This window comes from Schistocerca cancellata, unplaced genomic scaffold (genome assembly GCF_023864275.1).
Source record: "Schistocerca cancellata isolate TAMUIC-IGC-003103 unplaced genomic scaffold, iqSchCanc2.1 HiC_scaffold_1147, whole genome shotgun sequence".
NCBI classification, from domain to species: Eukaryota; Metazoa; Arthropoda; class Insecta; order Orthoptera; family Acrididae; genus Schistocerca; species Schistocerca cancellata.
Window position 1 is genome coordinate 679,400 of NW_026047146.1, and position 144,179 is coordinate 823,578.

Consider the following 144,179-nt stretch of genomic DNA (forward strand, 5'->3'; position numbering starts at 1 on the left):
GCTATATTTTCACAAGTCTGGATGACATCTGAATATGACGTGAGATTCACATAGAGATGATCAGCATGTGGCCATTATAACAGTGCTATACGGTATGTACAACAAATGCACTCGACCCAACAAACCCCCAAAAAATCAAAATGTACAAAATTTTAGTAGAAATTTTAAGTAGTGATTTATGTAACTTGAGTGAAGGCACCCCATCAGTAGCTGGCAGTGGTGAATTCCATGAGGCTGATGTACAGAGGCAATATTAACAGCCACAGCATGATAAGCATGCCCTGAGTCAAAGTCCAAAACAATCAAAGTGTGCCACAACAGTAGAAAACTGGAGCAGACTAAGGAGTATCTAAATTCCACTGTCATTCTCACTTAATACAACCACATGGCCACGATAGTTGGGCAGATCAATGGACTCGTCAGATGATTCTCATCAAAAACTTCGTCTAAGGCTAAACATGGTCACGCTTAAAGCAGTGTTCAGGATTGCCAAATCATCGAATCCACTGCTGAATGCGGGGAACTGAATAGCAATAACAAGCTTGTCTGGTTGCTGGACACTACCCTAACCCCTTCCAAGGCAACGCCACGAGGCATTAAGTCATGCAACACAACTCAAGTCAGGCAGTTTTTCAGATGAGAAAGGTTTTTGCGTAATGTGACTTCCACAGAGTAGAACCAATAGCAAATACAGATAGCCAAGACCACACCAATCTTCCGTCTTTTGTTAACACCTGTGCCTGCAACTATTGACTTAACAGAACTTTTAAAGGGCTACCAGTCACTCCATTCTGTCAATTGTGGCTAAATGGCAAATACTGTTTACATATCCTGTGTGGCTCTACTGTGCCCCATGGCTCCACGAGTTCCAAGCAAAAGAAGTGACATCACCAAGTGCAGGATGGGAATTCAAAGAGGTAGCCCGCCATGGCTCAGATAGTAATAATAATAAAATCATAATCATATTAAGCAAACTGGTGCTTTTCATTTATTATTATTATTATTATTATTATTAAAATCATAATCGTCATCATTATTTGTACTTGTATATTAGTATTATTGTAGGCAGTTAATTAATACAAAGATCAATTAATAACATGTTGCTGTATTCTTTCCATTTTCTGTCCAGCATCTTTCTTCAGGGCATCTTCTTTGCATACACCATTTTGCTTCATTATTTTGTCGATACGCTCTTTCTTAAAGTTAAGTTGTCTACTTAGTTTCTATCCGTAAGGCGATTTCCAATCAAAAATTATTATTTGGCTGCTAATTATCTAATGTTCTCAACAGATCCCAATATCAGTTTAATGATTTTCTTCCTATGCTATCTCTATTTTATTTGTTCTCATTCCAGCACTTCCTTTGACATGACGGGTTTTTCAGTCTTGGTATGCTGATGCTGCTCCATAAATAATCTTTCCAGAACTTTGTCTTCTTTTGAGATCAGCAAGTAAAACCCATAGTTCGGATCCACAGTGTGTGTGTGTGTGTGTGTGTTTAATAATTTTTTTTATCATAAATAAGCATTCAGTGCAACAAAACGATTTGATGTAATTGTTCTAGACATTTTATGATTCTGATCATAAAAGTAGTTCGAGAGATGTGGCACTTGACAGTCCAGTTTCTGCACCCCCACACTGTTGGTGTAAGCTGTATTGTAATTTGATATGAACAACAACGATTTTTTGAACAACATTGATATCATTGTTTTAGGTAGTAGCCATGTTATTTTATTTGATTACAGTACCATTATATGCATATGTAGATAATGAAACTAGAAAATATGATTGAAAACAACAGCATAGGGAGAAGGCTGAAGCTGAAGATCATAATGAATTTTCAAAGGCATTGTCATTTATCCGCCTTACAATTTTTTGCTTCCTCCCATTGAAGTATAGCATAGTGAACTGATCAGTCAGAATTTTGAACTCAAAAGAGAACACTTAACCATAACTTCTATTTAGTTATAAAGTAGTATGACAGTTGGGGTTTATCTGTGTGATACATTTTATATAATGTGGGAGGACTATGACTGCTTAAATGTACTTATTACAGTTTGTTATTTTTGCCACAGGCCCAAGTTTACCCATGCAGCATGAATGTAAAAGAAGAGTTGGAGGAGGGTGCGAATAAAGAGGTAATTTTAGAATTTATATGACTACATGCAATTAATCATTGCTGAGCTGTGGTAATCAATTGCTTGTGTGTATTCAGTTTATCAATCCGGTTTTTACTTTAGGGTAAAGAGGACAAGAGTTACAGTATTACAGTATGCCCCAGGTTGGAAATGAGGAAACAGGTAAAATAGAATATTTTGTTACACTTTACCCATCTGGATATAAACATTATCTTTCAGCAGGTGAAGTTCAACTTGTGAGTTTTTAGAATTGCTTCTTTACATTATAAGCACAAATAAGAATTAAATGAGATTGCATTGATGAAGTTATGATGATTGGTACCAAGACTTAAGCTATGATTTCCTGTTTTAATGAGCAGTTCCCTTAATGGTTCCGTGTATGTGAACTCCTGCATTGGATGTATTTATTCGCCATGTGATGCTGCTGTGACAGTTACAGAATCATCCAAGAAAAATCTACACAAAGTAGTGCATAAAAAGTAGGTGATCCTAACCTACTGAGTAGAGACTAAGATGTCTGTGCACACATTGCAATTGGTATGGACAGGCAGTCTTGTGAAGTACTTTTGAACAGTTTTCTAAAAGCTGTCGTAAGCTGCTAGTTTAACAGCCCATGCAAAATTGAAATAGTTTAGACACTGTAACTACAAACAGGCTTGCCCTTACAAATGGTATCAGTACAGAGAGGCGATAGTGATCATGATGCCAGCATAGCAACAATCGTAAATTAAACTTCCTGGCAGATTAAAACTGTGTGCTGCGCTGAGACTTGAACTCAGGACCTTGGCCTTTCACGGGCTAGTGCTCTACCATCTGAGCTACCCAAGCACGACTGACGCCCCGTCCTCACAGGTTTACTTCTGCAAGGTTCACTTCTGTAAAGTTTGGAATGTAGGAGACGAAGTACTGGCAGAAGTAAAGCTGTGAGGACAGGGTGTGAGTTGTGCTTGGGTAGCTCAGATGGTAGAGCACCTGCTCGCGAAAGGCAAAGCTCCCGAGTTAGAGTCTCGGTCCAGCACACAGTTTTTATCTGCCAGGAAGTTTCATATCAGCGCACACTCTGCTGCAGAGAGAAAATCTCATTCTGGATGGTAAATGAAGTTAATGAATCCTTTAAGAATGCTAGGAGAATAGATTTGCTAGGAAGAGCTGGTAAGTAGTTGTTAGCATCCCGTTTAAATGTCATTTACTGTAAATCACACACTGAATAAGTATGTGGTGAGTAACTGGACTACAGACAGAAAAGACCCACTGTGGTTTAATGTCAGAATTCAGAAAAGACTGAGGAAGCAGACTGTTGTACACTCAGTTCAAAAAAGTATCCACAGTGGTGACAGGCAAGTGTTAATGGAAATTCTTCTGTCTGTAAAAAGATCTATGTGTGAAGCATACAACTACCACCATCATACATGAACAACAGATTTTACAGAGAACATGAGACATTTCAGGTCAAAGACTTCTATCCAGGCAGTCAGTGACCAGTCTGGTGTGGCTTTGGAGGAAAGCAGATGATGATCACTAACCCCTCTGTGTATTTAGTTATCAAGTTTGTGCAGGAGGATCATACAAACATGTTCTTTCACTCCCACATAGACCCCTGTTTGGGAACGTAGTAATAGGATCCCTGAAGTAGCGAAGCAACTGGAAGAGTTGAAAACAAAATAGTTGCCATGTCCAAACAGAATCACAAATCATTTGTCCAGTGAGTACTCTACAGCATTGGCCTCATACTTAGCTTGCATTTATTGCAAATCTCTCTCCTAGTGCAAAGACCCAGGCAGCTGGGAAAAAGTTCAGGTGGCTTCTGTATATAAGAATGGTAAAAGAACGTACCTGTAAAATTACAGAACAATATCATAACGCTTACTTGCTCCAGAGTTCCTGAACATATCCTCAGTTCAAATATAATTAATTTCTTTGAGACAGAAAAGTTTTTATCCACAAATCAGCATTGATTTTGTGCAATATTCATCTTGGTCTTCCGTCAAATTACATACTGTGAATCATGGATGATGGGCAACAGGCTAGATTCCATACTCCTAGATTTCAGGAGAGCGTTTTAACAGTGCATCACTGCATACTGTAAATAGAGGTATGAGCATATGGAATAGGTTCCCTGAGATGTGAATGGCACATAGACTTCTCAAGTAACAGAGGCCAGTACTTTGACATCAACAGTGACTGTTTCTCAGAGACATGAGCACCATGAATAGTGCCACAGAGAATAGTGCCATATCTATGTATGAAATGATCTGATGTGCAGTATTCTGTGTCTGTTTGCTAACGGCATTGTGTGTGGGGAAGGGTCATGACTGAGTGACTATGAGGATACAAGATGACTTGGACAAACTTTTTATTTGGTGTGATGAATGGCAGATGTAAAAATATTCAAGTGAATGCAGATGAGTAGGAAAAACAATCCCATAATGTTAGAATACAATATTGGTACTCCACAGATTGACAGTCAGGTCAATAAAATGTTGAGGCATAACATTGCAGGGGCCGGCCGGTGTGGCCGTGCTGTTCTAGGCACTACAGTCTGGAACCGCGGGACCGCTACGGTCGCAGGTTCGAATCCTGCATCGGGCATGGATGTGTGTGATGTCCTTAGATTAGTCAGGTTTAAGTAGTTCTAAGTTCTAGGGGACTGATGACCTCAGAAGTTAAGTCCCATAGTGCTCAAAGCCATTTGAACCATAACATTGCAAAGTGATATGAAGTGGAACAAGCACATAAGGATGGTGGTAGGATGGGAAATTATCAACTTTTTTATATTGGGAAAACTGTGGTTCATGTGGTTCATCTGTAAAGGATGCTACATATAGAACACCATAGAAGAGCCTAGTAGTAGTAGTAGTAGTAGTAGTAGTAGTAGAAGATGCCATCAACGATGCACCATTTGGTGGCTTGCAAACTTTCTTGCAGACATACATGCACAGCAGCCGGAAAGAAGCTAATAAAGCTGCATATTCCATGTGAAATGCATTCTCAAGCTTTATAAGTTTGGAAAGCCCCTTTGTAAGGCTAATACGTTGTTCACTGGAGTATATGACAGAGCCAAGGATCGGTCATCTGCTTGGTCATGAAGAGAATACATGACAGAAAGGCAAACATAAAATAAACTAGAGGTAAAGTTGTCATCAGCATGGAGATTTTGAACACTGGAGTTCTCTGTTACACACAGTCCTGCTGACTACCATTTGCTGTTACTGTTTCCACCTCTGAACTGATTTACCCAACTAGTTATGAAGTACCTGCCGTTCAGTGATCAAGGATCTTTGGATTTGTAGTGTCACAATTACCCATTGAGCCACAAGTACTAGAAAAAGGCAGAAGCATTTAGCAGTAAAGTCCAGAGCTATAATCCATATAATTCCATATGGAATGCACTCCAAAAGTAGATGCTGAACACATCAGAGGTCACATGACCATAAAGTGTAGTTAGCAGATTCAGTGACACAAAAAACAGTGCTGAACAGACACCTTTCTGCCATCCGAATTGTTCATTTATGGAACAGTGGTTTGTCACATGTATAGAAAAAGTCAAAGATCATTCCAGTTTGTAAGAAAACTCACAGGAAATACGTGCAAAATTACAGACATACCAAGTTGGTGTAAAAGTCTTCTTGAATGATTTTGTGATCCCTTATGATGGCACTTGAAAAAAATCAATTCATCTGCAAGAATGGAAATGGATCCCATAATTATCAGTCATGTGAAACTGTTTACTCTGCTTTTTCACAGTGTTGCCACAATGTAGTCAGCTTGTAAAATGAGACCATAGTTCTGAAGTAGTATCTGTGGGAAAGCTAGCTAAGTTGATGTGCCTTTCAATGACTCAGCACTTGTGCCATGCAGTTAATCATTACCTTATGCCTTAAATTACATGGAAGCAGTAAAATATATTAGAACTCAATGGTACAAATAGATAGGTGTGAAGTACCTGCCATTACCACATGTAAACTATACAGATACCTTCTCTTGTGATTATGTCAGTCAGTCATAGCTAACACACACACAACCTGTGGAATGAAACTGAATGTTTCTATAACTGCCTACCTATTTGTCGCAAAACGTATTTTAAGTATAGTTATATGTTGGAAATACAAAAATATTATTGAATCTGAGAATCCTACTTTCACTAGTGATTGAGGGGTTATCACCAATAGCATGTGCTTTCATTTATTGCATAAATTTTATCCATATCCATTCTTTTCCTTCCTCTCCCCTCAGCTCTTCTGGCACTCCCATCTCAGTGGTGTCTCACTTGTCTCTTGAGTGTACATTCCTTGCCTTGCTAAGTATTTGAAGGGTTTGTACTTCAGGTTTCAGCCAGCTTTCAGTTCCAAGAGTATTTTGATCATAACAGCTTTCTGGAGGGCATTAAATTCAGGGACTACAAATACATCAAGAATTTACTGTTAACATGTTGATGGTAGTATGGTCATTACTTTGTATGAGGTCTGACTAACGTGCATTCATCAGAGGACCTCAGACTACTGCCTAGCCTAAAAAAAACTTCCTTTGTGTAGTGCACCACTGACCCATGAAGTATTCCTACAATTCTCCACCTCATAACGCATTTCCAGCGGTCTGCAGTTCAGACAGCCAGAGAATCGATGAAGCCTTTGGTTGAGACCCTCCACTCACGCCAAACCAAAGGACTTGAATCAATTCTGGGAATGCTGATACAAACTGTGTGTGTTGCATGCACTCATGTGTGACACAGGGGCTCTTCGTCATTTGTGCTACCTCTCAATACAAAATGAAGATGGCTTCAGAACCCAAACATGAGCTACAGCTTGTAGACAGCCACACTCTGTGTGTTTGGTAGGCACAGGCAGGACATTTTCCACATCTCGGATGAGGCTCCCTGGCAGACACATTCAGTAGACATAGGATTCATTTCCAGTCCTGGATGCCATTTTCCTAAGGAGCTCCATAATGCATTTGATGTTGGAGCTCCTCATTAACTAAAAAACTTCTCTTCACTTGGGGCTGTCTGGACCCTGATGAATGAATACCTGCCAGTCCACTCACAGGGTCAATGGGTGAGGCAGCCTCTACATTCACTCTCTGCCTCAAACAGCGCTAACTGTTATGACCCATCCCTCACTATTTGGTGAGGACAACTCAGCCACATTGGGTGCACCACAAGGTGTCTTGACAGCAGAGCCATTGGGCAAAATAGGTGGCACCTTAGGCATTCTATGTGATGAGCCAGATTCTCGGCCCCCACTACTAAAATAGGCAGCAGCCTGAATGCTGCTGAACGTGGCAAAAAGCATCTTCAGCTGTTGGTGAACGGAGGCCAGCTCCTCCATCTGCACACAGCGTGCACACATTATACCCATTCCAGTACTACTATTCAAGAATTAACAATAAAATGCACAGAGAAACAATATATCTAGCTTGCTATTGTTCTGATGTTTCACCAGTGAAGGCTAATTCACTATTGCGCTGTGTAGCTGTTCATTCAAAAGAATTAAGAGCTGTGCAACAGACCACGAATACACTTTAAAGTTAGTAAAATATGGGATTGCACCTCTTTACTACAAAAGCATGGAAGGAATCTAATCATAAAATGAGATGAGATAAAGATACACACACACACACACACACACACACACACACAGAGAGAGAGAGAGAGAGAGAGAGAGAGAGAGAGAGAGAGAGAGAGCGCTACATATGAAGGGCTCATTTCAATAGTGGTACAAGTCCATTACACCCACTTTTCTGCCTATATTGCTTCTGAATTTAATGATCCAAACAAAGAGAAAGAAAGGTTCATGTCAAGCAAGAAGCCATATGCTTGAATATTTGTGGTTTCTCAACTGCAGATTTTTCAGCACTCATTTAACTTTAGGACTCCGTATCTGAAGATGAACAAAAATGGACTTGTACTTCTATTGAAATAAGCCCTTCATATGTAACTTGATTCTGAAACAACCCTAATTAAATTATGGTATTTTTAGCAGTCAAATTATGTACCGGCTTCATCTTTGTTTCAAGTAACAGTAACCCAATGCATACATGCTAATTGATTTTTAGTGCTATGGGTGTTATTTCAGGCAGAATTTGGCTGCTCAATAATGCTACATTCAAGGAGCAGAGATTGTTGACCAAAAAAGGTCATGAAAGTTAGCCCCGAAGTAAAGTTACATATTTTGGTTAAACATAAATGGACGGAGTCACTATCAGTGCAAAACTAATTTTTATTCATATCTAATCCCAACATGTCAAATATGCATGTGTTGTCTGTTCTTTTGGACATGTCCAAGGGGACAGGCAGTATTTTGATCCTGCAGCCACAATGAGTCAGGGACAAAGGAAGTAAAGACATTAGTTGTCTGTGGGCATTAATTTACATCAATGGGGAGGATTGAAAATTTGTGCTGGACCAGGAATTGAACCTGAGTCTCATGCGGACTAGGCAGTTGCAGTGACAACTGTGCCATCTGGACACAGTGGTCATCATATCAGCGTGGACTGCTCTAGCATGCTTACATACCACTGATGCAGTGCTCATGCTTATGATCCTCATTACACATGGTGTCTCACTGGTTCCTGTAGGAGTTAAAGTGTGGTGTGCATCTACACTGAAAGGATCATTGGCTGACATCACCTTAATTATATATTGTGGTGTCCATTCTTTCAGATATGTCAGTGTATCGTCACATCCTGTTCCAACAATCTGAACATGTTTTCCTTACTGCAATCATTTGGCCAGCATTGTGGACATGTATGTGTAATATCGGCTTTCCATATTTGTTATCATTTCTTGGTCAAAACAATTGTCACAATATGGTATAATTTTGCTTGCTGGGATCAACAAACAAGAATGGGGACAAACATTCAGCCAGTGTGATATTCCTGCTCTCACTGTGCTATTATCGTCAACACTCACTCATTGTGCCGCACATCACTGCATCTGAAAGGAGCAACAATGCATACTAGGAGCATTAAGTGATTGACTACTGATACCTGGTATCTTCTACTGGTTTGAATAAAATATGCTTATCTTTCAGTAGGTAATTATGCATCCCTTACAGTGCTGTGCTGGTGTCACATACTGCAGTTTGAGCCTCTGAGACAAGCAGTTGTTGGCCATTCAAAACAAACAAAAGACAACTGTGTAATAGACTGCATGAATCTATGCATTACACTTTTGTAAATGCCGAGATTACATCTCTGAAATGTACTCATTGCTGCTACACAGGGACCCTACCATTTTCCAGAGAATATGTAATAGAGATCACAAAACTAATAAAAGATCTGATCCGAGTCATAAACTCAGCTCCAAATTAGGTGATAGTAGTTCATCTGCAGCTTGACTCCATAAATTAAAATATGTTCTCTTGCCTCACTAACAAATGTTCATTGCCTCTTCAGCCAACAGCCAAAAAGTGAGCCTAGGATGTCCTCTGAGCCCAACCAACAGATTTTGTTGTTGCACACGAGCCACAGTTCACAGCTGGCCAATGGCACTTGCACCAGATCAGACAGTGGTGGATACAGAAAAACCTCAAGGAGGGTTCACTACAGATATCTTGAGCTACCTTTACTTTTACTGTAATAAAAGGTAATAAAGTCATATGGAAAGTGTAAGAAAGTTTTATTTAAACTGATTATACACATATACAAGACAATGCTGTCTTATGATGTTAAAAAAGTTAGAATTGTGGTTACGTACCTTAAATGATGAATTCTATGCACCTACTCTTCCTGACAAATTGGTTAATTACATTGTCAGCAGGACAAGCAATGCCAGGGTGAGTGTCCAACTGAGGTAAGCCATTAAGTCAACCTTCCTTCACTGTCGACCTCGGCCATGTCTTTGTACACCACACTGTTGAAAAACTTCTTTCTACTGTAGCAATAGACAAATATTATGTACAGTGTGTGCAAAGTAGGATAGTCAGATCTAGGACAGAGAGACAATGCTTGAATAACAAAATCACAATCATTAAGGGTATTTATGCTCATTGCTTGTATTGAAGAGTGTCGCATTGGTCTCTTTTTAATCAGAAAGTGTGAGTCTTCTTCAAAATACAGTAGTTCAGTTAAGCACTGATTTAGTTTGTGCATCAGATCATTACCATCAAATTCCAGTAGTTGTGATGGCAAAAGGATGTTGAATTTTAAATGATAAATATTTTCTTCAGCAAAATGCGCCATCATGCCAGTCATAACATGGTCCAGTGTTGGAATAAAAAGTTACTTTCCAATATGTCATAGCATCATTATGATTGCAGTTTTCCCTGTGTCTTTGTCTGCCTGTATGACAAGGAAAACTCATCTCCATGTTTATCTCTTCAATAACTCCCTTTGCCTCTTCAAAAAATCGAGCAAAGTGGCTGTCAGCATTAGCTCTCATGCTGTTGTACACTTGAGCATTGAATCTAATTTTGATTTTGCCATTTGCAACGTCCAAGATAGGGTCTTTTAAGATTTTGCTGACTGGATATGCTATGCGCATGTCACTTAGTGTAAACACATTCATAAGAAACTTCCCCCCTCCCTCTCTCTTTCCCCCTACCACCTCCCTCCCTCCCTCCCTCCCTCCCTCTCCCCCACCTCACACTTCCCCCACCTCCCTCCCTCCCTTTTCCCCATGTCCCCCCCTCCCTTTACTTTCCAATGATGCCATATTCATTTGATTAATGACCAAAATGTCCTCCTGTTTATGGGTTTACAGCTATAAGATTATTTGCATCTCTATATTATCTGAATTTAATTTTGAAATGTTGCCACACACGTATATCAAATTTGTATATGTGAGTATGACCATCCCTCGGCCCCCTCTTCCCCTGCCTCCCTCCCTCCCTCGGCCCCCTCTTCCCCTGCCTCCCTCCCTCCCTCCCTCCCTCGGCCCCCTCTTCCCCTGCCTCCCTCCCTCCCTCCCTCGGCCCCCTCTTCCCCTGCCTCCCTCCCTCCCTCCCTCGGCCCCCTCTTCCCCTGCCTCCCTCCCTCCCTCCCTCGGCCCCCTCTTCCCCTGCCTCCCTCCCTCCCTCCCTCGGCCCCCTCTTCCCCTGCCTCCCTCCCTCCCTTCCTCGGCCCCCTCTTCCCCCACCTCCCTCCTACCACCTCCCTCCTACCACCTCCCCCCTCCCACCTCCCACCTCCCACCTCCCCCCTCCCACCTCCACCCCTCCCACCTCCACCCCTCCCACCTCCACCCCTCCCACCTCCACCCCTCCCACCTCCACCCCTCCCACCTCCACCCCTCCCACCTCCACCCCTCCCACCTCCACCCCTCCCACCTCCACCCCTCCCACCTCCACCCCTCCCACCTCCACCCCTCCCACCTCCCACCTCCCCCCTCCCACCTCCCCCCTCCCACCTCCCCCCTCCCACCTCCCCCCTCCCACCTCCCTCCCTACCACCTCCCTCCCTCCCACCTCCCTCCCTCCCACCTCCCTCCCTCCTCCCTCCCACCTCCCACCTCCCTCCCTCCCTCCCTCCCACCTCCCTCCCTCCCACCTCCCTCCCTCCCACCTCCCTCCCTCCCTCCCTCCCTCCCACCTCCCTCCCTCCCTCCCTCACTCCAACTCTCCCCCACTCCAACCCTCCCTCACTCCAACCCTCCCCCACTCCAACCCTCCCTCACTCCAACCCTCCCTCCCTCGCTCTCTCCCTATCTTCCCCCCTCGCCCTGTGTATGACAGGGACAAGTCACAGATGTCCTGATACTTCACTTTCTTCGTTTTTCAGTTTCTTGAAGACCCATTAAGGGCTGACGACCATAGTGTTTGCGTAAAGCAAGATCCCGAACTGAATCACCGTGCTGCTGGATCTGAGCATAATGTAAGTTTTCACACAAGCACTGTAATGTGTAGGAAGTGTAGTAAGAAACTCTAGTTAGATGTGTTATTTGTAGGTTATTACCAACAGTATTTTAACAGCACTTGTAACAATCATATCTTTACGGACCATTACCCTTGCAGTTTTGGTTGTGATTCTATGTAATGAATGCCTTAAGTACATATTTTGTGTCAACGGAGCAAGGAAGACTTCCTGTTGGAAGTAATTGTTAATGTTGTTATGTCAGTGTCACAGTGCTGCAACAGATGTGGAACTAAGACATGTGATGGGTGTATATTCTAGAGTTACTAGTCACTATTCACTGTAGTATTTACATCATTACTGAAATCCTGCATTGGGTGTGTGTAATTCCTTATGATTTCCCTCCAGTACACATGACAAATTTGCATTGTTCCCTAAAAAAAAAATGGGAAGAAGCTGTGTAAATAACATTAAATTTGGCTAATTTTGATATGATGCCATATTCATTTGATTAATGACCAAAATGTCCTCCTGTTTATGGGTTTACAGCTATAAGATTATTTGCATCTCTATATTATCTGAATTTAATTTTGAAATGTTGCCACACACATATATCAAATTTGTATATGTGAGTATGACCATCTGATAGAGTAGGCCATATTGCCTCTGAAATCAGAGTGGATTATGTGACAGGAATAGAAAGTGACAATATGCCAAATAAATACTGCACAATGGCTGATAGCAAAATCAGGGCCCATAGAACTGATTTGGATGCATTCTGACACACACTTCCCAATCGATAAGACTCTGCAAAGTTGGATGATACTCATGAGAAAGGAATATTGAGAGCTGTCATATACACAGAGAAGATAGCAAGTAGTTATAATTCAGAGATTGTTTTCTTCTTTCAGTCTGTTGAAGATCCATTGGGAATATTTTGGTCCACTGATTTCATCAAGGAGGATCCTGAATTAAATTTGGAAATGAATATAACTGAGAATACTGTAAGTATTTACATCTCTGATGTATTGTTTGTAGTCAAATAATAAGTCTTTTGGTAAGTGTGTAGAGTAAAAGTTGTATTGCAGTGGAATTGTCACAGATTGTCAGTCTTCTGGAATTTGTTGCTATTCGTAATTGTAGAGTATTCTTATACTCTTGCACTTGAATATCATATCACCTCTTACATTCTCATTGTTTTAAATAGAAGTGGAACGGGATTAGTGTCTGGTATAATCCTGTTCTCTGTAGCCTTTGTTGATATTAACTACATTGTATAATGGTGGTATGTGATGGTCATGAAATTTACATTTAGATGAAGTGTAAGTTCCAATAGTGTAGGTCATTTGAGAAATATTCCTCCTTTCAACAACTTCTGATAAATAGAATTCAAAAGAACATTGGCTGTCTTATCTTTTGTGTGAATCATAGTTATTCCTGAGTTTTCCTAAAAAAATTTTCGGATTTGAAAAACAGAGATGAAATTTGTGTGTTCTAGATCAGCCCCGATACGTTGGCACATATTGTGGCAGCTTCTGTGGTACCTGTTCTATTAATTATAAAATTTTCAGTAATAGAAAAACTCTGCATATGGCTTTTGGTGAATGATTGTACATAGCTGAAGCCATGTATGACCTCACCATTAGAGTCCTGGCAGATCTAAAGAAAAAAGAAATTTTTTTTTAAGTATGCTTTATGACCTTGCTAAGGGAAGGAGATGCTCATATTGATAAACATGTCACAGGAATGAAATTAGACAAAGACTGGGAACATTCAACATACAATTGCTGAAGGTTAGGTACTGGCTCACTCTTGATCTCATTGTTCATAAACAAATGTTCTGAAGTTATAAAGGATTTTTCAGGCACTGAAATGTTGGCTTCGTCAGACACTGGAATGTGTGGTGATTACACAAGCATACAGGTCAAGGATCCAAACTATCATGATATGGACAGCTCAGAGAGTATGTAAAGGAGTGTAGCTGATTCACAGCTAACAGGCCAGACTTAATGTCACAGGGACTCATGTTATGCCATTTTAAACAAATGAAAGGGATGCATTGGCATCACAAGTAGACAGGACAGTAAGTGAAACAGTAGTAGTGTTGTTCCACAAGAAGGGTTTTACAGAAATGAGAAAGCCACACATAGTAGTAAGGGATGTGCATATGGGTAGTTTGGCTAAAACAGCGATCTGTAAGGTGTCCTAGGGCATAGCTGTACTCGTCAAAGTGGCTGGATTGTAGTTGGTGACCACTTACCATGAAAATACAAAAGACCATACTGACCTTTGTATGCAGCCCAAGAGATCACAGATTGATAGAGATGTCTCCATGGCACCAGGGCCAGAGATTCAGTGATAGTGTCCACTGCATGGAGTGCTGCTTCCACAGCAAGTGTTCCCCCCCAGGGGGTCCACAACTCTTTTGTGGATACGTGCGTAGCGAGCACGGGACCCCGAGCTAATGTGGCCTTCCTTCCTTTCCGGGCTGCATACCTTCCCTTTCCGCATCCTTCCCCATCCCTATCTTCGCCCCTCCTCCCCTCACCTCTGGCTCTTTCCTTCCCTTTCTCCCCATCTGGGAGTATGGTTTGTGCCTACGTCCGGAGACGGACGCTCGTAAATGTACTGCATTCTTTGCCTTCCTTGCTTTTATGTCTTCTTCCTTCCTTTGTCCTTCTCTGTCTTCTTCCTTCCTTTGTCCTTCTCTTTTCCTTACCTCTTCTCTTTCCCTTTTCTCCGCTGCGGCGTTTGAGACCTCTCTTCCTTCCTTTCCCTTTCTCTTTCTTCCTTTCCCTTTCTCTTTCTTCCTCCCTGTGCGTGTCTGAAGGCCGACCCACGCCCTTCGTGCGTAGCCGGTGACGGGGTAACGCGTAATTCCCCGCCCCGGGTAGACAGGTAGGACACGTACGTACCCCCTGGTAACGGCCAGGCCCAGGGAGGGGTGATTACCCAAGCTGATACCTTCCGAAAATGCCGATTGGTCCCTCCGTCCGTTTGTCGGGAGGTGTGACCTGAGGTGTGAACAATCACCTAAGGCGGGAGTGCCCTCAGAGAGGGCCCCCACAAGGGAGGAGCGCGCCATCGGAGACGCCGGTAATCATGGGGGATTCTTCCGCAATGGTTTCCTCACCTTCCACTAAGTCTGCTCACAAACGTAAGTATACTGAGTCTCAGCCACAGACGATTCTTCCATCGTTGCCACAGTTCCTTGTTGTTTCTCGGTCTGATGAAGGTCACGACTTCTCCACGGTCAACCCTTTCATTATTCAGAAAGGAGTCGACGCAATAGCAGGTCCTGTAAAGTCTTGTTCCAGATTACGGAATGGCACCCTGTTGTTAGAAACACACAGTGCCCTCCAGGCACAAAAATTGCTGCGTACTTCTCTGCTCCACACCTTCCCTGTCCGGGTGGAACCGCACCGTACCTTGAATTCCTCGCGTGGAGTCGTTTATACACGCTCCCTCGATGGATTGTCTGACGAAGAAATTCAGCACTATCTGTCTGACCAGGGCGTAACGGCAGTTCATAGAGTAATGAAACGGGTTGACACGAACATCATTCCAACCCGCACTGTCTTCTTGACATTTGACACAGTTCAACTCCCATCGAAAATCAAAGCAGGCTATGAGATAATTTCCGTTCGCCCTTACGTCCCAAACCCTACGCGTTGCTATCGATGTCAGCGGTTCAATCACACCAGCCAGTCCTGTTCCAATCCAGCCAAATGTGTTACGTGTGGCAAGGATGCCCATGAGGGTGCTTGTCCACCTCCATCCCCTCGCTGCATCAACTGTATGGGTGACCACGCTGCTTCCTCTCGAGATTGCCCCGTTTTTAAGGACGAGAAGCTCATCCAGGAAATAAGGGTGAAGGAAAAGGTGTCGACCTTTGCTGCTCGAAAATTATTCGCCAGTCGCAAGCCCACCGTGCCTCAGACAGGAAAATACAGCACTGTCCTTGCTTCTCCTCGGCCAACAAAGGAGGCGGCCACGCAGACTTGCGACCTCACCTTTAGTACCACGGTCGTCAGATCGGCCAGCGCAAAGATCGCTCGTTCAACCTCACCACTTTCGCCTGCCCACTCTATGGCTCACCCTTCGTCGGGTTCTGCTACATCTCGAGCCCAAAAGTCGGACGCCAAGTCTTCGAAAAAAGAGCATACTCGTGAAGAGTTTTTACGTACCGCAACTTCACAACCATCGGTTCCTCCTTCATCTAAACATCATTCTTCCAAGAAGGCTACAAAGAAACCCAGTTCCTCTCCTTCTCCGCCAAGGCGTGCCCCCTCTACAGCACCACCTGGCGGAAATCGCCCTCGGCCATCTTCTGTGTCGCCGAGGCGCACTGCTGGTGGCCGGTCAACCGGCCGATCGCTGGTGGCAGGGACTGCTCCTGACCAACATATGGATCAGGATCTTCTGCCTTCGGCTGAATGCCATTCCATGCTGTCGGTTGCTAGCTCCGAGCAGTCTTTGAGTTGACAGCAACTTTGGTCACATTCCTCCATTTTCTTTTCACCCCATGTCCATTATCCACTGGAATATCCGCGGCATTCGAGCCAATCGGGATGAATTGTCGGTCCTCTTACGCTCCTACTCGCCGGTCATCTTCTGTCTTCAGGAAACAAAGCTGCGTCCCCATGACCGCTTTGTTCTCCCTCATTTTCAGTCTGTCCGATATGATCTCCCCTCTGTTGAAGGCTCTCCAGCCCATGGAGGACTCATGATTCTTCTCCGTGATACTCTCCATTATCACCCAATCCCCTTAAACACTTCCTTCCAAGCTGTCGCCGTCCGTCTTTCACTTTCCGGATACACGTTCTCTCTTTGTACTGTATACATTCCATCGTCCACACCAATGGCACGAGCTGATCTCCTTCATCTTCTTGGTCAGCTTCCACCCCCCTATTTGCTGGTTGGGGACTTCAATGCCCACCACCCGCTTTGGGGATCTCCACACCCTTGTCCACGTGGCTCCGTATTGCTAGACGTCTTCCACCAAGCGGATCTAGTTTGCCTCAACACTGGGGTCCCCACATTTATGTCTGCCTCCACGACAACCTTATCTCATTTGGACCTTGCGGTCGGTACTGTTCCGCTAGCTCGGCGCTTCGAATGGTTCGCCCTTGATGATACACACTCGAGTGACCACTTTCCATGTGTCCTCAGACTGCAGCCTCAACTGCCATATATGCGCCCGCGACGCTGGAAGTTTGCCCAAGCCGATTGGACACATTTTTCGTCTCTCGCGACATTCGATGACCGTCGCTTTCCCAGCGTCGACGATGAGGTCACACACATTACCGACGTTATCCTTACAGCTGCGGAACGTTCAATACCACGCACCTCCGAATTGCCCCGGCGCCCCCCAGTTCCTTGGTGGAACGAGGCATGCCGTGACGCAATACGTGAGCGGCGACGTGCTCTTCGCATTTTCCGTCACCATCCTACTTTGGCCAACTGTATCCGCTATAAGCAGCTCCGTGCGCGATGCCGTCGCGTCATCCGCGATAGCAAGAAGGCAAGCTGGAAATTCTTTATTAGCTCCTTTAACACCTTCACTCCCTCCTCGGAAGTTTGGAGTCGGCTTCGACGGTTCTCAGGCGCGCCTAGTTTCTCCCCGGTTTCTGGGCTCACTGTCGCGCATGATACCTTAGTGGACCCCATCGCAATTTCTAACTCGTTGGGTCAGCACTTTGCTGAGATTTCGAGCTCTTCAAATTACCCGCCAGCGTTTCTCCCGAAGAAACGTGCAGCGGAAGTGCAACCTCTTGCTTTCTCCTCCCAAAATCACGAAAGCTACAATACTGTTTTCTCCATGCGGGAACTCCAACATGCCCTCTCATCTTCTCGCTCCTCCGCCCCAGGACCGGATGGTATCCATGTCCAAATGTTGCTGCATTTACCAACCCCTAGTCTGCGTTACCTCCTTCGCCTTTATAATCGAATTTGGACCGACAGTACCTTTCCTAAATGGTGGCGGGAAGCTATTGTCGTTCCCGTTCCGAAACCTGGAAAGGACAAACATCTCCCCTCTAGCTATCGCCCCATTTCTCTCACGAGTAGTGTCAGTAAGGTTTTGGAGCGTATGGTGAATTACCGTTTAGCTTGGTGGCTGGAATCCCGCAGTCTTTTAACACCAGCCCAATGCGGATTTCGGAAGCATCGTTCTGAACAATTTTCTCCGGAAACGCCAAACGATAGCAATATTTTTTGATCTGGAGAGAGCATACGATACCTGTTGGAGGACAGGCATCCTTCGCACACTGTTCTCTTGGGGCTTTCGAGGCCGGCTGCCCCTTTTTCTTCGCGAATTTATGGCAGAGCGCACTTTTAGGGTGCGGGTGAACACTACTCTCTCCCGTACTTTCTCCCAAGAAAACGGGGTACCCCAGGGATCCGTGCTGAGTGTTGTACTGTTTGCCATTGCCATAAATCCAATTATGGATTGTCTCCTTCCTGATGTCTCGGGCTCCCTCTTTGTGGACGATTTTGCGATCTACTACAGCTCTCAACGGACCAGCCTTCTTGAACGACGTCTTCAAGGATGTCTTGATCGCCTCCACTCGTGGAGCATCGAAACTGGCTTCCGTTTCTCACCCAGTAAGACCGTTTGTGTCAATTTTTGGCGACGGAAGGAGTTTCTTCCGCCCTCCTTACATCTAGGTCCTGTCAACCTTCCGTTTTCAGACGTCGCTAAATTCTTGGGTCTTATGTTTGACAGAAAACTGTGCTGGTCCTCCCACGTTTCCTATCTTTCGGCTCGCTGTCTGCGATCGCTTAACACCCTCCGTGTCCTGAATGGTACCTCCTGGGGAGCGGACCGAGTGGTCCTTCTCCGCCTCTATCGCGCCTTAGTGCGCTCAAAATTGGATTACGGAAGCATAGTCTACTCCTCTGCTCGGCCGTCTATTCTTCGGCGTCTCAACTCTATCCACCACCGTGGATTACGTTTAGTGTCTGGAGCTTTTTACACTAGCCCTGTGGAAAGCCTTTATGCTGAGACTGCTGAACCTCCGCTGTCCAATCGGCGAGCAGTCCTCCTGAGTCGTTATGCTAGCCATCTGTCTTCCATGCCTGCTAATCCAGCCCATGACCTTTTTTTCGACGCCTCCTTTGATGTAGGGTATGCAGGCCGCTCCTCCTCCCTACTACCCCCGGGAGTCCGCTTCCGTCAATTGCTCCATTCTCTTTCCTGCCGCTTTCCGAAAACCTTCTTGACAACTTGGGGTACAGCACCGCCTTGGCTCCGTCCCCGGATCTGCCTGCTCCGTGACCTTTGTCAATTTCCCAAGGATGGTACCCCTACACTTGTTTATCGTCGGGCATTTGCTGCTCTATGTGCACAAATGACGGACGCCACATTTATTTACACCGACGGCTCGAAAACATCCTTAGGTGTAGGGAGTGCCTATATTGTTGGCGACACCCCAAATCGCTTTCGACTTCCCGACCAGTGTTCGGTTTATACTGCGGAGCTTTACGCTGTTCTCCAGGCTGTCCACTACATCCGCCGCCATCAGCGGATACAGTACGTTATCTGCTCCGATTCTCTCAGCTCTCTCCTCAGTCTCCAAGCTCTTTACCCTGTGCACCCTCTGGTCCACCGGATTCAGGACTGTCTGCGCTTGCTCCACCTGGGGGGCGTCTCGGTGGCGTTCCTCTGGCTTCCGGGACACGGTGGTATCTGTGGGAATGAGGCGGCCGATATGGCGGCCAAGGCTGCAGTCTCTCTTCCTCGGCCAGCTATTCAGTCGCTTCCCTTCACCGATCTATGGAGCGGTTTATGTCGCCAAGTTGCTCAATTATGGCATGCGCATTGGTCAACACTTCCCCGTAATAAATTGCGGGAAGTGAAAGCCCTTCCTTGCGCTTGGACCTCTTCCTCCCGAACGCGTCGTCGGGAGGAGGTAATTTTAGCTAGACTCCGGATAGGGCACTGTCTTTTTAGCCATAGACATCTTTTAAGCGGTGATCCTCCTCCACTCTGTCCCCACTGCTCTCAGCCGTGGACGGTCAGACACCTTTTAATTGAATGCCCCTATTTTACTCCGTTACGCTCCCGTCTACAGCTATCGCCTGATCTATCGTCGATTTTAGCAGATGACACGCGCTCAGCCGACCGCGTTCTGCAGTTTATTAGTGACAGTGAAATGACGTCAGTCATTTGAAGTTTTTTTTTGGGGACAATCGCCCCCTGTCTGTAGTGGATTTTTAAGCATTCTTTCTACTTTTAGTTTCTCCAATTTTATGAGTTTGTTCCCATCGCTGCTGGTTTTCATTTTCGGTTTTTTACTGTCTTAAGTCACGGGCTGGGCGCTAATGACCATAGAAGTTTTGCGCCCTAAAACAAAAAAAAAAGAAAACAGCAAGTTTTCAGAACAGTGTGTTGCTGGTTGTGTGGTCTGGAAAACCATGTCATGTGGTTGACACTGAAATCACTGACGTGTACCCCACTTGTTACTTTGAAAATATTTAACTTAGATTAAAGAGTGGTAGACACCTGAGAAATCTATGAATAGAAGTGATCCTGAGTAATACATGCAGTTGTGTAGTGAATATCTTAGCTCTGTCAGCTAGAGTGACATGCAATCTTTGTGGTCTCAGGAGCATAAAATGCAAGGGCTTAATAATGTAGCAGAAAAATAGGGCTGACAATTTTGATAGTGGCACATGGCCAGCAAGATTCTGTGTTAATTGTGGAATTGGGAATTTTATTAGGTAATTGCATGAAAAGCTAGAGCAAGCTAGCAAGATAAAGTAGTACTTTGTTGTAGAAGCATTTCAGTGCCAGTCTGCTACATCTGTTACTTGTAGGTTCAAACAACACACAAGTGTAATGGAGATCCTTCAGGAACTCAAATGAAAATTCCCAGAGGGAAGGTGATGTTCCTTTGAGAAACGCTATTGAGAAAATTTAGAGAACTGCCATTTGAAGCAAACTACTGAACGATATTGTTGTTTCCAACATACACAGCACATAAAGACTATGAAGGTGAAATTTGAGAAGTCAATGCTGATTGAGAGTCACATACACAGTCTTTTTCACTTGTATTTGTGAGTGGAATGGGAACGGAAATGACCAGCAGGGTTATGGGGTACCCTTCATGATGCGCCATTAAGTGGATAGCGGAGTATAGAAGTTTATGGAGATACTAGGTAAAATTAGTGGCTGACCAATGTAGTAGGAGCAACAATGATATTTTTCATAGTAGTAAATGTACATATACATACATACATACAAAATTATCTATTAACAGTTCTCATAATTAGCCATGTGAGTAGATTAGCACTTGTCACAAACAGCTGGTTGTCACTATACTTCAGAGGATACTTCAGAGGTAAATTCCTGTGGGAGCTTCTGCCTTAAGATTTGCAAGCTGGCTTATCCCACATCCATCCACATCTTCATTTATGGAATGCAATGTGTAAATCAAAGAATGAACAAATGAATAATGTTCGTGCCCCATCTCTAGCCAGAGCTGAGGTCGCCACCTTCCCTCCATTGTAATTCAGTCACATTTCCTTTGCATTTGTTTGTCTTTGTGGTCATCTTTTCCCTACATGTGCTCATCTCGCCTTGTCTTTTTGAGGTGGACGTTTTAATTTGTTGCAGAGTGGCTGGCTCATCCTCATTTATTATTGTGATCAGCCAGCCCAGACTATATGCTCTATGGTTTTAATACCTTCTGCTTTTCTTTGTGGTGTATGTTTCCCACATTATTTGTTCATTCCATTCATTTTCTTTTTAGGTGTGGTGCTGAGTTTTTTTGTACCTTGAGTTTTGCTTCCGTCAGGAAAAAAGGGACTGATGACCCTGTAGTTTGGTCCCTTTATACTCAAAACCAACCAACCAACCAACCAACCAATCAACTTTCCATTACTTGTTGTTGATCTGACATTGAAATTTGTCCCATAATTCTAATACCATGAATGAAACTAACTGCAGTTCTGTCATTATCCATGATGAAAAAGTAGAATACACACTGCTATATTATTGAAAGAGAATGTGGAGTATGATAATTCAGTTGAATATTGGGTAGTAATATTGACAGCATGATTCAAGACCATGTGTGCAATACAGAAGTGTGTTCAAAAGAAGGATTCTAGGGCATAAATATGTAAATTAAGTTAAGGCTGTACAAAGAATACCATGCATTGATGCACAATGAAAAGTCAATTTACTTGATAAACTCCATGTCAATAGGTGTGCCAGCCAGATAAAAGGAAGCAAGACAGACAGTACTTCATTGAAACAAGCTACTTTAAAGTATGAAGTCCAGTCAAAAGAAGTGTGTCAAAAAACATTGCTTGACATATTTTGCATCACCCAGCAATGAAAACTCACTCTTCAACATAAACTGTAAAGTGGAGTGACCACTCCTGAAGATGGTTGAGGAAAATATTTGTGTAGGCCACATGTCATATCAAATGACAGGTCTCTGATTCAAGAACTCAGTTTGAGTTTCTCAAAGTAAGAGTAAATCTTCGAAAGAATGTCTGTACCACAATCTCAATTTATGCAGAAACTAATGATTCTTTATGATCGCAGCTTCAGATGAGATACAAATGCACAACATAGAACTTAGTCAGTTGTCATGCAAAAGAAAACTGAGCATCCAAACTGCTGAAAAACAACACAGAAGTGGCTACAAAGGAACAACAATATATATGTTACATGTGTGGACGTTCTACTTTGTCATACATTGGCACATTCCATGGCATTCTGCCAGAAACAGCTGCTGTCATATAATTTAATGGTTCATGACTTTGGTACTTAACTAACACGGTAAATTTAGGTGATGGATCTGGTGCAAGGTTTGGTTCAGCCAAAATAGTTTCCTATCTGATTAAATTTGTGATGCTTGAAGAAGGTATGGGACACAAACTAATTACATGGTCTGACCACCATGTTGGGCAGAACAATAACTGGAGAATTTTAGCACTATATTTCTGTCTGGTCAACTGCAAGTACTGCGTAGAAATACATAAAAAGTTATTATGTTAGAGTCATAGTTGCGTTGTCACAGGAACTTCGCAGTGATTGAGGAAAGAAAGTGTCAAAAGTTATGGCTCCTTTAGAATGGAAGCATGTCATTGCTTAGGCCTCTGTAGAACCTTCAAAGTTTACCATTTAGGAGATGATGGAAGACTTCAAGGGCATTGGATCCATTGAGCTGGTTCTCAAAATGCCACCTACTTTGAAAATTACTGCTGTGCTCTGGTTGAAGCTATGCAGTGATGATCCTCAAGGCATAAGCATGTTTCATCCATGTGAAAGACATTGTATTGTGAAACATAGTTTTAAACATGAAGAAAAAGACATTCTGTCGCATTTTGGTTTTTGGTTGCTCTACAGTGGGGTACTGAAACTTGTAAGGAGAAGAAAGGCAATCTATTGGATGTGACTAAATACAGGGAATCAAAATCCAGGCATTTTATGAAAACATTCAGTGTGCCAACTAAGTGTAATGTGCCAGCTTTGGGTCTCAACTCGATAACAAACTCATGTTCTATTACTTTTTTAAGACCAAAGTAATCAGTTTACTATAAATATTAGTTTGTATCTTGTTATAATATTTTTACGTAAAACTTTGAGACTCGAGGCAACCTTATAGCTATAGTAGAGTGTGATATACAGTAATGCTGTACATCATTTGCTATATGCTGTTTTCCCATTTTAATAGTTATGTATTTTCTAAAACCTATCCTTAGTGCAATTTTAAAAAGCCCAACCAACTATCTTCAACAGTCTGCATCTGCAAACAATAAATATCTGCTATTATTTTATTATTAACAGTTTGTGTCGATTTCCTAAAAACTTGGAAATGTGCCATACAGAATTATTCATGCACATGCTTCATTTTGCTATGACTATGTGCATCTATCAGGTGACACTAATTTAGAATATGATTGATTGGTACCTTCTTCCAACCACTAGGAAACTTCCATGGGCTGAGAGATGTTTGATATGCTGCTGTTAGAGAAGGAACAAGTTTAGTGTAATATGAGTAGTGTTGTACAGCCATCTCATATTGCCCAGGTGCCTTTTTTCTTATTAAGTGGTTACACAGTATAAAATCAACAAAAATTGATCTCAAAATCTGTCATTTTGATGTTGATGCCAGTACAGAAAGGAGGAACTCCATTACAATATTCCACAATGAAATAGATTTGAAAGAGAAAATTGAATATTTGGCCTTTTGTATGTTATCTTCAGTTTGTGTGCCAATAGGGCAACTGATAGTGATTTCAGTCCAGTTACTGACACTGTGAGCTGATTCCTTAGTGTGAAAATTCAATCAAGATGTGTGATGTTAATGCTTTGAAATTGGTCCTATCATGTATTGAGTTTCAGGGTAGTGAACAGAGCTGATTTCAGAATGTATCTCTGCAGTCCCATGCGTGGGTCAATGCCATCTACCACTGAGTATCTACCCTGTTAAAACCACCAGCTGCCTACAATAGATTTTGTTAGTCAAGCAACATCTAAAAGTATGAAGTTAGGCATATATTGCAATAGTTAATGTATACTTAAACATGTTGTTTAAACTGAATTTAAATACAGTGAAAACTAAATAAGGAAATGTAAACATAGTGGCAAAGTTAAGTTCAATGGTATGTACTGTCAATGTAAGGCACAAAAATAGAAATGGCCTTACTTAAAATCATTAAATTGAATTATATAGGATCACATAGCAAGGTTGAACACTTCAGATTGAAGATAATGCAGTTCAACTATGTGAATAATTATGAATATTTGACAGATTCCCCAGTTACATAAGCTAATGTGAAATCAGAACTAAAATCTACATTCCAACTGAGTGTTAATCATCAGTGATGCTCTGCCACTGTCAATCAAAGCTCAGTACAAAACAGAACTATCAGTTGCGTAGAGTGAAAGTTCGTCAGTCACAAAAACATACAATTGAATGTAGTGAGAAAATGTCAAAATCCTCACGTATTGCTCAAAATCTTATCATCCATACAGTTTTAGAGAGCTGAAATGGCACAACTGGTTGGCTGCCCAGAGACTTCCATTCAACTTCTGTCAAAACCTATGCAGACTTAACAGTAATAGCTCACCGGCCCAGACTATGTAAGAAACACACATACATTACCAAAGACTGTGAGGTACAGCAGCACTGCTTATTTAAAACCTGCATAATAGTTAATTTTTCAAAAATACCTGAACACCAATTCACTAAAGATGATGGATTTAATTTGATTTTGGCAGAGAAGCTAAGACATCTTTGGTCTAACCTTGCACTGAAACAGTTTATTGTGCAGTATTGCTCCCTGTATATCTAGTAAAGCCAACCAGTGCCCTTAGATAGTGCAAGGAGTCTCTTACCAGTTCTTTGTTAGACACAATTTCTTCACTTCTTGTTGCACTGAAAATTCTCTCTCTCTTTGCTCTCCAATGTCATGCATTGGAAGATTAGGTGTGATGCAGTTTCTTCACTCTCATCACAGATGATACATTTACAGTCTTCTTCCATTATACCCATTGTATGTAGGTTTTTTTTTTTTTTTTTTTAATTCCCATGACTGGTCATCAGTCCAAACATGAGTTTAATCTCTTTCCTCTTCAAGCCCAGTGGTACAGAGCATGTTTTAAAGGACAGCTTTGGAATCATTACCTTACCATGTTTTTGCTTATAGACCTTAGTCCAGTATTCTATGTGCTGCTTCTAAGCCAGTTCCATAGTTCTAGTTTGATCACAGCATTGGTGATTATCGGGACAGGTACCGGTCCACTGAATGGAATCTTTGCCCCCATCCTGGCCAGTCTGTCAGCTTGTTTATTGCCACTGATCCCTGAGTGACCAAGGATCCATATTAAGTTTCCGCTATTGCATCCTCTAACTCCACCAGAGCCCTGTGACATTATGCAATAATCTTCTATTGTGCTGCAGGAGCTCCCAATAATTTCAGGGCTACCTTGCTGTCTGAATAGATGTAGATGCTACAGTCCTTGTAGCACCTATATATATTCTCCTCCAAGTACACCTCGATTCCAGTAATTTCAGCTTGGAATACAGAGGCCAGTTTTCCTAGAGAGATGAAGCCCTCCAGTCTTGGCTGAACCCTGTACACCCCGCCCTAGCGCCTTGGTCTGATTTCAACCCATCAGTGAACTAGACAACGTCCCCTGTATGGTGTCTAACTGTTTTCCCACTGCTTCCTGCTTCCAATTATTGTATTGTAAGGCTTGTTGAAACAGTTGGGAGTTGTTATATAGTCGGGCGGCATTTCCCAAGCCATTTCTATATTTGCCTCACTATTTTAGTGTGTGTGTCTGGATATCCCAACGTGATCCAGTTTTTACCAGTTTTGAGTCTGTATGCACCAGCTGCTGCCTTCATCTTAACCCAAAGATGTAGTGGAAGCATGTCCAGCATGGCTTACATCCCAGTGGTTGGTGTGCTATTAATTCTGCCTGTTGTGGCAAAGCATGCCAGTATCTGCGCCTTCGCAAGCTCCTTAGCTGCAACCTGCTGTTGGACCTTCTTCCACGACACTACGGCCCCATAGGAGATTCTAAGTCTAGCTGCTGTTGTGTGTGTCCAGTGCATACTTCAGGATCTTAGGCCCCAGTTTTTGCCACAAGGCCTTCTGGTACTCACTAGAGTACAATTCGCCTTGGCGCAGATGCTTTTAATGTGAGGGGTCCATGTTAGTTTCTCATCTAAGATTACCCCTAGATATTTCACTATCCCCTTCACAGGTAGAGTTTCATCAAAAAGCTTTAGATTCCAGCTCTTGTGTTGGATAAGCTTCTTCATGATTGGTACCACAAGTCTTGTTAGGATTAATGTTTAGGTCCTATTTAATGCACCAATCTTTCACAATGTCCTGTGCACCTTGTGCAATATCCCTAACCGTGTCAGCAAATTTGCCAGGTATTACTATGACAAGGTCATCTGCGTATCCGTGGCAAAAGCATTGTTTGGAATTTAGTTTCTCAATGAATTTGTTCACCACTAGCTTCCACAATAAAGTGGACAAAACTACTACTTGTGGACAACCTCTAGTGGTGTTAATTACCAATTTTTCATTCATTATGTGGCCCCTACCCTCCTTCCACTAAGCATGGCCCTAGTACACCTACATATAGTGGTCACTAGGATGCACCTCTGTGGACCTAACCATGGAATTGAAGGTTCTGTTACTAAAAGCCCCCTTGATGCCCAGGAAGATGCAGAGGGCTATTTCTTGAAAGCAAAGTGCTTTCTCCACCCTCCCAACAAATAGGTGGAGAGCTGTCTCACTTGATTTACCTGGTTATGAGTGTTGGTTTGAATGTAGAGGAGCCCTAGTTACCCTCCTCTCCCCAACATGTATATTAACCAGACTGATTGGTCTCATATCCTTGGCCTTTGTATGATCAATTCTCCCTGGCTACTGAGTAAAGACAACCTTCACTGCCCTCCAGGCATTGGGAATGACTCCCACTGCTAGGCTAACCCTGAATAACCTGCACAGGACCCTTATAAGATTCTCTCATGCTTGTTTCAAGAGAGCTGGAAAGATTCTGTCTGGGCCAGGTGACTTGAACGGTAGGAATGTTCCCACCACTCACTGGATTTTACTGAAATTGACACACTCCTTGGCCGATTCCCAGTCCTCTCTTCGAGTGCCTGAGAACCATTGTCTTTCAGGGGTTGCATTCTGGTCTGTTATCTGCCAGAGCATATTGAGGAAAATGAGTTTTGAGGAGCAGTTCCAGTGTCTCATGTGCTGTCTTTGTATATTCCCCATCCTCCTTCCTCAATGTACCTCGTGGATTAGTTGGTACTCTAGTGAGGATTTTGTGAAGCCTGGGTTGAGATAAGGACCTTCCCATGCTGGTCACTTTAGAACCTTACGAAACATTCTGAGATAAATATTACATTAAATATCAGCGAAAACATGATTAACTGCCATCATATGCAACTGTTACAGTAAGTAAATACAAGGAAATATTTCTATACAGACAAATGTGTCATATCAGGTGAGATTGTAATTTCCTGCTCATTTACATGTGGTGCTTTAGGTTACTGCGTAGCACTTACCAAGATTGAATTACAACCAGTTGAACTCGACACGTCTTGATCACACTGCGTAGTAGTTAATTTGTCAAAAACGTATCTAATACACATTCGATAAGGATAATGGTGTAGTGTAAAATATGCTGTCTTTTGGTGTATGGGATTGTGGAGTATATTTAGTTCTGGTCAAATTAACTGAGTAGTTTTAGTCAAATTTTAGATACCCTGGATCCAGTTGAGTTCCAGACAAACTATGTATTTGCTGTACAGTTTCATGTATTGTTTATGCTTGTGGCAGTTTTGGCTTACCATTAGTACAATTTAGCATTATTGTAGTCAGTGTTTATAAAATAAATTAATTAATGAAAAACTATACAGGGCTCTATTTAACTCCTGAAGTTGAGCTGCACAGTTTGATGTAGTACTGTTGAATTCAATTTTAGTGTTGTTCTATATAATATTGGTGAATATTTTATAGCTGGAAAGTGAAAAATTAGCAGTTGGCTATGCATCTGATTTTTTGAGAGATGAGTCAGCAGAGTTAGAATATTTGATTTGTTGCATCCTTTGTTTATTGCTGTCCCTCACTTATTTTCGCCGCATTCATCTTTTGTTTGTCAATGAGTTTATGATTAAGTTTAAATGTGTGTCAAAAATTCTACTTGCCATCATAGCACCGACCTTGGGAAAGTCCTAAAATTGCTCAAAGATACAACTGCAAAAGTTATATGAATGTGAATTTAAATACTGCCTCACAGTTGTCTGCCTTTTCTCACAGGCAAGTATTCCCAATGGATAGCAGGTTATGTGCAATTCTCTTGGCTTAGGAGGAACATAGTTCACCAGAGCAAAATATTAAATGTATAGATGTTTGTGTTTCAATGTTAATGGGAAATGTTAAGTGTCAATCAATCCTGTGCATTTGATGGTAGATTCACATTACTATCTCATTTGTAGTATTTGAAAGTTTGAATGCATGACTAATTTTCAGTTACCTTAATTATTTGTTCAAATTAGTTTCCATTGGTGCTTACAAAGACTTGATACCATATATTAAGGTTTATAAAATTGATTTGTTTCTTCGAAAAATTGCCTCCAAAATTGAGGTGTGTTATACTCAAATTTAATATAACAAGTCCAGTGTTTCAGTCAAAATTCCCAGTTGCCTTAAAAATGGCCATATATTCAATTCTGCAAGAAATCTATTTCTATCTAGTAACATTGGATTCAATTGGCAGCAGAAATGCACCAGTGTAACAAACATGTTACAGGGATTCACAAGCTTGCTAACAGTGTCTCCCACATGCCCAGCAATCACAAACCCAGAGCACTGTCTAGCCTGTGATGTGTCATGGCAGTCTACAGTGCCAGCAAACTTGAATTGAAAGTGATTTGTGTTATTGGTAACAGATGAATATTTTCTTTAGTAGCTAGCTTCACAATGGAAAAATTAAAAGGTACTCATATGATGCAGGCTATAAATAGAAAGTAAAAGCATATGCAGAACAATGTGGAAACACAGCAGCTGAGCAGCATTCCAGTCCTCCAGCAACAGAAAAAAAAAAAAATTGCTATTGGCAGGCTAGTAAAGAAGAACAGAAAAACATGAAGAAGGCCAAATGTGCAAATAGGGGACTGAATACAAAATAGCGAAAACTAGAAGATGCTGTACTGAAATGGATTCAAGCACACCATCCAAATGGTATTAGAATTACTACAAAAATGTCTCGAATACATGCTTGTAAGCTAGTGCTACAGTGGAACTTAACAGATACTAAGGGTGAAAATGTTTGGTGCTACAGGTTTATAAAGTGTCTTGGACATAGCATGTGAACCAAGACCAAAACATCTCATAAAATTCCACAAGAGTATGAAGAGAGTATTACCTTTCCATCACATTATTATACAACATAGAAAGAAAACCTGTGTGGAACTAAGTTAAATAGTGCATAAAGACTTGATGTGCCAAGTAACAAAATTGTTGCCATGAAAAGTGCTAAAATGGTAACTATTAAAACAGGTGAACTTGAAAAAATGCCCTACACTGTTGTTCTTTCGTGTTGTGTTCATGGCACTAAACTTAATCCAGTGATCATTTCCAAGTGCTGAACAATGTCAAAACCTTAGGAAATACTGCCAGGTGTTGTTAACATATGTGACGAAGGTTGGATGGATGAGGCTGGTATGAAATTAAGGATTAACTGTGTGTTGAAGCAAAGGAAAATCACTTCACTGAAGAATAGTTCTCTTCCTGTGCTAGATCACTTTACTAGTCATTTATAAAATTCGGTGAAAGAGAAATTGAGACAGTTAAATACAGAACTTGCTGTTATTGCAGGAGGGCTTACTACACAATTGCATTTTCTTGATGTCTTGACAAATACATGACGCTGAAGAGCCAAAGAATTTGGTACACCTGCCTAATATGTAGGTCCCCAGTGAGCATGCAGAAGTGCCGCAGCACGACATGGCATGGACTCGGCTAATGTCTGAAGTAGTGCTGGGGGAGGATTAATACCATGAATCTTGCAGTGCTGACCATAATTCAGAAAGCATATGAGGGAGTGGAAATCTTTTCTGAAGAGCTTGTTGCAAGACATCGCTGATACACTCAATAATGTGGTCCTTTGGCTCCAAAAGGCCGTATCAGTGATGTTTTGTTGAATGGTTTGCACGCTGATACTTTTTGATGGCCCAGCGTTAAAATGTAGAGCAATTTGCACAGGGATTTCACTTCCATCACGCTGAATGATTCTCTTCATTTGTTGTTTGTCTCCTTCGTACAGTATCTTTTTCCGGCCACAGCGATGTCAGATATTTTATATTTTAACAAATTCCTAATATTCACTGTACACTCATGAAATGGTCATATGGGCAGATCCCCACTTCATTGCTACCTCAGAAATGCTGTGTCTTATCCTCATGCTCTGGCCATAGCACCACATTCAGACTTGATTAAATCTGAATTATGTGCTGTTGTTGCAGTAGTAGCTGATACATCTACTGTCTGGCACTTGTTGTCTTATATAGGCATTGCCAACTGCAGTGACATACTCTGCTTGTTTACATATCTCTATCTTTGAATATGCATGCTTATACCAGTTTCCATGGCACTTCAGTGTATTTAAATTGCATATGGAAGAGGATTGGAACAAATGGATGATGGTTTAAGCCCAACAAGAATTCATGACAAAGGGAGTTCTAAAATGATCTAGAAATAAACAGGTGTCAGTAAACAAAGCAGTTATGATGTAGGCTGAGAGAAAATGTCGTTGTTAAATCTTTCAATAGGTCAGCATAAATAATGCTCTTAATGATAGTGAAGACCATCTTAGATATAAGAGGACAATGATACTGAGGAAAGAGGACAGTTCAGATAATGAATTGCAGTGATTTTAAAGGTGATTTTGGTTATAAAGTAAAATTTTTATGCGGACTTTGTAATCTAATAAAAAATTATAAAAATGTACTTTCCTTAAAAAATTGCTTGAAAATTAAGGTGCACCTTACAGTCTGTATAATTTGCTAGTTGTTTTCTTTGAATGCATTTTGATTTTATCTGATGAGCTCACATCAGAAACTGTACTTAAGAATTGTTGCTGCTGCCCAGAGGGTTATCAGATTGCATATAGTGATCTGCAGAACAAAACAGTATTTGTACTCCGTCACTGTTGTTTACTATCTGTTCCTTTCATCTCACCATGCGTCTAAATACAGTCCAATTACAGTATCACTCAAAAATGTTTTATAGAAAGCATTAATTACAATTACGTAAACGTAAGTGTGTAACAGAGAAAGCTGCCATTAGATAATTCAAAAATATGAATTCGTGACCTATTTAGTACAAGTTTAAACAAGGTTATGTTGCATCAAGAGAGAAGTAATTCTTTTGAGTCAAAAATAATTTGTAGGTCTAAGTATATAAGAATAAAACTATTTTGAGATCTGAAGAATAAATTGGTATTTGTTGCATACCCAGGGGCTTTGATCACGGCCACACATCAATTTGCCATTGAATCTACAAGCTTTTGTTACAGGTTAATTGAGAGTTCAGACCATGGGTCCAGTGAGATATCAGCAAATTGATTCTTGTTTAAGTAGCTTCTGCCATGAACACATCAATTCAGCACAGATCAGAGGTGTTCAGTTGGATTTAGACCCAGGCTCCGGCTTAGGTACTCAAAAATTTTCAGTTTTGGTCTGAAAAGAATTAGAAAATAGACAGAGGTGTGTTCCAAATTGTGGACCAGCTGAAATATCCAATTATGTGACATATTGTGTCTGCTACAAGGAATCGTATTCTTTTGTAAAATGTGACTGTACACGTAACATCCCTACACCATGACACTTCCACCACCATGCTTAGTAATCTGTACCTGATTGTCCCTTTAGCTTTTTTGTGATGTATACAGGGTGAGTAACTATTGTCACCTAGAATAACTCTGAAAATATGAGAGTAGCTGAAAAGTTTGTGGGACAAATGTTGCCTGGGACAATGGAGGGCCATAATATGACATTGGTGTTGTGTTGCTAGATTGGGTTGCCTCAGAGACACGAAGGTCAACTTTGATTTTTAATTTTTTTAATAGGATCCTATAGTTTGGTACTTATTTGCTGATATCAGCTATTGAGATGAATCCAATGATGTGCAACAATAAGGTCTTTGAAGGTTGACAAAGATCAAAAAGATGGCACGAATGTCCATTTATAGAATGTGTTGGAAGTGATGACTATTGGTATCAGTGCAGTGCTGCAATCTTCTTATCATGGATTGAGTGGTATTCCTTATCACATCAGTGCTTATCAAAGCACTTGCTCTTACAATTCTCTCTCCTATCTCGTACTAATAGTAAATATTCGCCAAATAGGGCGTATCCATCTAACATGCCACTGACGTGTAAAAGCCTTTCGATGGTTTTGCAATAAAACACTAACAAGAACGGTAAGACTAGTATCATTGAATCAAGCAAGTGTGAATGATGTATTCCTTTGAAGAACAAGTCGATATGCTTCTCATTTACGGAGAATGCCAACGAAATTCAGTGAGCTGGTATTGTTGCACTGTGGTTAGAGATCCTTGATCTAGTTTGTGTCAAATCACAAGGGAATCTTGCATGAGCCAGAGTAGTGTTTTTCGTGTTCTGCATTGCCATAAACATCATCCTTACCGTACCACTCTTCACCAAGAATCATGTAGTACGGATTGTATGTGTCACATTAAATTCTGCTGATGGCTCAACTTCAGATTTAGAGGGATGACACATTTATTGATTTAATTTTGTTTATTGATGAGGCTACATTCATGAACCATGGAAATGTTAATTTGCATCACATGCATTATTGGGCAACTGAAAATCCATATTGGATGCTGCAAGTTGCACATCAAAAACCATGGTCAGTGATGATACAGTGTGGGATTCTGGAGGACAGAATTATAGGCTCCTATTTCATCAAAGTCAGTCTTAGTAGTAGGAAGTACACTACATTCCTGCAAGAAACATTAGCTATGATATTGGAAGAAATACCTTTAGGAACAAGGAACATAATGTGGTATCAAAACGATGGGTGCCCAGCACATTTTTCGCTGACTGCTAGAAATGAGTTGCAGAGACAGTTCCCAAATCATTGGATTGTACATGGAGGTGATGTGTCATGGCCAGATGGTTCACCAGACTTGATGCCTCTGGAGCATTCCTTGTGGGTATTTGTAAAAGACATTGTTTATAACGATGTTCCAACAACACCTGAAGGTATGTGAGAGAGAATTGACAGAGGATATGCTTCGATAAGTGCCAATGTGATAAGGAATACCACTCACTTCATAAGAAGATTGCATTCATACCAATGATCATCACTTTGAACACCTTCTGTAAATGGACGTTCATGCCACCCTTTTTGACCCTTTTTGACCTTACTGTTACACATCATTGGATTTGTATCTACAGCTGCTATCAGAAAATATGTAACAAACTATAGCATCTCATTTAAAAAAAAGAAAGTTGACCTTTATATCTCTGAAGCAAGTAAAAACCGTCATATTATGGACCCTGTTGTATCATGAAACTTTTGTCCCACACACTTCTCAACTCCTACCATACTTCCAGAGTTATTCTTGGTGGCAATTCTTAGTGACTCACCCTGTGTACTGGACACCATCACAAAATAAATATGTTAAATTAATTTTTGTCACTCCATGAAATCTTAGACTTATCTTTGGCATTCCAAGTTCGATGTTTCCTTGCAAACTCTATCCTGTCCTTATTTTTTTGAATTTATGAGTGGTTTTATGTCATTTATCATGTAAATCATCTGTTACTTAGTGACTTTTTACAGTAGATGTGCATCAAATCAGTCCATTATGTTGCTTCAGGTCATCCCTGATTTGTTGAGATGTTTCTCTTGGAGCAGCAGCTGATCGCTTACAAATCATTCTGTCCTTCCTTTGCCCCCAGGGGCTCAGCATTCATTTGCTGGGTACGGGCTTGGCGACCCCGGGGTTCCTGAGCTGGGGACTGGTAAGCGCCGACAGTCCCCTGTCACCGTAAGCTCTGGACATACTTCAGCGACCACCGTGCGGCGCGGCGGTCGAACGTTGTGTGTCTCAGGGAGTGGGGATCTTGGCTTGATCGCCCGGATCGAGAGGATGGAATAAACCTCTATAAACAGCCCCTCAATCTCAAGGTGTGCTGCGCGCTGATGAGATGCATGGCTGTTGAGGTGGAACAGTCGTTAGCGGGCAACCTCTGGGGAACCTGCCGCACCTCAGTTGTATAAGGCTTACCTAGACATGCGGGGCTCTGTCTAGGTGGACTTCTAGTTCCCTAGCTGCTCGTGGGACCGAGATGGAACCCTCGAACTTTTCTTCTCCTCCTCCCAGAGGAAAGGGTGGGCCACTGGTAGGTTCTAACACCCAATCTAACAAGAGGGCTCGTGTAGCCAGTCCTCCTGATTCAGGTAGTAGTAACAGAATGCATGCTGCTTCGCAGAATGTGTTTCTCATAATTAAAAAAAAAATGGGAGTTTTGAAAAAGTTTCGCCATTTTATATACAGAAGGGCTTAGAAGGTATTGCTGGCACGTTAAAGTCTGTAAAGCGCTTGCGAAATGGCACCTTGCTGGTTGAAACATCTAGCTTCCAGCAAATCCAGAACCCTCAGAAGGCACAATTTCTTGGGGAGTTTGCGATAGAGACTGAATTTCACAACACCTTGAACTACAGCAAGGGTGTTGTGACTTGCAGAGATCTCGTTGACATTCCCCAGGACGAACTGAAGTCTGAATGGTCCCGGGAAGGAATTGTCAACGTGCAACACGTTATGAAACGGGTGGATGGTGCTCTCATGAAATCTGACTCATTTATCCTTACGTTTAACAGCACCAAATTGCCAGAGCATGTGAAGGCAGGTTTCCTACGCCTCAGTGTATGGCCTTATTACCCCAACCCCATGTGGTGTTTTAAATGCCAACACTTTGGCCACACTACTCTCGGCTGTAAAGGGGAAGCCACTTGTGGGAAATGTGGTGAAGCTGTCCATGAGGGAGTTGGTTGCTCCTCTCCTCCCAAGTGTGTCAACTGCTCTGGGGGTCACTCTGTGTGGAGTAGGGAATGCAGAGTTTTCCTTGAGGAACGGAAGATCCAGGAACTTAAAACCACTAAACGCATCCCGTATGGTGAGGCAAAGAGAATCTAAAACTCCATGCAGCCGCCCACGTTCGCTGCCTCCTTTCCTTCTGTTCTGAAACAGCCAGTCTTGAAAACCGATGCCGCTACACAAACGGAGGTTGCTACTGTTAGCACTAGCACCTGCATTTGTCAATGTATATGTGCTGATGCCATTCCTGTGAATCCTGCTGCTCCCCCCCGGCCTTCTGACCAGGCTGTGGTGGCTGACATTATGGAACTTCCTGCCCCTTCCCGGGTCCAGTCTTGTGCACTGCCCAGCACTGCTACACCCCCTACTGCTTCTGAGGTTTTGGCTCCAATGCCACCTCAGGCCATAAAATCTAAACCAAAGCCAAAGGTGAAGACTCGCCACTGAAGGAGACTGAAGTTAATCAATCTGCTGATGTTGATGTCATTCTCTCTGACGTCTCTCTCGACTCCTCTTCAGAGGCGATGGAGGTTGATGTCAGATTGGGGCAATCATCTCGCCCCAAAACTGAGCCTCCACCTGTTGTGGGCTCTCCTCCCCGACAGAAAGTGAGAATGAAGGTACTCCCACCCTGATAGATGGCTCCCATTATACAGTGGAATGTGAATGGATTCCGGGCACATGTGGAGGAACTTAACCTCCTAGCACGGCAACGTCCCCTGTGCTTGTGTTTACAGGAAATGCATTTCAAACTTTCTGATGCTCCTGTACTAAGCGGCTATACGTTATATCGCAAAGATGACCTGACTGGAGAAAGTGCCAAAGGTGGAGTCGCCGTGTTTGTCAATAATGACCACCACTCCTCTGCTCTCCCCCTGGATACTGACCTGCAAGCAGTTGCAGTTGAAATTCATTCACGTCGGAGGCTTACCGTTTGCTCCCTTTATTTACCCCCTCTGGATGCAGTGAACTTAGAGGCTCTCACAGATCTTATCGACCAACTCCCCCGCCCATTTCTCCTCCTGGGAGACTTCAATGCCCATCATGTCCTGTGGGGCTCCACTTCTCTTTGCGCTCGAGGTCGAATTTTTGAGAGCCTCCTAACATCCCAAGTGTTGTGCATCCTCAACACAGGTACTCCGACTCATTTCTCTACTGCTACTGGGTCATTCTCAGCCATTGACCTATCTTTCTGCTCTCCAATCCTCACTGACTCTGTTCACTGGGAGGTCATTGACGACCTTCATTCCAGCGATCACTTCCCCATCCGCATTCATCTCCTGGATGGTGTATTGCTGGAGCAGAGGCCGCCGTCATGGATGATTGGCAGAGCAAACTGGCCACTGTCACTCGGTTGGCTGTCTTTGAACGCCACAACAGCGTACAGAAATGGGTGGATCACATCACACTAGTGATCCATCATGCTGCTGACCTGTCCATACCACGGTCTTCTGGCCCTCTTAAGCGGCGCCTTGTACCTTGGTGGACAGAAGGATGCCATTCAGCCATCCAGGACAGGCGTGCGGGTCTTCGACGATTTAAATGCCGCCCAACAGCGGCCAATATTACCGCCTTTCGAATCGCGAGAGCCAGGGCACGCCGTGTCATTAAAGAGGGCAAGAAAAGGTCATGGCAGGAGTTCCTGGACTCCATCAACCGTTCCACTTGTTCCACAAAAGTATGGGAAGCCATCCAGAGGATTTCCGGTAAACGCAGCCGTTTACCAATAGCTGCAGTCCTGAACCAGGGATACTTCCAAACGACACCCAGAGCCATTGCTCAGACACTGGCAGAGCATTTTGCACAAAGTACTGCCACTGCAACCCAGGATCCAGCATTTCGTCGCTATCGTGCGACTGTCGAAAGAGTGAACGTGGACTTTCGGTCGAACAGTTCTGAGGCCTACAACTTCCCTTTCTCCATGTGGGAACTTGAATCGGCACTTAATGAGACTTCTGACACTGCACCAGGTTACGACTGCATCCGGTACTCCATGCTGCGATATCTGCCAGCGGCGTCAAAGGAAATCCTCCTTGTATGTTTTAATCTCATATGGCAGACAGGAGTGTTCCCTACCTCGTGGAGGGAGGCAATCCTCATACCTCTCCTCAAACTGGGAAAGGACCGCACATGTCCCAGTAGTTATCGTAGTATCGCCTTGACAAGCTGTGTCGGAAAGACCCTGGAACGGATGGTTAACCGTCGTCTGGTCTGGCTGTTAGAGACCAGACAGCTCCTTAGCCGCTTTCAGTGTGGATTCCGAAAATTTCGGTCCACGGTCGACAACCTGACCCTCCTGAAGGTGGCTATTCAGCAGGATTTCCTCTGTCAGCATCACTGTATCGGTATCTTCTTTGATATCAGTAAGGCATATGATACTACTTGGAGACACTGTATTCTTGCACAACTGCATCAATGGGGCTTTCGTGGCCGCCTCCCCATTTTCATTCGGTCTTTCCTGTCTCAGCAGTTTTTCCGGACCCACGTTGGTAACACACTGTCTGATCGCTTTGAGCAAGAGAATAATGTCCCCCAGGGCAGTGTTTTAAGCGTTACCCTCTTTGCCATAGCCATCAACAGTATAACGTCTACAGTGAGGAGTCCAGTACAGTGCTCCTTGTTTGTGGCCGACTTTACTTTTTTCTGTTCCTCCTCCAGTGTTGCAACCTTGAGCCGTCAGTTGCAGCTAACAGTGCGGCGGTTAGAGGAGTGGGCTGCAAAGACGGGTTTTCGGTTTTCTGCCGATAAGTGTGTTTGTGTTCATTTTAATCGTTCTCGTCATCTTTTTACTTTGCCTGACTTGCATATGGGGGATACTGTCCTACATTTTAGAGACACAGTGCGTTTTCTGGGCCCAATTTTTTACTCCAGGTTGTCATGGCTGTCACACCTACGTGACTTGAAAGCCAGAACTCTGAAGGCACTGAACATCCTCAAGTGCCTCAGCCACAGGTCTTGGGGAGCGGACAGGGCGTGTCTCCTTCAGTTTTATCGCGCTTTTATGCGTTCACGGCTGGACTATGGGTGCACAGTATATGGGTCAGCAAGGCCGTCTTATTTGCAGATCCTTGACGCAGTTCACCATGCTGGGATTCGACTAGCCACGGCTGCTTATCGGACCAGTCCCGCACCCAGCCTCTGTGCTGAGGCTGGCGAACCGCCACTTACCATCCGGCGGCAGCTCCTGCTGGTGCGCCAGGCATGTAAGTTTCTTGTAGCTCCCAGCTCGCCTACTCACCATCTTGTTGCCCATCCACCTCTGGACCGCCTTTTTTCCCGCCGTCTCCGTGTGCAACGTGTGCTAGAATCCCTTGGTGTGGAGTCTGTACAACCCCAAATCCTGGGTTTTAACCACCTGCCACCCTGGTTACTGAAAAGGCCCGGAGTGATTTTAGATTTATTGCAGTACAAGAGAGATTGCACTCCTGCCACAGTTTTTAATGCAGTATTTTCTGCCATTTTATCTGAGTGCCACGACTCTGTAGGTGTTTTTACGGATGGATCAAAACAAGGGGATTCCGTTGGTTGCTCAGTTGTTTTTCCGGATTGTGTCCTCAAGGTCTGATTGCCTCAGACTTTTACTGTCTTTGATGCGGAATTGTCTGCAATCTTGCGTGTACTGGAGCAGATGAGGCTTTCTTCCTCTCCTAAATTTCTTGTCTGTTCCGATTCACTCAAAGCCCTTCACTCATTGCAACGTTTGTATCCGGCAAACAAAATAGTCCAGACCATCCAGGTTGCCCTCCTCCGACTACAGCGACTGGGGAAGGTTGTAGCTTTCTGCTGGGTTTTGGGGCATGTCGTCATTGCTGGAATGAAAGGGCAGATCTAGCAGCCAAGGAGGCGTGTCTCGATCCACACGTATCTCAGTGTGCTATCCCCTTGCACGCACTCATGCGTCGGTGGGAGGATGAGTGGCTGGAAGTGACTGACAATAAGCTCCGTATAGTCAAACCCACAAAACGTGTGTGGTGTACTTCCTTTCAGCCCCATCGACGGGATGAGGTTCTCCTCACGCGGCTTCGAATAGGCCACAGCCCTATGACGCATGGCTTCCTGCTCCGGCAAGAGGACCCTCCAATGTGTGGTGCTTGCGGCGTCCAGGTCTCCGTGCGGCATGTTTTATTGGATTGCGTTTTATTTTCTGACCAGCGGGCCACGGCTGACTTGCCGGCGGACCTGCCATCTCTCTTAGGCAACACTCGGCCCAGTGTGGTTAAAGTTTTAAAATTCTGTGCCATGTCAAATGTTTTTACAAAGATTTTAGGGAGAGGATTTTAACTTGTTCACTGTGTGACAAGCTCGCACATATTTTATGTAAGTGGCCAGCCAGTGACATTTTCCTGTGGCATTCTTGTTGCTATGTTTTCCCTTTCCTTAGGTTTTACTTTCTTGTGCAGCATTTTCCTGGTTTCTTTGAGTGAGTGCTTCAGTTTTATTAGGTCTGTCCACATTCATTCCTTTTAATGTGTGTCAGGGCGCTGATGACCTCGATGTTGAGTGCCCATAAGCCCCAACACACACACACACACACACACACACACACACACACACTGTCCATCCTTGCCGGCCTGAGTGGCCGAGCGGTTCTAGGTGCTACAGTCTGGAGCCGCATGACCGCTACGGTTGCAGGTTCGAATCCTGCCTCAGGCATGGATGTGTGTGATGTCCTTAGGTTGTTAGGTTTAAGTAGTCCTAAGTTCTAGGGGACTGATGACCTCAGCAGTTTAGTCCCATAGTGCTCAGAGCCATTTGAACCATTTTGTCCTTCCTCCTCGCTCTTCAATGATGACCTGACCTTGGCTTATTGGTTACTTTTGTTTCCTGTTTTTGCCATTAACTATGCACACTTGTTTGTGGTCGTGGTATGCCATAGTCCCTAGAAGTACTGCACTGCTACCTCCCAATCTTGAAGACATGCAAGACAGCTTGTCTCACATGAAGCAAGTGTTGTTTTGCTATACTTCTAGTTCTCTACAAGTAAACAGTCACTGAGTAAATACCTCAGTCATAGTTGTTAATGGATACCATACCATCAAGGCAAGTTACATACTTTAGAGCTAAAGGAATATATACTTATATTGTTATTGTATGATCTTGTTTGTTGACTAGATATGTAACCACAGCAGCATGCAGCTCTTGATGGAGTGACACTTGAATGCATTGCTCTTTTGTGACTGCATGCAAGCAGTACTGACAGCATACCACCACCACTGCAAAATATTTCTGAGGTCTCCTGTAGCCTAACAAAACACTCCTAATACTGTTATCTGCATATTTGCAGAGACACTCTGACCTGCTTGCTGCAACTTGTTTGCAGTACATACATAATTGCTATGCTTTACTGAAAAGGTACAACTGTGCAACAATTTTTTTTTCCTGATCAGTTACAGTCCAGCTAAGGTTTTACATTTATGTATGCTACTCCTTGATCTGTACACATTTTTTTTCCACACACCTGACGTCCAGTTTCTATCTTGTCATTTTGGAACTGTTATGCTGTGGACAATTTACCAGCTCAGTTCTGTTTCTGGATTTGGTTTGGTTTTAAATATCTTGCTAATTTATACAAGTTTCTTGTAGGTCTTTGTGCACTCCTGTAAGCCAATAAGTTCTTTTTTTATGGTTTTAGTACTGCTGCACAGTTTTTCTTTTCAGTATGCTAAGACTCATTAGCCTTGTTTGCCAAATTTTGTCTCCAGTTATTTTCCTGCATCTTCATGTATATTTCTGTATTGTTTCTGAATTTAAATGTTTGTGCTGGTGTTCTGTTTCCTAGTATCTTTTCTTTTTCGTAATTTTCATTATCTTTTGTTGATTCTAAAGCAGGTATTTGTGGTACAGATGTGTATTCTGGCCAAATGACTGCCTTGCAAGTTGTAGGTTCTGCAATTTTGGAGAATGAATTTTTACTATAAATGTCTTCTGTTAACTGAAATGCAAAGTCCGACTTTCATAGTCTTCCTCTTGTGGTTCCGTTTTCCCCACCATTTGGCTACATGACTTCTCATAGATCCTTAAATTTGCCTTCCCCTGACCCTCCCAGTTCTGTTGTTACCCAATTCTGCTTTACTGCTTCTTATCAGAAGAGATGGGTAGTCATGCTTTTCCTACTGTATTTCTTTCTCTCTGTTCTGTGGTTTTTCTACACAGTCAGCATTGCTAAATTGTCTACAAAAGTTGAACAAACAAATTTGACATTATCAATTTTCTAACTAAGTAGTAGTCAACTTCTGGGTATTAGATTCTGACAACTGTTAAATCTGTTCAATATTCACTTTTCTAGTATAGTCTGAAAGAATAATGGAGTTAGTACATTGCCTTGGCTAAAGTCTGTCCTTATCTCAAATGAGGCTGTAGTTCTTTTAAGACGACCCGTGTTGTCTTCTGTATTTCAGATTCTTTAAGAATTTTGAATAAAAGCAGTCTTGCTTCTAAAATTTTACGTATGTATTCCAATAGTATTTTGCTCCTTCGGTCCTTTATCAATTTGGCCTCCACAGGTCCATCCTGCCCTAAGCCATCTCTGATATACCTCGTATTTCAGAATTACTGCTGTAGTTTTCTCCTTGCACTTTTCATGGAATTTCGTTGAATCCTACGTGCACATGGTTATCAGTTATTCTAGGCCAGGAATCTTACTTTAATTATTCAGTGGTAATGGTCAGTTTCAACAGATATCTATTTCTGACTCTAGAATTCTTCATCTTTTTGGAATTGTGCTTTGCTACTGGCACATAAGCTGTCTGATTTTCTCAAATCATATTATTGTTGTCCTCATATCTTTTTAGTGGTGTATGCTAAATGTCTTTTTCTTGCCAATTTTCCTTTTTTCTTACATCCAGTCAGGCAGACATTCGTAAATGAAAACATTTTCTACCAGGAGCAGGAGTGTTACGGAATGTACTTATTCAAAATTAATTTGGCAGCTGTACAATTCTCATGTGGTAGCTGAGTGTGATGTCTGAATTCTTTATAATTCCTTTTGAGGTAATACTTTCCTTGTGTTAACAATGTTTACAAATTCCATATTCGTTACAAGATGAGAATCTTCGTAATCTGTATGTCTAGACAATGGTAGTACTTCGTGTACTAATTTCTGTCACAGTCATATCATACTGTACATCTTAATATCCACTCCCCAAGCACTAGGCATGACATTTAATAACTTTGACTTAGTTCATAGTGTGCTGTCACTTGAGAGTGGCATAACAGTCAAAATTCCAGTTGTGAATAAATACATTTAATAGCAGTTTAGGCAGAAAATGCTCTCGTCTCCATTCTGTACCAGTCTGAGGATAGAAGTTTAATAAAATTTGTATGTTTTCCTCCCTTACTTCATCAGATGCTTCTCAACATTGTTCTGAGGACTGTTTTACCTTCTGCATTGTTCTTGTTATCCTGATTTATTGGTGCATGTGCATTGATTATTGTGTAACTCTCACCTAAATATTGAATTATTGCAGGGAGAGAGACTTTCTGGAGGTAATGAAAAATTTGGTACCGTTTGCATCATAATTGCCATTTATGAATGCAGATCCTAGTTCTGGAGTAGTTAAGCGAATTTCTTCCCTGTGTTCTCCGTTAAGAATCTACAGTTTTCTGATTGTGATATTTCTTCATCTGTGAATGTGTTATTTTGTAATGCCAATTTTAACTTGTGTGTTTACAATGTTTGAAACTATTTTGAGTTTGCCAATATTTATTAATGTTTGTATATTTAATGGTCCAAGCCTGTATGTAGTTCCGGATGTGAATTTAAGGTTCGGTTTAGAAGTCACTCCTCACCTCTGCAAGTTTGTCTGGGCTGCCCAGAGCACAAAGGCCCAAATGAGTCACTTATGATGATGGATTCATCTGTCATTGAATGGCAGTTTTCATAATGGAAAGAAACTGAAAGAAAATTTTACACAAGGTGTAAGTGCATGACAGGTTAAAGATGTTATTGGTCACTTTCCTTTGTGAAGTGTCTAGTAGGAAGTATGGCTACAAACAAATTACTGGCTTGTGTAGTTATTTACAGTGCTGAACACAGTGAGAAAATGGAGAATGAATTCTTACTAACATTCTGTTTCATTAACTGCAACAGTTTATCATGTCCTCTTTAATGATATTTTCAAGCCTAACTTACAGCATATTGTGGACCAATCACATGTTGGTGGGCGTTAATAGAATTCTATTTATTTACTGTCTCATCAGTTGTAAATCACTGACCATTTCTTCAAATATTTCAGGTGGGAACCTCAGCAAGATACGCATCTGATAGTACAAGGTAAGTTTTCATAATTCACTGCAGAACTTTTCCAGAAATATAAATTTTTGTTTATTAACTGTGAGAGTACTTCAGATATAAAATGCACTACTGTAATTATTCATTAATACTATTCCTCACAACAACCATTATGTGACTATTCCTAGATAAATAGAGCAAACGTCTGATATCCATACAGGAAAATAAAAGTTCAGGTGGCATATCAGCAGCTGTATTGTGTTCAATGCAGAACGTCACATGAAAATCACTGCAAATTGAACAGATTCTTCTAGATGGGCACAAGCTAATATACTGCAGTAGAACAAGTAGGAAGAAAGGGTGAATGGCTATATATCCAAAAATTGGAGCTGATTCCCAGCCTTTCAGATTAATGAATATAGTGTTGAACATCTGTTTCAACGCGGTGCCACAGCGGTGCTCAGGTAACACACAAGCTTGTAGTGGTGACATTACAGGCCACCATCAAGAAGAAACGTAAGTAAATGGTGCCAGTTTCAGTAAGGTTGTGAAGATTTAGCTGGTGAATCCTCATTATCTCCATTTCTCCTTCGTCCTGGTGTGTTTCTGAAGGCTGTCCCATTTGTTAGACACATTACAGGTGTAAGGTAATGCATAATTGGCAGCTCCAGGTCAACGGGTAGGGTTCTCACGTATCCTCTGATACAGGTCAGGCCCAGAAGGGTGAGTGCCTGAGCTGTTACCTTCCCACATGCCAATTGGTCCCTCTGTCAGGAGTTTGGGAGGTGTGACCTGACGTGTGAACAATAATTTACGGTAGGTGAATCCCCCTCTGAGGGGCTTCCCAGTTGGAAAGAGCATGCCATTGGAGATGTTGGCAATCATGGGTGATTTTTTTTGCAATGTATCAATCACCATCTTAGTGTGTGTCTACTAAACATAAACAGAATGAGGCTATAAATTTGAAGGCCCTCCCAAACGCACGTTGGTTCCTCATGGTATCACGTACAGGAGAGGGTCAGTTCTTTACTATGGTTCATGTGTGCCTTATTCTGGAAGGCGTTGCAGTTGGAGGCTCTGTGAAATTTTTTTCTCATTTATGAAAAGAATGATGCAAAGTTAATGCCCACATGCACTCATTTTCTACCATTTGCTCGAGTAGTTTTTGCCTCAAAGATTAAGGCAAGCTATAAAGTAAACACAGTCCAACCATACATTCCAAACCAGTTGAGTTCCTACAAGTGTCAACATTATAATAAAATGGGTGTCCTGTCAAAACATGGCAAAGTGTGTTACTTTTGGCAGAGATGCTCATGAGGGCAGCTGTTTGCCTCCTCTCTGCTGTCTTAATGAGCACGCCATCCAGCAGATCTGAGTGAAGGACACCAAACCCCGCCCTGTCACTTGCAGTTCTTAGCTAGTCAAAATGCGTGCATTTTACGAGCTGGCATTTACAGTATCGCTTTTGCAATGCCATGCATAATGGAGGATATGCTCACCCAGACTCCTGACCTCAAATTCAGTGTTGCAGTAGTGAAATCACACAGGTCACAATAGCATCACTGTCCCCTCCTACAGCTACGCAACAAGCCATCAAATCTTTACCTTTGGTGGCGAAATAACCTGCTACACAACTGTCAGGCTGATAGGACAAAAGCAGTACTCCTGCAAGGACTTTCTACAGCTAAAAACAAGTCTTCATCTGTCAACTAGAAAGTTCTAAGAACTGAAACAAAAACAAATGGTCTTCTTATTCCCTGACTTGGAGATCCTTGTCAGTGGTGTTGGCACATGTACCCTTACCTGGCTGACCTCCATTTTGTTGTTGCCCACTGCCTACAAATTTTCTGCCATGGAATTCAGACTGACCCAGGGAGAGTGCCTATATGCTTGTAGATATCATGGAACAGGATTCTGCTGCCTCTTCCCCCCTGTAGCAGTGAATTTTTGAGGGGTGTCACTCAGTAGCCACCAAGGTGACTAATCTTAATTTGTTCCCTCCTCCCCAATTCCCATGATGACTCTTCTCCAATGAAACATTCATGGCATTAGATTCAAGGAGGAATTACAGCTGCTCTTGGAATTGCAGTGTCCGCTTGTTTTCTGCTTCCAAGAAAAAAAAATTGTCCTCACAACCCATTTGACCTTTCATGTTTCCTTCTGGTCCTCTGTGACCTTTACCTCCAAGGACAGCATTCCACCTCATGTGGGAGCCATGCTGGCCATCCATCTCATTTAACATGCGACTGCTAGCTGTTGCAGTCAGCATTGCCCTTCCTCATTTCACCTTTTCTCTTTGCAAGATCTACACCTCTCCATCATTTGCTGTTACCAAGTCGGACTTACTCTAGCTCATTGGTCAGCTCTCTCACTCCTTTTTGCTGCTTGGCAACTTTACTGCCCACCATCTGCTTTGGGGCTCTTAGAGAGCATGTCCAAGAGGTTCCCTCTTAGCTGACCTTCTGAATCATCTCTTACCACTGGAGCACCAACGTTCCTTTCAGATTCCATGCACATTTACTACCATTTGGACCTCTCGTTCTGCACTGTCCAGCTCGCCTGTCATCTTTGGAATGTGTGTTCTTATAGGACAACTATCCAAGGATTTCCACCCAATAATATCCAAACAGCTTTTAGAGTTTACCCAAGAGACAAAATCCAATAATAAGTTAACTTGGCAATACAATTTAAAATCATTTATATAAACGATAATGGGACTTGGCACCATAAAATAAAAGAAGCACAACACACAACCAATAAACATAATAACAAAATAATAATTTGATACAACCAAAGGGCAAGGGCAACTCCCAACACAATCACAGACGACTAAGCTCTCAACACTTTAAAGCCTTCCCACTAGAAATGGTCCTCAAAATAAATGCTGAGAGCTCCCTGACATGCCTGCCACAACTGCCTATCACTTACGCACCTTGGTTATGTTCTGTAACACACGACAGATAATATCATCACAAGATAAAATTAAAAAATCAAATAACAATATAACATCCCGACAGAACATAGCCATGGTGCCATTATCTCAGGTGCACTTAACAGGTGCCAGAAGCCAACACACACAAATCTAAATAAGCAATTCTCACTTCGTAAAACAAAACAATAAAAGCCAAGCGCGCATGAATAGTCCAACCACAGTCTTAGAAGTGCCTTAACGACAACAAACGCGACTATTCCACCAAGTTAATAATAACACAGTGAGATAAAAATACAGAACATACCACTTAATGCTGTGACACAAACCAAATTGATGCGATGGTGTTGTTCAGGTCCCAGAAGACCACATATACCAAGCAGAAGTAATTCACTATTCATATACTGTCTAAATGCGCATTTCTTAGGCGGACTTTACCTAACACATCAAATGCCAAATATACCATAGGTAAACGCAGCTCCGGGCAGGTAACAGGAACCACCTACATGAACTCCTTCAAAAAGAAATGAACAGGCACCACCAAAGGTAATGCTGAGCAGACCGGGTGGGCAATGACCCACTCGGTGGGATAACCAAAAGATACTCCAGTTGAGCAAGTAAATTAGCACCAACAAATATCGTAACGTGACACACACACACACACACACACACACACACACAGCAAAAACTTCCAACAACGCCGTCCCACATCAGAATGAAGTTCAAAACCGCTGCTGGAGCTTCCAGCAGAAAATGTGAAGAGCCAACCGAGCCCACGCCCTAACCTGGCAGGCGACTCCAAAATTTAGCAACTTGTTGTCTCCGGGCCAGAGTATCATACGACCCCAATGGACCTCCACATCAGACAGGCAGACAGAACAAGTACGCCAACTCCAATTAATCACCACTGCATGGCCAGCACAGCGGCGAGTCGCCTCCGCCCCAGACCACTCTGCTCATATTGCGAGGCACAACCACCTTAGCGCTAGTCACCAGCAGGTCAAGCAGAGCGAACTTCACATTCTGTGCAATACCCGGAAACTGACTACCCTCTCACTTTCCACCGGCCACCACAAACACATGCCAGCGACATAATAACAAATCAGTACCGGAGTGCCATCCGCGCCAGAACAGCAAACTATAATCGATTATAGCATGCGCTCTAAACAAGATCACAGGATAGTATCACACACCATATCAATCTCCTCCCCCCAAAACCCACGGGTGGGGGTTGGGGGGAGCAAAAATGCCCAGAATGGAGCTCCCTCTGACACAACGCCTGTGCCAAGCCTGCACGTGTTCCCTAGCCAGCTTAACTTGGCTTATATGGATGCAGTAGAACTTCCGAGAACTCAACTGCCTAACCAAAAGATTAACCCGCCCTAAAATCCTTTCTATTCAATAGGGTCCACAGAAAGGAGGCTGCTGCTTACCTTTTATCTAATTATGTCCCAAAGAGGATGTGTTACGGACAAAAACTAAGCCCCTCCACCTTCCCTCTAAAGGGGCATCTACCACGATTATATGTTTGGCTTGTCTATTGCGCGCACGCAGAATGTTACGCCTCGCTGTGTCCCAATTCTCATGAAGGCGTGCTGAAGTAATTTCCCTGGGCAGTAAATCATTAATATTCGTCAAGTTAGACACGGGAATTTATCGAATGCCAAACATCAACACATTAGGCATACTGCCGGTTGACTCGTGACGCGCTGAGTGAAATGCCTGATTGAGCTATGGCAATGACGTGTCCCAGCTTTTAGGGGAACAAGTATGAAAAATGCACAAGGTGGCTTTCAAGTTAAGATTGACTCGTTCAGCAAAGGAGGCCTTGGGACAATATGGTGTTGTTGTTATATGTTTTACACCTTGAGAGAAACAAAAATATTTAAATCGCTGTGACAAGAAAGCCGGGGCGTTATCACTAACCAAGATCCTCGGAGGGCCAAACCAAGAAAAAAACATGAACAAGTTGCTGAACAGTAATATCTGCCATGACTCCCTTGGTCGGCAACAACCAGGAATAATGCGAAAATATGTCAACTACCATCAACATGTACTTATTACCTTTCCTAGTTCGAGGTAGGGGGGCGATGTAATCAATAGAGACACTCCATGGGACTGGACTCCCTTTCTGACTGAAGAAATCCAGTACGGGGGCCTACATCAGGTTTGCCTCACTTGCATTCGTTGCATTTCACAACAAAACTCCTACCGTTCGTATACAAACCCGCCCAGTACAAATGCTCTCACACGTGGTTTAAGGTCTTACTAAATCCCATATGCCCTCCTGACGCAGTGTCATGGAAAAATGTAATAACCATAGTTACTAGCTCCTTAGGGATACACAATTTGTACTCCCCAGAACCATTTTCCTGTTTACATGAAATAGCATTGCGAAATTGAAGGCCCGGTACCTCTTCACCTTCTTTAAGACGCTGATATAACGGTCAACATTATAGATCATCAATTTGTTTCTGGGGTACGTCCCAAAATAACCGCAGAACCTCCGTCAGTAAGGCCCCCACTCCTATCTCAGTTCCCTCCTCCATTTCCCCATCCACGAACATCCTACTGAGGGCATCCGCGACGGTATTATCCGCACCAGAAATGTGTCTAACCTCGAATCAAAAGGCAGATATGCGAACTGCCCATCGTACTGAGAGCCTGATTGTCAGTCTCCAGTACAAACGGGCGATGTTCCAGGTCAAATGAAAATTTTTTGAGGGCAAACACCACCACCCAAGTCTTGCACTCATAAACAGAGTACTTTCGTTCTGGATCGGATAAGCAACGCGATGCATAAGCAATAGCCGTCGACTACCTTTTTGGTCTTGTAGTAATACCGTGGTAATTCCTCCCCGGGAGGCATCAGTCTGCACAGTAAATTACGAATTGAAATCAGGTACTGCAAGGACTGGAGGATTAGCGATGGCCTGTTTCAAAGTGAGAAAAGCAGTTTGTTGCTTCTAGCCCCAATGGAACTTAGCGTTTTTCTTTCGTAACTGATTGATGGGATCCGCTAACAATGCAAAATCAGGGACGAACTTACGAAAAAAATTACACATACCTATGAAACGGGCAATACATTGTTTATCGCAGGGAGGCTGAAACTCTTTAATAGCTCATGTGCATTCCTGATCTACCTCCACACCTCTTTCAGAGACAACATGCCCCAAGAAGACAATACTAGTATTACACAAACTTATTTTGGAAGGCTTAACCGTCAGACCTGCATTATGCAATCTTTCAAATACCAACTTCACATGTGTAAGGTGTTCCTCAAACGACGCACTGTAAATTACCAAATCGTCTAAATAATTATAGACGCACTGAAACTTCAGATCACCCAAGGCTCTGTCCAGAAGTCTTGAAAGAACAGTGGCACCCGTAGCCAAACTGAATGGAACTCTGTTGCTCAAATAAGTTCCAATCGGTGGTAAATTCCATGCCGGGTTTAGAAGATTCACTAAGGGGAATTTGAAAATACGCTTGGTTTAGATCTAATACAGTAAATACTTTCACGCCGCAAAACCAGGTGAAACAATTATGGAGATCAGGCAAGGGTACCAACTCTAATATAACCTTCTGATTAAGAAGACGATAATCCACCACAACACGGTGATCGTTTTTACCTGGCTTAGGGAGCAAGAACACAGGTGAAGCGTACGGAGATGTGGAATAATGAATGACCCCCATTTCTAACATTTGATTAATTTTGTCTTTCAAAATGCACATCTTCAGAGGGAACAGTCTATACGGTGTCTTACACAGGAGTGTTGTCAATAAGTTGGATCTTGTACTGAATCAAGCTAGTTACCCTGAGCTTATCAGTCATCACCTCAGGGTAATTCATCAACAACGCTTGTAATGCGTCAGTCTGGCTATGGTTTAAATGGGCCGTAACAGGGAGCCGTTCCTGTACAGAGACCACCTGGCAACCTCCTCCCTGTCTACAATCACAGAAGGCAATTTTCGTTCCAGGTTGGAACCGAAAATGAAATGTGCCTCTAGAACAATCTATAATAAGACCCACTTTGTATATGAAATCACATCCCAAGATCAATGGGATATTTAACCGCTCGGCGACCGACAACTTCACCGGCCAAGAAAATTTTTCGACAGATAAGCTAACCTTACGTTCCCCGAGGATAGGCAACAACTGCCGACTGGCCGCACGACGTTTTACCTCAATAAGAAGCAAATTTGAACTACGGGCCAGTGTATTAAATTCAAAATACCAGTTCTTATCTATTATAGAATGGGCACTACCAATATCTAATAGGGCATAAATCTGTTCATCCCCAATCTTCATGCAAATGTAAGGAGAGGAGGGGCGAGAGACAACACGAATGGCCCGGCAATTAACCGGCCAATTTATCTTCCTGCATCTCCGAATCTTTCTCCTCTTCCCCTGGCGTCATTTAGCATCACGGGGTGTCCACGGCACCGGACAGGCCCGAATAAGATGATCGCACGATCTGCAACTAAAACAATGCCGCTCCCAATATCTGTCGCTTGATCTTTCATGTGTATTCCGAACAAATTAATAATTTGATACGAACAAAAGGCAAGGGCAACTCCCAACGCAATCACAGATGAGTGAGCTCTCAACACTTCAGAGGCTTCCCACTAGAAACGGTCCCCGAAATAAACTCTGAGAGCTCCTTGACATGCCTCCCACATCTGCCCATCACTTATGCACCTTGGTTATGTTCTGTAACACACGACAGATAATATCAACACAAGATAAACTGCTTTTCTTAAGCAGACTTTACCCAACACATCAAATGCCAAATATACCATAGGTGAACGCAACCCCGGGCAGGTAACAGGAACCACCTACGTGAATTCCTTGAAAAACGATCATACAGGCACCACCAAAGTTTAAAATCATTTACATAAAAGAACTTTGAGAAAGATAATGGCACTTGGCGCCATAAAATAAAAGAAGCACAACACACAACCAATAAACATAATAACAAAATAATAATTTGATACAACCAAAGGGCAAGGGCAACTCCCAATGCAATCACAGACGACCGAGCTCTCAACACTTTGAAGCCTTACCACTAGAAACGGTCCCTGAAATAAATGCTGAGAGCTCCCTGACATGCCTCCCACATCTGCCCATCACTTATGCACCTTGGTTATGTTCTGTAACACACAACAGATAATATCAACACAAGATAAACTGCTTTTCTTACGCAGACTTTACCCAACACATCAAATGCCAAATATACCATACATGAACGCAACCCCAGGCAGGTAACAGGAACCACCTACGTGAATTCCTTCAAAAAAAAAAAAAAAAACATACAGGCCGCACCAAAGATTACACTGAGCAGACCGGGTGAGTAACGACCCACTCAGCAGGATAACCATAAGATACTCCAATTGAGCAAGTAAATTAGTACCAACAAATATCGTAACGTGACACACACACACACACACACACACACACACACACACACACACACACACAGCAAAAACTTCCAACAACGCCATCCCACATCAGAATGAAGTTGAGAAACTGCTGCTGGAGCTTCCAGCAGAAAATATGAAGAGCCAACCATGCCCATACCCTAACCTGGCAGATGACTCCAAAATTTAGCAACTAGTTGTCTCTCGGCCAGATTATCACAGGACCCCACCGGACCTCCACATCAGACAGGCAGGCAGAACAAGTACACAGAATCCAATTAATCACCACCGCATGGCCAGCACAGTGGCGAGGCACCTCCGCCCCAGACCACTTTGCTCATGTTGTGAGGCACAACCACCTTAGCGCTATTCACCAGCAGGTCAGCAGAGCGAACTTCACTTTCCGTGCAATACCCGGAAACAGACTACCATCTCGCTTTCCGCCAGCCACCAAGAACACACACCAGCGACGTAATAGCAAATCACCACCGGAGTGTCACCAGCACCAAAACAGCGAACTATAATCGATTATAGCATGCACTCTAAAAAAGATCAGAGCACAATAATGCACGCCATATCAACCTGGAAAGACCCATTCCCTCTGACATACGCAAGTGATCACTTCCTCTGAGTGGAAATTCAATTGGCAGCTTTCTAAGGCCGACTGGGGGCCTTACCCCTCCCTCAAGACCTTTACACAGCTGTGATGACCACGTAAAGTATCTTCCAAATGTTATCCTTACCGCCAAAGAATGTTCCATACCGTGCACTTCAAGTTTCCTGTAGCGTGTCCTGGTCCCTGGTGGACTGAGGCGTGCAGCGATGTGATTCACTTGCAGAGATGTGCTCTCCACATCCTGATACATCTGCTGGAGGGCTGTTATCCTCTGTAGTCTGTACATGTGGGGCTTTAGATGCCATCTGCCCCATTTACTAGAGGAAGTTTTGAAAACACAAAGTTTTCTCAAGGTTTATATGGTTTGACTTTGTCAGACACATTTATCCAGGAAAACAGGGTGCCTGAATGCTCGTTCTGGGTATCATTGTCTTTGCTATCCCTATTACCCATATTATGGAATTACCCAACAGGCATCTCCCTTTTCACCAAGGTTTGTGTTGTGTGTTACAGTTCCACACCAACCTGTCTCCTTGTGTGGTGTCTTCAGCGTCGTTCCTATCGTCTTTTCTCGTGAAGCATGGGCAGTGGTTTTCACTTTTCCACTGCCAAAACCTTTTCTATGAATATTTGACGGCGTAATGAGTTTCTTACACCATCTTTACATCTTGCACGTTTTGTTCTTTCATTCATTGAAACTAGAAAATTCCTGGGGCTCATGTTTGATAGGAAACTTCCTTGGTCCTCCCACGTATTCTTACCTGTCTGTACATGGTACCCAGTTCCTCAGTGTCCTACATCTCCTAAGTGGTACTTCCAGGGGAGTGGTTCAGACCACCCTTCTCCATTTTTTTTTTTAAATCCCATGTCCATTCATAACTAGACTGTGGGTGTTCAGTTCATTCCTCTGCACCTCTGTCCATCATTTGCTGTCTTAACACACTCCACCATCATGGAGTATGTTTCACCACTGGTGGGTTTTACCCAAGCCGGGTTTAGAGTCTATGCAGAAGATGCTGCACAACTAGTCATATTGGCATGATGATGTCTTTCTCAGTGGATAGGCATGCCATTTCTCTTTCACCACTCATCCTATTCCCTCTTATTCGATTACTCCCCTGCCTGCTAGTACAGGTAATGCAATTCATCTCAGTTACCTCTTGGAGTTTGCTTTTGGCTTCTTCTTTGCAGCTTAACTTCACAGTACCTGCCACATTCCTTATGGTTGTGAACCCTTCGCCACCTTGGCTTCGTGTAGCAACCCATGTTCATTATGGACTTCATTTTCTTAACTTTTATATGCAGGACCCACTGTAGGAAAAAAATACATAAATAGTATGGACCAATCTGTCGTCAAGGTACAAAATTCATTGCAATATTACACTCTACACGAATTATAGTGACTGGCAGTTGGTTCACCAGTTGATAAATTTTCAGTATTACGCACCATCACTTGTCCCTCTGAGAAACTTAGTAGCCATCCTATTAAATATTTGTGACTGAAGTCCTCAATGTATTTTGTTTCTATCTCTGATTTAAACATATGAACATTTGCGTGGACCCCATACTTCAAATCCCTTAACAAAACGTTTCAAGTATACATATGAATTGTCAATGTTGCAAGTGCCAAGAGGTATTGACACAACTTCCCAATTCCCTAGATGCAATTTATTATTAAATCAGTGAAGTTAGCTATGCTTTCGTGTGTTTCCAGCCAGTCAATACTGTACACCACTACCCCCTGCTCATATATTGGAGGAAAGTAGGTTGCTTTCAATTTAAACCAATTAGAATTAGAGTGAACATAATTACATCGCAGCTTCAAATGATGTGGAGACTTGCATACTGCTTGTTTTTATGCAATTTTGAGGAAAAATATCAGGCAGAAATATCCTCAGGGGTATGAACTGAAGTCATGGGAGCGTCGAACATTGTACAGCAGCTGGTTCCTATTGGTGAAGTGACAACACAGTTCTTCAGGTGGCTTTAAATCACCAAGAGCTCCGTACCCCGAACAACATCTAAATTGACAGTTCCATGTTTCTTGAATTTCCACATTGTCTCAGGCAGCATATCGTTCATAAAGACGCTGTAAAATCTCATGATTTTAAGTTTGCTGACGAGTTTTGCCAGATCTGTGTTTTTAATCCTTTTTTTCTAGTAACATTGCTGTGGGGCTTTTTTATGTACAACCAAAGCCATTTCCTGTATTGTAAATATAGGCCTTCACCTATAGCGATGGCCTCCATGGTCATATGCCTTTTAGCTGCTTGTAATTAATTTTCGCATTTTCGGGCATTCTGTACTGCTTGAAATATATCAGCTCTCTTTGTTAATGAAACCAGTAGCTGACAGCCCAGCAAATGGATGTATCTGAAACAGAATTATTCCACCAGATGTCTTTGGTATTTGTAGGAACCTGGGCTTTTTAACACATCATTCTTTCTTTCTTCCTCAAGGCACCTTTTACAGCTGTCACCAATTTTTTAAACATCCCATAGGTTTTTCTTCTTCTTTAGAATACAGTGAACTGCATTCAGTATTGGTTGAAGGTTAGTCCAGTATCCAATTTAAGTTCTAGCAAACATTGCCTTATCAACCACATATTCAGAAATAGGTTGTGCTACATGAATATCTGGTCCTTGAAATACCTGCAATACGGTGATATTTGTCTGTAGTGTAGGTGATGATGTGCACTTTGTATACATTGTCAGAGGCATTAAAACCCTTGTCACCACAAGCTAGGTGCTATTTCAATTTTGTTCCAGCTCCACAGAAATTGTATCTAGAGATACAAACTTCTGATGGCAGATTCTCGAGAATACCACCTCCAACTTTTTTGATACGTTTCCTAGCACTCATCTCACACTACTGCACGGTTTGAGCTTTGCTTTTCGAATTACATAGCAATTTCTGGGTGTTTACACAGCTGTTGAGCTTTGATGAGAAACTAAGCCATTTCATCAGTGCCCAGTTCCTTTGACATCTTGTGACCCACTCTATGAGGAACATAATGGGTTCAAATTTTTCCTGTAATTCGTTTGTGACTTCAATAGGTTTGCTCTTAATTCTATGGTGAATAATGGGATTATACTCATCAATGATTTGTGGCTGTATGTTCAACCATTTGCACATACATTGAAGATTAAATTGCTTCCACATTCCATTTTTGATGGTCCAGTTCAACCATATGGCAATACTAGTTTCCAAATATGAGAATGTTGAATAGTGATTTATCCCACATCATTCGAATTCTGCTTAGTGATTTATCCCACATCATTCGAATTCTGCTTAGAAATGCCTATCGTAAAATTCACTTCCATCATATGCCTTCAAGGTTGATGGACAGTCGATTTAGTCCTGTCTGCAACAATTGTTCAGAAACCTCTCAAACCTCCTTCCCTGTCTTTACATTCAAAGGTAAGGCCCAAGTGAAATTGGAATATGTGTGTGTGTGTGTGTGTGTGTGTGTGTGTGTGTGTGTGTGTGTGTGTGTGACTGTGAGAACATACTTGCAGCCATCATGTGATAGTAAGTAGTTTTGCATATCCAAGTGATCAGCCTGCCAAGTAGTTTTGCATATCCAAGTGATCAGCCTGCCGTGCATAATCCATTCCTCGTATTATCAGATATATTCTGCATGCAGGTCTGTAAAGCTCATGAACAACTGTCTCCACACTTACTCAACAATGCATAATTTTTGAAGCCTAGGTAAGATCGATAATGTTTTGTTCATGTGATCTGCATTCTCTTCACCAGCTTAAGCTGTAAACAGTCATAATCGATCTATGTTTCCATTTAGTTACCATAATTTATATATTCTAGAAGTAGATTGTTTAGTCTTTCAGGCTAAACCTCAGTTATTTTACCTGCACTATGGTTCTTCTCTTTTCCTATCTAATACCTCATTCTCTTTCCTTTTAGCGCCATATTTTCATCTGGTGGCGAAAAGTGAAAAATTATTTTTCAGCATGCTCGGTGAGGACACCATTTAATATACATCCTAAAATGTTACAGCATCCTGCAATGTATAGAGTGCACACTACAGCACCTGGAACACTGTCAGTTTCATTATAATCACTTAAAATACCTTGGATCGACTTCTTGTTATGAAAACAGGGTGCTTTTCAAACAATTTTACCCTCAGTAAATCCATAATAAAGTTGCTATGACGTCTTGCAGATACCACACTCGTTCTATGATTGCCACTCAACAGGGGTTTTTATCAACAGCTTTTGTTTATTGTTACTATGGTATAATAATTATGGTGACCTCTGTCAGTGTCTTTTACAATGTGCAGTGTGCCCCATGTCTCTGTAACCATTCAAACCAGCCTGATCGGACTTATAATTCACCATGAGTTCTGTCCGCAGCTCATGGTCTAGTAGCTAGCATTGCTGCTTGTGGATCATGGGATCCTGGGTTCGATTCTTGGCTGGGTTGGGGACTTTCTCTACCTAATGACTGGGTGTTTGCATTGTCTTCATCATTTGATCATCATCATTCGTGACAGTGGCTACATTGGACTGTGTAGGAAAGGACTGTGTAGGAAAGGACTGTGTAGGAAAGGACTGTGTAGGAAAGGACTGTGTAGGAAAGGACTGTGTAGGAAAGGACTGTGTAGGAAAGGACTGTGTAGGAAAGGACTGTGTAGGAAAGGACTGTGTAGGAAAGGACTGTGTAGGAAAGGACTGTGTAGGAAAGGACTGTGTAGGAAAGGGGACTTAATGACCGTGCAGTTGAGTGCCCAACAAACCCATCATCATCATCAGCATCAGCATCATACATGAATTCCGAGAGTAAGAGAACTGTACTCCAACGTAAATTTGGATAAATGAATTGTGAAGTTGTGGATGACAGTAATATTCATCAAGATTACATGATGGAAATTGGTGATACAAATTCAGAAAATGGCTTGGTGGTGGTGGTAGTAGTGGTCGTCGTGGAAATGATAATGATAACAGAGGACATAGTCATATCAGCATGATTGCTGCTTTTATGGTAGGGGAAACTCAAATGGATAAATGCACAATCCAAGCAATGTTAATGCTAGACAATATAACATTGCTTTGCAGATTCCTGCCCTGTGATCTAGTGGTAATGCGTTGGGCAGGAATAGACATTGAACTAGAAATCAGGTGTACTTTCCCTGAAGGTATTTTAGATGAGATTCAACAGTGATGAAACAAAATCTTGATAATATAAAAATGTTCAAAAGAATGTACCTTCTTTGCATGATATTGATGTTTCTGAGAAAAAGCTTTAATAGGCTTGCTTGTATTCACAACAGTCTCCAACCCTGGCATCAAGTGCATTGACAATCTTTCCTTAGTAGGTGGAACCAGATGTAGTATTTTCAAGGGTAGCGGAGAGCACTAACGCACTACTTCCTGGATTCCGGTAGGCGTGCCGACCCTGGATCAAATCCACCTGGCAGATTAACAATGAAGGGCCAGTGTGGCGGCCAGCCTGGATGTGATTTTTAGGTGGTTTTCTACATCCTGCTAGGTGAATACCAGGCTGGTCCCCACATTCTGCCTCAGTTACACAGCTTCCAAACATTTGCATTTTACAATGGATTACACTGGGTGCAAACAGTTTGGGTACACTAATTATGTCTCGGAGGTGGGGAGGGCTAGTCTTTGGGAGTGGCGACCCCATCGTAATACTACCTTGTACATGTAATGGCACTTCGCAACCAGCCTCGGCCAAAAGACTGAGTAAAGGTTGCGAAGTCCCATTGATCCCCCAACCCAACTAGTTGTTGTGTAGAAGGTTACCGGCATAGATAAATCGAATATAAGAGACTGTTTTTGTTCATACTGACAGCTCTTTAGTTGGTGAATTGAGAGAACAAAGGAAGGAATAAAATAGAGGTAATAGCTATCATGCCAAAATCTTTAACAGATGTGGTGTAAACCATCAGCAGTGTTACTGTCCAGGCTGTAGTATGTGTGTTGATAAAATGCATGTTCACTTCCATCATTACTGCAACCATCAAAAATAAATGCAAAGTATATCTATTTAAAAAAGCTGATAAAAATGCTCCTAAGCCTTTTTAAAAGACAGTCTCCAACCCTAATCTGATCATGTAAGTTTAGAAAAGTTGTGGAATGTTTTCAACGAGATAGTATCAACAGCAATTGAGAGATATATACCACATAAAATAATAAGTGATGGTACTGACCACCCATGGTACACTATGTGGGTGAGATCGTTGTTGCAGAAGCAACAAAAACAGCATCCTAAATTTAAAAGAATGCAAAATCCTCAAGATTGGCAAAGTTTTATAGAAGTTCGAAATATGGCGCGTACCTCAATGCGAGATGCTTTCAATAATTTCCACAACGAAATTCTGTCTCGAAATCTGACAGAAAACCCAAAGAGATTCTGGTCATACATAAAGACACCAGTGGTAAGACGCAATACCTTCACTGCACGATAAGAACGGTGAAGTCACTGATGACAGTGCCACTAAAGCAGAGTTATTAAACACGGTTTTCCGAAACTCCTTCAGCAAAGAAGACGAAGTAAATGTTCCTGAATTCCAATCGAGAACAACTGCCAAGGTGAGAAACATAGAAGTAGATATCCTTGGAGTAACGAAGCAGCTTTAATCACTTAATAAAGGCAAGGCCTCCGGTTCATATTGTATATCAGTCAGGTTCCTCTCAGGGTAAGCTGATAAAATAGCTCCATATTTAGCAATTATATACAACCACTAGCTCACAGAAAGATATGTACCTAAATACTGGAAAATTGCTCAAGTCATACCAATACCCAAAAAGGGAAGTAGGAGTAATCCGCTGAATTACAGGCCTATATCACTAACGTCGATTTGCAGTAGGGTTTTGGAACATATATTGTATTAAAAAATTATGAAGTACCTCGAAGAAAAACGATTTATTGACAAACAGTCAGCACGGTTTCAGAAAATATCGTTCTTGTGAAACACAACTAGCTCTTTATACTCATGAAGTAATAAGTGTTATCGACAAGGGATGTCAAATTGATTCCATGTATTTAGATTTCCAGAAGGCTTTCGACACTGTTCCTCAGAGGCATCGTCTAACCAAACTGTGTGCCTACAGAATATCGCCTCAGTTGTGCGCCTGGATTCGTGATTTCATTTCATAAAGGTCACAGTTCGTAGTAATAAACGGAAAGTCATCGAGTAAAACAGAAGTAATATCCGGCGTTCACCAAGGAAGTGTTATAGGCCCTCTATTGTTCCTGATCTATATTAACAACATAGGAGACAATTTGAGTATCAGTCTTAAATTGTTTGCAGATGATGCTGTCATTTACCGTCTTGTAAAGTTATCAGATGATCAAAACGACTTGCAAAATGATTTAGGATAAGATATCTGTATAGTGCAAAATGTGGCAATTGACGCTGAATAAGTAAAAGTCTGAAGTTATTCACATGCGTCCTAAAAGAGATGAGCTACATTATGATTATGTGATAAGTCACACTAATCTGAAGGCGTTAAATTCAACTAAATACTTAGGGATTACAAGTAACCTAAATTGGAACGATCTCACAGATAATATTGTGGTTAGAGCAAACCAAAGACTGCAATTCATTGGCAAAACACTTAAAGGTGCAACAGGTCTACTAAAGAGACAGCTTACACCACACTTGTCCACCCTGTTCTGGAGTATTACTATGCAGTGTAGGACCCGCATCAGGTGGGACTGACAGATTGAAAAAGTACAAAGAAGGACAGCTCGTTTTGTATTATCGTGAAATAGGGGACATAGTGTCACAGACATGGTACATGAATTGGAGTGGCAATCATTAAAACAAAAGGCGTTTTTCATTGCGATAGGATCTTCTCATGAAATTACAATCACCAGTTTTCTTCTCCAATTGCGAAAACATTCTGTTGGCACCCACTTAAATAGGGAGAAATGATCATCACGACAAAATAAGAGAAATCAGGGCTCGCACAGAAAAATTTAAGTGCTCGTTTTTCCTGTGTGCCGTTCGAGAGTGGAATGGTAGAGAGACAGTTTGAAGGTGGTTTATTGAACCCTCTGCCAGGCACTTCATTGTAAATAGCAGAGTAATCACGTAGATGTAGATGAATAGTTTATCGATGTACCTGCCACACGAAATGCTGTGCAGTAAATTTTAGGGATATGACACAAGTACCCAGTACCTACACAATGCCTACATGGAGGTTTCTCAAACAATTTATAAATAATTAACATCAAAATTTATTTATCCTTGAAGTTTTCCAGGAATTGTATCTTGTACTTGGTTGTTAATGAAGGATCGGCACAGTAAAAAAATTTTAATTAAAATTTTTATTTGTAGTACTTTGAGAAACATACGAAAATATTTATTTGAAACCTTACTTGCATATTACTTGGATTTTTTTTCTTCATTCTTAATGTTCAGTTGCTTCACTTTCATATGTATGAAACCATATGTTGCAATATTTAGTAGTTCACTTAAGTGCTGCATGGTCAGTAATCATCTTGAAACGTCGTCCATACAAATAACACCGGAAATAGGTTATTCCGAAAATTAATGCCAATAACTCCTTCTCAGTTGTTGAGTAATTTTTTTCTGCATTGTTTAAATGTCTGGAAGCATATGCTATTGGGTGCTCCTGCCCATCTATTTCCTGAGATAATACTATACCCAAATCAAAATTGCTAGAGTCACAAGATAATATAAACTTTTTACTAAAGTCTGGAAAAGCCAAAACCGGACTAGATGTTAACATCTTTTTTAACTTTTGAAAAGCCTCTCTGCATGCTGCTGACCAGCGAAATTTTGCTCCTTTCTTCAACAACTGCGTGAGGGGCCTTGCAATTTCCGGAAATTGTGGAATATACCTCCTGTAAAAATTGGCAAGACCTAAATAAGACTGCAACTCCTTTACTTTTGTAGGTGTCGGAAAATTCATTACCGCCTCAACAAGTTTTGGATCCATGCGGACAGCCTCCTGTCCTATAATATGACCTAAATAACAGACTTCTTGCAACAAAAAATTACATTTTTCCATATGAAGAGTTAACCGCGCTGCTTTCAGATGATCGAAAACTTCGTGCAAACAGCGCACATGTTCTTGCACGTCCGTTGAGGAAACAATTATGTCGTCCTAATATACCATACACTGATTAGGTTTCAGCCCTCGTCACACGCTATGTAGTGACCGTTGGAATGTTGCCGGAGCATTTTTGAGTTCGAAAGGCAATCGCCGACAATAAAAATTACCTGTAGGTGTTGAAACAGCTGTTTTCTGTCGGTCTTCCGGGGCGACCACCAACTGGTGGTACCCACTTCGAAGATACAAGGTCGTGAAGTACCGACAATGACCCAAATTATCCAGAGTTTCAGTGATGTTCGGCATTGGGTATGCATCCGATACAGTTTTTTGACTCGGGAAACGATAACCACAACAAAAATGATATGCCTTGCCCCCATCAGGTGATTTTTTTACCCACTATTAAGACAGAAGCGGACCAGAGACTACTACTGGTTTCTATTATCCCATCCCTAAGCTGTTGATTAATAAATTCTTCTGTGACAGGCTGTAAACTTTTTGGAACACTATACGGATGTTTACACAGGTGCTTCATTCCCAGTGGGGATGTAATGCTGAATTACTGGTGTGACAGGCAGTGGACCATGAGAATTAAATAACTGTATGTATTCCGTCAAAAGGTTCTCCATGACTTCTCTGTCTTGCCCTTCTAAATGTGCTACTTTATCCCTCAGTGCGGACCAGCTGACAGACTCTCCCGGCATTGTGTAATCTGCTGTGAAATTCTTACCCAGTTCATCTTCCCCTATTATCTTCAGATTCGCTATTACGGTACCCCATGCTAACTGCACCTCTTCAAGGCCAAAATTATCAATACTGACAGTCACAACCTTTTACCTTCTATCTCCCGCACAGAGGTCACGCTACGGCGTGTAAAACACTTCATTTTATCCTGCGGCTCAATTTCAAAGGTTCAACGACACACAACGAATTTACCGGCACGCTAGCTCCAACATCTGCTTAGATTATTTTCCCTGTACCTTTCGGTATAGTATCCCATGAATTAACCCTAAGGGACCTTGTACGCAGTTTAGGTGGCCCACCCGATGTCTGGGCATTTCCTTGCGACAGTAATGGTTTTTCGGCTGCAGAACCTAGGCGAAATTGTATTCCATCCAGTTCTACTGTACGCCGTTCCAGGTTAACTTTTGCATGATGCGCAACCAGGAAATCCAATCAGAGTATGACATCGTAGCTGCTGCCAACAAGTGGAAGAACTTCTACCTTCACCTGGAAGTTCCTCATTTCCACTCAGATGTTTAACACCGCTGATCCGAGTGACTTCACCTGTCCCCCACCCACGCCACTTAACGCCCAGCGTGGTGGTTTTAATTCTACTTTACCGAGTACATTTCTACTCGCCACAGATACCTGAGACCCGGTATCCAATAAAAATTTGCATGGTCTCACGAAGCCGGTCAGAAAAAAGTCTGCTACTGATTCTGTACTAGCATTAATCCTTACCGGGGGTGTTGCACAGTGGACACACCACCCCATGCCCCATTTAACTGAGGGGGACGAGGCCCACCTTGCGGTTTCCTATCATGTTTCTGCCAGGACCCATTGCAATTACGCTCCATATGACCCCAACATCTGCATTTCCTGCACTGCACTTCCTTGCAAACGCGTCTAATGTGTCCCATCCGGCCACATCCAAAACATTTTATTTCTGCATTAAACACTGCTATCCTGTCCTGCGTCTTTGTTACTGCTTCAACTTCCTGTAACGCCACAGCGATTTCGACTGCCTCTTTGAAAGTCTTAGGGAATTCCATCCTAATCTTGTGGAAGGTTTCGGGTTGTATTCCTTGCAAAAATGCGTCTAGTGCCCTCTGCTCAGCTTCCTGCAGAATGGCTTCATTAACCCTATCAGAATCCGTTAGCTCATAGGCATTAATATTAATTTTTCGAATTCGATCTACAAAAGCTTCTATTGATTCCCCATTCCTTTGATACATTCTATTCAATTGTTCCCGATAATATCTAGATGTATTTTTCCTCTGATATCTTTCCAGCAACTCTTTTTTGAATATTTCAAATGTCCGAGCATCCCTTAATGCTTTATGGCATGTAACGTACACTCTGGCATCCCCAGTTGCTTTCAACTTCGCCACTTCCAAAAGCGTTTCTGCACCCCAGATTGCCAATTTAGCGGCGGTGCTAAGGTTCTAAAAAAAAAAAAAAAAAAAAAATCATAACATCCTCCCCAGCTTTTCCTGAGAAAGGGGTGACCAAAGACGCAGCGTTAGTGTCAAGAATTACTGCATTAACAGGAAACCATTCTTTGCTCGCTTCTTTAGACCGAGCAAGCTCTATCTCTAATTCCGACACTCACTCAATTAGCTGCTGAATAGCCACCTCGGCTGACACAGACTGCTCCATCACTACCAGCTATCGAATCAAGACTACAGTAAGCCCAGAAAGAAGAACAAGAAGTGAAGACGGACTATGCTACAGGTTCAGACAAACCACCAAACGAAAAATTGGCACTTGTCATGTTGCAGGAGTTGCTGATCCATTGTTGCCCTTCTCGAATGCCACATACCCTCGTCGATTACCAGCCACAATTTCGTGCAAATACAGGGAGAACACCACTACTGTCACCAATTGTAACAGGAGTGTGTGATGCGCAAGTTGCGTGACTGACACCACTTGTTATAGGATGACTGGAGCGGGTGACATGGTCAGGGTTGTAGGGCGTGGCTGGGTAGAAGAAGGTGGCTGTTTTTAACAATCTTCCTCTTTATTTTGGTTCTTCCAATACATTTTCCGGTAGCTCAACCCCACTGCTTGTGTTGTGGTGGAGACTTGCTGATGCTTGCAGTCTGGGGAATGCGACGCTGTGCTTGGTCAGCAGCTGTGCAGGAGGTAGGAGATTAGCAGCACGAGGCATGGCCCAGCTCACAGACGTGGTGGCTCGTGATGACGCCGGGAGTCGACGGTGCAGCAGCGGGCAACACCCCCCGGCGGCCGGTCCTCAGGGACATGGACAGCGACAGCGTCACTGATGACGACTAAACAGCACCCGAACGCCTAATCGGTCGAACCGAATGCCGACGCCCACCACTGATGTCCTTAAATAGTGCAGACCCCTGCTGAATCCGCCGGTTACACAGCGGCGTGTTTATTAGAGGGTTCTTGATGAGTTGGCTAATGCAACTTTGCCACACGCGGCCCGCGCCTACGTAATTCTGCTAATGCTGCGTTCTGATGGCTGCCGCGCACGTACACACATACGGACGCTCGTTGCAAAACTGTCACCTGCATAACATGCTGGCCAGCCTTCATCAGCTGTTTGCCGTGAGGCTGGCAAATCGCACACTGAAACTCAATAAATCACAATTTCGCACATTATTTCTTAAAAATAACCCCTTGTCCTCTACAGTTGTTAACTTCTGGAATCTGACACTTTATTATAATACCAGTTACTTTGAAAAAACGTGTGATCCCAGTTAGTAGTTAAAAACACTCGAATTTTGTCAGATACCATACCAAACAACTATACATCAGATTGCAAAAAGATTCAGATGTCACAATCAGGATACAAGGAAACCACGGAAGCATGCACGCCCTCAGTATTTTTTAATCTTTCATGTCCAACACGATGTACATACCGGGGACCTGAAATGCATCACACGTTTCTGTTCTGTAGGAAACGGTTTAACTGCAGGTATAATAATGAAACCCACATACTACAGGTGTAGCTCATGCATCAGCTGTTATCACCGCCACTCAATATGTAGTGTTAGCCTTCATTGTTTGATGGGTGATGATGTGGCCATTTATATGTGTCGTTCAGTCAACAGTTTTCTGCAATGCTAGGTGACCAGATGTTGGGAAGATGTAAAAATTTTCAAAAAGGCTCACTCCAAGTGTACTGGAAAATTTGCAACCATTTCCATCTGTTCAGACAGTATTTCCATTTGTGCAAGGCTTCATATAAGTTGCAGTGCCAAAAACAGTTTTAGATTAAAACCATCTGCAAGTTTGTCATTCACATTCATTCATCAGTATGCAAATTTTTTCCCTTGGTTGATGTGACATTGATTCTTGTTCATGAACCGTCATTATCCAGTTGATCAACATCCATTCTAGATACCTAATCAAAATATTGATGCTTGCACTAGTCATTGACTTATTGGGAATCGAACAAAAAAAATGTTTACTAGGTGAAATAAATCTATCGTTTCTAATGGTGAAAGTGTTGACAAAACAAAGAGAATGTACTTACAGAGCTAAGATAATGGAAGAGTAGTATTTAAAAATTATTTCTCTTAAATAAATCTGAAATCCCATGAACTTAAGAATTTTGAATTAAAACTTGTAACTGATACATTTTTTATACTTTTAATAAATTGGTGTAGATTACTATTAGCACTGTATTTTAGAAAGATTGTAACACGTGAAGGTGACGTATTTTAATTCTCATCTAAAAATTTCAGATCAAGTAGGCTGTGACTCAGATTAATCATTATTGAATTTCATCTGGTTATTTTCGATTTAAACCATTTTTACCTCATCAGTCTTTTGCTTCTGGTGGAATATTGTAATTTTACATCAGTAACAGTTACTGAATATGTAATTTCTTATTCACTTTTATGACTTGTGGCCTATGGTACTGGATTTATGGTCACTCAAATAATGTTTCTTTGTTGAGTATCTTATTTAACATTAATCCTCCTCACTCTTCAGATTTACTCAGACTACTGGTGGGAGCTGCAGCAAATCATGTGAGGAAACTTGTCACCATAGACTGGTCCAGGAAGAGTTGGTGATAGACATGGAGAAGTCAACACATGGGTTCAGTACCAATACAGAAGATGTGACTGTTGATAAGGAATGCTCAGTTGCCACCCGATATGACTGCAGTACGAGGGAAAAGGAATTACATGTATATAGCTGTAATTTCTGCCAACAGAGCTTTCCTTCAAAATACAGACTCATAATGCATATGACAATGAGTGAGAATTGTCAATTTTTAACTGCTGACAGTCATGAAAGATATGGCCATAGTGATGAGCATCAAAGCAGTACCTTGTTGGATAGCGAGCCAGAAGTTTCTGTCACACAGTACAGTGAGCAGTCGTCATGTAAGGAAACTTGGAAAGTGTCAAAGAAGCCCTCTAACGACATGTGTAACACACACATGACAAATGATAGAGAGGAAAAAGGTAATTATGGAACTTCGTCTATAGCTGTTAATGTCAGTGCCCAGGCTGATCTACTTACTGCAAACAGAACTGACAGATGTGGTATTTGTGGCAAATTGTGTGCTAGGTCAGGTGATCTCAAGAGACATTGTTACATTCATACCGGGAAAAAGCTTCACAAATGTGATATTTGTGACAAATGGTTTGCCCGGTCAGGTAATCTAAAGGCACATATGTTAATTCACACTGGAAAGAAACCGCACAAATGTGAGATTTGTGGGAAATCTTTCACGGTGTCAGGTAGTCTCAAGAAACACGTATTACTTCACACTGGAAAGAAACCTCACAAGTGTGAGATTTGTGGGAAATGTTTTGCCTTGGCAAGCAGTCTCAAGATACACACATTAATTCACACTGGAATTAAACCTCATACATGTGAGTTTTGTGGGAAATCTTTTACTATGTTAAGTTATCTCAAGAAACATGTATTAACCCACACTGGAAAGAAACCTCACAAATGTAAAATTTGTGTGAAATCTTTTGCTAGGGACCACCATCTCAAGAGACACATTTTAATTCACACTGGAAAGAAACCTCACAAATGTGAGATTTGTGGGAAATCTTTTGCTTGGTCATATAATCTTAAGATACATGCATTAATTCACACTGGAAAGAAACCTCACAAATGTGAGATTTGTGGGAAATCTTTTGCTAGGTCTGGTGATCTCAAGCAACATTCATTAATTCACTCTTTAAAGAAACCCCATAAATGCGATATTTGTGGGACATCTTTTGCTTTGTCAGGAAATCTCAGGAAACATGTATTAATTCACATCGGAAAGAAACCTCACAAATGTGAGATTTGCAACAAATCGTTTGCCCAGTCACGTCATCTCAAGCAACATGGATTAATTCACACTGGACAGAAACCTCACAAATGTGAGATTTGTGGGAAATCTTTTGCTAGGTCAGGCGTTCTCAAGCAACATTCATTAATTCACTCTGGAAAGAAACCCCATAAATGCGATATTTGTGGGAAATCTTTTACTAGGTCAGGTGATCTCAAGACACACTCATTAATTCACACTGAAAAGAAACCCCACAAATGCGATATTTGTGGCAAATCGTTAGCCACATCAGGTTCTCTCAAGAGACACACAATAATTCACACTGGAAAGAAACCTTACAAATGTGAGATTTGTGGGAAATCTTTTGCCCATTCAGGTCATCTCGAGAGTCACATATTAATTCACACTTTAAAGAAACTGCACAATTGAGATTTGTGGCAAATCATTTGCTAGATCAGGTGATCTCAAGACACATACGTTAGAACACATTAGGAGGAGAACTCACAAATGTGATGTGACAAAAGTTTCATTCAGGTGGGAACTCTTAAGACACATGCACTACTTCACATCAAAAAGAAATTACGACAAATAGATTTTCCTGGTTGGTGCTCTAAAGGCCTATAAAACAATGGATGTGGCAGGGGGACAGTAAATTGCATTGCCTGTGAAATAAAATTAAAATGTGGTAGGATTGTGAAAAAATGTGCAATAATGTGACAATATATAAATCCGTATCTGCCACTTTACATGTCAAGAAATGGTAATCCTAAATACTCCAGAAACATGAATCAAATGTGTTTTTGTCATTAGCACTGCTGCTTTTTCCTATAGATTTTGAGACAAGAAGATTGTGAATTCTGATAAATCCTTAAATTTGTCAGTAATCATAAGTACTATGCAATATTCAGTATAAGGCCAAGGTAATGTGATGACTTGCTGTTTATTATTCCAAACAAAGTCATCATGTAGTACTTGTATCTATGTATTTTAGAAACAGTGACAGTAAAAATATATTCATGGCACTTGCTTCATTCAGACTGGTAACCTCAAAACTGGAGAAACACAATTATAATAATTGTTTTACTTGGATATGTTTTCTCAAGGGATTTGCTGTGTCATTAATAGTGTGTACATTTATGTTCTGTTAGTACTAATCCTGCATAAGTACACGTAACAGCAAATATAGCAACCTGCTTAATAGCATGTTTGTCCACTGTTGGAACACAGTACTTGACACATCATTTACATGTTTCTGGGTTTATGTTGCACCAGTTGTATTCCACACATTGAGATCAGCTAAATGGTGTGGTCAAGACATCGGTGTTAGTTACCATGCTACTCAGACCAATGTGGAGTTGTTCTGCACATGTGACATGGACAATTATCCTGCTGAAAGATACCTTCAGCATGGGAGAGCTCACCAGGAATGCAGTTGCAATAAAGGTCACATAGTCTGCAACTATCATGATGCCTTCTATTACTACCAAATGTCCCAAAGGAGCCAAAGTGACTGCCCCCATAGCATAATGCACCCTCCATCTGGCGCCATTCACCTATATAGCATATCTGGATGTACAACTGACCTGGTGTAACAGGAAATGTCACCCATCCTGGCAGTTGATGTTTGCATTGACCTTCATTCTAACCTCAGTGATCCCTTGCCCACTGCAGTTGCAATTGAACATTTTGGTGGATCGATATGGAAACATACAGAGACCATATGTTGTAGAGCCCCATGTTCAACAATGTACATGTACATTGAATTGTCTGTTCAAAAACGTGTACGGCTGCTCTAGCATTGTTATCCCTCATTAGATATGCCACACATTGCCTCATGTCCAGCTTTACAGAGCAGGCAAGCATCTGACTTCCATGATTGGTGTTGAAGTGTATATGTATTACATCTTTTCATAAGGTTATGAATTTATCACCTTTCAGCCACTTCCACAGATGTTCACAACAGTAGCATAGATCTAGCCAACCAGCTTCACCACTTTTGAGCTGCTAGTTCCCAACTGCCATGCCATTGTAACTTCACGTTTGCTAAAGTCACTTATGTCATTGGATTTACATGTTTGCAACCCATTTAACTGGTAGAACAATTCCTTGTAAATCTCTGATCTGCTTATATACTTGTAATCTGCTCACTGCATCATGTGCATACATGTGGCGTTCATTCTCCTCATGGGCAGTGTTCATGACATTTTTGCCCATCAGTGCATCTTCACGTAAATCAGTCAGATGCGAAACTGTAATTTAAGAAATTCATCATGCTTGGTTGCCATTTACACCAGTGCACAATAGCTGTATTTTTTTTTGTGAAATATTTTTGTGAAATATTTTTGTGAAATATTTTTGTGAAATATTTTTGTTTCACTAAGCTCTGTACATGATTCAGAGATAATGTAGATAAGTGTTACGCACCAAACCTCTTAATTATTTGTTCAGCATTTAATACTGTGTAAGTTCTACAAAAAAAAAATGAAATAGGTAAACAAACATTAGGTGTTATGATTTGATTCCAGTTATTTGTATACACAAGAACAACACTTGGGAGAGCTCAGAACGTGAGCACCAAATATTTCTTGTTGTATTCAAAGATGTTTCCATCGTGGGTATTTTTCTTAATTTGTGTAAATATACATGAGGTTTTTGGAAATCTGTACTTATGCTTCATTTTTAATTTCAGAACGATTGTTTTTAATTCTCTACCTATTTGTTATTGTTGAAAGTGGTTTAGTATGTTCCATCATATGTGTAACAATGGGAGATAGTTGTAATTGATTGGCACTGTTCTGTGTTGCTACACTTTATCTGTGACACTTTGTAGTGATGTGGTTACATTGTATCCCATCTTCCTCATGATAGTACATCCACAACTGCTGTATAGGTTATTCATAATAGCCAATATCCATATACATTTGTATTAAATATTAAATTTGTATTAGATATTATTTTCCAATAAAAGGAAAGAAAAACTGGGTTTCTGGACAATAGCTTTATATTCAGATGAATCTGAAAATGTGCTACAAAGTGTGACGACCATACATATTATGAATCTCTAAGAAACTGTAAAATTTGTAGTAACATGTTAAGAAAGGTACACAATATGGACTGAATATCTATAGGCATCAGCTAAGGATGGGTCATACGGTGTTTCTCTGGTACACGAAATGTAAGCAGAAAATAAGCACATTCAGTGGTTGTTTGGAAAACCACCCAAAGAACTGAGTCTACATAAACACAGTACATACCTATAAATTAAAAGTGTAACTGCACCTATTAAAATAATAACCTAAGCTAATCACTACAGAATAAACTTGTATAAGAATTGCCAAGGACAAGTCAGTTGTAGGTTGTGGATCCAGGAGCACAGGGTAATCAAGCATATTGTTTAAAGAAAATAGAGTACTTTAAAACAACTGACTGGTGTTTACATCAGAACTTTACTTCTAAGGCCACTGATAGACTGAGGGCATAGTGCTGGAGAATGGGATAGAAGCACACCTCTGATCAGACGGAAAGCTGGTTGCCAATAGTGAGCCAAATTGATCCCAGCTATGCTGTATGGCCCCATGTGACCATTAACAGCAGTCTGATTGGTTGCTGGATGGTTGTCTAGGTGGTTTCCTTCACTAGCGATGCTTCTTGGAAGTGTCTCCCCATCAGCATCCTCACTGTCAGAATGGTATGAATGTGAACAAGGCATATACAGCGGTAACTGATACAGAACCAGCCCCTGCCTAACCACAGGTCTGCAGTGAAATGTATTTCATAAAGTGTTCCGCCACTCGGTCTATCAATCTACCATGCACACTTCACTCCCCCTCCATACCAGCAGGCTAATTATTTCAAAATTACAAAAATAGTAGTTTAATGTTAGAAAATGCTCCTTTGGACCGGTGGTTCTTGCTAAGGCATGCAACATTCTAATAGGGGAAACAAATAATTTCCAAAATGCAGTAAAAAAAGTGGACAGGAATAGAAAACTCCAAAGTATTTAAGAAGCGACAAGTAATAGTACAATAATTTAGAGTTCGAATTGGCCAATTTTGGCTATTGTAGAAATAATTTTTGCTATTGTAGAAATATACGCAGCCAACTGAATGATGCGCTGATACAGTGGTGTGGTGGTGATGCCAAGGCAACAGGTGTGCCGACCATGTACTGAGTCAGCAGGGACAGTATGAGGTCTGCCAAGATACATCAGCTGGGCAGTGGCTAAGCTGGTGCAATGGTGATTCCAGTGGGCAGTGATGGAGTATTGTGGTTCGGAATGACGGCATTGGGGCCAGCAAATGTTGTTACTAGTTATGAAGGTCTAGCCTCGCAGATCATGAAAGGCTGTAACACTGCATCAAATGGGTGCATCATCGAAGGCTGGCTGGTTATTTCCATACAAAAGGAGGTCTAGCTCAATAATATTAATAAGATTCATTACTTTTCCTATAATCTCTGCAGTTTCTAGTATAAAAGATAAAATTACAAAGTTATTGAAGAATACATAACAAACTGAATGTATATCCGTAGTAAACTAATCTCATTATGACAACTGTAACACCTTCATTGTTTTATGAAATGTTATTTCATGTACTTAGGTTGACAGCCCTGTAGCCAGGCAGATGTGCACGTACGAAGCTCTCACTAAGTTAAGCGATTAATATTGAAATAAGAGCTAATTTAGTTAGTATTACATTTTAGACTAGCGCATTTACTTCTTGTCTAATCTATCTATTGAATGTTTCGCTTTTATAAACGTAATTACATCGAAAAGGAAGTATTTTGTAAAGGCCAATAGTCGCGAGTTTGTTTACATACTTAAACGTATCTTTCGTACAAGTGTAGATATTTGTTTTTGACTAGACTTAGCACTTCAAAGTTAAATTAATTCGTGTCTCTCATCCAGAATTTGTGTGGTTAATTAAAAGTTTCTGAAGCAAGTTTGTAAGTTTGTTTACATTAATGTTTAGTTACATATTAGTACAGCTTACAATACTGTTGTGCTGTTGTAGTTATTTTCTGCTTTTGTGTTACGTTTTACTATCAAACCATGTGTGATAAGCGTGGTGGTTGCCATAGACACTAGAAAGAGGGAGTGTTCTGTATAGACTAGTTTGTGGTTTCATTGGGGAGAGTGCAGCGGAGAGGAAACGAGGGTAGTTAATGAAACTCTTGCATGGCAGTGTAGGTTACATAGAAAGGATAGAAAAATCGCGGAACAGGAGGCAAAGATTTGTGCCATTAAGGCTTAATTAGAAATCGCGAATTTGGAATTATGTAAGCTAAGGGACGAAAAGGAATCTGGGCGCTAGGATAAGGTAGATAGCAAAGGGCGAAAAAGGGAAACAATTGATAAAACTTATAAAATTCACTTAGCAAATAAGTTTGGCTTCCTATCTGAAGTAGTGGAGGAAGGGCCTCATTCAGATTTAGTTGAATATAGGTTGAAGCAGAATATTAGCTTAAAGGAAAAAAAAAACAGGTCGGGATCAAACCAAACTTCACTAATTCCCACTATATCCAACTTTAACATATCCATTTCCGTTTTTAAATTTTCTAACCTACCTGCTTGATTAAGGGAGCTGACATTCCACGCTCCGATCCGTAGAACGCCAATTTTCTTTCTCCTGATAACTATGTCCGCCTGAGTAGTCCCCGCCCGGAGATCTGAATGGGGGACTATTTTACCTCGGGAATATTTTACCCAAGAGGACGCCATCATCATTTATTCATACAGCAAAGCTGAATGCCCTCGGGAAAAATTACAGCTGTAGTTTCCCCTTGCTTTCAGCCATTCACAGTACCAGCACAGCAAAGCTGTTTTGGTTAGTGTTACAAGGCCAGATCAGTAAATCATCCAGACTGTTGCCCCTACAACTACTGAAAAGGCTGCTGCCCCTCTTCAGGAACCATACATCTGTCTGGCCTCTCAACAGATAACCCTCCGTTGTGGTTGCACATACGGTAAAGCTATCTGTATTGCTGAGGCATGCAAGCCTCCCCACCAATGGCAAGGTCTATGGTTCATGGGGAGAAGATAAAGAAGGTAGAGTGTGTAAAATGTTGTGAAATGATACTGGCGTCCTGATCTACCAGAGGATGCATAAAAGGGTGGGATCATATTCGAAGAATGGAAGTAACAGATATGAACGCAGAACACAAGTGTTCAAGACAATTAAACATGATCAGAGCTTATCTAAATATTCTTCCACCAACATTTCTTTTGGGCACACCTTTGGTAGTAAAGTCTTTACAGATATACATATATACGTTGAATGAGAAATACAACCTCGTCTGAAGCTGTGATCAAACTTGCGTGTGCCTAAAGTGATGAAACGTTCTAACTGCCCTTTGTAGTGGCGTAAGACGCAGAACTTTACGACGATTTGATCCCCAGACAGGACGAAAAGTAGTTTCAGCGGTACTTACACGTCAAATTTGATTATTTATGTTATGTCCGTTCGAAAAATGCACTGCTACTGCATACTGTCGTCCAGTAATCATGGACAACGCCAGTATACAGTTTGGGGGCAGTAGTGTTAGATCTTATTTTGATTTGGCCATAAAGCATATGCCATTTAGCAACGGTAAGTATAAATTAACAACACTGAAGTACAATCATTACAGGACCTTCTGAGCAAATGACATTAATTTTATTAATTGCATGACACAATGATGTCAAAACTTTTATTTATAGTGCTGCAAACACTGAGTAATTAGTTTGTCACAAAACACTATGAAACTTTCGCAAAGGCTTTTCTCAATCATTGTGTGAAATATAAACGATGGATATCAGGTGGAGATGATAGATGCTTCTTTCCATTCCTTGTCACAGTTCACTGTAGATTTGAAGACCACCTGGTTGAATTGAGACAAGTGTGGCTAAGCGTAGTTAAGCTTGCTTATGTTCGAAATGCGAGAGTGAAGTTCTCTATTTCTTTCGTTAGCGACCTGGAATTACAAATGCTGAGATGGTGGTAGCAGTTCATGCATATCGTCAGATTACATACATGTATATTATTTTTCCAGTCCTGGTGTGCAACGTGTTTTGCAAATTATTCATGTACACAAAAACTAGGCCATTAGTTTAAAAGTTAGAGTACTAGATCATCATAAAAGTTGTTGTCAGACGTAGTGGTCTCCTGACCTTCATTGCTTACATTTTCCGCCCTCACAATCATATTCTGCACATCAAGACCCTTCATTCGAACCCAAACTCGATATGATAAAGTCAGTGTTGTATGAATTCATGTACACAATATGCAAATAACAAGTGCGCACCGGGATTGAGATAATCGAGGCTGGCGTACAAACACACACATTCAAGACACGGTGGTCACAAGAGCTTTTAGTTTGAGAGAGGCGGACTGCACGCCAAGAGGCTGGTCCCTTCAGAGGACGATTCAGCCTATCTATGTAGGATGGCGACCGCCCGTGGAACAGACAGCATTTTCCCGAGTGAAAGGGTTGAACGACCCCATGTTTAGCTTAAAAGCAAATTCCGCTTCATTGTATGAGAGCACCCAGCCTACACATTCTTTACAAACATAGCACACAGTTTCAGAGGTTTTTGCAGGGAGACAGCAAACGCCAAACGCCGATGCTACAGATTTCTGGATTGGTCGCCTTAAACGAAACGTCATTCTCCCATGTTAGAAGAGCAATGCTGATTGGCAGACGATATTTCTGACGCCTTGAGCTGAAGGAGTAATGGAAGAGACCGAAAGCTATACCGCTTCAAGTCTGGCAAGGGGCTGTTCCGTTGCTGCTCTTGGAGCAAGAACAAATAACAAGAGTGTGTGCGCTCGTAAGTGTACTCAAAGAGCGAGGAACAAGTCTCTCTTCAGTACTTCACTGGGAGAGCACCTCTGTCGAGAGCGAATCGGAGTGCAACTCGGTATTGAGTCCTTGCGATTAAGTGTTGTTCACTGTGATGGCCACCACACTTATTGTGCGGTGTGAATGGACAGAGTTATAGTTAAACACCTGCGAGCGAATTTTTGAGTCCCATCATGGTGGACTGGTTATCTGACCAATGTACCACGCCAATAGTTAGACTAGGGGCGAATAGGAGTCCTTGACCGCATCAAGGCGTAGGTAGCGTTTGATTGGCAAAGGTCAATCCAGATAGAACAAGAGTTATCTTATTTGTCAGCAGCGAGCAGCGCAGACAGCAGTCATCGCAGCTTACGGTATTGTGTGCTACAGCTCTAGCGATCCCCATATTTCCTCCATAACAATACACTTCACTGCATTTCACATGCGACAGCCTTGACCGTACCTAGCAACTTTCTAATTGATAATTATTCAAGTTGAGTAGGCGTGGCTCTCGGCCATTCTGCCAAGTCAGTAACAATCTTAAACTTTCTATATAAATTTCAGTAGCGAATCCTATCCTGAAGAGGTGACTTCAAATTCCGAAAAGAACCCAGAAATAACTTGTTCAGTTCATAACTGAAAGTGCCATTGTGATTTCTCAGAATGTTTGCAAAATAAATAATAATTTTCGTTAGTTTCATGTTTTTCTTACACTAACCAGCACTACTGCAGTATCCAAGTAACCCACTAGTTATGTAAGAAATTTGTCAATTTTTGTGTCATTTCCTTACAGCGGACGACTCCACAAGATATTTAGTGTTGAATGTTTTTCAGGCATTTCTCTTTACAACATTAGGATCGTCTGTCTGACTTCTGTAGTAGTGCGGGGGTGGAAATTGCATCTTGCAAGAGCCACAGGGTAAAGGGTACATCTCAGATTAATCCATTGTGCAGAATGACAGAATAGCACCCACAAGCTCACAGAAAATGGCGACCCTGCCAGGATAGGTAAAGTAGGTAAGCTACCAGGATAGGAAAGTGTCAGGATAATTAGGTACGGCAGGTCGCAGCAGTAGCACTTTGAAGAACTTCTTTCATGAATTAAATAGCTATCTGCAAAGAATGGGATTAGAATAGATATAGGTAGCGAAGAAAGCAGAATTGTAGGGAAAAGGGTGTGTGTTGGAAAGTTTTGCATTTTCTTACGATTTTTGTGTAGCTGTTAGGGCGTAGGATTTTCAGGTGATAGGCAAAGATGCAGAGTGATGAAGAGACACAGTGTGGCGCAGCATCATATAAGTTAGAATTAAGAAATAACATTTTTCTCCCTTTGCAAGCGCACAGATGGAGATTGTAGTAGAGCAGGTAGAATATTAGCCGAGAAGTCACGACGTTGTTGTTGTTGGTTCAACCAACATTTAGCTGGTCGTACAGTTTTGTAGATAGAGCTGTGGTGTGTTGAAAGAATATCCATGTTAACGAGAGTACAAGCCAAAAGTTTACGTAAGAGGCAGCAAGTAGACAAGATTGGGGAGAATCAACCAGATAGACAGCAAGTAAACGTGCTTATTGAGAATAGGACAGAAGGTGAATCAGAGAATAGGACAGTCGGGGAGAAGCAGAATCAGCATGCTCAGTTAGACTGGGATTAAATTGAGACAGATCAGGCAGATGGGAATTGAGGGGACGAGAACATCGAATTTCCAGAATATGAAATTCCAGGTAGGGCACATTCTGAGCCAGAAATAGGCAGCCCACTTATGAAATGGCAAAGATTAGAAGCGAAACAAGCACAGGAAACGCGTTTGTCTGCGGCATATTCAGAGACAGAATACGCGTCAATACAGTCAATGAACTGGCAGTCAGCTAACGTTCAAAGAGAAGTAGACAGTGAGGAAGAGGGGGAACATTTAGAATACGTCGAACATACTGTACCTGAAAACACAAGACATACACAACAGAGATGGCAGAATGCGGATTTGTTTGCATGGTTCAATGACAAACGCAACTAGTCCTCAACGCAGACAGCACGGGTTATTGCAGTTCTCAAACTTAGAAACGTCACAGCATAGCCCAGCAAACGACGTAACTGAGCGAGTGGAAAACAATAGATCGAGAATGCATAGTTCAGCAGAAGGTAGTGTTACAGGACAGGACGTTATCATGGAGATGTTACAAAAAATGAACGCTAGTATGACGAAACAGAATCAGGATATTAATACACAGATGACAAAACAGTATCAGGAATTGAATCAGCAATTGAAACAGGATAATCAGAACTTGAGACAAGAGATAAAGACACAGATTCAACAGGTCAAAATTCAGATGGAAGAAGAGATCGCTAGAATTAATAGATCACTCAGATAAACAAAGACGCAAAAGAATCTAGAGAAAGGATTCAGGTACTAACACAAGGTCAGCAGCAGTCATGCACTGACGTGGACAAATACATCGTAAACATTGACAAAAACGTGGAACGTTTTACGAAAAAAGCCACTCGAACAGCTATATAAATTTCGGAAGAACAAGCAATTCAAAGCAAGGTCGCAAAGGTTACACTGAAAAAATATGATCAGCGGATCAATAAAATAGAACTTAAAAACAAAGATCAGTTTGAAAAGCTTAGAACAGAGTTGATACAAACAATAGAAGAAAAAGTCGAGATCGATTACACCTGTAGCGAAACAACTGATACGTCAAGCATTAATTCAGTACACGAACACGCACCGTCTAAGAAAGTTCAAGTAGAACCGAGGCAGACCACTCACGCAGAAATCAAAAGAAGAAACCCCGATTAAAGTAATACATGACATGCCACAGGACCAGGCACAGTATCTAGAAAAACTCAACACACACATTCAGCCGACACCAATCGAAAGACAGGCAACTGAACCAGTAAATCCAGCGACACAACATAATAGCAGCACAGGTACTATACCGCGAACGACGAAACACACGAACAACACTTTTGTTCATCAATGATACCATGTGATGCGGATATGAGTCAGGAAATTGAAAATAGGCAGACAGGCAGTAGATTACCAGAGAATAAACACGACGAGACAAGCAGTGGCAGATTATTTGTGTCCATGAATCAGCCACAAACCGGATTTATGAGTAGATACGATACAGACCACTTCCTTACAGTTAGAAAATTTCAACATTTCAAGGAAGAAGGCGGTAGCTTGCATGCACGCACAGTCATCGATGAGTTTCAGGTAGGCTTACCAAACCACTGGAGTGTAGCTCACAAACTTGACTTCATTTGTGCACATATGTCAGGGACAGTAGCAGAGGTGATGGGGAAAAGATCGCGGCTACCTGTACGTCTTACCTACAGTTCAGAACAGCATTTCTCGAAAGATATTGGTCCAAGGACGCGCAAAACAAAATTAAATACGAGTTACTTCCGATGACACCATATGAAAACTCAGGAGAGAAAGGCGTGGTAAAATTCTTTGATACAATGGACAAAAAGAATCAATGCCTTGACAAACCATACAGTAACGGAGAGCTAACACGTCTATGTAGAATGAAATTACCGGTAAAGTATCAACAGGCGACAGTAGGAAAAAATGAAAATACCGAAGAATTCAAAGAGGTTTTAAGGGAACTTGAATTTATGTTCAAAGAAGACGAGGTGAAAGAAAAAAAAAGAAAGGAAAGGGAACAGCAAAAGGAGAGGACTAGGAACGAATATTCCAATAGTAATAATCGTAATCCTAACACCAATAATTTCAGGCAATTTAACAGACAAGGACAGTGGCACAATGGAGACAATTGGCGTAGAAACGATAACCTGAATAATTGGTACCGAAATAGGAACGGTAATGGACACTCATACAGTGGCGGATCTGGGTTTAGGAATCAAAATGCCAATGGTCAAGGGTGCTTTGAAAGAGGTCACGATGTTAGAAACAGCAACTGGCGAGACCAGGGCGCGAATAATTACCGAGGAAATTATGGTCCACAGAGACAAGAACAATACAGCAAAGACAAGCCAGATATAGAAGTTAGGTCACCAGATACTGCAAAATGTAAAGGTTGAATTGAAAAATGCGGAAGAGGTTAGGCAAACTAATGTCCACCGTATCTTATATTAACCACTAAATAAAAGTTAAATTAAGAATCAACAAAATAACACATTAATTAAAAGAAAAACAGACACAATACACACTAACAATCTCTTGCAGTATCAAGTACACTACAACATGCACACAAATAATGAATGGTACACAACAATTAAAAGAATGAAGAAGTGGTAGGACATAATTAGAATAAAGAAAAGAAATCATATATATACAACAATTTTTGCCACTATTAGATAATTTTTGCATTATATAAAATCAGTTTTTTTGTAAATAACAAATATATGTAAAACAAAAATTGTAAATATTTCTATGCGTCAGAGGGACATCGCCACCAACACCAATCACCAGCTCCCTTAACACCAGATGCTTCGAGATAGCGACGGAGAGGGTACAGACATGTTGAGAAAGCACTTAGGGCAAAAACAACATGAAGACCAACGCCACACTGGAAATGCAGGTTGCAACCAGGTTGGACTTCAGGAGCACAACGTGCAGCATGGACATTTCATATTTCACGACACTGCTACACAACAGAAGAGCGTGGGGAGAATCATAATACGACGAGACGACAATGAAGGTACAAAAAATTACTAAGATCTACAAACTCATCAAGTAACATTTGGAAAGGCAGTCAGATCCTACAAATCCTATATCACTCCTACACTAAAAGTCACATATTCCTAGCCCAAGAAGAACAGAAGAATGCAAGAAAGAAGAGAAGAACAGAAGATGCAAGATGAAAAAGGGCAGAAGACAGCAAGATATCTTTCTCTCCTATCCTACAAATCAAATTGCTACAAACGTCTTTCCATGAACTTTGAGGCATGGCAACTACCACAACCACCTCTCTAAAAATAAACCTTGGATCGTAAAAACGAATACAAGCGAACAGCAAACAGATTATTAAGTAGTACCAACCAAAATTATCTAGAAATAGATTCATCAAAATGAACAGTATTCTCTCTACCACATCATCAAATCGCCATACCGAACCAGGTGTGAAGTACCGAGATGTCACAGCACAATATTGGGTGATTATCGTCAGTAGTCTACTACAATCATTGAACTACCATACCGCACCAGGTGTGACAGTAAAGGAGTACAAGGACATCACTGTATATTCAGTAAACCACAGTCATTAACAACCATTGGTTAGAATACCACTTCATGATGACAAGGTCAACAAATAAGACCCAGCATCGGATGCTATAGTGCTTCTCACATGATTTGTGACACCCATATAAATGAGTCGACACCTTGCAATACTTCAATGGAGATCGTCAAGCACAGAAACTGATAGAGCAGCACCAAACGAAAAGACTATTTCGAAAAATAAATAAATAAATAAATTGCCTCTGTACTAAAACAAGTGTAAATTTATGAAAATTATACACATTTGTAATATGATATTTTTCTTCCCTTTCTTTGTAAAAGTAATTATTTTTATTATGTATGTAAAGTCCACAATTTATAGATACCTTAGAACCTTTTGTAAAGAAACTTAGTATAATTACACTCCTGGAAATTGAAATAAGAACACCGTGAATTCATTGTCCCAGGAAGGGGAAGCTTTATTGACACATTCCTGGGGTCAGATACATCACATGATCACACTGATAGAACCACGGGCACATAGACACAGGCAACAGAGTATGCACAATGTCGGCACTAGTACAGTGTATATCCATCTTTCGCAGCAATGCAGGCTGCTATTCTCCCATGGAGACGATCGTAGAGATGCTGGATGTAGTCCTGTGGAACGGCTTGCCATGCCATTTCCACCTGGCGCCTCAGTTGGACCAGCGTTCGTGCTGGACGTGCGAACCGCGTGAGACGATGCTTCATCCAGTCCCAAACATGCTCAATGGGGGACAGATCCGGAGATCTTGCTGGCCAGGGTAGTTGACTTACACCTTCTAGAGCACGTTGGGTGGCACGGGATACATGCGGATGTGCATTGTCCTGTTGGAACAGCAAGTTACCTTGCCGGTCTAGGAATGGTAGAACGATGGGTTCGATGACGGTTTGGATGTACCGTGCACTATTCAGTGTCCCCTCGACGATCACCAGTGGTGTACGGCCAGTGTAGGAGATCGCTCCCCACACCATGATGCCGGGTGTTGGCCCTGTGTGCCTCGGTCGTATGCAGTCCTGATTGTGGCGCTCACCTGCACGGCGCCAAACACGAATACGACCATCATTGGCACCAAGGCAGAAGTGACTCTCATCGCTGAAGACGACACGTCTCCATTCGTCCCTCCATTCACGCCTGTCGCGACTCCACTGGAGGCTGGCTGCACGATGTTGGGGTGTGAGCGGAAGACGGCCTAACGGTGTTCGGAACCGTAGCCCAGCTTCATGGAGACAGTTGCGAATGGTCCTCGCCGATACCCCAGGAGCAACAGTGTCCCTAATTTGCTGGGAAGTGGCGGTGCGGTCCCCTACGGCACTGCGTAGGACCCTACGGTCTTGGCGTGCATCCGTGCGTCGCTGCGGTCCGGTCCCAGGTCGACAGGCACGTGCACCTTCAGCCGACCACTGGCGACAACATCGATGTACTGTGGAGACCTCACGCCCCACGTGTTGAGCAATTTGGCGGTACGTCCACCCGGCCTCCCGCATGCCCACTATACGCCCTCGCTCAAAGTCCGTCAACTGCACATACGGTTCACGTCCACGCTGTCGCGGCATGCTACCAGTGTTAAAGACTGCGATGGAGCTCCGTATGCCACGGCAAACTGGCTGACACTGACGGCGGCGGTGCACAAATGCTGCGCAGCTAGCGCCATTTGACGGCCAACACCGCAGTTCCTGGTGTGTCCGCTGTGCCGTGCGTGTGATCATTGCTTGTACAGCCCTCTCGCAGTGTCCGGAGCAAGTATGGTAGGTCTGACACACCGGTGTCAATGTGTTCTTTTTTCCATTTCCAGGAGTGTATATAATCTCACAAACTCATGGAAAGTCTATTTATTTCTTTTAAATGTAAAATTAGAAAAGGATTTATGCAGCATTTTTCGTCTTTAAGTAACATTCAAAAACACCTTTTTGGGGTTATAATATTAATACCGATGATAGAATTAAGAGGAAACGCTTCTTCATACTTACACAAAAAAGTTGACACATAAAGAAAAACATAATACCTAAATAAATTAAAAAAAGTAACACAACAGAGCTTTTGCGAACATTTACACAAAGCCTAACTGAAGAAAAGAGATAACCACACCAAGACATAATACACTGTACACTTACGAATTTAGAAAAATTATTATTGTATAAACAATTTTTGGAAATAAACGACAAAGAATAACAACCTTTGTAAACTCTATATTTGCCTAACAACAAATCATAAATTGTGGAATTAAAAAAATAGAAACAATAGCTATAAAGAAATCATAAGAAAAAAATTGTTAAGAATGGCTGAGAAAAGTTTATTGGAAAATCCAAAAGAACAATTTTTGCCTGACTTTGTCAATGTTTTCCTCGGCATTGACAAACCCCAGACAAAAATTTTGTCAAAAGGAGTGAGGCATATAAGAGGCCGTGATCTCCTGACCTTTACTGTTTACATATTCCGCCCTCAAAACCATATTCTGCACATCAAGACGCTTCATTCGAACCCAAACTCGATAAGATAATGTCAATGTTGTATGAATTTATTTAAACAATTCGCAAATAACAAGTGCGCACGGGGGTTGAGATACTCAAGGCTGGTGTACACACACACATTCAAGACATGACAGATACAGGAGCTTTTAGTTCGGGAGAGGTGGACCACACGCCAAGAGGCCAGTCCCTTCAGAGGACGATTCAGCCTATCTACATCGGTCGGTGACTGATCGTAGAGCAGACAAAAAATGGTTCAAATGGCTCTGAGCACTATGGGACTTAACATCTATGGTCATCAGTCCCCTAGAACTTAGAACTACTTAAACCTAACTAACCTAAGGACAGCACACAACACCCAGTCTGCATCACGAGGCAGAGAAAATTCCTGACCCCGCCGGGAATCGAACCCGGGCGCGGGAAGCGAGAACGCTACCGCACGACCACGAGCTGCAGACTAGAGCAGACAGCGTTTGCATGAGTGAAAGTACGACCCCATGTTCGGCTTAAAAGCAAATTCTGCTACATTGTGTGGGAGCACCCAGCCTACGCATTCTTTACAAACATAGCATGCAGTTTCAGAGGTTTTGACGGGGAGACAGCAAACGCCAAACGCCGATTCTACAGATTTCCAGATTGGTCGCCTTAAACGATACGTCATTCTACCGTTTTAGAAGAGCAATGCTGATTGGCAGACGACATTTCTGACGCCTTGAGCTGAAGGAGTAATGGAAGAGACCGAAAGATATACCCCTTCACATCTGGCGTGGAGAAGGGCCGTTCCGTTGTCGCACTTGGAGCGAGAATACGTAATGAGGGCGTGTGTGCTCATAAGTGTACTCAAAGAGCGAGGACTAAGTCTCTCCTCAGTACTTCACTGGGAGAGCACCTCTATCGAGAGCAAATCGGAGTGTGACTCTACATTGAGTCCTTGTGATTAAGTGTTGTTCACTGTGTTAGCCACCACACTTATTGTGCAGTGTGAATGGACAGAGTTATAGTTAAACGCCTGTGAGTGAATTTTTGTGTGGCATCACGGTGGACTGGTTAACTGACCTTGACTTCATCAAGGCATAGGGAGAGTTTGATTGGCAAAGGTCAATCCAGATAGAATAAGAGTTACCTTATTTGTCAGCAGCGAGCGGTGCAGACAGCAGTCATCGCAGCTTATGGTATGGTGCGCTACAGCTATAGCGAGCCCCATATTTCCTCCACAACCATACACTTCACTGCAGTTCACACGTTACAGCCTTGTACATTGTAATGGATAATTATTCAAGTTGTGTAGGCGTGGCTCTCCACCATTCTGCCAACTCAATAACAATCTTAGACTTTGTATAGAAATTTCATTAGCAAATCCTATCCTTAAGAGGTGACTTCACATTCCGAAAAGAACCCAGAAATAACTTGTTCAGTTCATAACTGAAAGTGCCATTGTGATTTCTCTGAATTTTTGCAGAGTAAATAATATTTTTCATTAGTTTCATGTTTTTCTTACACTAACTAGCACTACTCCAGTACCCAAGTAACCCACTAGTTATGTAAGAAATTGTGGAATTTTTGTGTCATTTCCTTACAGCGGACGACTCCACAAGATATTTAGTGTTGAATGTTTTTCAGGCATATCTCTATAGAACGTTAGGAGCGTCTGTCTGACTTCTGTAGTAGTGTGGGGGTGGAAATTGCATCTTGCAGGAGCCACAGGGTAAAGGGTACATCTCAGATTAATCCGTTGCGCAGAATGACAGAATAGTACCCACACACTCACATTCTGAACACAAATGATTTATTAATGATGAGAGTTAATATGCAATAAATTGTCGTGTAAATGTTGCCTTACGAATTTTGAAGGCGAAATGGATTTCTTTAATGTTATTCACTTGTATTTAGTTATTGTCATGCCAACAGGGAAAACGATGTGACAAATTAATGTACAATCTTGTATATAAGCAAAACGCATTGGACCTCCTGTCTCAGCTAATATTAAAATGACTTTTATGAGTAGTTATAAGGAGGAAATTTACGTCATGTAGTAATTTATGTAACGCATGTAAAATTTTATGTACTTGTACAAAGACATGTAAGGAAAACTGTATATGAAAAGGGTGTCGGAAATATTTAAAATGAAAAGGTATATCAAGAAAAACTGTCTAAATACGATAAGGTTAGCGTGCGTTGAATGAGAAATACAACCTTGTCTGAAGCAGTGATCAAACTTACGTGTGCCTACAGTGATGAAACGCTCTAACTGCCCTTTGTAGTTGCGTAGGACGCAGAACTTTACGACGATTTGATCCCCAGACAGGACAAAAAATATTTTCAGCGGTACTTTCACGTCAAATTTGATTATTTATGTTACGTACGTCCAATAATCATGGACAACGCCAGTATACAGTCTGGGGGCAGTAGTGTTATATCTTATTTTGATTTGGCTATAAAGCATATGCCATTTACTAAATATTACTGCACTGTGTGACTCAAAGATACAGTATAAACATGCCCACTCCAAACAGAGGTATGTACGAAAAGAAAGATGAACATATACCTACATTCTAATGTTTCCTTAAGCCGAAATCAAATTTTTCACTCGTCAGGTATCTGTCTCTTCCCGTCTGCGATTCTGGGTGGATGTGTTGTGTGTATCTGGCAGCTATGTGTACAGGGCTATTACAAATGACTGAAGCGATTTCATAAATTCACTGTAGCTCCATTCATTGACATATGGTCACGAGACACTACAGATACGTAGAAAAACTCATTAAGTTTTATTCGACTGAAGCCGCACTTCAGGTTTCTGCCGCTGGAGCGCTCGAGAGCACAGTGAGACAAAATGGCGACAGGAGCCGAGAAAGCGTATGTCGTGCTTGAAATGCACTCACATCAGTCAGTCATAACAGTGCAACGACACTTCAGGACGAAGTTCAACAAAGATCCACCAACTGCTAACTCCATTCTGCGATGGTACGCGCAGTTTAAAGCTTCTGGATGCCTCTGTAAGGGGAAATCAATGGGTCGGCCTGCAGTGAGCGAAGAAACGGTTGAACGCGTGCGGGCAAGTTTCACGCATAGTGATGTGAAAGATTCAGTGTTTAAACCTCCTCTACCAAGAAACGTGCCAGAACTGCGAGCTCGCATCAACAATGCTTTCGAAGTCATTGATGGGGACATGCTGCGCCGAGTGTGAGAGGAACTTGATTATCGGCTTGACGCCTGCCGAATCACTAAAGGGGCACATATCGAACATTTGTGAATGCCTAAAAAAACTTTTTGAGTTTTTGTATGTGTGTGCAAAGCATTGTGGAAATATCTCAAATAATAAAGTTATTGTAGAGCTGTGAAATCGCTTCAACCATCTGTAATAACCCTGTATTTGAACAAAAGTCCTTTACAATATTTCTTCTGCAAACAGAGGCAGTTTCTTTCATTTCTGTATTGCTGGATACATAGTAGCGTGCAACATTCGGATACAATGGCGGCCCAATTTATGATTGTACACACATAAAAAAAGTTTTGCATCATCTCGGTTCCGAGAGTTCCGGAAGCTGTACAGAAAATTGGAATAGAGATCAACAGAAAAATCATTTCCGCTCTTTATATTGCTCATCAAAACCAAACTTGTGTGTTGTACCACCATACAGCGAGACCTTCAGAGGTGGTGGTCCAGATTGCTAGACACACCGGAACCTCTGATGCCGAGTAACACGTTCTCTAGCATTGATGCATGCCTGTATTTGTACTGGCATACTATCCACAAGTTCACGAGGGCACTGCTGCTCCAAGTTGTCCCACACCTCAACGGTGATCCCTCAGAGTGGTTGATAGGTCACGTCGTCCACAAACAGCCCTTTTCAGTCTATCCCAGGCATATTCGATAGGGTTCATTTCTGGAGAACATGCTGGCCACTCTAGTCGAGCGATGTCGTTATCCAGAAAGAAGTCATTCACAAGATGTGCATGATGGGTTCAGGGATTGTCGTCCATGAAGACGAATGCCTCACCAATAAGCAGTCGATATGGTTGCACTGTCGGTCAGAGATGGCATTGATGTATGGTTCAGCCGTTACGGCGCCTTCCATGACCACCAGCGGCGTACGTCGGCCTCACATAATACCACTCCAAAACAGCAGGGAACCTCCACTTTGCTGCATTCGCTGGACAATGTGGCTGTCGTTCAGCCTGACCAGGTTGCCTCCAAACACGACTCCGATGATTGCCTGGTTGAAGGCATATGCGACACTCATCGATGAAGAGAACGTGATGCCAATCCTGAGCAGTCCATTCGGCATGTTGTTGAGCCAATCTGTACCGCATTGCATGGCGTCGTGGCTACAAAGATGGACCTCGCCATGGACGTCAAGAGTGAAGTTGCGCATCACGCAGCCTATTGCGCTCAGTTTGAGTTGTCACACGACGTTCTGTGGTTGCACGAACAGCGTTATTCAACATGGTGGCTGTCAGAGTTCCTCCGAGCCATAATCCGTAGGTAGAGGTCACTTACTGCAGTAGTAGTCCTTCGGCGGCGTGACTGAGGCATGTCATCGACAGTTCCTGTCTCTCTGTATCTCCTCCATATCCGAACAACGTTGCTTTGGTTCACTCCGAGACGGCTGGACACTTTCCCTTGTTGAGATCCCTTCCTGGCACAAAGTAACAATGTGGACACGATTGAACCACGGTATTGACCGTCTAGGCAGGGTTGAACTACAGCCAACACGAGCCGTGTACCTCCTTCCTGGTGAAATGACTGGAACTGATCGGCTGTCGGACCCCCCACGTCTAATAGGCGCTGCTCATTCACGGTTGGTTACATCTTTCGGCAGGTTTAGTGACATCTCTCAACAGTCAAAGGGACTGTGTATGTGATACGATACACACAGTCAATGTCTATCTTCAGGAGATCTGGAAACCGGGGTGATGCAAAACGTTTTTTTGATGTATGTGTTATACTGCACCCTTTATGATGGCGATGGACAGCATTTCCTTTTCTTCAAGAAATAAGAGGTAAATATCAGTCTGGTCAAAAGATAGTTAACATATCAATCAATGTATATTGTTTCATTGGTAATGGCAGCGAGAAACTGTGTAAGTGCCAACATAGACGCTGCTGTTGAAAGTACACACTTCGAAATAATCCACATAATCCGCCCCTCTTTATAGCGCCAGTACTTAAATACCACTATAGTCTACTTAGTTCGGAGTGACTGTCTCTTAGGTAGGTGTGAAGCGAAATTGTATCTACTTTTTTCAAATGGATATATTTTGCCTTTATTCGCGGTGAATTTGGATTAGACCCTCATAATTGTAATGGTGCTTCCTGTCAGATCATGATTATTTGTTGCCAAGACGTCACGTATGTTTTCGTAAGCGTGGGCTCCTAATCCAGGGCCTCGAAATAATTTTCGGAGAGAGCATTTAGTGGAATTTCGGACGATGTTTTATGACGATCGCTGGCTTGAATTATGCATTTTCGTCAACGTCTTGCGGGTACATTGAAGTCACCACCAACTATTATTGTATGAGTGAAGTACCTGTCTGGTAACGAGACGCAACTTTTCCCCGAACCTTTCAGAAACTACTCCATCTGTGTCTGGGAGTCGATGTGAGAATGTATTTGCGCCGCGAATGATTAAGTAGTGTTGAGAGTTTATGACGATTGGTTGTGGGTACACTTGATATTACACGCTGTGACACTGAACCGATAATGACGACCGTTCGGTTTGCGTAGATCAGTCGGGCGACGTCACCAGTTTAGTCTATGACACAGAGGTCTCCAAAAATGGCTCTGAGCACTATGGGACTTAACATCTGAGGTCATCAGTCCCCTATACGTGGACCTAACTAACCTGAGGACATTACACATATCCATGCCCGAGGCAGGATTCGAACCTGCGACCGTAGCGGTCGCGCGTTTCCAGACTGAAGCGCCTAGAGTCGCTTGGCCACACCAGCTGATCAGAGTTCTGCATCCAGTGTCGATGTACTGGCCAAGTAAGGACGTGTTCACCTTTTAGGTGGAAGCGGCTGTAGCAAAGTAGCGATTTCACGTCTCCAAGTCGTATTTGCGTAGATGCATCACTGCTGATGTGCGACAGGAATAATTCGCGTGTTTAAGCGTGTGTGTGTGCCGGAAGTGCGGCCACGAGTGCTGGCGTCATATCCCCGCTGTGACAGCGGCCGGCCAGCGGTTGGCGGTCAGCTGACAACCAGTTTGTTGTCTGAGCCGCTTCCCGCAGCCCGACTGCCGGCGTTATAATAGCACAGGGCGTGGGAGGCCAGCCACACGGCATGGGCTCCACTGTAAGACCAACTAAAATTCGCTACAGGGGTAACAAACCGCTGTAACGAACGATTACAGAGAGTGTAAAAGAATGTTCAGAATGAAACTCGCCAGCCGATTAAAACTGTGTGCCAGACCGGGGCTCGAAATCGAGACCTTTGCCTTAGATCACTTACCCACGAAAGGCAAAGATCTCGAGTTCGATTCACGATCCGGCACACAGTTTTAATAGGCCAGGAAGTTTCATATCAGCGCACACTCAGCTGCAGAGTGAAAATTTCATTTTGGAAAGTTCAAAATTTCAACCATTGCGCAAATGCTTTGCATCGGAAAGAGGCGAAAACTTTAAAATCAACGTCTCCCAGAACGTCGAATCCCTCGTACCGCGTCCTCTGCCACCTGGACCTCTGGGCCTGACAGCCACGGATTTCTTTGCATTGGGTTGTGCGAAAGACCACGTATATGCGCGTCCTTTGCCGAACATCATCCCAGAACAAAACGCAAATATTTACTTATGGCCTTTTGCCGAAAAGAAACCATATCACCTTGTGACATCCCGATAAGAGTTTCTCTATATTTGTTCCAAGATTTTGTGAAATCCCGACTGGTAGTCTGCAATATGCCTCTAGAGCTACGAAATATTATTTCATGTGTAGAAGAAGATATTTAAAAAACCTACAGTCACAATCGTTAGCCAACAGCAGTAAATCTTTAGTTCAAGTTGATGACGCGTCATGTTCAACGAGACCGATTAAAAAAGAAAAACTTGTCGATTTTGTCCATATCAAAGAAAGAGGAAAACTGTCCACAACTATATTTCTAGCGAAATGGCAACGTGCTAAGAGCGTTCACGAAAACTGTGAAAAACTGGTGCAATGAAAAGTAAACCTTAAATTTTCTTGTAGCATGTTCCAGTATATTCAGTTACTTTACATTGTGACTATTACTTTAAAAAAATAGCCGATTTAATATTAGCAAAGAAATACAAAAAATTAAAGCTGTTTAAAGTTGTTTCTAATAATAAATTTGTGTTTATTGTTATATATATATATATATATATATATATATATATATATATATATATATATATATATATATATATTATTGGTGTTTTGCCCTTAAAGAGCGCATTTGGACTAAACTACATGGCCAGTTCCTTTTGCTGCCTTCCTTGCTGCCCAAACTTCCCTCATTCGCTTGCTGTGTTTCTGTTTCCGGTCCTCTGTCCATGCTTCTTGTCGGCTTCATGTCTTCGGCTTCATCTTGATTGCCTTTTTGGTTGCCCATATTTCTTTCATCTTCTGGCTGTGATCTTGCTTTCGTTCTTCGGTCCATTTTATGCCTGTTCGTTTGTCGCATTGTATCTCATGTAGTTTACTTTTCTTAATGATGTTTCTGAACTTTATTCTGTCGTTTATTGTGTCTGCTGTTATGTTGAGCTGGTTCAGGTCGTTTTCTACCTCTGCCACCCATTTGTTGTTTCTAGTGGTTACCCAGCCAAAGATCTGTTTGGTCAGCCTGTGTGATGGCATTCTGTATAGGTGTCCATAGAATTGTAGTCTGCGTTTTCTAATCTTTTCTGTGATTGTCTCCGTATGTTTGTACAGTTCCTCTGTAGGTTTCTTGATCCATATTCCATTGTTGTTAGATGCGCCAAATATTTTCCTAAGTATTTTCCGTTTTACTTTTTCTAATTGTCTGATACATGTATGCCCTCGGATTAGTGTGGTCTCTGCTGCATATAGTGCCTCGGGGAGCACCACCGTGTCGTAATGGCGTAATTTGGCTTTTTGTGAGATAGACTACTTGTTGTAATGATTCCACACTACTTTGTATGCCTTGTCTAGTTTAGTCTTTCTTTCTTCATTTGAGTCTCTGTTATGTCCACTCATTTGTAGTGTTTCACCGAGGTATTTGAAGTTTGCTGTTTTGTAAATCGTGCCACACTTTGTGTTCAGAGATGAGAGTTTCTTTGTGCTCATAAACTGTGTCTTTTCGTAAGAGATCTGTAGTCCAGTTTTGGAAGCGATTTCGTGCAGTTTTTCAATAGCGTATTTTGTTTCCTTTATACCTTTCGTGACAATCGCCATCTCATCTGCAAAAGCCAGGCATTTAATCTGTAGGTTTCCTAAAGTTATCCCCTGTTGTGATGTTTCCCATTCTTTTATGACCTTATCTAATACCAGATTGAAAGGAGATACCCCTATCCCAAAAGAAAATCCTATCGTTTCCATAGAAACGTTCCTCGATTTAGAAGGACTAGACATAGAACCCACAGTCTTTCATAGCGACGCCATTTCTGTGTTAATTCGTCAATGTGAGGGAGCGGGGGATGCAGTAAAGAAGGAATAGTGCATCGGAAAGGAGATACCCCTATCCCAAAAGAAAATCCTGTCGTTTCCATAGAAATGTTAGCCGATTTAGAATGACAAGACATAGAACCCATAGTATTTCATAGCGACGGAATTTCTGTGTTAATTCGTCAATGTGAGGGAGCGAGGGATGCAGTAAAGAAGGAATAGTGCATCGGAAAGGAGATACGCCTATCCCAAAAGAAAATCCTGTCGTCCCCATAGAAACGTAACACGATTTAGAAGGACAAGACATAGAACCCATAGTATTTCATAGCGACGCAATTTCTGTGTTAATTCGTCAATGTGACGGAACGAGGGATGCAGTAAAGAAGGAATAGTGCATGGGAAAGCAGATAGTCGTATCCCAAAAAAAAAAAATCCTATTGTTTCCATAGAAACATTCCTTGATTTAGAAGGAGATGTCATAGAACACATAGTATTTCATAGCGACGCAATTTCTGTGTTAATTCGTCAATGTGAGGGAGCGGGGGATGCAGTAAAGAAGGAATAGTGCATCGGAAAGGAGATACCCCTTTCCAAAAAGAAAATCCTGTCGTTTCCATAGAAACGTTCCTCGATTTAGGAGGACAAGACATAGAACCCATAGTATTTCATAGCGACGCAATTTCTGTGTTAATTCGTCAATGTGAGGGAGCGAGGGATGCACTAAAGAAGGAATAGTGCATCGGAAAGGAGATACCCCTATCCCAAAAGAAAATCCTGTCGTTCCCATAGAAACGTTCTTCAATTAAGAAGGACAAGACATAGAACCCATAGTAATTCATAGCGACGCAATTCCTGTGTTAATTCGTCAATGTGAGGGAGCGAGGGATGCAGTAAAGAAGGAATAGTGCATCAGAAAGGAGATACCCCAATCCCAAAAGAAAATCCTGTCGTTTCCATAGAAACGTAACTCGATTTAGAAGGACAAGACATGGTACCCATTGTATTTCATAGCGACGCAATTCCTGTGTTAATTCGTCAATGTGAGGGAGCGAGGGATCCAGTAAAGAAGGAATAGTGCATCGGAAAGGAGATACCCCTATCCCAAAAGAAAATCCTGTCGTTTCCATAGAAATGTTAGCCGATTTAGAATGACAAAACATAGAACCCACAGTATTTCATAGCGACGCGATTTCTGTGTTAATTCGTCAATGTGAGGGAGCAAGGGATGCAGTAAAGAAGGAATAGTGCATCGGAAATTAGATACGCCTATCCCAAAAGAAAATCCTGTCGCCCCATAGAAACGTAACTCGATTTAGAAGGACAAGACATAGAACCCATAGTATTTCATAGCGACGCAATTTCTGTGTTAATTCGTCAATGTGACGGAACGAGGGATGCAGTAAAGAAGGAATAGTGCATCGGAAAGGAGATAGTCGTATCCCAAAAGAAAATCCTGTTGTTTCCATAGAAACATTCCTTGATTTAGAAGGAGATGTCGTAGAACACATAGTATTTCATAACGACGCAATTTCTGTGTTAATTCGTCAATGTGAGGGAGCGAGGGATGCACTAAAGAAGGAATAGTGCATCGGAAAGGAGATACCCCTATCCAAAAAGAAAATCCTGTCGTTTCCATAGAAACGTTCCTCGATTTTGACGGACAAGACATAGAAACCATAGTATTTCATAGCGACGCAATTTCTGTGTTAATTCGTCAATGTGAGGGAGCGAGGGATGCAGTAAAGAAGGAATAGTGCATCAGAAAGGCGATACACCTATCCCAAAAGAAAATACTGTCGTTTCCATAGAAACGTTCTTCGATTTAGAAAGACAAGTCATAGAACACATAGTATTTCATAGCGACGCAATTTCTGTGTTTATTCGTCAATGTGAGGGAGCGAGGGATGCAGTAAAGAAGGAATAGTGCATCGGAAAGAAGATACCCCTATCCCAAAAGAAAATCCTGTCGTTTCCATAGAAACGTTCCTCGATTAAGAAGGGCAAGACATAGAACACATAGTATTTCATAGCGACGCAATTCCTGTGTTAATTCGTCAATGTGAGGGAGCGAGGGATGCAGTAAAGAAGGAATAGTGCATCGGAAAGGAGATACCCCTATCCCAAAACAGAATCCTGTCGTTTCCATAGAAACGTTCCTCCATTTAGAAGGAGATGTCATAGAACACATAGTATTTCATAGCGACGCAATTTCTGTGTTAATTCGACAATGTGAGTGAGCGAAAGATGCAGTAAAGAAGGAATATTCCATTGGAAAGGAGATAGTCGTATCCCAAAAGAAAATTCTGTCGTTTCCATAGAAACGTACCTCGATTTAGAAGTATAAGAAATAGAACCCATAGTATTTCATAGCGACGCAATTTCTGTGTTAATTCGTCAATGTGAGGGAGCGAGGGATGCAGTAAAGAAGGAATAGTGCATCGGAAAGGAGATACCCCTATCCCAAAAGAAAATCGTGTCGTTTCCATAGAAGCGTTAGCCGATTTAGAAGGACAAGACATAGAACCCATAGTATTTCATAGCGACGCAATTTCTGTGTTAATTCGTCAATGTGAGGGAGCGTGGGGTGCAGTAAAGAAGGAATAGTGCATCGGAAAGGATATACCCCTATCCCAAAAGAGAATCCTGTCATTTTCATAGAAACGGTCCTCGATTTAGAAGGAGATGTCATAGAACACATAGTATTTCATAGCGACGCAATTTCTGTGCTAATTCTTCAATGTGAGGCAGCGAGGGATGCAGTAAAGAAGGAATAGTGCATCAGAAAGGCGATACACCTATCCCAAAAGAAAATACTGTCGTTTCCATAGAAACGTTCCTCGATTTAGAAGGAGATGTCATAGAATACATAATATTTCATAGCGACGCAATTTCTGTGTTAATTCGACAATGTGAGTGAGCGAAAGATGCAGTAAAGAAGGAATATTCCATTGGAAAGGAGATAGTCGTATCCCAAAAGAAAATTCTGTCGTTTCCATAGAAACGTACCTCGATTTAGAAGTATAAGAAATAGAACCCATAGTATTTCATAGCGACGCAATTTCTGTGTTAATTCGTCAATGTGAGGGAGCGAGGGATGCAGTAAAGAAGGAATAGTTCATCGGAAAGGAGATACCCCTATCCCAAAAGAAAATCCTTTCGTTTCCATAGAAACGTTAGCCGATTTAGAAGGACAAGACATAGAACCCATAGTATTTCATAGCAAAGCAATTTCTGTGTTAATTCGTCAATGTGAGGGAGCGTGGGGTGCAGTAAAGAAGGAATAGTGCATTGGAAAGGAGATACCCCTATCCCAAAAGAAAATCCTGTCGTCTCCATAGAAACGTAACTCGATTTAGAAGGTCAAGACATAGAACACATAGTATTTCATAGCGACGCAATTTCTGTGTTAATTCGTCAATGTGAGGGAGCGAGAGATCCAGTAAAGAAGGAATAGTGCATCGGAAAGGAGATACCGCTATCCCAAAAGAAAATCCTATAGTTTCTATAGAACGTTCCTCGATTAGAAAGACAAGACATAGAACACATAGTATTTCATAGCGACGCAATTTCTGTGTTAATTCGTCAATGTGAGGGAGCGAGGGATGCAGTAAAGAAGGAATAGTGCATCGGAAAGGATATACCCCTATCCCAAAAGAGAATCCTGTCATTTTCATAGAAACGGTCCTCGATTTAGAAGGAGATGTCATAGAACACATAGTATTTCATAGCGACGCAATTTCTGTGTTAATTCGTCAATGTGAAAGAGCGAAAGATGCAGTAAAGAAGGAATATTGCATTGGAAAGGAGATAGTCGTATCCCAAAAGAAAATTCTGTCGTTTCCATAGAAACGTTCCTCGATTTAGGAAGACAAGACATAGAACCCATATTATTTCAAAGCGACGCAATTCCGGTGTTAATTCGTCAATGTGAAGGCGCGAGGGATGCAGTAAAGGAGGAATAGTGCATCGGAAAGGAGATAGTCGTATCCCAAAGGAAAATCCTGTCGTTTCCATAGAAACGTTCCTCGATTTAGAAGGCGTTGTCATAGAACACATAGTATTTCATAGCGACGCAATTTCTGTGCTAATTCTTCAATGTGAGGCAGCGAGGGATGCAGTAAAGAAGGAATAGTGCATCGGAAAGGAGATATCCCAATCCCAAAAGAAAATCCTGTCTTTTCCATAGAAACGTTCCTCGATTTAGAAGTACAAGACATAGAACCCATAGTATTTCATAGCGGCGCAATTTCTGCGTTAATTCGACAATGTGAAGGAGCGAAAGATGCAGTAAAGAAGGAAAATTGCATTGGAAAGGAGAGAGTCGTATCCCAAAAGAAAATTCTGTCGTTTCCTTAGAAACGATCCTCGATTTAGAAGGACGAGACATAGAACCCATGGTATTTCATAGCGACGCTATTTCTGTGTTACATCGTCAATGTTAGGGAGCGAAGGACGCAGTAAATAAGGAATAGTGCATGGGAAAGGAGATACCCCTATCCCAAAAGAGAATCCTGTCGTTTCAATAGAAACGTTCCTCGATTTAGAAGGAGATGTCATAGAACACATAGTATTTCATAGCGACGCAATTTCTGTGTTAATTCGACAATGTGAAGGAGCGAAAGATGCAGTAAAGAAGGAAAATTGCATTGGAAAGGAGAGAGTCGTATCCCAAAAGAAAATTCTGTCGTTTCCATAGAAATGTACGTCGATTTAGAAGTATAAGAAATAGAACCCATAGTATTTCATAGCGACGCAATTTCTGTGTTAATTCGTCAATGTGAGGGAGCAAAGGATGCACTAAAGAAGGAATAATGCATCGGAAAGGAGATACCCCTATCCCAAAACAAAATCCTTTCGTTTCCATAGAAACGTTCCTCGATTGTGACGGACAAGACATAGAACCCATAGTACTTCATAGCGACGCAATTTCTGTGTTAATTCGTCAATGTGAGGGAGCGAGGGATGCAGTAAAGAAGGAATAGTGCATCGGATAGGAGATACCCCTATCCCAAAAGAAAATCCTTTCATTTCCATAGAATCGTTCCTCGATTTAGAAGGAGTTGTCATAGAACACATAGTATTTCATAGCGACGCAATTCCTGTGGTAATTCGTCAATGTGAGGGAGCGAGGGATGCAGTAAAGAAGGAATAGTGCATCGGAAAGGAGATACCCCAATCCCAAAAGAAAATCCTGTCGTTTCCATAGAAACGAAACTCGATTTAGAAGGACAAGAAATAGTACACATTGTATTTCATAGCGACGCAATTCCTTTGTTAATTCGTCAATGTGAGGGAGCGAGGGATCCAGTAAAGAAGGAATAGTGCATCGGAAAGGAGATACCCCAATCGCAAAAGAAAAACCTGTCGATTCTATAGAAACGTTCCTCGATTAGAAAGACAAGACATAGAACACATAGTATTTCATAGCGACGCAATTTCTGTGTTAATTCGTCAATGTGAGGGAGCGAGGGATGCACTAAAGAAGGAATAGTGCATCGGAAAGGAGATACCCCTATCCCAAAACAAAATCCTTTCGTTTCCATAGAAACGTTCCTCGATTGTGACGGACAAGACATAGAACCCATAAAATTTCATAGCGACGCAATTTCTGTGTTAATTCGTCAATGTGAGGGAGCAGGGGGATGCAGTAAAGAAGTAATAGTGCATCGGAAAGGCGATACACCTATCCCAAAAGAAAATACTGTCGTTTCCATAGAAACGTTCCTCGATTTAGAAGTACAAGACATAGAACCCATAGTATTTCATAGCGGCGCAATTTCTGCGTTAATTCGACAATGTGAAGGAGCGAAAGATGCAGTAAAGAAGGAAAATTGCATTGGAAAGGAGAGAGTCGTATCCCAAAAGAAAATTCTGTCGTTTCCTTAGAAACGATCCTCGATTTAGAAGGACGAGACATAGAACCCATGGTATTTCATAGCGACGCTATTTCTGTGTTACATCGTCAATGTTAGGGAGCGAAGGATGCAGTACATAAGGAATAGTGCATCGGAAAGGAGATACCCCAATCGCAAAAGAAAATCCTGTCGATTCTATAGAAACGTTCCTCGATCAGAAAGACAAGACATAGAACACATAGTATTTCATAGCGACGCAATTTCTGTGTTAATTCGTCAATGTGAGGGAGCTAGGGATGCAGTAAAGAAGGAATAGTGCATGGGAAAGGAGATACCCCTATCCCAAAAGAGAATCCTGTCGTTTCAATAGAAACGTTCCTCGATTTAGAAGGAGATGTCATAGAACACATAGTATTTCATAGCGACGCAATTTCTGTGTTAATTCGACAATAAAAAGGAGCGAAAGATGCAGTAAAGAAGGAAAATTGCATTGGAAAGGAGAGAGTCGTATCCCAAAAAAAAATTCTGTCGTTTCCATAGAAATGTACGTCGATTTAGAAGTATAAGAAATAGAACCCATAGTATTTCATAGCGACGCAATTTCTGTGTTAATTCGTCAATGTGAGGGAGCAAAGGATGCACTAAAGAAGGAATAATGCATCGGAAAGGAGATACCCCTATCCCAAAACAAAATCCTTTCGTTTCCATAGAAACGTTCCTCGATTGTGACGGACAAGACATAGAACCCATAGTACTTCATAGCGACGCAATTTCTGTGTTAATTCGTCAATGTGAGGGAGCGAGGGATGCAGTAAAGAAGGAATAGTGCATCGGATAGGAGATACCCCTATCCCAAAAGAAAATCCTTTCATTTCCATAGAATCGTTCCTCGATTTAGAAGGAGTTGTCATAGAACACATAGTATTTCATAGCGACGCAATTCCTGTGGTAATTCGTCAATGTGAGGGAGCGAGGGATGCAGTAAAGAAGGAATAGTGCATCGGAAAGGAGATACCCCAATCCCAAAAGAAAATCCTGTCGTTTCCATAGAAACGAAACTCGATTTAGAAGGACAAGAAATAGTACACATTGTATTTCATAGCGACGCAATTCCTTTGTTAATTCGTCAATGTGAGGGAGCGAGGGATCCAGTAAAGAAGGAATAGTGCATCGGAAAGGAGATACCCCAATCGCAAAAGAAAAACCTGTCGATTCTATAGAAACGTTCCTCGATTAGAAAGACAAGACATAGAACACATAGTATTTCATAGCGACGCAATTTCTGTGTTAATTCGTCAATGTGAGGGAGCGAGGGATGCACTAAAGAAGGAATAGTGCATCGGAAAGGAGATACCCCTATCCCAAAACAAAATCCTTTCGTTTCCATAGAAACGTTCCTCGATTGTGACGGACAAGACATAGAACCCATAAAATTTCATAGCGACGCAATTTCTGTGTTAATTCGTCAATGTGAGGGAGCAGGGGGATGCAGTAAAGAAGTAATAGTGCATCGGAAAGGCGATACACCTATCCCAAAAGAAAATACTGTCGTTTCCATAGAAACGTTCCTCGATTTAGGAGGACAAGACATAGAACCCATAGTAATTCATAGCGACGCAATTTCTGTAATAACACGTCAATGTTAGGGAGTGAGAAATGCAGTAAAGATGGAATAGTGCATCGGAAAGGAGATAGTCGTATCCCAAAAGAAAATCCTGTCGTTTCCATAGAAACGTTCTTCGATTTAGAAGGGGATGTCATAGAACACTTAGTATCTCATAGCGACGCAATTTCTGTGTTAATTCGTCAATGTGAGGGAGCGAGGGATGCACTAAAGAAGGAATAGTGCATCGGAAAGGAGATACCCATATCCCAAAACAAAATCCTTTCGCTTCCATAGAAACGTTCCTCGATTGTGACGGACAAGACATAGAACCCATAAAATTTCATAGCGACGCAATTTCTGTGTTAATTCGTCAATGTGAGGGAGCGAGGGATGCAGTAAAGAAGGAATAGTGCATCGGAAACGAGATAGTCGTATCCTAAAGAAAAGCCTGTCGTTTCTATAGAATCGTTCCTCGATTTAGAAGTACAAGACATAGAACCCATAGTATTTCATAGCGACGCAATTTCTGTGTTAATTCGTCAATGTGAAGGAGCGGGGGATACAGTAAAGAAGGAATAGTGTATCGGAAAGGAGATACGCCTATCCCAAAAGAAAATCCTGTGGTTTCCATAGAAACGTTAGCCCATTTAGAAGGACAAGACATAGAACCCATAGTATTTCATAGCGACGCAATTTCTGTGTTAATTTGTCAATGTGAGGGAGCGTGGGGTGCAGTAAAGAAGGAATAGTGCATCGGATAGGAGATACCCCTATCCCAAAAGAAAATACTTTCGTCACCATAGAAACGTTCCTCGATTTATAAGGAGATGTCATAGAACACATAGTATTTCATAGCGACGCAATTCCTGTGTTAATTCGTCAATGTGTGGGAGCGAGGGATGCAGTAAAGAAGGAATAGTGCATTGGAAAGGAGATACCCCTTTCCATAAAGAAAATAGTGTCGTTTCCTTAGAAACGGTCCTCGATTAAGGAAGACAAGGCATAGAACCTATAGTATTTAATAGCGACGCAATTCCTGTGTTCATTCGTCAATGTGAGAGAGCGAGGGATGCAGTAAAGAAGGAATAGAGCATCGTAAAGGAGATTCCCGTATCCCAAAAGACATTCCTGTCGTCTCCATAGAAACGTAACTCGATTTAGAAGGAAAGGACATAGAACCCATAGTACTTCATAGCGACGCAATTTCTGTGTTAATTCGTCAATGTGACGGAGCGAGGGATGCAGTAAAGAAGGAATAGTGCATCGGAAAGGAGATACCCCTATCCCAAAAGAAAATCCTGTCGTCTCCATAGAAACGTAACTTGATTTAGGAGGACAAGGCATAGAACCCATAGTATCTAGTAGCGACGCAATTTCTGTGTTAATTCGTCAATGTGACGGAGTGAGGGATGCAGTAAACAAGGAACAGTGCTTCGGAAATGAGATAGTCATATCCCAAAAGAAAATCGTGTCGTTTTCATAGAAACGTTCCTTGATTTAGAAAGAGTTGTCATAGAACACGTAGTATTTCATAGCGACGCAATTTCTGTGCTGGTTCGTCAATGTGAGTGAGCGAGGGATGCAGTAGAGAAAGAATAGTGCATCAGAAAGGAGATAGTCATATCCAAAAAGAAAATCCTGTCGTTTCCATAGAAACGTACCTCGATTTGAGAGGAGATGTCATAGAACACATAGTATTTCATAGCGACGCAATTTCTGTATTAATTCGTCAATGTGAGGGAACGAGGGATGCAGTGAAAAAGAAATAGTGCATCGGAAAGTAAATACCCATTTCCAAAAATAAAATCCTTTCGTTTCCATAGAAACGTTCCTCGATTTAGGAGGACATAACATAGAACCCATAGTATTTCATAGCGTCGCAATTTCCGTGTTAATTCGTCAATGTGAGATAGCGAGGGATGTAGTAAAGAACTAATAGTTCATCGGAATGGAGATACCCATAACCCAAAAGATAATCCTGTCGTCTCCATAGAAACGTAACTCGATTTAGAAGGACAAATCATAGAACACATAGAATATCTTAGCGACGCAATTTCTGTGTTAATTCGTTAATGTGAGGGAGCGAGGGATGCAGTAAAGAAGGAATAGTGCATCGGAAAGGAGACACTCATATCCAAAAAGAAAATCCTGTCGTTTATATAGAAACGTTCGTCGATTTAGCAGGACAAGACATAGAACCCATAGTATTTCATAGCGACGAAATTCCTGCGTTAAGTCGTCAATGTGAGGGAGCGAGGTATGCAATAAAGAAGGAATAGTGCATCGGAAAGGAGATAGTCGTATCCCAAAAGAAAATCCTGTCGTTTCCATAGAAACGTTCCACGATTTAGAAGGAGATGTTATAGAACACATAGTATTTCATAGCGACGCAATTTCTGTGCTAATTCGTCAATGTGAGGGAGCGAGGGATGCAGTAAAGAAGGAATAGTGCATCGGAAAGGCGATAGTCGTATCCCAAAAGAAAATCCTGTCGTTTCCATAGAAACGTTCCTCGATTAAGAAGGACAAGACATAGTACCCATAGTATTTCATAGCGATGCAATTCCTGTGTTAATTCGTCAATGTGACGGAACGAGGGATGCAGTAAAGAAGGAATAGTGCATCGGAAAGGTGATAGTCGTATCCCAAAAGAAAATCCTGTTGCTTCCATAGAAACGTTCCTTGATTTAGAAGGAGATGTCATAGAACACATAGTCTTTCATAGCGACGCAATTTCTGTGTTAATTCGTCAATGTGAGGGAGCGAGGGATGCAGTAAAGAAGGAATAGTGCATCGGAAAGGAGATACCCCTATCCAAAAAGAAAATCCTGTCGTATCCATAGAAACGTTCCTCGATTTAGGAGGACAAGACATAGAACCCATAGTATTTCATAGCGATGCAATTCCTGTGTTAAGTCGTCAATGTGAGGGAGCGAGGAATGCAGTAAAGAAGGAATAGAGCATCGGAAAGGAGATACCCTTATCCCAAAAGAAAATCCTGTTGTTTCGATAGAAACGTTCCTCGATTCACAAGGACAAGACATAGAACCCATAGTATTTCATAGCGACGCAATTTCTGTGTTAATTCGTCAATGTGACAGAGCGAAGGATGCAGTAAAGAAGGAATAGTGCATCGGAAAGTAGATAGACGTATCCCAAAAGGAAATCCTGTCGTTTCCATAGTAACGTTCGACGATTTAGAAGGAAATGTCATTGAACACATAGTATTTCATAGCGACGCAATTTCTGTGCTAATTCGTCAATGTGAGGGAGCGAGGGATGCAGTAAAGAAGGAATAGTGCATCGGAAAGGAAATAGTCGTATCCCAAAAGAAGATCCTGTCGTTTCCATAGAAACGTTCCTCGATTTAGAAGTACAAGGCATAGAACCCATAGTATTTCATAGCGACGCAATGTCTGTGTTAATTCGTCATTGTGAGGGAGGGAGGGATGCAGTAAAGAAGGAAAAGTGCATCGGAAAGTACATACCCCTACCCCAAAAGAAAATCCTATCGTTTCCATAGAAACGTTCCTCGATTTAGAAGGAGATGTCATAGAACACATAGTATTTCATAGCGACGCAATTTCTGTGTTAATTCGTCAATGTGACGGAGCGAAGGATGCAGTAAAGAAGGAATAGTGCATCGGAAAGTAGATAGTCGTATCCCAAAAGAAAATCCTGGCGTTTCCATAGAAACGTTCCTCTATTTAAAAGGAGATGTCAGAGAACACATAGTATTTCACAGCGACGTAATTTCTGTGTTAATTCGTCAATGTGAGGGAGCGAGGGATGCAGTAAAGAAGGAATAGTGCATCGAAATCGAGATACCCCTATCCAAAAAGAAAATCCTTTCGTTTCCATAGAAACCTTCCTCGATATAGGAAGACTAGACATAGAACCCATAGTATTTCATTGCGACGCAATTCCTGTGTTAATTCGTCAATGTGAATAAGCGACCTATGCAGTAACGAAGGAATAGAGCATCGGAAAGGAGATACCCCTACCCCAAAAGAAAATCCTGTCGTTTCAATGGAAACTTTCCTAGATATGGTCGGACAAGACAAAGAACGCATAGTATTTCATAGCGACGCAATTTCAGTGTTAATTCGTCAATGTGAGGGAGCGGGGGATGCAGTAAAGAAGGAATAATGCTTCGGAAAGGAGATAGTCATATTCCAAAAGATAATCCTGTCGTTTGGATAGAAACGTTCCTTGATTTAGATGGAGCTGACATAGAACACATAGTATTTCATAGCGACGCAATTTCTGTGTTAATTCATCAATGTGAGGGAGCGAGTGTTGCAGTAAAGAAGGAATAGTGCATCGGAATGGAGATAGTCGTATCCCAAAAGAAAATCCTGTCGTTTCCATAGAAACGTTCGTTGATTTAGAAGGAGATGTCATAGAACACATAGTATTTCATAGCGACGCAATTTTTGTGTTAATTCGTCAATGTGAGGGAGCGAGTGATGCAGTGAAGAAGGAATAGTGCATCGGAAAGGAGATACCCCTATCCCAAAAGAATATCCTATCGTTTCCATAGAAACGTTCCTTGATTTAGAAGGACAAGACGCTGAAACCATGGTGTTTCATAGCGACGCAATTCCTGTGTTAATTCGTCAATGTGAGGGAGCGAGGTATGCAGTAAAGAAGGAATAGAGCATCGGAAAGGAGTTACACATATCCAAAAAGAAATCCCGTCGATTCCATAGAAACGTTCCTCGATTTAGAAGGACAAGGCATAGAACCCATAGTATTTCATAGCGACGCAATTTCTGTGTTAATTCGTCAATGTGAGAGAGCGAGGGATGCAGTAAAGAAGGAATAGAGCATCGTAAAGGAGATTCCTGTATCCCAAAAGACATTCCTGTCGTCTCCATAGAAACGTAACTCGATTTAGAAGGACAGCACATAGAACCCATAGTACTTCATAGCGACGCAATTTCTGAGTTAATTCGTCAATGTGACGGAGCGAGGGATGCAGTAAAGAAGGAATAGTGCATCGGAAAGGAGATACCCCTATCCCAAAAGAAAATCCTGTCGTCTCCATAGAAACGTAACTTGATTTAGGAGGACAAGGCATAGAACCCATATTATCTAGTAGCGACGCAATTTCTGTGTTAATTCGTCAATGTGACGGAGTGAGGGATGCAGTAAAGAAGGAATAGTGCATCGGAAATGAGATAGTCATATCCCAAAAGAAAATCGTGTCGTTTTCATAGAAACGTTCCTTGATTTAGAAAGAGTTGTCATAGAACACAGAGTATTTCATAGCGACGCAATTTCTGTGCTGGTTCGTCAATGTGAGGGAGCGAGGGATGCAGTAGAGAAGGAATAGTGCATCGGAAAGGAGATAGTCATATCCATAAAGAAAGTCCTGTCGTTTCCATAGAAACGTACCTCGATTTAAGAGGAGATGTCATAGAACACATAGTATTTCATAGCGACGCAATTTCTGTATTAATTCGTCAATGTGAGGGAACGAGGGATGCAGTGAAAAAGAAATAGTGCATCGGAAAGTAAATACCCATTTCCAAAAAGAAAATCCTTTCGTTTCCATAGAAACGTTCCTCGATTTAGGAGGACATAACATAGAACCCATAGTATTTCATAGCGTCGCAATTTCCGTGTTAATTCGTCAATGTGAGATAGCGAGGGATGTAGTAAACAACTAATAGTTCATCGGAAAGGAGATACCCATATCCCAAAAGATAATCCTGTCGTCTCCATAGAAACGTAACTCGATTTAGACGGACAAAACATAGAACACATAGAATATCTTAGCGACGCAATTTCTGTGTTAATTCGTCAATGTGAGGGAGCGAGGGATGCAGTAAAGAAGGAATAGTGCATCGGAAAGGAGATACTCCTATCCAAAAAGAAAATCCTGTCGTTTATATAGAAACGTTCGTCGATTTAGCAGGACAAGACATAGAACCCATAGTATTTCATAGCGACGCAATTCCTGTGTTAAGTCGTCAATGTGAGGGAGCGAGGAATGCGATAAAGAAGGAATAGTGCATCGGAAAGGAGATAGTCGTATCCCAAATGAAAATCCTGTCGTTTCCATAGAAACGTTCCACGATTTAGAAGGAGATGTTATAGAACACATAGTATTTCATAGCGACGCAATTTCTGTGCTAATTCGTCAATGTGAGGGAGCGAGGGATGCAGTAAAGAAGGAATAGTGCATCGGAAAGGCGATAGTCCTATCCCAAAAGAAAATCCTGTCGTTTCCATAGAAACGTTCCTCGATTAAGAAGGACAAGACATAGTACCCATAGTATTTCATAGCGACGCAATTCCTGTGTTAATTTGTCAATGTGAGGGAGCGAGGGATGCAGTAAAGAAGGAATAGTGCATCGGAAAGGAGATGCCCATATCCCAAAAGAAAATTCTGTCGTCTCCATAGAAGCGCAACGCGATTTAGAAGGACAAGTAATAGAACCCATAGTATATAAAGCGACGCAATTTCTGTGTTAATTCGTCAATGTGAGGTAGCGAGGGATGCAGTAAAGAAGGAATAGTGCATCAGAAAGGAGATACCCCTATCCCAAAAGAAAATCCTTTCGTTTCCATAGAAACGATCCTCGATTTAGGAGGAGATGTCATAGAACACATAGTATTTCATAGCGACGCAATTTCTGTGTTAATTCGTCAATGTGACGGTGCGAGGGATGCAGTAAAGTAGGAATAGTGCATCGGAAAGGAGATAGTCGTATCCCAAATGAAAATCCTGTCGTTTCCATAGAAACGTTCCTCTATTTAAAAGGAGATGTCATAGAACACATAGTATTTCATAGCGACGCAATTTTTGTGTTAATTCGTCAATGTGAGGGAGGGAGGGATGCAGTGAAGAAGGAATAGTGCATCGGAAAGGAGATACCCCAATCGCAAAAGAAAAACCTGTTGATTCTATAGAAACGTTCCTCGATTAGAAAGACAAGACATAGAACACATAGTATTTCATAGCGACGCAATTTCTGTGTTAATTCGTCAATGTGAGGGAGCGAGTGTTGCAGTAAAGAAGGAATAGTGCATCGGAATGGAGATAGTCGTATCCCAAAAGAAAATCCTGTCGTTTCCATAGAAACGTTCGTTGATTTAGAAGGAGATATCATAGAACACGTAGTATTTCATAGCGACGCAATTTCTGTGCTTGTTCGTCAATGTGAGGGAGCGAGGGATGCAGTAGAGAAGGAATAGTGCATCGGAAAGGAGATAGTCATATCCAAAAAGAAAATCCTGTCGTTTCCATAGAAACGTACCTCGATTTAAGAGGAGATGTCATAGAACACATAGTATTTCATAGCGACGCAATTTCTGTATTAATTCGTCAATGTGAGGGAACGAGGGATGCAGTGAAAAAGAAATAGTGCATCGGAAAGTAAATACCCATTTCCAAAAAGAAAATCCTTTCGTTTCCATAGAAACGTTCCTCGATTTAGGAGGACATAACATAGAACCCATAGTATTTCATAGCGTCGCAATTTCCGTGTTAATTCGTCAATGTGAGATAGCGAGGGATGTAGTAAAGAACTAATAGTTCATCGGAAAGGAGATACCCATATCCCAAAAGATAATCCTGTCGTCTCCATAGAAACGTAACTCGATTTAGAAGGACAAAACATAGAACACATAGAATATCTTAGCGACGCAATTTCTGTGTTAATTCGTCAATGTGAGGGAGCGAGGGATGCAGTAAAGAAGGAATAGTGCATCGGAAAGGAGATACTCCTATCCAAAAAGAAAATCCTGTCGTTTATATAGAAACGTTCGTCGATTTAGCAGGACAAGACATAGAACCCATAGTATTTCATAGCGACGCAATTCCTGTGTTAAGTCGTCAATGTGAGGGAGCGAGGTATGCAATAAAGAAGGAATAGTGCATCGGAAAGGAGATAGTCGTATCCCAAAAGAAAATCCTGTCGTTTCCTCAGAAACGTTCCACGATTTAGAAGGAGATGTTATAGAACACATAGTATTTCATAGCGACGCAATTTCTGTGCTAATTCGTCAATGTGAGGGAGCGAGGGATGCAGTAAAGAAGGAATAGTGCATCGGAAAGGCGATAGTCCTATCCCAAAAGAAAATCCTGTCGTTTCCATAGAAACGTTCCTCGATTAAGAAGGACAAGACATAGTACCCATAGTATTTCATAGCGACGCAATTCCTGTGTTAATTTGTCAATGTGAGGGAGCGAGGGATGCAGTAAAGAAGGAATAGTGCATCGGAAAGGAGATACCCATATCCCAAAAGAAAATTCTGTCGTCTCCATAGAAGCGTAACGCGATTTAGAAGGACAAGTAATAGAACCCATAGTATATAAAGCGACGCAATTTCTGTGTTAATTCGTCAATGTGAGGTAGCGAGGGATGCAGTAAAGAAGGAATAGTGCATCAGAAAGGAGATACCCCTATCCCAAAAGAAAATCCTTTCGTTTCCATAGACACGATCCTCGATTAAGGAGGAGATGTCATAGAACACATAGTATTTCATAGCGACGCAATTTCTGTGTTAATTCGTCAATGTGACGGTGCGAGGGATGCAGTAAAGTAGGAATAGTGCATCGGAAAGGAGATAGTCGTATCCCAAATGAAAATCCTGTCGTTTCCATAGAAACGTTCCTCTATTTAAAAGGAGATGTCATAGAACACATAGTATTTCATAGCGACGCAATTTTTGTGTTAATTCGTCAGTGTGAGGGAGGGAGGGATGCAGTGAAGAAGGAATAGTGCATCGGAAAGGAGATACCCCTATCCCAAAAGAAAATCCTATCGTTTCCATAGAAACGTTCCTCGATTTAGGAGGACAAGACATAGAACCCATAGTATTTCATAGCGGCTCAATTCCTGTGTGAATTCGTCAATATGAGGGAGCGAGGGATGCAGTAAAGAAGGAATAGAGCGTCAGGAAGGAGATACCCCTATCCCAAAAGAAAATCCGGTCGTTTCCATAGAAACGTTCCTCGATTTAGAAGGACAAGTCATATAACCCATAGTATTTCATAGCGACGCAATTTCTGTGCTAATTCGTCAATGTGAGGGAGCGAGAAATGCAGTAAAGAAGGAACAGTGCATCGGAAAGGAGATACCCATATCCCAAAAGAACATACTATCGTTTCCATAGAAACATTCCTTGATTTAGAAGGACAAGACACAGAAACCATAGTGTTTCATTGCGACGCAATTCCTGTGTTAATTCGTCAATGTCAGGGAGCGAGGTATGCAGTAAAGAAGGAATAGAGCCTCGAAAAGGAGATACACATCCAAAAAGAAAATCCTGTCGTTTCCATAGAAACGTTCCTCGATTTAGAAGGACAAGACATAGAACCCATAGTATTTCATAGCGACGCAATTTCTGTGTTAATTCGTCAATGTGACGGAGCGAGGAATGCAGTAAAGAAGGAATAGTGCATCGGTAAAAATATACCCCTATCCCAAAAGAAAATCCTGTCGTCTCCATAGAAACGATACTTGACTTAGAAGGACAAGTCATAGAACCCATAGTATTTCATAGCGACGCAATTCCTGTGTTAATTCGCCAATATGAGGGAGCGAGGAATGCAGTAAAGAAGGAATAGAGCATCGGAAAGGAGATGCACCTATCCCAAAAGAAAATTCTGTCGTTTCCATAGAATCGTTCCTAGATTTATATGGACAAGACAAAGAACCCATAGTATTTCATAGCGACGCCATTTCTGTGTTAATTCGTCAATTTGAGGGAGCGAGGGATGCAGTAAAGAAGGAATAGTGCATCCGAAAGGAGATTGTCGTTTCCCGAAAGAAAATGCTGTCGTTTGGACAGAAACGTTCCTCGATTTAGATGGAGATGTCATAGAACACATAGTATTTCATAGCGACGCAATTTCTGTGTTAATTCGTCAATGTGACGGAGCGAGGGATGCAGTAAAGAAGGAATAGTGCATCGGAAAGGAGATAGTCGTATCCCAAAAGAAAATCCTGTCGTTTCCATAGAAACATTCCTTGATTTAGAATTAGATGTCTAGAACACATAGTATTTAATTACGACGCAATTTATGTGCTAATCCGTCAATGTGAGGTAGCGAGGGATGCAGTAAAGAAGGAATAGTACATCGGAAAGGGGATACCCCTATATAAAAAAAATCCTGTCGTTTCCATAGAAACGTTCCTCGATTTAGGAGTACAAGACAAAGAACCCATAGTATTTCATAGCGACGCAATTTCTGTGTTGATTCGTCAATGTGAGGTATCGAGGGATGCAGTTAACAAGGAATAGTGCATCGGAAAGGAGACACCCCTATCCCAAACGTAAATCCTGTCGTCTCCATAGAAACGTAACTCGATTTAGATGGACAAGACATAGAAGCCATAGTATTTCATAGCGACTCAATTTCTGTGTTAATTCGTCAATGTGACGGAGCGAGGGATGCAGTAAAGAAGGAATAGTGCATCAGAAAGGAGATACCCCTATCCCAAAAGAAAATCCTGTCGTTTCCATTAATACGTTCCTCGATTAAGAAGGACAAGACATAGAACACATAGTATTTCATAGCGACGCAATTCCTTTGTTAATTCGTCAATGTGAGGGAGCGAGGGATGCAGTAAAGAAGGAATAGTGCATCAGAAAGGAGATACCTCTATCCCAAAAGAAAATCCTTTCGTCTCCATAGAAACGTAACTCGATTTAGTAGGACAAGACATAGTACCCATAGTATTTCATAGCGACGCAATTCCAATGTTAATTCGTCAATGTGAGGGAGCGAGGGATGCAGTAAAGAAGGAATAGTGCATCGGAAATGAGATAGTCGTATCGCAAAAGAAAATCCTGTCGTTTCCATAGAAACGTTCCTTGATTTAGAAGGAGATGCCATAGAACACATACTATTTCATAGCGACGCAATTTCTGTGTTAATTCGTCAATGTGAGGGAGCGAGGGATGCAGTAAAGAAGGAATAGTGCATCGGAAAGGACACACACATATCCAAAAAGAAAATCCTGTCGATTTCATAGAAACGTTTCTTGATTTAGAAGGAGATGTCATAGAACACATAGTATTTTATAGCGACGCAATTTCTGTGTTAATTCGTCAATGAGAGGGAGGGAGGGATGCAGTGAAGAAGGAATAGTGCATCGGAAAGGAGATACCGCTATCCCAAAAGAAAATCCTATCGTTTCGATAGAAACGTTCCACGATTTAGGAGGACAAGACATAGAACCAATAGTATTTCGTAGCGACGCAATTCCTGTGTTAATTCGTCAATGTGATGGAGCGAGGTATGCAGTAAAGAAGGAATAGACCATCGAAAAGGAGATACACATCCAAAAAGAAAAACCTGTCGTTTCCATAGAAACCTTCCTCGATTTAGAAGGACAAGACATAGAACCCATAGTATTTCATAGCGACGCAATGTCTGTGTTAATTCGTCAATGTGACGGAGCGAGAGATGCAGTAAAGAAGGAATAGTGCATCGGAAAGGAGATACCCCTATCCCAAAAGAAAATCCAGTCGTCTCCATAGAAACGATACTTGATTTAGAAGGACAAGACATAGAACCCATAGTATCTAGTAGCGACGCAATTCCTGTGTTAATTCGTCAATGTGAGGGGCGAGGGATGCAGTAAAGAAGGAATAGAGCATCGGAAAGGAGATACACCTATCCAAAAAGAAAATCCTTTCGTTTCCATAGAAGCGTTCCTCGATTTAGAAGGACCAGACATAGAGCCGATAGTATTCCATAGCGACGCAATTTCTGTGTTAATTCGTCAATGTGAGGGATCGAGGGATGCAGTAAAGAAGGAATAGTGCAAAGGAAAGTAGATACCCCTATCCCAAAAGAAAATCCCATCGTTTCCATAGAAACGTTCCTCGATTTCGAAGGAAAAGACATAGAACCCATATTATTTCATAGCGACGCAATTTCCGTGTTAATTCGTCAATGTGAGGGAGCGAGGAATGCAGTAAAGAAGGAATAGTGCATCGGAAAGGAGATACCCCTATCCCAAAAGAAAATCCTGTCGTTTCCATAGAAACTTTCCTAGATTTAGATGGACAAGACATAGAACCCATAGTATTTCATAGAGACGCAATTTCTGTGTTAATTCGTCAATGTGAGGGAGCGAGGGATGCAGTAAAGAAGGAATAGTGCATCCGAAAAGAGATTGTCGTATCCCAAAAGAAAATGCTGTCGTTTGGACAGAAACGTTTCTCGATTAAGAAGGACAAGACATAGAACACATAGTATTTCATAGCGACGCAATATCTGTGTTAATTCGTCAATGTGAGGGAGCGAGGGATGCAGTAAAGAAGGAATAGTGTATCAGAAAGGAGATACCTCTATCCCAAAAGGAAATCCTGTCGTCTCCATAGAAACGTAACTCGATTTAGAAGGACAAGACATAGTACCCATAGTATTTCATAGCGACGCAATTCCTGTGTTAATTCGTCAATGTGAGGGAGCGAGAGATGCAGTAAAGAAGGAATAGTGCATAGGAAAGGAGATACCCCTATCCCAAAAGAAAATCCTATCGTTTCCATAGAAACGTTCCTCAATTTAGAAGGACAAGGCATAGATCCCATAGCATTTCATAGCGACGCAATTTCTGTGTTAATTCGTCAATGTGAGGGAGCGAGGGATGCAGTAAAGAAGGAATAGTGCATCGGAAAGGAGATTGTCGTATCCCAAAAGAAAATGCTGTCGTTTGGACAGAAACGTTCCTTGATTTAGATGGAGATGTCATAGAACACATAGCATATCATAGCGACGCAATTTCTGTGTTAATTCGTCAATGTGAGGGAGTGAGGGATGCAGTAAAGAAGGAATAGTGCATCGGAAAGGAGATAGTCGTATCCCAAAAAAAAATCCTGTCGTTTCCATAGAAACATTCCTTGATTTAGAAGGAGATGTCATAGAACACATAGTATTTCATAACGACGCAATTTATGTATTAATCCGTCAATGTGAGGGAGCGAGGGATGCAGTAAAGAAGGAATACTGCATCGGAAAGGAGATACCCCTACATAAAAAAAATCCTGTCGTTTCCATAGAAACGTTCCTTGATTTAGAAGGAGTTGTCATTGAACACATAGTATTTCATAGCGACGCAATTTCTGTGCTAATTCGTCAATGTGAAGGAGCGAGGGATGCAGTAAAGGAGGAATAGTGCACAGGAAAGGAGATAGTCGTAGCCCAAAATAAAATCCTGTCGATTCCATAGGAACGTTCCTCGATTTAGAAGGAGATGTCACAGAACACATAGTATTTCATAGCGACGCAATGTCTGTGCTAATTCGTCAATTTGAAGGAGCGAGGGATGCAGTAAAGTAGGAATAGTGCATCGGAAAGGAAATAGTCGTATCCCAAAAGAAAATCCTTTCGTTTCCATAGAAACGTTCCTCGATTTAGAAGGACAAGACAAAGAACCCATAGTATTTCATAGCGACGCAATTTCTGTGCTAATTCGTCAATGTGAGGGAGCGAGGGATGCAGTAAAGAAGGAATAGTGCATAGGAAAGGAGATAGTCGTAGCCCAAAAGAAAATCCTGTCGTTTCCATAGAAACGTTCCTCGATTTAGAAGGAGATGTCACAGAACACATAGTACTCCATAGCGACGCAATTTCTGCGTTAATTCGTCAACGTGAGGGATGGTGGGATGCAGTAAAGAAGGAATAGTGCATAGGAAAGGAGATACCCCTATCCCAAAAGAAAATCCTATCGTTTCCATAGAAACGTTCCTCAATTTAGAAGGACAAGACATAGAACCCATAGTATTTCATAGCGACGCAATTCCTGTGTTAAGTCGTCAATGTGAGGGAGCGAGGGATGCAGTAAAGAAGGAGTAGAGCATCGGAAAGGAGATACACCTATCCCAAAAGAAAATCCTGTCGTTTCCATAGAAACGTTCCTCGATTTAGAAAGAGATGTCTTTGAACACATAATATTTCATAGCGACGCAATTTCTGTGCTAATTCTTCAATGTGAGGGAGCGAGGGATGCAGTAGAGAAGGAATACTGCATCGGAAAGGAGATACCCCTACATAAAAAAAAATCCTGTCGTTTCCATAGAAACGTTCCTCGATTTAGGAGGACAAGACATAGAACCCATAGTATTTCATAGCGACGCAATTCCTGTGTTAAGTCGTCAATGTGAGGGAGCGAGGGATACAGTAAAGAAGGAGTAGATCATCGGAAAGGAGATACACCTATTCCAATAGAAAATCCTGGCGTTTCCATAGAAACGTTCCTCGATTTAGAAGGACAAGACATAAAACCCATAGTATTTCATAGCGACGCAATTCCTGTGTTAATCCGTCAATGTGAGGATGCTAGGAATGCAGTAAAGAAGGAATAGAGCATCGGAAAGGAGATACACCTATCCAAAAAGAAAAACCTGTCGTTTCCATAGAAGCGTTCTTCGATTTAGAAGGACAAGACATAGAACCCATAGTATTTCATAGCGACGCAATTTCTGTGTTAATTCGTCAATGTGAGGAAGTGAGGGATGCAGTAAAGAAGGAAAAGTGCATCGGAAAGGAGATAGTCGTCTCCCAAAAGAAAATCCTATCGTATCCATAGAAAGGTTCCTCGATTTAGGAGGACAAGACATAGAACCCATAGTATTTCATAGCGACGCAATTTCTGTGTTAATTCGTCAATGAGAGGGAGCGAGGGATGCAGTAAAGAAGGAATAGTGCATCGGAAAGGAGATACCCCTATCCCAAAAGAAAATCCTGTCGTTTCCATAGAAACGTTCCTAGATTTAGATGGACAAGACATAGAACCCATAGTATTACATTTCGACGCAATTTCTGTGTTAATTCGTCAATGTGAGGGAGCGAGGGATGCAGTAAAGAAGGAATAGTGCATCCGAAAGGAGATTGTCGTATCCCAAAAGAAAATGCTGTCGTTTGGACAGAAACGTTTCTCGATTTAGATGGAGATGTCATAGAACACATAGTATTTCATAGCGACGCAATTTCTGTGTTAATTCGTCAATGTGAGGGATTGAGGGATGCAGTTAACAAGCAATAGTGCATCGGAAAGGAGACACCCCTATCCCAAAAGAAAATCCTGTCTTCTCCATAGAAAAGTAACTCGATTTAGAAGGACAAGACATAGAACCCATAGTATTTCATAGCGACGCAATTCCTTTGTTAATTCGTCAATGTGAGGGAACGAGGGATGCAGTAAAGAAGGAATAGTGCATCAGAAAGGAGATACATCTACCCCAAAAGAAAATCCAGTCGTCTACATAGAAACGTAGCTCGATTTAGAAGGAAAAGACATAGTACCCATAGTATTTCATAGCAACGCAATTCCTGTGTTAATTCGTCAATGTGAGGGAGCGAGGGATGCAGTAAAGAAGGAATAGTGCATCGGAAATGAGATAGTCGTATCCCAAAAGAAAATCCTGTCGTTTCCATAGAAACGTTCCTCGATTTAGAAGTACAAGACATAGAACCCATAGCATTCCATAGCGACGCAATTTCTGTGTTAATTCGTCAATGTGATAGAGCTAGGAATGCAGTAAAGAACGAATAGAGCATCGGAAAGGAGATACACCTATCCAAAAAGAAAATCATGTCGTTTCCATAGAAGCGTACCTCGATTTAGAAGGACAAGGCACAGAACCCATAGAATTTCATAGTGACGCAATTTCTGTGTTAATTCGTCATTGTAACGGAGCGAGGGATACAGTAAAGAAGGAATAGTGCATCGGAAAGGAGATAGTTGTATCCCAAAAGAAAATCCTGTCGTTTCCATAGAAACGTTCCTCGATTTAGAAAGAGATGTCTTTGAACACATAGTATTCCATAGCGACGCTATTTCTGTGCTAATTCGTCAATGTGAGGGAGCGAGGGATGCAGTAAAGAAGGATTAGTGCATCGGAAAGGAGATAGTCGTATCCCTAAAGAAAATCATGTCGTTTCCATAGAAAAGTTCATCGATTTAGAAGGAGATGTCACAGAACACATAGTATTTCATAGTGACGCAATTTCTGCGCTAATTCGTCAATGTGGAGGAGCGAACGATGCAGTAAAGACGGAATAGTGCATCGGAAAGGAAATAGTCGTATCCCAAAAGAAAATCCTTTCGTTTCCATAGAAACGTTCCACGATTTAGAAGTACAAGACATAGAACCCAAATTATTTTTTATAGCGACGCAATTACTGTGTTAATTCGTCAATGTGAGGGAGGGAGGGATGCAGTAAAGAAGGATTAGTGCATTGGAAAGGAGATACCCCTATCCCAAAAGAAAATCCTATCGTTTCCATAGAAACGTTCCTTGATTTAGAAGGAGTTGTCATAGAACACATAGTGTTTCATAGCGACGCAATCTCTGTGTAAGTTCGTCAATGTGATGGAGCAAGGGATGCAGTAAAGGAGGAATAGTGCATCGGAAAGGAGATACCCCTATCCAAGAAGAAAATCCTGTCGTTTCCATAGAAACTTTCCTCGATTTAGGAGGACAAGACATAGAACCCATAGTATTTCATAGCGACACAATTCCTGTGTTAAGCCGTCAATGTGAGGGAGCGAGGGATACAGTAAAGAAGGAGTAGAGCATCGGAAAGGAGATACACCTATCCCAAAAGAAAATCCTGTCGTTTCCATAGAAACGTTCCTCGATTTAGAAGGACAAGACATAGAACCCATAGTATTTCATAGCGACGCAATTCCTGTGTTAATTCGTCAATGTGATAGAGCTAGGAATGCAGTAAAGAACGAATAGAGCATCGGAAAGGAGATACACCTATCCAAAAAGAAAATCCTGTCGTTTCCGTAGAAGCGTACCTCGATTTAGAAGGACAAGACATAGAACCCATAGTATTTCATAGCGACGCAATTTCTGTGTTAATTCGTCAATGTGAGGGAGCGGGGGATGCAGTAAAGAAGGAATTGTGCAACGGAAAGGAGACACCCCTATCCCAAAAGAAAATCCTGTCGTCTCCATAGAAACGTAACTCGATTTAGAAGGACGAGACATAGGACACATAGTATTTCATAGCGACGCAATTTCTGTCTTAATTCGTCAATGTGAGGGAGCGAGGAATGCAGTAAAGAAGGAATAGTGCATCGGAAAGGAGATACCCCTATCCCAAACGAAAATCCTGTCGTTTCCATAGAAACGTTCCTCCATTTAGAAGGACAAGACATAGAACCCATAGTATTTCATAGCGACACAATTCCTGTGTTAATTCGTCTATGTGATAGAGCTAGGAATGCAGTAAAGAACGAATAGAGCATCGGAAAGGAGATACACCTATCCAAAAAGAAAATCCTGTCGTTTCCATAGAAGCGTACCTCGATTTAGAAGGACAAGACATAGAACCCATAGTATTTCATAGCGACGCAATTTCTGTGTTAATTCGTCATTGTAACGGAGCGAGGGATACAGTAAAGAAGGAATAGTGCATCGGAAAGGAGATAGTTGTATCCGAAAAGAAAATCCTGTTGTTTCCATAGAAACGTTCCTCGATTTAGAAAGAGATGTCTTTGAACACATAGTATTTCATAGCGACGCAATTTCTTTGCTAATTCGTCAATGTGAGGGAGCGAGGGATGCAGTAAAGAAGGAATAGTGCATCGGAAAGGAGATACCCCTATCCCAAAAGAAAATCCTGTCGTTTCCATAGAAACATTCCTCGATTTAGGAGGACAAGACATAGAACCCATAGTATTTCATAGCGACGCAATTCCTGTGTTAAGCCGTCAATGTGAGGGAGCGAGGGATGCAGTAAAGAAGGAGTAGAGCATCGGAAAGGAGATACACCTATCCCAAAAGAAAATCCCGTCGTTTCCATAGAAGCGTACCTCGATTTAGAAGGACAAGACATAGAACACATAGTATTTCATAGCGACGCAATTTCTGTGTTAATTCGTCAATGTGAGGGAGCGAGGGATGCAGTAAAGAAGGAATAGTGCATCGGAAAGGAGATACCCCTATCCCAAAAGAAAATCCTGTCGTTTCCATAGAAACGTTCCTAGATTTAGATGGACAAGTCATAGAACCCATAGTTTTCCATAGCGACGCTATTTTTGTGTTATTTCGTCAATGTGAGGGACGGAGGGATGCATTAAAGAAGGAATAGTGCATAGGAAAGGAGATACCTCTATCCCAAAAGAAAATCCTATCGATTCCATAGAAACGTTCGTCGATTTAGGAGGACAAGACATATAACCCATAGTATTTCATAGCGACGCAATTTCTGTGTTAATTCGTCAATGTGAGGGAGCGAGGGATGCTTTAAAGAAGGAATAGTGCATCGGAAAGGAGATACCCCTATCCCAAAAGAAAATCCTGTCGTTTCCATAGAAACGTTCCTAGATTTAGATGAACAAGACATAGAACCGATAGTATTTCATAGCGAAGCAATTTCTGTGTTAATTCGTCAATGTGAGGGAGCGAGGGATGCAGTAAAGAAGGAATAGTGCATCCGAAAGGAGATTGTCGTATCCCAAAAGCAAATGCTGTTGTTAGGACAGAAACGTTCCTCGATTTAGATGGAGAAGTCATAGAACACATAGTATTTTATAGCGACGCAATTTCTGTGTTAATTCGTCAATGTGAGGGAGTGAGGGATGCAGGAAAGAAGGAATAGTGCATCGGAAAGTATGTAGTCGTATCCCAAAAGAAAATCCTGTCTTTTCCATAGAAACATTCCTTGATTTAGAAGGAGATGTCATAGAACACATAGTATTTCATAACGACGCAATTTATGTGCTAATCCGTCAATGTGAGGGAGCGAGGGATGCAGTAAAGAAGAATTAGTGCATCGGAAATGAGATACCCCTATATAAAAAAAAATCCTGTCGTTTCCATAGAAACGTTCCTCGATTTAGGAGGACATGACATAGAACCCATAGTATTTCATAGCGACGCAATCCCTGTGTTAAGTCGTCAATGTGAGGGAGCGAGGGATGCAGTAAAGAAGGAGTAGAGTATCGGAAAGGAGATACACCTATCCCAAAAGATAATCCTCTCGTTTCCATAGAAACGTTCCTCGATTTAGAAGGACAAGACATAGAACCCATAGTATTTCATAGCGACGCAATTCCTGTGTTAATTCGTCAATGTGAGGGAGCTAGGAATGCAGTAAAGAAGGAATAGAGCATCTTAAAGGAGATACAACTATCCAAAAAGAAAATCATGTCCCTTCCATAGAAGCGTTCCTCGATGTAGAAGGACAAGACATAGAACCCATAGTATTTCATAGCGACGCAATTTCTGTGTTAATTCGTCAACGTGAGGGATCGAGGGATTCAGTTAACAAGGAATAGTGCATCGGAAAGGAGACACCCCTATCCCAATAGAAAATCCTGTGTTCTCCATAGAAACGTAACTCTATTTAGAAGGACAAGACATTTAACCCATAGTATTTCATAGCGACTCGATTTCTGTGTTAATTCGTCAATGTGACGGAGCGAGGGATACAGTAAAGAAGGAATAGTGCATCGGAACGGAGATAGTTGTATCCCAATAGAAAATCCTGTCGTTTCCATAGAAACGTTCCTCGATTTAGAAAGAGATGTCATTGAACACATAGTGTTTCATAGCGGCGCAATTCCTTTGTTAATTCTTCAATGTGAGGGAGCGAGGGATGCAGTAAAGAAGGAATAGTGCATCAGAAAGGAGATACCTCTATCCCAAAAGAAAATCCTGACGTCTCCATAGATACGTAACTCGATTTAGAAGGACAAGACATAGTACCCATAGTATTTCATAGCGACGCAATTCCTGTGTTAATTCGTCAATGTGACGGAGCGAGGGATGCAGTAAAAAAGGAATAGTGCATCGGAAAGGAGATAGTCGTATCCGAAAGGAAAATCCTGTCGTTTCCATAGAAACGTTCCTCGATTTAGAAGGACAAGACATAGAACCCATAGTATTTCATAGCGACACAATTCCTGTGTTAATTCGTCAATGTGATAGAGCTAGGAATGCAGTAAAGAACGAATAGAGCATCGGAAAGGAGATACACCTATCCAAAAAGGAAATCCTGTCGTTTCCGTAGAAGCGTACCTCGATTTAGAAGGACAAGACATAGAACCCATAGTATTTCATAGCGACGCAATTTCTGTGTTAATTCGTCAATGTGAGGGAGCGGGGGATGCAGTAAAGAAGGAATTGTGCAACGGAAAGGAGACACCCCTATCCCAAAAGAAAATCCTGTCGTCTCCATAGAAACGTAACTCGATTTAGAAGGACGAGACATAGGACACATAGTATTTCATAGCGACGCAATTTCTGTCTTAATTCGTCAATGTGAGGGAGCGAGGAATGCAGTAAAGAAGGAATAGTGCATCGGAAAGGAGATACCCCTATCCCAAAAGAAAATCCTGTCGTTTCCATAGAAACGTTCCTCCATTTAGAAGGACAAGACATAGAACCCATAGTATTTCATAGCGACACAATTCCTGTGTTAATTCGTCTATGTGATAGAGCTAGGAATGCAGTAAAGAACGAATAGAGCATCGGAAAGGAGATACACATATCCAAAAAGAAAATCCTGTCGTTTCCATAGAAGCGTACCTCGATTTAGAAGGACAAGACATAGAACCCATAGTATTTCATAGCGACGCAATTTCTGTGTTAATTCGTCATTGTAACGGAGCGAGGGATACAGTAAAGAAGGAATAGTGCATCGGAAAGGAGATAGTTGTATCCGAAAAGAAAATCCTGTTGTTTCCATAGAAACGTTCCTCGATTTAGAAAGAGATGTCTTTGAACACATAGTATTTCATAGCGACGCAATTTCTTTGCTAATTCGTCAATGTGAGGGAGCGAGGGATGCAGTAAAGAAGGAATAGTGCATCGGAAAGGAGATACCCCTATCCCAAAAGAAAATCCTGTCGTTTCCATAGAAACATTCCTCGATTTAGGAGGACAAGACATAGAACCCATAGTATTTCATAGCGACGCAATTCCTGTGTTAAGCCGTCAATGTGAGGGAGCGAGGGATGCAGTAAAGAAGGAGTAGAGCATCGGAAAGGAGATACACCTATCCCAAAAGAAAATCCTGTCGTTTCCATAGAAGCGTACCTCGATTTAGAAGGACAAGACATAGAACACATAGTATTTCATAGCGACGCAATTTCTGTGTTAATTCGTCAATGTGAGGGAGCGAGGGATGCAGTAAAGAAGGAATAGTGCATCGGAAAGGAGATACCCCTATCCCAAAAGAAAATCCTGTCGTTTCCATAGAAACGTTCCTAGATTTAGATGGACAAGTCATAGAACCCATAGTTTTCCATAGCGACGCTATTTTTGTGTTATTTCGTCAATGTGAGGGACGGAGGGATGCATTAAAGAAGGAATAGTGCATAGGAAAGGAGATACCTCTATCCCAAAAGAAAATCCTATCGATTCCATAGAAACGTTCCTCGATTTAGGAGGACAAGACATATAATCCATAGTATTTCATAGCGACGCAATTTCTGTGTTAATTCGTCAATGTGAGGGAGCGAGGGATGCTTTAAAGAAGGAATAGTGCATCGGAAAGGAGATACCCCTATCCCAAAAGAAAATCCTGTCGTTTCCATAGAAACGTTCCTAGATTTAGATGAACAAGACATAGAACAGATAGTATTTCATAGCGAAGCAATTTCTGTGTTAATTCGTCAATGTGAGGGAGCGAGGGATGCAGTAAAGAAGGAATAGTGCATCCGAAAGGAGATTGTCGTATCCCAAAAGAAAATGCTGTTGTTAGGACAGAAACGTTCCTCGATTTAGATGGAGAAGTCATAGAACACATAGTATTTTATAGCGACGCAATTTCTGTGTTAATTCGTCAATGTGAGGGAGTGAGGGATGCAGGAAAGAAGGAATAGTGCATCGGAAAGTATGTAGTCGTATCCCAAAAGAAAATCCTGTCGTTTCCATAGAAACATTCCTTGATTTAGAAGGAGATGTCATAGAACACATAGTATTTCATAACGACGCAATTTATGTGCTAATCCGTCAATGTGAGGGAGCGAGGGATGCAGTAAAGAAGAATTAGTGCATCGGAAATGAGATACCCCTATATAAAAAAAAAATCCTGTCGCTTCCATAGAAACGTTCCTCGATTTAGGAGGACATGACATAGAACCCATAGTATTTCATAGCGACGCAATCCCTATGTTAAGTCGTCAATGTGAGGGAGCGAGGGATGCAGTAAAGAAGGAGTAGAGCATCGGAAAGGAGATACACCTATCCCAAAAGAAAATCCTCTCGTTTCCATAGAAACGTTCCTCGATTTAGAAGGACAAGACATAGAACCCATAGTATTTCATAGCGACGCAATTCCTGTGTTAATTCGTCAATGTGAGGGAGCTAGGAATGCAGTAAAGAAGGAATAGAGCATCTTAAAGGAGATACAACTATCCAAAAAGAAAATCATGTCCCTTCCATAGAAGCGTTCCTCGATGTAGAAGGACAAGACATAGAACCCATAGTATTTCATAGCGACGCAATTTCTGTGTTAATTCGTCAACGTGAGGGATCGAGGGATTCAGTTAACAAGGAATAGTGCATCGGAAAGGAGACACCCCTATCCCAATAGAAAATCCTGTGTTCTCCATAGAAACGTAACTCTATTTAGAAGGACAAGACATTTAACCCATAGTATTTCATAGCGACTCGATTTCTGTGTTAATTCGTCAATGTGACGGAGCGAGGGATACAGTAAAGAAGGAATAGTGCATCGGAAAGGAGATAGTTGTATCCCAATAGAAAATCCTGTCGTTTCCATAGAAACGTTCCTCGATTTAGAAAGAGATGTCATTGAACACATAGTGTTTCATAGCGGCGCAATTCCTTTGTTAATTCTTCAATGTGAGGGAGCGAGGGATGCAGTAAAGAAGGAATAGTGCATCAGAAAGGAGATACCTCTATCCCAAAAGAAAATCCTGACGTCTCCATAGATACGTAACTCGATTTAGAAGGACAAGACATAGTACCCATAGTATTTCATAGCGACGCAATTCCTGTGTTAATTCGTCAATGTGACGGAGCGAGGGATGCAGTAAAAAAGGAATAGTGCATCGGAAAGGAGATAGTCGTATCCGAAAGGAAAATCCTGTCGTTTCCATAGAAACGTTCCTCGATTTAGAAGTACAAGACATAGAACCCATAGTATTTCATAGCGACGCAATTTCTGTGTTATTTCGTCAATGTGAGGGAGGGAGGGATGCAGTAAAGAAGGAATAGAGCATTGAAAAGGAGATACCCCTATCCCAAAAGAAAATCCTGTCGTGTCCATGGAAACGTAACGCGATTTAGAAGGACAAGACATAGAACCCATAGTATTTAATAGCGACGCAATTTCTGTGTTAATTCGTCAATGTGAGGGAGCGAGTGATGCAGTAAAGAAGGAATAGTGCATCGGATAGGTGATACCCCTATCCCAAAAGAGAATCCTTTCGTTTCTATAGAATCGTTCCTCGATTTAGAAGGAGATGTCATAGAACACAAAGTATTTCATAGCGTGGCAATTTCTGTGTTAATTCGTCAATGTGAGGGAGCGAGGGATGCAGTAAAGTAGGAATAGCGCATCGGAAAGGAGATAGTCGCATCCCAAGTGAAAATCCTGACGTTTCCATAGAAACGTACCTCGATTTAAAAGGAGATATCATAGAACACATAGTATTTCATAGCGACGAAATTTCTGTGCTAATTCGTCAATGTGAGGGAGCGAGGGATGCGGTAAAGAAGGAGTAGAGCATCAGGAAGGAGATACACCTAACCCAAAAGAAAATACTGTCGTTTCCATAGAAACGTTCCTCGATTTAGAAGGACAAGACATAGAACCCATAGTATTTCATAGCAACGCAATTCCTGTGTTAATTCGTCAATGTGTCGGAGCGAGGGATGCAGTAAAAAAGGAATAGTGCATCGGAAAGAAGATAGTCGTATCCCAAAAGAAAATCCTGTCGTTTCCATAGAAACGTACCTCGATTTAGAAGTACAAGACATAGAACCCATAGTATTTCATAGCGACGCAATTTCTGTGTTATTTCGTCAATGTGAGGGAGGGGGGGATGCAGTAAAGAAGGAATAGAGCATCGAAAAGGAGATACCCCTATCCCAAAAGAAAATCCTGTCGTCTCCATAGAAACGTAACGCGATTTAGAAGGACAAGACATAGAACCCATCGTATTTAATAGTGACGCAATTTCTGTGTTAATTCGTCAATGTGAGGGAGCGAGGGATGCAGTAAAGAAGGAATAGTGCATCGGAAAGGAGATACCCCTATCCCAAAAGAAAGTCCTATCGTTTTCATAGAAACGTTCCACGATGTAGAAGGACAAGACATAGAACCCATAGTATTTCATAGCGACGCAATTTCTGTGCTAATTCGTCAATGTGAGGGAGCGAGGGATGCAGTAAAGAAGGAGTAGAGCATCAGAAAGGAGATACACCTAACCCAAAAGAAAATCCTGTCGTTTCCATAGAAACGTTCCTCGATTTAGGAGTACAAGACATAGAACCCATAGTAATTCATAGCAACGCAAATCCTGTGTTAATTCGTCAATGTGACGGAGCGAGGGATGCAGTAAAAAAGGAATAGTGCATCGGAAAGGAGATAGTCGTATCCCAAAAGAAAATCCTGTCGTTTCCACAGAAACGTTCCTCGATTTAGAAGGAGATGTCATAGAACACATAGTATTTCATAGCGACGCAATTTCTGTGCTAATTCGTCAATGTGAGGGAGCGAGGGATGCAGTAAAGAAGGAATAGTGCATCGGAAAGGAAATAGTCGTATCCCAAAAGCAAATCCTGTCGTTTCCACAGAAACGTTCCTCGATTTAGAAGTACAAGACATAGAACCCATAGTATTTCATAGCGACGCAATTTCTGTGTTAATTCGTCAATGTGAGGGAGGAGGGGATGCAGTAAAGAAGGAATAGTGCATCGGAAAGGAGATACCCCTACCCCAAAAGAAAATCCTATCGTTTCCATAGAAACGTTCCTCGATTTAGAAGGACAAGACATAGAACCCACAGTATTTCATAGCGACGCAATTTCTGTGTTAATTCGTCAATGTGAGGAAGCGAGGGATGCAGTAAAGAAGGAGTAGTGCATCGGAAAGGAGATAGTCGTATCCCACAAGAAAATCCTGTCGTTTCCATAGAAACGTTCCTCGATTTAGAAGGACAAGACATAGAACCCATAGTATTTCATAGCGAGGCAATTCCTGTGTTAATTCCTCAATGTGAGGGAGCGAGGGATGCTAGAAGCGTAGGTTTGCCTTTTCTTAATCTTTCTTACAAGATAAGTCGTAAGGTCAGTATTGCCTCACGTGTTCCAACATTTCTGCGGAATCCAAACTGATCTTCCCCGAGGTCGGCTTCTACTAGTTTTTTAATTCATCTGTAAAGAATTCGCGTTAGTATCTTGCAGCTGTGGCTTATTAAACTGATAGTTCGGTAATTTTCACATCTGTCAACACCTGCTCGTTTCCACAGAAACGTTCCTCGATTTAGAAGTACAAGACATAGAACCCATAGTATTTCATAGCGACGCAATTTCTGTGTTAATTCGTCAATGTGAGGGAGGGGGGGGATGCAGGAAAGAAGGAATAGTGCATCGGAAAGGAGATACCCCTATCCCAAAAGAAAATCCTATCGTCTCCATAGAAACATTCCTCGATTTAGAAGGACAAGACATAGAACCCACAGTATTTCATAGGGACGCAATTTCTGTGTTAATTCGTCAATGTGAGGAAGCGAGGGATGCAGTAAAGAAGGAATAGTGCATCGGAAAGGAGATAGTCGTATCCCAAAAGAAAATCCTGTCGTTTCCATAGAAACGTTCCTCGATTTAGAAGGACAAGACATAGAACCCATAGTATTTCATAGCGACGCAATTCCTGTGTTAATTCCTCAATGTGAGGGAGCGAGGGATGCAGTAAAGAAGGAATAGTGCATCGGAAAGGAGATACCCCTATCCCAAAAGAAAATCCTCTCGTTTCCGTAGAAACGTTCCTCGACTTAAAAGGACAAGACATAGAACACATAGTATTTCATAGCGACGGTATTCCTGTGTTAATTCGTCAATGCGAGGGAGCGAGTGATGCAGTAAAGAAGGAATAGTGCATCAGAAAGGAAATACCTCTATCCCAAAAGAAAATCCTGTCGTCTCCAGAGAAACGTAACTCGATTTAGAAGGACAAGACATAGTACCCATAGTATTTCATAGCGACGCAATTCCTGTGTTAATTCGTCAATGTGAGGGAGCGGGGGATGCAGTAAACAAGGAACAGTGCATCGGATAGGAGATACCCCTATCCCAAAAGAAAATCCTGTCGTTTCCATAGAAACGTTCCTCGATTTAAAAGGAGATATCATAGAACACATAGTATTTCATAGCGACGCAATTTCTGTGCTAATTCGTCAATGTGAGGGAGCGAGGGATGCAGTAAAGAAGGAATAGTGCATCGGAAAGGAAATAGTCGTATCCCAAAAGAAAATCCTGTCGTTTCCATAGAAACGGTCCTCGATTTAGAAGTACAAGGCATAGGACCCAAAGTATTTCATTGCGACGCAATTTCTGTGTCGATTCTTCAATGTGAGGGAGCGAGGGATGCAGTAAAGAAGGAATAGTGCATCGGAAAGGAGATACCCCTATCCCAAAAGAAAATACTGTCGTCTCCATTGAAACGTAACGCGATTTAGAAGGACAAGACATAGAACCCATAGTATTCAATAGTGACGCAATTTCTGTGTTAATTCGGCAATGTGAGGGAGCGAGGGATGCAGTAAAGAAGGAATAGTGCATCGGAAAGGAGATACCACTATCCCAAAAGAAAATCCTATCGTTTTCATAGAAACGTTCCCCGATTTTGGAGGACAAGACATACAACCCATAGTATTTCATAGCGACGCAATTTCTGTGCTACTTCGTCAATGTGAGGGAGCGAGGGATGCAGTAAGGAAGGAATAGTGCATCCGAAAGGAGATTGTCGTATCCCAAAAGATAATCCTGTCGTTGGATGGAAACGTTCCTCGATTTAGATGGAGATGTCATAGAACACATAGGATTTCATAGCGACGCAATTTCTGTGTTAATTCGTCAATGTGAGGGAGCGAGGGATGCAGTAAAGAAGGAATAGAGCATCGGAAAGGAGATACACCTATCCCAAAAGAAAATCCTGTCGTTTCCATAGAAGCGTTCCTCGATTTAGAAGGACGTGACATAGGACCCATAGTATTTCATAGCGACGCAATTTCTGTGTTAATTCGTCAATGTGACGGAGCGAGGAATGCAGTAAAGAAGGAATAGAGCATCGGAAAGGAGATACACCTATCCCAAAAGAAAATCCTGTCGTTTCCATAGAAGCGTTCCTCGATTTAGAAGGACGTGACATAGGACCCATAGTATTTCATAGCGACGCAATTTCTGTGTTAATTCGTCAATGTGAGGGAGGGGGGGGATGCAGGAAAGAAGGAATAGTGCATCGGAAAGGAGATACCCCTATCCCAAAAGAAAATCCTAGCGTCTCCATAGAAACATTCCTCGATTTAGAAGGACAAGACATAGAACCCACAGTATTTCATAGGGACGAAATTTCTGTGTTAATACGTCAATGTGAGGAAGCGAGGGATGCAGTAATGAAGGAATAGTGCATCGGAAAGGAGATAGTCGTATCCCAAAAGAAAATCAGGTCGTTTCCATAAAAACGCTCCTCAATTTAGAAGGACAAGACATAGAACCCATAGTATTTCATACCGACGCAATTCCTGTGTTAATTCGCCAATGTGAGGGAGCGAGGAATGCAGTAAAGAAGGAATAGAGCATCGGAAAGGAGATACACCTATCCCAAAAGAAAATCCTGTCGTTTCCATTGAAGCGTTCCTCGATTTAGAAGGACGTGATATAGGACCCATAGTATTTCATAGCGACGCAATTTCTGTGTTAATTCGTCAATGTGACGGAGCGAAGGGATGCAGTAAAGAAGGAATAGTGCATCGGAAAGGAGATAGTCGTATCCAAAAAAAAATCCTGTCGTTTATATAGAAACGTTCACCAATTTAGAAGGAGATGACATTGAACACATAGTATTTCATAGTGACGCAATTTCTGTGCTAATTCAACAATGTGAGGGAGCGAGGGATGCAGTAAAGAAGGAATAGTGCATAGGAAAGGTAATACCCCTATCCTAAAAGAAAATCCTGTCGTTTCCATAGAAACGCTCCTCGATTTAGAAGGAGATGTCATAGAACATATAGTATTTCATAGCGACGCAATTTATGTGCTAATTCCTCAATGTGAGGGAGCGAGGGATGCAGTAAAGAAGGAATAGGGCATCGGAAAGGAGATACCCCTATCCAAAAAGAAAATCCTGTCATTTGCATAGAAACGTAACTCGATTTAGAAGGACAAGACATAGAACCCATAGTATTTCATAGCGACGTAATTTCTGTGTTAATTCGTCAATGTGAGGGAGGGAGGGATGCAGTAAAGAAGGAATAGTGCATCGGAAAGGAGATACCCCTACCCCCAAAAGAAAATCCTATGGTTTCAATAGAAACGTTCCTCGATTTAGGAGGACAAGACATAGAACCCATAGTATTTCATAGCGACGCAATTCCTGTGTTAATTCGTCAATGTGAGGGAGCGAAGGGATGCAGTAAAGAAGGAATAGTGCATCGGAAAGAAGATACCCCTAACCCAAAAGAAAATCCTTTCGTTTGCATACAATCGTTCCTCGATTTAGAAGGAGATGTCATAGAACACAAAGTGTTTCATAGCGACGCAATTTCTGTGCTGATTCGTCTATGTGAGGGAGCAAGGGATGCAGTAAAGTAGGAATAGTGCATCGGAAAGGAGATAGGCGCATCCCAATTGAAAATCCTGTCGTTTCCATCGAAACGTTCCTCGATTTAAAAGGAGATATCATAGAACACATAGTATTTCATAGCGACGCAATTTCTGTGCTAATTCGTCAATGTGAGGGAGAGAGGAATGCAGTAAGGAAGGAATAGTGCATCCGAAAGGAGATTGTCGTATCCCAAAAGAAAATCCTGTCGTTTGGATGGAAACGTTCCTCGATTTAGATGGAGATGTCATAGAACACATAGTATTTCATAGCGTCGCAATTTCTGTGTTAATTCGTCAATGTGAGGGAGCGAGGGATGCAGTAAAGAAGGAGTAGAGCATCAGAAAGTAGATACACTTAACGCAAAAGAAAATCCTGTCGTTTCCATAGAAACGTTCCTCGATTTAGAAGGACAAGACATAGAACCCATAGTATTTCATAGCAACGCAATTCCTGTGTTAAATCGTCAATGTGACGGAGCGAGGGATGCAGTAAAAAAGGAATAGTGCGTCGGAAAGGAGACAGTCGTATCCAAAAAAAAATCCTGTCGTTTGTATAGAAACGTTCCTCAATTTAGAAGGAGATGACATTGAACACATAGTATTTCATAGTGACGCAATATCTGTGCTAATTCAACAATGTGCGGGAGCGAGGGATGCAGTAAAGAAGGAATAGTGCATAGGAAAGGTAATACCCCTATCCTAAAAGAAAATCCTGTCGTTTCCATAGAAACGCTCCTCGATTTAGAAGGAGATGTCATAGAACATATAGTATTTCATAGCGACGCAATTTATGTGCTAATTCCTCAATGTGAGGGAGCGAGGGATGCAGTAAACAAGGAATAGTGCATCGGAAAGGAGACACCCCTTACCCAAAAGAAAATCCTGTCGTCTCCATAGAAACGTAACTCGATTTAGAAGGACAAGACATAGAACCCATAGTATTTCATAGCGACTCAATTTCTGTGTTAATTCGTCAATGTGACGGAGCGAGGGATGCAGGAAAGAAGGAATAGTGCATCGGAAAGGAGATATCCCTATCCCAAAAGAAAATCCTGCCTTTTCCATAGAAACGTTCCTCGATTTAAAAGGAGATATCATAGAACACATAGTATATCATAGCGACGCAATTTCTGTGCTAATTCGTCAATGTGAGGGAGCGAGGGATGCAGTAAGAAGGAATAGTGCATCCGAAAGGAGATTGTCGTATCAAAAAAGAAAATCCTGTCGTTTCCATAGAAACGTAACTCGATTTAGGAGGACAAGACATAGAAAACATAGTATTTCATAGCGACGCAATTTCTGTGTCAATTCGGCAATGTGAGGGAGGGAGGGATGCAGTAAAGAAGTAATAGTGCATCGGAAACGAGATATCCCTATCCCTAAAGAAAATCCTGCCTTTTCCAAAGAAACGTTCCTCGATTTAAAAGGAGATATCATAGAACACATAGTATATCATAGCGACGCAATTTCTGTGCTAATTCGTCAATGTGAGGGAGCGAGGGATGCAGTAAAGAAGGAATAGTGCATAGGAAAGGAGAGAGTCGTATCCCAAAAGAAAATTCTGTCGTTTCCATAGAAACGTTCCTAGATTTAGATGGACAAGACATAGAACCCATAGCATTTCATAGCGACGCAATCTCTGTGGTAATTCGTCAATGTGTGGGAGCGAGGGATGCAGTAAGACGGAATAGTGCATCCGAAAGGAAATTGTCGTATCCCATAAGAAAATCCTGTCGTTTGGACTGAAACGTTCCTCGATATAGATGGAGATGTCATAGAACACATAGTACTTCATAGCGACGCAATTTCTGTGTTAATTCGTCAATGTGAGGGAGCGAGGGATGCAGTAAAGAAGGAATAGTGCATCGGAAAGGAGATACCCCTATCCCAAAAGAAAACCCTGTCGTTTCCATAGAAACGTTCCTCGATTTAGGAGGACAAGACATAGAACCCATATGATTTCATAGCGACGCAATTTCTGTGTTAATTAGTCAATGTCAGGGAGCGAGGAAGAAATAATAGTGCATTGGAAAGGAGATAGTCGTATCCCAAAAGAATAACCTGTCGTTACCATACAAACGTTCCTCGATTTAGAAGTACAAGACATAGATCCCATAGTATTTCATAGCGACTCAATATCTGTGTTAATTCAGTAATGTGACGGAGGGATGGAAGCAGCAAAGAAGGAATAGTGCATCGGAAAGGAGATACCCCTATCCCAAAAGAAAATCCTGTCGTTTCCATACAAACGTTCCTCGATTTAGGAGGACAAGACATAGAACCCATAGTATTTCATAGCGACGCAATTCCTGTGTTTATTCGTCAATGTGAGGGAGCGAGGAATGCAGTAAAGAAGGAATAGAGCATCGGAAAGGAGATACACCTATCCCAAAAGAAAATCCTGTCGTTTCCATAGAAGCGTTCCTTGATTTAGAATGACAAGACATAGAACCCATAGTATTTCATAGCGATGCAATTTCTGTGCTAATTCGTCAATGTGAGGGAGCGAGGGAAGCAGTAAACAAGGAATAGTGCATCGGAAAGGAGACACCCCTATCCCAAAATAAAATCCTGTCGCCTCCATCGAATTGTAACTCGATTTAGAAGGACAAGACATAGAACCCATAGTATTTCATAGCGACTCAATTTCTGTGTTAATTCGTCAATGTGACGGAGCGAGGGATGCAGTAAAGAAGGAATTGTGCATCGGAAAGGAGATAGTCGTATCAAAAAAGAAAATCCTGTCGTTTCCATAGAAACGTAATTCGATTTAGGAGGACAAGGCATAGAAATCATAGTATTTCACAGCGACGCAATTTCTGTGTTAATTCGTCAAAGTGAGGGAGCGAGGGATGCAGTAAAGAAGGAATAGTGCGTCGGAAAGGAGATAGTCGTATCCAAAAAGAAAATCTTGTCGTTTCCATAGAAACGTTCCTCGATATAGAAGGAGATGTCATAGAACCCATAGCATTTCATAGCGACGCAATTTCTGTGCTATTTCGTCAATGTGAGGGAGCGAGGGATGCAGTAAAGAAGAAATAGTGCATCGGAAAGGAGATAGTCGTATCAAAAACGAAAATCCTGTCGTTTCCATAGAAACGTTCCTCGATTTAGAAAGAGATGTCATTGAACACATAGTATTTGATAGCGACGCAATTTCTGTGCTAATTCGTCAATGTGAGGGAGCGAGGGATGCAGTAAAGAAGTAATAGTGCATAGGACAGGAGATAGTCGTATCCCAAAAGAAAATCCTGTCGTCTCCATAGAAACGTAACTCTATTTAAGAGGACAAGACATAGATCCCATAGTATTTCATAGCGACGCAATTTCTGTGTTAATTCGTCAATGTGAGGTAGCGAAGGATGCAGTAAAGAAGGAATAGTGCATCGGAAAGGAGATACCCCTATCCCAAAAGAAAATCCTGTCGTTTCCATAGAAACGTTCCTCGATTTAGGAGGACAAGACATAGAACCCATAGTATTTCATAGCGACGCAATGCCTGTGTTAATTCGTAAATGTGAGAATGCGAGGTATGCAGTAAAGAAGGAATAGTGAAATTGAAAGGAGATACCCCTACCAAAAAAGAAAATCCTGTCGTTTCCATAGAAACGTTAGCCGATTTAGAAGCACAAGACATAGAACCCATAGTATTTAATAGCGACGCAATTCCTCTGTTAATTCGTTAATGTGAAGGAGCGAGGGATGCAGTAAAGAAGGAATAGTGCATCGGAAAGGAGATACCCCTATCCCAAAAGAAAATCCTGTCGTCTCCATAGAAACGTAACTCGATTTAGAAGGACAACACATAGAACCCATAGTATTTCATAGCGACTCAATTTCCGTGTTAATTCGTCTATGTGAGGGAGCGAGGGATGCAGTAAAGAAGGAATAGTGCATAGGAAAGGAGATTGTCGTATCCAAAAAGAAAATCCTGTCGTTTCCATAGAAACGTTCCTCGATATAGAAAGAGATGTCATAGAACCCATAGTATTTCATAGCGACGCAATTTCTGTGCTAATTCGTCAATGTGAAGGAGCGAGGAATGCAGTAAAGAAGGAATAGTGCGTCGGAAAGGAGATAGTCGTATCCAAAAAGAAAATCCTGTCGTCTCCATAGAAAAGATACTCGATTTAGAAGGAGATGTCATACAACCCATAGTATTTCATAGCGACGCAATTTCTGTGCAAATTCGTCAATGTGAGGGAGCGAGGGATGCTGTAAAGAAGGAATAGTACATCGGAAAGGAGATTGTCATATCCCAAATGAAAATCCTGTCGTTTGGATAGAAACGTTCCTCGATTTAGATGGAGATGTCATAGAACACATAGTATTTCATAGCGACGCAATTTCTGTGTTAATTTGTCAATGTGAGGGAGCGAGGGATGCAGTAAAGAAGGAATAGTGCATCGGAAAGGAGATACCCCTATCCCAAAAGGAAATCCTGTCGTTTCCATAGAAACATTCCTCGATTAAGAAGGACAAGACATAGAACCCATAGTATTTCATAGCGACACAATTCCTGTGTTAATTCGTCAATGTGAGGGAGCGAGGGATGCAGTAAAGAATGAATAGTGCATCGGAAAGGAGATACCCCAATCCCAAAAGAAAATCCTGTCGTCTCCATAGAAACGTAACTCGATCTAGAAGGACAAGACATAGTACCCATAGTATTTCATAGCGACGCAAATCCTGTGTTAATTCGTTAATGTGAAGGAGAGAGGGATGCAGTAAAGATGGAATAGTGTATCGGAAAGGAGATAGTCGTATCCCAAAAGAAAATCTTGTCGTTTCCATAGAAACCATCCTCGATTTAGAAGGACAAGACATAGACCCCATGGTATTTCGTAGCGACGCAATTTCTGTGTTAATTCGTCAATGTGATCGAGCGAGGGATGCAGTCAAGAAGGAATAGAGCATCGGAAAGGAGATACACCTATCCCAAAAGAAAATCCTGTCGTTTCCATAGAAACGTTCCTCGATTTAGGAGGACAAAACATAAAATCCATAGTATTTCATAGCGACGAAATTTTTGTGCTAATTCGTCAATGTGATGGAGCGTGGGATGCAGTAAAAAAGGAATAGTGAATCGGAAAGGAGACAGTCGTATCCCAAAAGAAAATCCTATGGTTTCCATAGAAACGTTCCTCGATTTAGAAGACATGTCAAAAAACCCATAGTATTTCATCACGCCGCAATTTCTGTGTTAGTTCGTCAATGTGAGGGAGCGAGGGATGCAGTAAAGAAGGAATAGTGCATCGGAAAGGAGATACCCCTATCTCAAAAGAAATTCCTGTCGTTTCCATAGAAACGTTCCTCGATTTAAAAGGACAAGACATAGAACGCATAGTATTTCATAGCGACGCAATTTCTGTTCTAATTCGTCAATGTGAAGGACCGAGGGATGCAGTAAAGAAGGAATAGTGCATCGGAAAGGAGATACCCCTATCTCAAAAGAAATTCCTGTCGTTTCCATAGAAACGTTCCTCGATTTAAAAGGACAAGACATAGAACGCATAGTATTTCATAGCGACGCAATTTCTGTGTTAATTCGTCAATGTGAGGGAGCGAGGTATGCAGTAAAGAAGGAATAGTGCATCGGAAAGGAGATTGTCATATCCCAAAAGAAAATCCTGTCGTTTGGATAGAAACGTTCCTCGAATTAGATGGAGATGTCATAGTACACATAGTATTTCATAGCGACGCAATTTCTGTGATAATTCGTCAATGTGAGGGTGCGAGGGATGCAGTAAAGAAGGAATAGTGCATCGGAAAGGAGATACCCCTATCCCAAAAGGAAATCCTTTCGTTTCCATAGAAACATTCCTCGATTAAGAAGGACAAGACATAGAACCCATAGTATTTCATAGCGACGCAATTCCTGTGTTAATTCGTCAATGTGAGGGAGCGAGCGATGCAGTAAAGAATGAATTGTGCATCGGAAAGGAGATACCCCTATCCCAAAAGAAAATCCTGTCGTCTCCATAGAAACGTAACTCGATTTAGAAGGACAAGACATAGTACCCATAGTATTTCATAGCGACGCAATTCCTGTGTTAATTCGTTAATGTGAAGGAGCGAGGGATGCAGTAAAGAAAAAATAGTGCTTCGGAAAGGAGATACCCCTATCCCAAAAGAAAATCCTGTCGTCTCCATAGAAACGTAACTCGATTTAGATGCACAAGACATAGAACCCATAGTATTTCATAGCGAAGCAATTTCTGTGTTAATTCGTCAATGTGAGGGAGCGAGGGATGCAGTAGAGAAGGAATGGTGCATCAGAAAGGAGATAGTCGTATCCCAAAAGAAAATCCAGTCGTTTGGATTGAAACGTTCCTCGAATTAGATGGAGATGCCATAGAATCTATAGTATTTCATAGCGACGCAATTCCTGTGTTAATTCGTCAATGTGAATAAGCGATGTATGCAGTAACAAAGGAATAGAGCATCCGAAAGGAGATATCCCTATCCCAAAAAAAAATCCTGTCATTTCCATAGAAACGTTCCTAGATTTATATGGACAAGACATAAAACCCATAGTATTTCATAGCGACGCAATTTCTTTGTTAATTCGTCAATGTGAGGGAGCGAGGGATGCAGTAAAGAACGAATAGTGCATCGGAAAGGAGATAGTCGCATCCCAAAAGAAAATCCTGTCGTTTGGATAGAAACGTTCCTCGATTTAGATGGAGATGTCATAGAACACATAGTAATTCATAGCGACGCAATTTCTGTGTTAATTCGTCAATGTGAAGGGGCGAGGAATGCAGTAAAGAAGGAATAGTGCATCGGAAAGGAGTTAGTCGTATCCCAAAAGAAAATCCTGTCGTTTCCATAGACACTTTCCTTGATTTAGAAGGAGATGTCATATAACACATAGTATTTCATAGCGACGCAATTTATGTGCTAATTCGTCAATGTGAGGGAGCAAGGGATGCAGTAAAGAAGGAATAGTGCATCGGAAAGGAGATACCCCTATCCAAAAAGAAAATCCTGTCGTTTCCATAGAAGCGTAACTCGATTTAGAAGGACAAGACATAGAACACATAGTACTTTATAGCGATGCAATTTCTGTGTTATTCGTCAATGTGAGGGAGCGAGGGATGCAGTAAAGAAGGAATAGTGCATCGGAATGGAGATACCCCTATCCCAAAAGAAAATCTTCTCGTTCCCATAGAAATGTTCCTCGATTAAGAAGGACAAGACATAGAACCCATAGTATTTCATAGCGACGCTATTCCTGTGTTAATTCGTCAATGTGAGGGGCGAGGGATGCAGTAAAGAAGGAATAGTGCATCAGAAAGGAGATACCCCTATCCCAAAAGAAAATCCTATCGTCTCCATAGAAACGTTACTCGATTTCGAAGGACAAGACATAGTACCCATAGTATTTCATAGCGACGAAATTCCTGTGTTAATTCGTCAATGTGAGGGAGCGAGGGATGCAGTAAAGAAGGAATAGTGCATCAAAAGGGAGATACCCCTATCCCAAAAGAAAATCCTGTCGTCTCCATAGAAGCGTAACGCGATTTAGAAGGACAAGACATAGAACACATAGTATTTAATAGCGACGAAATTTCTGTGTTAATTCGTCAATGTGAGGGAGCGAGGGATGCAGTAAAGAAGGAATAGTGCATCGGAACGGAGATAGTCGTATCCCAAAAGACAACCCTGTCATTTCCATAGAAACGTTCCTCTAATTAGGAGGACAAGTCATAGAACCCATAGTATTTCATAGCGACGAAATTATTGTGTTAATTCGTCAATGTGAGGCAGCGTGGGATGCAGTAAAAAAGGAATAGTGCATCGGAAAGGAGAGAGTCGTATCCCAAAAGAAAATCCTATCGTTTCTATAGAAACTTTCCTCGATTTAGAAGACATGTCATAAAACCCATAGGATTTCATCGCGACTCAATTTCTGTGTTAATTCGTCAATGTGAGGGAGCGAGGGATCCAGTAAAGAAGGAATAGTGCATCAGAAAGGAGATACTCGTATGCCAAAAGTAAATCCTGTCGTTTGGATTGAAACGTTCCTCGAATTAGATGGAGATTCCATAGAACCAATAGTATTTCATAGCGACGCTATTTCTGTGTTAATTCGTCAATGTGAGGGAGCGAGGTATACAGTAAAGAAGGAATAGAGCATCTGAAAGGAGATACCTCCATCCGAAAAGCAAATGCTGTCGTTTCCATAGAAACGATCCTCGATTTAGAACGATATGTCATAGAATACATAGTATTTCATAGCGACGCAATTTCTGTGTTAATTCGTCAATGTGAGGGAGCGAGTGATGCAGTAAAGAAGGAATAGTGCATCGGAACGGAGATACCACAATCTCAAAAGAAAATCCTTTCGTTTCCATAGAAACGTTCCTCGATATAGAAGGAGATGCCATAGAACACATAGTATTTCATAGCGACGCAATTCCAGTGTTAATTCGTCAATGTGAGGGAGCGAGGGATGCAGTAAAGAAGGAATAGTGCATCGGAAAGGAGATTATCATATCCCAAAAGAAAATCCTGTCGTTTGGATAGAAACGTTCCTCGATTTAGATGGAGATGCCATAGAACACATAGTATTTCATAGCGACGCAATTTCTGTGTTAATTCGTCAATGTGAGGGAGCGAGGGATGCAGTAAAGAAGGAATAGTGCATCGGAGAGGAGATACCCCTATCACAAAAGGAAATCCTGTCGTTTACATAGAAACATTCCTCGATTACGAAGGACAAAACATAGAACCCATAGTATTTCATAGCGACGCAATTCCTGTGTTAATTCGTCACTGTGAGGGAGCGAGCGATGCAGTAATGAAGGAATATAGCATCGGAAAAGAGATACACCTATCCCAAAAGAAAATCCTGTCGTCTCCATAGAAACGTAACTCGATTTAGATGGACAAGACATAGAACCCATAGTATTTAATAGCGACACAATTTCCGTGTTAATTCGTCTATGTGAGGGAGCGAGGGATGCAGTAAACAAGGAATAGTGCATCGCAAAGGAGATAGTCGTATCCCAAAATAAAAGCCTGTCGTTTCCATAGAAACTTTCCTCGATTTATAAGGAGATGTCATAGAACACATCGTATTTCATAGCGACGCAATTTCTGCGTTAATTAATATGTGAGGGAGCGAGGGATGCAGTAAAGAAGGAATAGAGCATCGGAAAGGAGATACACCTATCCCAAAAGAAAATCCTGTCGTTTCCATAGAAACGTTCCTCTATTTAGGAAGACAAAACATAGAATCCGTAGTATTTCATAGCGACGAAATTTTTGTGTTAATTCGTCAATGTGCGGGAGGGTGGGATGCACTAATAAAGGAATAGTGCATCGGAAAGGAGACAGTCGTATACCAAAAGAAAATCCTATGGTTTCCATAGAAACGTTCCTCGATTTAAAAGGACAAGACATAGAACGCATAGTATTTCATAGCGACGCAATTTCTGTGTTAATTCGTCAATGTGAGGGAGCGAGGGATGCAGTAAAGAAGGAATAGTGCATCGGAATGGTGATACCCCTATCCCAAAAGAAAATCCTGTCGTTTCCATAGAAACGTTCCTCGATTTAGGAGGACAAGACGTAGAACACATAGTGTTTCATAGCGACTCAATTCCTGTGTTAATTCGTCAATGTGAGGGATCGAGGGTTGCAGTAAAGAAGGAATAGTGCATCGGAAAGGAGATACCTCTATCCCAAAAGAAAATCCTCTCGTTTCCATAGAAACATTCCTCGATTAATAAGTACAAGACATAGAACCCATAGTATTTCATAGCGACGCAATTCCTGTGTTAATTCGTCAATGTGAGGGAGCGAGGGACGCAGTAAAGACGGAATAGTGCATCGGAATGGAGATACCCCTATCCCAAAAGAAAATCCTGTCGTCTCCATTGAAACGTAACTCGATTTAGAAGGACAAGACGTAGTACCCATAGTATTTCATAGCGACGAAATTCCTGTGTTAATTCGTCAATGAGAAGGAGCGAGGGATGCAGTAAAGAAGGAATAGTGCATCGGAAAGGAGATAGTCGTATCCCAAAAGAAAATCCTGTCGTTTCCATAGAAAATTTCTTTCCTTGATTTAGAAGGAGATGTCATAGAACACAAAGTATTTCATAGCGACGCAATTTATGTGCTAATTCGTCAATGTGAGGGAGCGAAGGATGCAGTAAGGAAGGAATAGTGCTTCGGAAAGGAGATACCCCTATCCAAAAAGAAAATCCTGTCGTTTCCATAGAAACGTAACTCGATTTAGAAGGACAAGACATAGAACCCATAGTATTTCATAGCGACGCAATTTCTGTGTTAATTCGTCAATGTGACAGAGCGAGGGATGCAGTAAAGAAGGAATAGTGCATCGGAACGGAGATAGTCGTATCCCAAAAGAAATTCCTGTCGTTTCCATAGAAACGTTACAGGTTTTAGAAGGAGATGGCATAGATCACATAGTATTTCATAGCGACGTTATTTCTGTGTTAATTTGTCAATGTGAGGGAGCGAGGGATGCAGGAAAGAAGGAATAAAGCATCGGAAAAGAGATAGCCCTATCCAAAAATAAAATCCTGTCGTTTCCATAGAAACGTTTCTCGATTTAGGAGGACAAGGCATAGAACCCATAGTATTTCATAGCGACGCAATTCCTGTGTTAAGTCGTCAATGTGAGGGAGCGAGGTATGCAGTAAAGAAGGAATAGAGCATCGGAATGGAGATACCCCTATCCCAAAAGAAAATCCTGTCGTTTCCATAGAAACATTCTTCGATTTAGAAGGACAAGACATAGAACACATAGTATTTTATAGCGTCGCAATTTCTGTGTTAATTCGTCAATGTGAAGGAGCGAGGGATGCAGTAAAGAGGGAATAGTGCATCGGAAAGGAGACACCCCTATCCCAAAAGAAAATCCTGTCGTCTCCATAGAAACGTAACTCGATTTAGAAGGAGATGTCATTGAACCCATAGTATATCATAGCGACTCAATTTCTGTGTTAATTCGTCAATGTGACGGAGCGAGGGATGCAGTAAAGAAGGAATCGTGCATCGGAAAAGAGATAGCCCTATCCAAAGAGAAAATCCTGTCGTTTCCATAGAAACGTTTCTCGATTTAGGAGGACAAGACATAGAACCCATAGTATTTCATAGCGACGCAATTCCTGTGTTAAGTCGTCAATGTGAGGGAGCGAGGTATGCAGTAAAGAAGGAAAAGAGCATCGGAATTTGGATACCCCTATCCCAAAAGAAAATACTGTCGTTTCCATAGAAACATTCTTCGATTTAGAAGGACAAGACATAGAACACATAGTATTTTATAGCGACGCAATTACTGTGTTAATTCGTCAATGTGAGGGAGCGAGGGATGCAGTGAAGAAGGAATAGTGCATCGGAATGGAGATACCCCTATCCCAAAAGATAATCCTGTCGTTTCCATAGAAACGTTCCTCGATTTAGAAGGACAAGACATAGAACACATAGTATATCATAGCGACGCAATTCCTGTGATAATTCGTCAATGTGAGGGAGTGAGGAATGCAGTAAAGAAGGAATAGAGCATCGGAAAGGAGATACACCTATCCCAAAAGAAAATCCTGTCTTTTCCATAGAAGGGTTCCACGATTTAGAAGTACACGACATAGAACCCATAGTATTTCATCGTGACGCAATTTCTGTGTTTATTCGTCAATGTGAAGGCGCGAGGGATGCAGTAAAGAAGGAATAGTGCATCGAAAAGGAGACACCCCTATCCCAAAAGAAAATCCTGTCGTCTCCATAGAAACGTAACTCCATTTAGAAGGAGATGTCATAGAACCCATAGTATATCATAGCGACTGAATTTCTGTGTTAATTCGTCAATGTGACGGAGCGAGGGATGCAGTAAAGAAGGAATAGAGCATCGGAAAGGAGATACCCCTATCCCAAAAGAAAATCCTGTCGCTTCCATAGAAACAATCTTCGATTTAGAAGGACATTTCGTAGAACCCATAGTATTTCTTAGCGACGCAATTCCTGTGTTAATTCGTCAATGTGAGGGAACGAGGTATGCAGTAAAGAAGGAATAGAGCATCGGAAAGGTGATACCCCTATCCCAAAAGAAAATCCTCTCGTTTCCAAAGAAACGTTAGCCGATTTAGAAGGACAAGACATAAGACCCATAGTATTTCATAGCGACGCAATTTCTGTGTTAATTCGTCAATGTGAGGGAGCGAGGGATGCAGTAAAGAAGGAATGGTGCATCGGAAAAGAGATTCTTCCATCCCGAAAGAAAATCCTGTCTTATCTATAGAAACGTTCCTCGATTTGGGTGGACAAGACGTAGAACACATAGTGTTTCATAGCGACGCAATTCCTGTGTTAATTCGTAAAAGTGAGGGAGCGAGGGATGCAGTAAAGAAGGAATAGTGCATCGGAAAGGAGATACCCCTATCCCAAACGAAAATCCTCTCGTCTCCATAAAAACATTCCTCGATTAATAAGTACAAGACATAGAACCCATAGTATTTCATAGCGACGAAATTCCTGTGTTAATTCGTCAATGAGAAGGAGCGAGGGATGCAGTAAGAAGGAATAGTGCATCGGAAAGGAGATACCCCTATCCCAAAAGAAAATCCTGTCGTCTCCTTAGAAACGTAACACGATTTAGAAGGACAAGTCATAGAACCCATAGTATTTAATAGCGACGCAATTTCCATGTAAATTCGTCAATGTGAGGGAGCGAGGGATGCAGTAAAGAAGGAATAGTGCATCGGAAAGGAGATAGTCGTATCCCAAAAGAAAATCCTGTAGTTTCCATAGAAACGTTCCTAGATATAAAAGGGCCTGACATAGAGCCCATAGAATTTTACAGCGACTCAATTTCTGTGTTATTTCGTCAATGTGAGGGAGCGAGGAATGCAGTAAATAAATAATAGTGCATCGGAAAGGTGATACCTCTATCCCAAAAGAAAATCCTCTCGTTTCCATAGAAACGTTAGCCGATTTAGAAGGACAAGACATAGAACCCATAGTATTTCATAGCGACGCAATTTCTGTGTTAATTTGCCAATGTGAGGGAGCGAGGTATGCAGTAAAGAAGGAATAGAGCATCGGAATGGAGATACCCCTATCCCAATAGAAAATCCTGTCTTTTCCATAGAAGCGTTCCTCGATTTAGAAGTACACGACATAGAACCCATAGTATTTCATAGCGACGCAATTTCTGTGTTTATTCGTCAATGTGAAGGAGCGGGGGATGCAGTAAAGAAGGAATAGTGCATCGGAAAGGAGACACCCCTATCCCAAAAGAAAATCCAGTCGTCTCCATAGAAACGTAACTCGATTTAGAAGGAGATGTCATAGAACCCATAGTATATCATAGCGACTCAATTTCTGTGTTAATTCGTCAATGTGACGGAGCGAGGGATGCAGTAAAGAAGGAATAGTGCATCGGAAAGGAGATAGTCGTATCCCAAAAGAAAATCCTTTAGTTTCCATAGAAACGTTCCTAGATTTAAAAGGACCTGACATAGAGCCCATAGTATTTCATAGCGACTCAATTTCTGTGTTAATTCGTCAATGTGAGGGAGCGAGGAATGCAGTAAATAAATAATAGTGCATCGGAAAGGAGACACCCCTATCCCAAAAGAAAATCCCGTCGTCTCTTTAGAAACGTAACTCGATTTAGAAGGACAAGTCATAGAACCCATAGTATTTAATAGCGACGCAATTTTCGTGTTAATTCATCAATGTGAGGGAGCGAGGGATGCAGTAAAGAAGGAATAGTGCATCGGAAAGGAGATAGTCGTATACAAAAAGAAAATCCTTTCGTTTCCATAGAAACGTTAGTCGATTTAGAAGGAGATGTCATAGAACACATAGTACTTCATAGCGACGCAATTTCTGTGTTAATTCGTCAATGTGAGGGAGCGAGGGATGCAGTAAAGTAGGAATAGTGCATCTGAACGGAAATAGTCGTATCCCAAAAGAATATCCCGTCGTTTCTATAGAAACGTTCCTCGATTTATAAGGAGATGTCATAGAACACATAGTATTTCATAGCTAGCCAATTTCTGTGTTAATTCGTCAATGTGAGGAAGCGAGGGATGCAGTAAAGAAGGAATAGTGCATCGGAAAGGAGATACCCCTATCCCAAAAGAAAATCCTGTCGTTTCCATAGAAACGTTCCTCGATTTAGAAGAACAAGACATAGAACCCATAGTATTTCATAGCGACGCTATTTCTGCGTTAATTCGTCAATTTGAGGGAGCGAGGGATGCAGTAAAGAAGGAGTAGTGCATCGGAAAGAAGATAGTCGTATCCCAAAAGGAAATTCTGTCGTTTGGATAGAAACGTCCCTCGATTTAAAAGAAGATGTCATAGAAGCCATAGTATTTCATAGCGACGCAATTTCTGTGTTAATTCGTCAATGTGAGGGAGCGAGGGATGCAGTAAAGAAGGAATAGTGCATCGGAATGGTGATACCCCTATCCCAAAAGAAAATCCTGTCGTTTCCATAGAAACGTTCCGCGATTTAGAAGGACAAGACATAGAACACATAGTATATCATAGCGACGCAATTCCTGTGTTAGTTCGGCAATGTGAGGAAGCGAGGAATGCAGTAAAGAAGGAATAGAGCATCGAAAAGGAGATACACCTATCCCAAAAGAAAATCCTGTCTTTTCCATAGAAGCGATCCTCGATTTAGAAGTACACGACATAGAACCCATAGTATTTCATAGCGACGAAATTTCTGTGTTTATTGGTCAATGTGAAGGAGCGAGGGATGCAGTAAAGAAGGAATAGTGCATCGGAAAGGTGGTAGTCGTATCCCAAAAGAAAATCCTGTCGTTTCCATAGAAGCGTTCCTCGATTTAGAAGGACAAGTCATAGAACCCATAGTATTTCATAGCGACGCAATTTCTGTGTTAATTCGTCAATGTGAGGGAGCGAGGGATGCAGTAAAGAAGGAATAAAGCATCGGAAAAGAGATAGCCCTATCCAAAAAGAAAATCCTGTCGTTTCCATATAAACGTAACTCGATTTAGAAAGAGATGTCATAGAACCCATAGTATATCATAGCGACACAATTTCTGTGTTAATTCGTCAATGTGACTGAGCGAGGGATGCAGTAAAGAAGGAATAATGCATCGGAAAGGAGGTAGTCGTATCCCAAAAGAAAATCCTGTCGTTTCCATAGAAGCGTTCCTCGATTTAGAAGGACAAGTCATAGAACCCATAGTATATCATAGCGACGCAATTCCTGTGTTAGTTCGTCAATGTGAGGGAGCGAGGAATGCAGTAAAGAAGGAATAGAGCATCGGAAAGGAGATACACCTATCCCAAAAGAAAATCCTGTCTTTTCCATAGAAGCGTTCCTCGATTTAGAAGTACACGACATAGAACCCATAGTATTTCATAGCGATGCAATTTCTGTGTTTATTCGTCAATGTGAAGGAGCGTGGGATGCAGTAAGGAAGGAATAGTGCATCGGAAAGGAGACACCCCTATCCCAAAAGAAAATCCTTTCGTCTCCATAGAAACGTAACTCGATTTAGAAGGAGATGTCATAGAACCCATAGTATATCATAGCGACTCAATTTCTGTGTTAATTCGTCAATGTGACGGAGCGAGGGATACAGTAAAGAAGGAATAGTGCATCGGAAAGGAGGTAGTCGTATCCCAAAAGAAAATCCTTTCGTTTCCATAGAAGCGTTCCTCGATTTAGAAGGACAAGTCATAGAGCCCACAGTATTTCATAGCGACGCAATTCCCGTGTTAATTCGTCAATGTGAGGGAACGAGGTATGCAGTAAAGAAGGAATAGAGCATCGGAAAGGAGATAACCCTATCCCAAAAGAAAATCCTGTCGTTTCCATAGAAACAATCTTCGATTTAGAAGGACAAGACATAGAACACGTCGTATTTTATAGCGACGCAATTTCTGTGTTAATTAGTCAATGTGAGGGAGCGAGGGACGCAGTAAAGAAGGAATAGTGCATCGGAAAGGAGATAGTCGTATCCCAAACGAAAATCCTTTCGTTTCCATAGAAACGTTCCTAGATTTAAAAG

The 144,179-nt window shown here is 41.7% G+C and overlaps 1 protein-coding gene across 1 annotated transcript; it reads left to right on the forward strand.

The window, feature by feature from the left end:
- Positions 1-66,505: 66,505 nt before the first annotated feature.
- On the forward strand, positions 66,506-70,123 carry LOC126159806 (zinc finger protein 99-like). Its single transcript, XM_049916603.1, has one exon. The coding sequence runs from the start codon at positions 66,941-66,943 to the stop codon at positions 68,234-68,236; it is 1,296 nt and encodes a 431-aa protein (XP_049772560.1). The 5' UTR covers positions 66,506-66,940; the 3' UTR covers positions 68,237-70,123.
- Positions 70,124-144,179: the final 74,056 nt, after the last annotated feature.

Excerpts from the sequence above, each read along its gene's own strand:
- LOC126159806 (XM_049916603.1), top strand. The coding sequence starts at position 66,941 with ATGTGTAACACACACATGACAAATGATAGAGAGGAAAAAGGTAATTAT.